The 137,824-nt window shown below is 44.3% G+C and overlaps 3 protein-coding genes and 2 non-coding genes across 5 annotated transcripts; 1 reads left to right on the top strand and 4 right to left on the bottom strand.

The window, feature by feature from the left end:
- Nucleotides 1–18,889: 18,889 nt before the first annotated feature.
- On the bottom strand, nt 18,890–30,289 carry LOC6900578 (UNC93-like protein). Its single transcript, XM_002134915.3, has 4 exons — nt 29,990–30,289; nt 29,726–29,922; nt 29,458–29,666; nt 18,890–19,182 (listed from the first exon to the last, which is right to left on the bottom strand). The coding sequence occupies exons 1-4, from the start codon at nt 30,194–30,196 to the stop codon at nt 19,136–19,138; spliced, it is 660 nt and encodes a 219-aa protein (XP_002134951.2). The 5' UTR covers nt 30,197–30,289; the 3' UTR covers nt 18,890–19,135.
- A 23,570-nt stretch (nt 30,290–53,859) lies between these two features.
- Nucleotides 53,860–53,941, bottom strand: TRNAL-AAG (transfer RNA leucine (anticodon AAG)). The gene has a single exon. It is a non-coding gene; the product is annotated as a tRNA-Leu (tRNA).
- A 1,150-nt stretch (nt 53,942–55,091) lies between these two features.
- caps (capricious) lies at nt 55,092–101,080 on the bottom strand. The gene is given in 4 exon segments (XM_033381954.1): nt 55,092–58,533; nt 70,667–70,902; nt 82,375–82,447; nt 100,612–101,080. A coding segment is annotated over 1 exon segment (2,445 nt). The 5' UTR covers nt 58,265–58,533; nt 70,667–70,902; nt 82,375–82,447; nt 100,612–101,080; the 3' UTR covers nt 55,092–55,819.
- TRNAD-GUC (transfer RNA aspartic acid (anticodon GUC)) lies at nt 83,508–83,579 on the bottom strand. Its single transcript has one exon. It is a non-coding gene; the product is annotated as a tRNA-Asp (tRNA).
- On the top strand, nt 84,171–85,809 carry LOC26533010 (uncharacterized). Its single transcript, XM_015179694.2, has one exon. The coding sequence runs from the start codon at nt 84,250–84,252 to the stop codon at nt 85,771–85,773; it is 1,524 nt and encodes a 507-aa protein (XP_015035180.2). The 5' UTR covers nt 84,171–84,249; the 3' UTR covers nt 85,774–85,809.
- Nucleotides 101,081–137,824: the final 36,744 nt, after the last annotated feature.

Genomic DNA, 137,824 nt, shown 5'->3' with positions numbered 1-137,824 from the left:
TTATAGAAAAGCTATTAGGACAACAAACGACACGGCCAGGACTAGGGCTCTACGGCCTACAGGACTCTTTGTTGAATGTGGAAAAATAGGAGACGAGACCCATTAAATGGTTGTCTGGTGGTGGTCCGGTGTGGGCCAGAGGGTCAATGGGTGGCGGCATTCAGTAGAGTGAAGTCCTTCTGTGTTTGACATTTTTCAAATGAGGTTAGGCCCCGTCGAGGGCTGCCCCCGTTGCCGTTGCCTGTGCCGTTGCCACTGCCGCTGCCGTTGCCACTGCCGCTGCCATTGCCTTTGCCGCTGCTTATTTATGTAAATTTGCGTAAATTACTATGAAAATATTTACGGTAAATAGAGCATTTGAAATTTTTATAATTTAAATAGACAGAACAGAGGCAGACTTTTCCTGCTCTAAATGTGCGTGTCTCTGTGTGTGTGTGTATAAATGTGGCGATGGGGGGGCGTGTGTGGAAATGGGCCTGGGCTTCGGTTACCACCAGCTGTGCACGTAGTAAGTTCTCAAAGAAACTTGTCGGGCTAGAACTTTTGCATTTAACACGAAATGCAAACTGCTGGAAAGAGAGAAAAAGAGGAAGTGAAAGAGCCGGAACGGAAACGGAAGCTAAGCATACGAGAATGACGAGAGAGAGAGTATTTTTCGTAGAAGAGAGAGAGCCAAACAGCCAGTAGCAATGCTTTTCTCAGATACTCCATCCATGACTCTAATATTGCACCTTGTGTATCCCTCAAGCATAACTTTAGTATTCCCTGATATTGAAATCAGATGAAAATCCTCAAACAAAAATCCTAATTTGGAAGCTTCATCTGTTGGCATTTTCTTGGCTTGTGACATTTTTCACTGATATTCTAATATACCCACACCCACCCGCAAGGACTATAGATAAACATGTGTACACTCCAGGCCCAAATCAAATGCAAATGCTCGACATGTCTGCCTGGGCTGGTCCCCCGTTCCCCGTTCCCCCAGTCCCCTTCGGTGCCAAATCAGTTAAATTAAATATTCTTGTCAACTGCAGTCAGCGATAGTCAGCCGGAGACTGGAGACTGGAGACTGCAAGCTGCAAGCAGCAGCAGAAATGTTTCCTCAACAATTCTCAAATATTTGCACCGCACTTTATAGATTTTAGGCTTTTAAATAATAAAATACAGAACCAGTAACCAGCAACCAGTTACCAGCAACAGAACAAGTAGAGGACGAGAGGCGCTAGCTGGCTCAGCTAGCTGGCGGAGGAAACCCCAAAGTGCTCGGGCAGTGCAAGAGGATAGAGGATGCTTTGCTTCCTTCTTTGCCGTCTTCAACTGAGAAAAGTGTCTTCTTCCTCTGCGTTTTTTTTGTATTTTTGTATTTTTGGGTGAGAATACTATAAGTGCTCTCTACTGTAAGTTCTATGTGTGTGTGTGTGTGTGTGTGTATGTTCAGGCGGAAAGTGTGTAAATGTGTGTCGGTCTCTATAAAACATTCGCTTCTGAAGTACGTCCTTAAATTGCATTCAAGCTAAGCATTCGCCTCGACAAAGTAATGTACAGAGATCCATACGAGTGCCAGTCTGTTTCTGTTTCTGTTTCTGGTTCTGGTTCTGGTTCTATTTCGGTTCGGTTCTCTCTTCTTGATGGCTCTGAGTTGTTAAATAAGTTGGCCAAAACGTGTGAATGGGTGTCTAAATATGTGTCGAATTTTTGCTGAAGGAGCCAGAGACAAAGTGTTTGAGAATTCAATTGAGAAATTGAAGGCAAACGAAAGAGGGGAGATTAAGCAGGGAAGTCCTGGAAGTCTACTATTTAACTTCTGTTCTTCTAGTCTTTGGCTAAAAACAAAACATTCTACTTTATTAGCCCCTGATTAATATCTGCGCCAAAACTAGCCATCAATTTCATTGTATATGATATATAAAGGCCATAAAAATGTATATTCCGCTGAACATATTTGTATAAATCACGTTATAATGACATTAACATAATACTCGTACAAAAGGAGCCCTGGAAATGCTTGGCCTGCGCGGCATGTGGCGCTTTCATTAGCGATAAACCCCCACGCAGAAACAAGATGATTTGATATGCCGAAAAGGCAATTAGCCGGGACCCCGACCCCGATCCCCATTGGTAACGTAACCACCCAACTGCATTACATTAGCCAGCCCCAAGCCCCAAGCCCCAAGCCCCAAGCCGCAAGCCCCCAGGCATTAAGCGATAAAAACTGATGCGCCCATTAAAAAAACGGCAGCCCCCGAATGAGGTGGAGACTAGGGCTGACGGCGGTGGGGGAGCATGTTTATTTAATTAAGGAAAATAAAAGAGCCTACCGAAATAAAACTAAATGCCTTGTGTACATTAAAGTTAACCAAGCAAGAGAATGATAAACATAAAAATAGGAATACGAATGCGAATACGAATGCGAATAGAATTATTTCGGGCGACAAACCCTTTCAACTCCCATGGCAGTGAAATATATGCCCTGGGCCAAGGCACAATTAGCCTCCGGCTCGATACAGAGGAACAAAGGCTCCTGCCAGTACAGAAATTTCTCGCATTACTTCCGCTAAATTAATACCGACTGCGGCTGGACAGACCAGAGCGTCAGAGCGTCGCCAAGTTGACCCCGGACTGGAAGCAAAAAAAACTGAGCAATTTCCACAACATCTACAGTGGCATCTATTTGATTTAATTTGTTAATTTGGGGGGAATTTAATTGTATGATAAACCAAACGAAAGGTTTCATACCTGGACGATGTGTAAATTGATATTTTCCATTAACAACTCCAGCAAAAGATATTTGAGCTCCATTTTCATTTTCACTTATTACAACAATTACTAAAAATTTAACAAAATTATAAATAATATCGTCTGCAACGATTAAGAACAGAATTAAACAATTTAATTTTAAATTTCATTTAATAAAAATCTGAAAAAAAAATCTGAAAAAAATCTGTTATTTGAGATATCTGTGGAAGAATGTTGTATCTATCAGCAATACTCAATAAATAAGTACATATTGTATTCAGTCAATCGCTGGTTAGAGCCCACTGTGTTTTTTTGGGGACACGACACCCCACTGTGTCCAGAGCACAAAGTACGAGCACTCGTCTTTTTGCTTAAATTTCGCCTCTGGTTTATGCTGCGTCTGGTCTGTCGTGTTGCGTGCCGTGTGCCCCAGTGCCTTTCCTTTCCTTTCCTTTCCTTGCTGGAAGTGTCGTCGAATTAAAATACATGGCAGCGTATTTAACAAAAAAAAAAAAAATGAAATACAAAAAAGCAAGAATAAAGCCCAAAAGGAACGCGCCCAAAGCACACACAACTCTCTTACCGGTAGTCCAGTGGGTCGGGACGGGCCGGGTCGGGTCGGGTCGGTTCGGGTCGATGTCCTGCGTCCGCTGTCCAGTTTGGCCTGCACATAATTTCTGTTATTTATGGGAACCATAAAGAATGAGGTCAGATGCGATGAGGTCGATTCCAGGGCGGCGGCGGTGGCGTTGGCGGTGGCGATGTCGACTTCGCCTTAATTAAAGTTGTTAAATCGCATCAGCCAGCAGAATGGAAGGTGGACGAGGGGAGGGCTGTCTGAGGTGAGTTTCAAATCACATTAATGAACAGCAGAGGTGGATAATGGGTCATCAGCTCATAGATTTAAATGGCCGAGCGACGAACCCCATAAAGCAAACAGCTTGATCGCTGCGGCTATAAACAGGCCCAATGCCTGTAGAGTAGGGGCAACTGGGTAAGGCCCTGTCCGTCCTCCATCTTTCCACAGTCCTCTCCAGTCGTTTTCACGTACTTTTCCGAACCCCACAGAGCCGAGAGCCGAGCCCCCCCGACCACTCCATGGGCGTTAATCGGCCTATAAACAATTACTTAACATTATAACACAATTTGCAACTCAAGTTCTGCACAATTGCAGGAAAGTCAAAGGTTAAGCGACTGCAGCTATTATCCGGAAGGGGTCAGAGGGGGCTCCAAGCAGTTCCAGGCGGCTCCAAGCGGTTGCGAGCGGGGTCAGGGGGCAAGTAATGGGTGAGAGCAGAACAGAACAGTTCAAATAATATCAATTAACTGCAACTTTACGTGCTTCGGCTAATTATCTCGCTTAATAAAGCGCCTAATGAGTGGAAACAGCTGCCAACGCCCAGAAGAAAGAGGGACGGACAGAGAGGGAAAGATGAGAGAGAGACAGAGAGAGAGAGAGAGAGAGAGATATAGGGCAAGAATGGAAGAGGGAAACCACCTCCCACTTCACAGGCTTCTTTCGCACTTTGTTGCCCAGTTTTTTTGTGTTCCTTTCGCTTGGGTGTAAAAAATAATTATGCTCAAATTGCTCGGCGGTTTATGAATTTTAATTGTTATGTCTTTTCGGGGAATCCCCCCGCTCGAAGGTGAAACGGGGCGGCGGCGGGGGCGGGTCGGGGGCGAGTTCTTTTTTGGCCCTAATACGCCGTCGCCTTGGGACTCTAATTTCTTACTTCAGCAGAAAATTAAATGGCTTCTTTGTCCAGTCCAAAAAACGAGAATATTTTTCAAACACTTAAAGCTGGAAAATTGGGTCAGTGGCGGCGCGGTCTGGGTCTATGCGAGGGGGGGGCCAAAAGCTCATTAGGAAAATTCCTGCGGTCGCTTTGGCAACTTTTTCAGGACTCAAGCCAACATAGACGTACCCCAGTCGCATTCCAAGGGGGATCAGCTAATGTTTGAACTATAATTTACAAATAAGCCCTTTTCTATATTGCAACAGATAACTTTGTTTCGATATAGTTCAAACCCTGAATAAGTAGGAATACATTTTTTTAATACTTAAAGAATATTGTTAAAAAATAAAAAAGCATACAACAAAAATTGTTCACCTTAAAAACGATACACAAATATTTTATCATAAAGTTATTTTAAAACTTCGATACATTATTATCATTGAGAAAAGAAATTCGAGAATCGATTGGCTTTGATACGCTTCAAAGCCTTGTCCCCCCTGGAGCTACAGCCCTGCTTTCTATTTCCCTTTTTCCCCTCTTTCATTGCACACTTTCAGTGTGTGTGTGTGTGTGTGTGTGTGTGTGCTTTTTTTCCGGCTAAACAAAACGAATATGAACCCTGCATAATTATGCACAAAATATACTTACAAAGTGTGCACACACTGTACCCACTGTGCTCGTATGCCCTATACATATTTGCTGCAAGCTTACACAAACATGGAGAGAGAAAGAGAGGGAGAGATGCTCGCATATATGTATATTTGCTTAGGTAAGAGCAAGGTAAACACTTGAATTAATTAATTTAACAAAGCAAAAGGTTGATTCAAGTGTATATCTCAAACCGAAAGATGGCTGGCTTGTATTTGAATATATTAATACCCGTAGAGGTGCCTGCTGCTGGTCCAATTGGGATTGGCGGAGCAGAAGATTTAACTGGAAATTAGTTGCAAATTTGTGTAGGGCTAATTTGAAATATTAACAAGGTAATTCTAGTTGTCCCTCTGTGTCTGCTGTGCATTTTCCTTTGGCAATTATTAGACCAGCCCACAGCCTTAACCTCATTTTGCTCTCTTTTGACAGGTGCTGCCTGCCAAGTTGGTTTGTTTTTTATTCCCCATTCATCTCCGGCAGGTCCTTCTGCTTCTGCTTCTACCTCCCCCCCCCCCCCCCCCTGTACTATCGTACTATCATTCTTTTAGCAAGCAAATTGTTCTCTTACTTTGGTCGGGGGGCTGTTTGGGATGTGTGTGTGTGTGTGTGTGTGTTTTGGGATGCACTTGGGTGTTCGAGGGCGTTCGAGGAGCGGGCCGGTGCTACGGCTACGAGAAAAATCGTATGACAAATAGCCTGCGGCTTTATACACAATGTTGAGAAGCTGTCATTGTCTAGATTCATGTTGCTTCTTCTTCTTGTTCTGCTTTTCCTTTTTCATATGTTGTTTTTCCAATGTTGCCTGCAGTTTTCGCCCTTCGCCCTCCCCTCCTCTCTCCACTATCGTTTCTCTGTTGTTTCTTGTTTCGTTCTCTGCTTTTTTCCCTGTTTTCACTAACTACTTGCTTCTACTTGCTTTCTCCCCGGGTTTGTTGTGGCTTGGGCTCTCCTCTGCGCTCCTCAGTGGTTGCACTTCTCTCGCACTCGGTACCCCTCAAGGACACGCAGCTGCAGCGGCGAAGGACTCGACTCGCTTCGAGTGCCATTAAAATGCACCCAAGGCTGTTGATTGGTAAAAGTAAAATGTAACATGTGGCTTACCCCAAACTTTTACTGGGCCAACAACACTTTTACTGGCTGAAAGATGGGAGAAGGGCAGAAGACTGGAGGCTGGTGGCTGGTGGCTGGTGGCTGGAGACTGGAGGTAGGTGGAAACCACTTGATGGGGGTTTTGTTTTAAAGACCTGACACCTTTAGCCTCAACTTGAAGATAAATGACCAAACTGAATGGACGATCCAGTGCGGTTAAGTGGTCTGGATTGATGTTGCAGCATGCCGCTTGCCGCTTGCCGCTTGGGGATTCTCCAGCTCTACCTGATAGCTGCTGATAATTTGTTGCCACTGCAGGACCTGCTATGTGAAAGGGAAGCGAATGGAAGAGTGCATTGAGAGCAAAATGACTTTGATGAGTTACTTTATCCATATATGCACATATACACTGTCCACTATGTCCACTAACTTATTGAAGTCATTGGCTTTTTGAACGGATTCCTAAAGAGAAACTCTCAACAATTTCAAACGATTTCAAACAACAGTTAGAAACAGTTTAATATTTAATATTTTAATAAAATTGGAGTTTCCATAAGCCAGCCGTAAAACTAAAATCGCTTAAGTTCTGATTGTTTTATGGCCATGTGGATGGCCATGTGTAGATGTCATCGATGGGTGGCTGTGGCTTAGAGACAGACATTTTTGGCATAAATTTATTATTAAATGCTTGGCTTTTCGAGATGGTTAAATGTAAAATGTCAAAGTGTCTGAATATGCATAAAGAAAGCAATTTCGAAGTTGCCTTAAGCGGAAAAAGAAAATTGACAGGAAAAATGTTGTGCAACCAGAGAATATTAATTTAGACATTTTCATTCATCTTTCAGCTATTACGAACATCTCCACATGGCAGCAGCAGCAGCAGCAGCAGCTGCATCAACCACAAAAACTGCTCCACTTTCCACTCTCCACTTTCCGGCTGGAGGCAGAACTTTGAGATGTGATGGAACCGTAGAACAGTAGAGCCGCCTGTCAATGGCAGCCCAACAAATTACATTAATTTGGAGCATGGCTACAAAACAAGTCAACCAATACCCCACCCCCGCAGGCACCACTTGAACCCTTTCTCCAGACCCTGCGAATGCCACATGGGTGGCATGCCCCACTGCTCTGCTGGCTTGGAGGATGACGATGACGATGACGCATTGCGTATGCATCTGTCATGTGTATGACAGGGACGCGTTTAAATAAATTCCATAGACCAGGCCAACATTTAAGAAATGCCCACCAGATAAAGGGGAATGGCAGCGGAGTGGAAAGGCGGCGGGCGGCGGGCGGTGGGATGGGTTCGGATGGGTTGGCAGCCTGTCAGCCAACGCAGCCGAGTCCTGACGACAGAGCCAGGCCAGAGCGTTTTGGGCCAGTTGGCCAGTAAATGACAGCGTTGATGGACAGTTCTGTGCAATTGCACTGCATATGGTTAGGCGCTCTTCCAGTGACAGCCCCGACAGCCCCGACAGTCTCGCGGCCTCCCCATCATCATCATCATCAGCAGCAGCAGCAGCAGCAGCAGATGCGGATGGACGTGGTGCAGCGGAGTGTCGGCGGGGTGGGGCAGATAGAATAAAAACCGCTACAAAATTATATGCAAATGCTGGCCACCAAAGAGGGACACAAAATCTTGGCTGCAATTAAAAGCTAAATGCAGTGGGCGATAGCGTCAAACCATTAACCCATTGAGTGTGTGTGTGTGTGTGTGTGTGTGTGTGTCTGAGTCCGGGAAGAGGATGTGAAGACAAATTTCAAGACCTCTTAAGATAATGTTTAGCTGAGATCAGAGATCTCTAAAGTGAGTACATATTTGATCTGAAAAAATCTATGTGGAAAAATAGACCTAGGTGTATGACAAAAAGCTATGGCTACACTACTTTATCAAAAGGTATCCACAAACACAATGAATTTCTATTACCAGTTATTTAAAAAAAGTTAGAAAAAAAAGTTTTTTTATATGAAAATTTATAAAAAAAAAAAATTATTTTTTTTTTTGCTAATTTATAATTTATAAAAAGCATTATTTTTTAATTTACAAACAAATTTAAAATTAAAATAATTTTTCATCGAAATATAAAAAGAGATCAGACCTCAAAAGTCACATATATATATTTCTGGCGATCCCTGTCAGAGATTTCTTTGTGAAAAGTGACGGAAAGTGTCCTATATACATATGTACAAACATACATGTACATATGTAGGAGTATATATGTATAGTAATTAAAAACATTGTCCAGAAATGCATGCGATTCGCCAGCCAAATGATTCTCAACTCCCACCACGCCAAACTTTAAAATAATGTCCACATTTTGGCAGATTTCATTACTGGCTTTCTCCCGGGATACTGGGTTGCCGGGATGCTGGGATGCTGGATACAGGGGCAGTAATGGGTTAATTAGCTCAGTTGCAGTTGCAATTGCAGTGGCAAACGCAACGGCAAAAACCGCGAGATATCAGACCAATTTAGTGTTATTGCAGTCGCATAACTCCAGTCCAGAGATTGCCCACAGGACGCTGAGCGACGCTGGACAGAGACAGAGAGAAAGAGAAAAGAGCTCGAGCTCTGGGCACAGGACGCAGGACTCAAACAAAAGGCAAATGCGACAGCGGCAACTGCACAATTAGCACTCGGAAACAACTCTGCTGGGAGGACGGGGACGGGCACGGGCACGGACGTGGACGTGGTGGCAAAGAAGTTCCAGAAAGGGGAAATAATATTGTCGACGCAACGGAAATGTAACTGGGAATTATTTAATTTGCAAACTACAATGCTCAGAGCAATCCTGGGAGCTCCGTTCCTGCTCTGCTCTGCTCCGTTCTGCCACTCCCCGATGCTTCATTGTTTTATGGCATTGTTTGAGAGAGGCTCCTGCCCCAGCTCCAGCTCCACCATATCGTTGGGCTCTTTTCCCATTTCCCATTTCGAAGTGCACTCCGGATTGCCATTGTCTATGCTACATAATTGTTATGATAACTGCGCCGCTTTATGGCTGCATCTGGGGAGTAGCTTAAGTAAATGTCAGCTCTTGCCACCCAGCAAGCCAGCCACCCAGCCACCCGCCACACGCCACACGCAGTGCCACGCAGACATCTCAAAGGCCGTAAATTGAGACTCTTGCCAGTTGTCTCACTCACTCTCTCCCTCTCAGTTTTTTCCCACCTGCAGGCATTTATCAGATGTAGACAGGCACCAAAAAAAAAAAAAGAAAAATGGCATTGACTTTCCCCGAAAAATGAAAGAAAGAATGAAAACTAAACGAAACCGAGCAAATTCCGTGTTCAGTCAGGTGAGCTTTTGTCTTGTCTGCCGCCGTCGCGGCTTGACATTTTTCGCAAAACCCCAATGACAAGTTAATGAAAGTCTGCGAGCGCCATGATAGCCGGGACACCCCCGCCAGAAGGTGGACGCGGACAGAGCTCCCAGAACGAACACGGAATGCTCTGCCACACTTTAAACATTGGAAGGAGGTTGGTGGAGATTTCGAAATTACATTCCATAATTGGAATTAATTGTAAATGTATCCCCTTCAGGGTTTTAAAGAGAGATTTTAAATAGCTCTGCTCAGTGGTTTCTATGCTGCCATTGCCATCTTCATTCTGATTACCTTTTTCAGCATCATCATCTATTTTACATAATTTCCCATACCATATGTACCATACTCGCACCATGCCAGACTCCATCCAGCAGCCCCTTCTGGCAGGGCCCCAATGGCAGTGCCGCGGGCGAAATGAAAAACCATTTACCGAAAAACACAGACATGCTAATTAATGTTAACGGAAATTGTAATTAGAATTGGTTTTGTCAAGCTGCGGAGTGAGAGCAGAGGAGGAGCAGGGAAGCATCTGTAAGATGAGGAGTCGCGGCAGAGGGGCAGGGGGTGGGCAGAGGGGCACGAGTCAAGGCAAGTCTTGGCGCTGATATGATTATAACTTCTAGCCACAAATTCAACAAAACTTTTGGGGTAAGTCGCCACAGTCTGGCATTCCTGCCGCTCCTCTCTCAGGCATATGTTAATAGGGGGTCGGGTCGGGGTGAGGGCGTGGCGAAAGTTTCAGGGCGAACTCGTATGCCAGATAGTTTATAATTTAGGACGGCGACGATGGCGACGATGGCGCCGTGTTAAGCACACAAATCATTATGGCCCAAACCTCGCGGTTCACTTCCTTTTTTTTTTTTAAACTGGGGGCCCATGAAACAGAGACAAAAATGCGAAACAAACCGACTAGAACAGGACAGGGGGTGGGGGGAGAGTCAAATCCTTTTTAGCGCCATAAATTAACTTCATTTCCGTGCCAGACGCAACACGACAGGCAACAACCGTCTCTGCGGTAAGGGTTGGCTGGGGTTAAAGGATATGCGGGATGAGTGAAAATGTTTGATATAGGTTTGAATCGGGATTCACACATGAGCTGCACTTTTGAGTCGATTCAGTCGATTTCCCCCCCCCCCCCCCCCCCCCCCATAGCTGGGCTCCCAGATGAGCACTCATTCATTGGATGGCTTTTAATTTATTCGGGAAATGGTTGTTTATTGACTTTACTCTTTTCTCTCTCTATCTTAATAAACTACCCATCAAAATCACATCTCGACTTTCCATAGTTTCTCCACCGTCCCCCCTTTTCCCCCTTCCCCTTTATCCACAGTTGCAATCAACGCAGAGACAGACGAGCCAAATGAAATTTCTCTCCATTTTTGAAGCTCCAGGCACGTACGTACCTCATACGCACAGACACAAAGGGTGGACATTGCGGGGGATCGAGGAGGTAAATGCCTTCACACATATTTGCATGCTATAAATGCGACAACATACACATACACATACACATACACACACAGACACTAACACAGAACGACAAACACGTACACGAACACGCACACGCCTACATATTACGCAAATTCCATGCTCAATTTCAGATTTGAGCAAACGGCATACCTGAGCAGGAGAGCAGTAGTCCTGGGCAGGGCAGGGCAGGAGTGGCGTGGGGTGGGACACAGCAGCAGCACATTCACAGGACACGACGCCCAGGAGCAGACGCACCACAGAAATCAACTCTGCTTACGTGGCGCAATGATAACGTGTACTTGGATGAGCTGCCGAATAAATCGGGTTTCTCGGTGCGTTTTTTGGGCCCGGGCCTGGGGCCTAACCCAAAGTTTCTTTGGAAAGCAAATTATGCTGATGACAACAGTAACAACAATAACAACGGCCAGTGAAGAGCGCCAGCATCTGCGGCCGAAGGTTTTGATACTCTTAATTCCTATTGAAAAACTTTCATTGATTTTATTTGGAAAAGGTTGGAAAGGTGTAAAGCCGGGAGTTCAGGAATATTAGGGGCTACAAGGATCCTTGTCTGGAGCGGGTCTTAATAGGTTTTCAAATCATGTGGATGGGTTAAATTAGTTGAGTTGCAATCAATTAAGAGAATAACATCGGATGAAAATTCCATGGCAATGGGTTTTAATTTGTTGGCCGTGGTGATACATAATTCTTAAAGTTGCAAACAGCTGCCTAAAATCCAAGGGTCCAATGTGGGGACTAGGGTATAACAACGGCCTTGGCAATTGGTGAACGTGAACGTGCCAGAAGTTGTCAACTTGTCGGGCGGGGAAACACAACACCTTTCGGAGGTACGAATATTTGGGATTTATCTCGTACCACACCTTTATTGGGCCATTGATGAATTTTGAATGATTTTGCTTATGCATCGCAGCAGGACTGGCAGCAGCAGCAGCACAGATTGGCCCGATAAAACGGCATGAGATTTTGCTGTTCATTTGGGATTAGATTAAAGAGGAGATTGGCCATTGTAGCAGCTACTTTCATCGAATGAAATCTCATAATCTGCTGCTCCTCTTCTTGGAATTCAATAACCTTCTGCCGCCCGAATCTTATCTGCCAAGCAGATAGATTTCCCTCCAGCTGTGAGCGAGCTGAAGGACATTGCAAGTGATTTATGGCATGCCACATTTGAATTACTTCTAGGCCCAGAGAGAACCGAGTCTTTGGGTAATTGTGTCGCCGGGCCAGACCATATATCATCGTGTAGTGGTCTTGCATATGCCAGAAGCAGTTTAAACAACAAGGAACCGGCCTGGTTCTGGCTGTGTCTCTGCCTTTGTCATTGACATATATGCCACGCCTAGTGGCAGACACGCGACAGCATCACAAGCAGCAGCAGTAGCAGCCACTAAATGTATCCATAAGATACTCCTACTTGAGCTACACACATTTTCATATCTATCACACTTGTGATAACAAAAACTTTCGCATGCCAGATAGATTTCTCGTTATTTTGTGTTATTTTGTTTCGAGAGGCAATAACGCAGCAGCCAGGGAAAATTGACTAAGCAAAATGGAATCAGCCGAGTATATTCTCCAATAAAATCACACACACACACACATTGAATCGAATCGAGCTCATAAATTCGCCCCACCAGCAGCACGTCAATCACACGCCCTGCCGGAGACCAAAATAAAACTTTTCCAAGTAACGAAAACTTGTTCTTTATTCGAAAATGAGAATTCGAATGAAAAGAAAGCACCGAGTACTCGACTCAAATAATTAAAATAAACACGTTCAGTGATAACAAACTCGCAATCGCACTCGCACTCGCACTCGCACTTGTGCACTTGATTAAAACACAGCATCGATAAATTGGTCTGGCATTATGAACAATTCTCTTTTGCCCCAGTTAATGCTGCAAATAAATTGAAAACACTTTTATGCGGAATAAAATATACATGTTGTTTTTGTATATCTGTATGTATGTATGCATAATATTTTTGGATGGGTTAAAAGCATGTGGGGTTTAATGGGTTACACATTGGAGTATTGGCACGAGAGTGCTTTTGCTTTTGCTTTTGCTCTGGCTCTTGCTCCGGCTCTTGCTCTGGCTCCAGCTCTGGAGGGCTCTTTACGGCTGGCGGGCGTTTGCCCTTTTATGGGGCCTCGCCCCGGCAATTGTGTGCAGGTCGAGAGGCGTTGACGACCTCTGGGTCAAGCAGCTGTGTATTCTTTTCGTCTTTTGACAGCTTTGGACAGCCACCGTCCACAGGGTAGGGCCATCATAATAGAAAACAATGTCTACGCATTTCAATTAAACATTCGACAGGAAAGTGCATAAGTGGCTGCCTCTTTAATCTCTTTAAATGGTAGGGAAACACATATCAATATCATATCTTTGAAGCCTCCTCCTCGTAGAACATTCGAAATAAATACCAAACATATTACAGGGTGCATTCTTTGACTCATCCGAAACAATCTGCAAGCCAATGTGCGAGGACACTCTTCTGCTGGGAATCGTAAAAAAAGTGTTTACATTTCATTCATAAAATATCAATTACGGACATGTGTGACAGCTATGTGTGTGTGTGTGTGTGTGCGTGTGTGTGTGTGTGTGGGTGGGTGTATGGGTTTTGTAAGTCAAATCGATATTATACAAATACGTGAGGACATCAGAGTTCATTGCCGGAGTTTCAGTTTGGCTTTTTCGCCCGCTGTGTGACATTTAAGGCCAATATGGTGCACAACACGCACACTGATGGAAATTTAACGAGTTGCGCGACAGCAGTAGGAGCAACAGCGGCAGCAGCAGCAGCAAGGACACCCCCAGAGGACACTCCTGTAATGCATAGCAGCACATTATAATCAGCTGTCAGTGGTGAAGAGAGGCGGCAGCCAGAGAAGCGGGGCCAAGAAACGACTCATAAACAACTCGTTGGGAAAGTTCCGGAGACTTTATGCTGCATAAAATATGAAAATAGTTTTATGGGAAAATTGTAAATACTTATGTACCCATAAAAATATCAAGCTCTTATTTTGAAGATGAAATACTTTCATCTGAGCCAGGCAACCTCAGACAAAACTCAGACATACTCGAGTTTCACCAAGAGTCCGATAGACCCGATGGATAGGGGCCACTTCCACCTGTATTTACAAAAAAGTGCCTTGATAAGGAACTATTTAAAACAGCCCTGCAAGAGAAGAGATCCTTCTAACCAAACAGCCATTTGCATTAGGAGTAGGGAAAAAGATGTATGATTATTTATATACACACACTTGTTACTGGTTACACCAGGATTAATCTGTATTAAGTTTTACGAAAAAATAAACATTGCTTATCTTGATGAAGAGCACTTTCAAAATGGGTCGAACACTTTCGCAGAGTGCGCCTCGAAAAAGCATCAAAAATAGCAAATATACAAATGGTCTGGCGTGTAAACCCATTTTGAAAGTGGCAAAAAAAAAAACGATGGTAAATATTTTGCCACTATCCAGAATCCAATTCCATTAGCAGCGAGAGCTAATACAGCTCTAAATGCAGCAACTATCTTTAAGCGAATCGAATAAAGCCAAATAAAAGGCATGCCCATTCGCTGTGGCCTTGAGGCTCCTCCATTTAAGTGAATGCGAGCCCCCAGCGCTCGCATAACTAAGCAGCACTGATGCTGGAACCCCCCCACCCCCAACCCAAGCTCAGGTCACCCTTTTCCACCCCTACTTAACATCCGCTTGCAGCACCTGCAGTCTTCTGTCTGCCGTCTGCAGCACTTTGCTGCCTACTTTGGGGCGCCACTCAATTATTTATGTGCCCCTGCAGTGTGGCGCTCATATGAGGCGGGCGAACTTTTTTGCACCTCCCACCACCCCTCTATACCCGGCCAAACCCCCGGCCAAGCCCCCCGGCCACCACTAACATGGAATGTCTTTAATGTTAATGACTCGAGTGCAGCGGCAGAACTTTCGCAAACGCTTAAGGCGGCTTTTGTGGCAAGACGGCAAGACTTTCTCATTGTGTGTATGCGTGTGTGTGTATGTACGAGTGTGCGGGAATCTCAAATCTCTGGTGACAAGTTTCCGCTGCATTCGGCGGAGCAGACGAGAGGGAGAGGGAGCGGCAGAGGCAGAGGGACATAACTTTTTATTATAATATGCAGGCTCTCATTAAAAACGCATTAAGTATGCATTGTAAATCATGATTGTGCCATAAGTAGCACTCCGTAGCACTCCGTAGCACTCAGCCTCCGTATCCACACACTCGTGGCCGCCTCCCAGCGGTGCATCGGCGACAGTGGCGTCTCACCCGATAAGTGACAAGATACGAGATATTATGCGTATACTTATTATGCGAGTGTCAGAGTATGCAGCTGTTGAGCTATCATTGCCATCGACCCGAGGACAAGCCACAGATGAAGTTCCCCGAATAACCTTACAGCATGGAAATCGCCATGGGAATGGGAGAATCACTTTTATTTAAAGGAGCTCCTTCGCAAGCCTTCAGAAACGATTTTTGCACCATTTTCCCTTTATCTATTTAACATGTTAATATCCCAGACCCAGCCTGAGAGTGTGACAGACCTTTTTGTGGGCCATTAGAAAGAGAAAAGCTCTCTCTATCTCTCTTCCTCTCTTCGAATGAGGTAGCTGTAATAAATATTTTATGAAGGCCAGACAGCAACAGCCACAGCCCCAGCCCCAGCCACAGGGACAGGGACAGGCTTCTCTACAGGTAGCCGTACCGTCATAAAAAGGTAGGACTTTGTAGAAAAGATTGCGCTGATGTGCTGAAAATTTCTTCCTTCCGTCTTGTCAACAAAACAGCCACACAATTGGCTGGCAAATGGCTAAGCGTAAGCGTCTGGCAGCGACCCAATAGAGGGCTAAGATTGTCCCTGTGTCCTGTCCCTTTTGCCCCCTTTGTCCCCATCATGCGCCACTTCCTTATGTGTGTGGGTGCCCTAGGGGTCTCTTGGCATTTCTTTATTCATTAGCATTTCGTCTGGCGGAATGGAGGCGAGTGGCGAGCAGAGGCTAGAGAGGGAAATCCAAACATTAATATTAAATTTGGGTTGGCTTTCGGTCTGCTTTTCGGATGCCTTTCGGACTAATTTGCTGGAGCACAAAATGCTTAACAAATTTAATCAGTAAACCGGCAAATTAGTTTCTCTATGCCAAACAAACGAATCTATATACTAAAGACCATTTCCGTTTGTTGTTGTTGTTGTAGTTTGTTGTTGTTGTTGTTGTTGTTGGAAGGCCAATTTACAATGCAATCTAGTTGTTGTTCCCGGGGCTTAGGGATTTTATTTAAACATATTTTGGGCTTTCAATGAAATTTATGGGCCTTGCAAAATGCAAAATCTGCGCTAAAACGTTTTTAATTGCTTCTCGTGGAGAATAAATCGATGCTAAATTGATTCAATTTCAACTAATTTACCCTCATTATGTTTTGCAAATTCTTTTGTAGTATTTTAACACCTATTTCCGATTTTAAATATTTATCATCTATTTTTTGAAGTCTAAAACCCATAATATATCCCCTGGAACACACATACATATATGTGGAGCTCGAGCAAGCGGTTGAAATTTAATAGAAACCACAAAAACACAGCAACGACACCCCGGTGACTCCTAAAAAAATTACCTATCACCGCTTAGAGGCGGCACAAAAAACAGGAAACCCATTTACCATAACGCTGGGGCAATAAAAATAACAAGCCGCATCAAATTTTCAAGTAACGTTCAGCCAGGGGGAAATACAAACAAATATAATTGCCGAAAGGAAGAGGCATTGGCCTTTTTTTTTTTGTACGGGTTCACACATTTCTGGGGGGTCACGTCACACACAAGTTGTCGCCTGGGAAATTTTGCAATGGTACGTAAAACCAATATAACATTGATCTTCGAAACTCTTGGAAATTGAAACAAACTAAATTAAGGAATGCTTTGATAGAATACGAATTCATTCCCATCGCAAGGCTGTTGCTGCTCTTCTGCTGTGATTTCTGAGAGAGGTTTGAAAATCGTTTACTCCTTCCCCCAAGAACAATGCCAATTACTCCGAGTTATCACAAGCTCTCTCCTTTCCTGTCTTATCGAAGGCAAAACCAATCGATTAGATGGTCCTAAACGCATTCCATTGTTGGGTTGACTTACACAGATCTATGATAAGGTGATGTCAAAGTGTTTTCAATAAAAACTAAGCACCAAAGTGTGATCCGAGCAAGTCGGAACGGGCTAAAACGTACACTTAGAACAAAAATTCTGAAAAATTATTATAGGTAATAAATAGAATTTATAAATATTATATATAACATTTGTAGGAAAAATATTTCATCATAATTGAATTAATTTTTAAATCCAAATTGAGCCTCTTTGCTCTGTGTGTGGAAATTGCAAATTCCCAAAATTCCATAAAACTAAAAAACTACAAACTTAATTAATGAGTGACGCGTTAATGTCAGATGGAAGCACTTTCGTACGCGTATGAGGTTGACACAAGAGCCAGCTATAAGAAATAGTAAGAAATACATATCCGTCCAGTCAAGAGGCTCTGACAAATGATGTGGGACTATGCTCTCGCCTGCTCCTGCTCCTTTCCCCTTCCATACCCCCTCAAGTCCTGCCTGGGGTTGGGCCTGGCAATGCAATCAATTTTCTCGAAAATTTTTGTCATTTGTTAAATTGGAAATTGCTAGCTGCAGGTCATCCACTCAGTGGGAGAGAGAGGGGGGCAGAGAGTGCAGAGAGGGAGAGCTGAGAAATTCTTTTGGACATTTCGAGAATTCTCTTTGTCCTAGGCCTACCGACCAACAGATGGCCATGTCCTTTGCACATTTTGTTGATTGGTCGCCTTCAGGGCCTCCGGAGCTGTGCAAAACTTTTGTTGATTTTTAATTGCGTCGATTTTTCGTCTTGCACTCAAATGAAATAATTTATAGACCAGACGAAACGACCACACAATAAGTCCCCTAGCCTCTTTCGAGATCATTTCAATAGCGGATACAATAGATAAATAAAATACAAAATACAATCCTTTATGTCTGGTCTGGCGCCAAAATAGAGCCAGAGTCAACGTTTAGCTGCGGCGTTAAACCTCCGAATCCTTCGAATCCTTCGAATCCGAGGCGGCAGCTCAAGAGCTTTATAGTAATTGCCATGTCATTATTATGGCTAATTTTGGAGAGAAAGCAGACACACTCTTTCTCCGTGTGTAGCTCTGGTTCGCCGGCTCTCTGGAAATGGTTTTTAATTCTTTTTATTACCCTCTGAGGCAGACACTGGAAAATTTCGACAGTCTGCGACAGCCGGGCCATCGTGGCGTATGTGTAATATAATTGTGTACGAGTATATGTCGCAGACAGAGTAAAGGACAATTGCTTTATCGTCCTGCACGCACTCACACATGCTCACGTTTTATTGAAGTGTTTAACTCATGACCAGACATTAAGGACGTCTCTCTCTCGCTCTCGCTCTCACACTCGCTCTCTTTCTGGTTTATCTCCTGCTGGGCAATCAAAGCGTTGTCCTTTTACGGTGTCTCTCCAGCTTCCTTTGATGGCAACTGCAGTGGAAGGCTGGCAGCACTTGGCCGCATCTTGGCGCATCATCAACGCCAAGTTAATGCCATTGCAGCACCCTCTCTCTCTCTCTCTCTATCTCTCTCTCTCTATCTTTCCTTCTCTCTGCAGCAGCAGCGAGATCTTTCGGGTCCCTGTGTGTGTTGTGGCATTTATGGTGCACTTCTGGCATCCTTCTGTGGCTGGACGATGCGTCATGGCCTGGCAAGACAATTAATTTAACGCTCAGCGAACACACACACACACACACACACACCCGGAGAAAAGATGGCCCCGGAAAACCCTGAAGATTAAGATGCCGGAAAATAAAGAGCAGCATTTTTCAGGGTAAAATCTATTATATCAACACAATTTCGAAGATTCTGTGTATGGATATGTGCATGGAGCTATCCTCAGTCATTTCTCTGTCCCCCGTTGACAGTCACGTCCTGCTCGAGCTCGTCGTCCTCTCCATCTGAATCCCGATCGGGTGCTTCCTCGATCTGCTTGGTGTAGTAGTCAGCCTTTTGCTTGGCGAGATCCGCATCCCGGAGCAGACGGGCAGACCTTAGATCATTGGCCAGTGTCGCGTACTTCTCCTGCTCCCGATAGTTTCCTTGCTGCAGCGATTTGGGGGTAAAATAGAATATATATTAGCTAATTAGATCAAAGCTGGGCATTAGCTATTAAAGGGGGAACTCAATTGTGACAAGAGACGGGATCTATAAAAGGAAATATTTCGAGAAATTATGGTTATATTATTATGCTGCAGCGACCTGTAAATACAGTAGAATAATATATAAATTAGCTCTGTAAAACGGATTAGATATTAGTAGTTATATGTGGGTTTTCGTGTGGTAATGAAGGTCGAAACATATTCTCACGACTGAGGCTAAAAGAAAATTGGGAGGATTGTTAGTTGGAAATCATCTGTCTGCGTCTCAGGCTGCAAATAAAGGTAAAATCAATTAATTTACATATTAAATAAACGCAGATCTTGCCAGGGAGTATATTTTATTGGGAGCTTAAGGGACAGATATGCAGTCAACTCAACTAAGCCCCGCCCTACAATGACCTCCAATGCTCGGCAGAACCTTTCGCTGTCTTCCGTTAGCTCCTTCTAATCGTGGCTCTTCTCTGTCTCTGTCTCTGTCTCCCCACTCCACCTCCACCTCCACTCGACTGCTACTCCACCGCCACTCCCCTTCAGTTCAATTCATTTAACTGTGTTAAATTAAATCACAAATCAAAAATCAATTACAGTTATTACGACGACGACTGCGACGATGTCTACGATTTCCAATCTCTAAACGAGCGCCCTCTTCCAGCGCCCCCTCCCTTTCACCCTCACGCTGTCTGCAACAACAGCTGCAACCCGTACTGGGGAGGGGGAGGGGGTGGCCGGGCCGGGCCGGGTCGGGGTCCCATCCGAGAGCGGAAGTGCCGGGCGACCTCTATCTCTAGCTCTGACTCTGACTCTGACAGTGGCTGCTCCTTGGGAGCGGAGCACATTCCTGCAATCTGTTCGGTCTGCCTTTCTGCCATTTGCTAGCTGGTTGCCTGCCTGCCTGCCTGCCTGCCTGGCTGCCTGCCTGCCTGACTGCGACTTCCACCCGGAGCTTCATCAATAATGATGTTATCGGTTACACGGGCACACACACCCAGACAGCTGGAGAGGAGGGCATGAGGATGGGGCCACAGGCAGAGCACACGCTGCATATTTATTTAAAGTTTTATGGGTCCAGGCCGTGTCCGGGCCAGGCCAAGGGGTGCACCATCCAGATGAAGTTTAGTTGTTGCCAGAAGTAGAGGTGGGAATGGGAGTGGGAATGGGAATGCCAACGGTGGAGGAAGCAATTCCAACTGGTTTTTAATTTCGATTTGATAAAGATTTTAATATTGTTAGCCGGAGATGAAGGAGAAGGAGATGGCAACATCAAATTAATGTAACGGATGTTGATTGCTCGACGAGCTAAAAGTGATTGCCTATTGCAGGGGGAGGGGCCAGCCCCCCAGGCCCGATTGACTTTTTTTCCCATGTCGGGGTAGAAGTGGAATTTTTCAGAAAATAGTTTAAAAAGCGTAGCATTTGAATATTCATCCAAAAAGCCCTCAAATTTTCATATCTAACAAAGCTGTAAAAATTGTTATCAACAGATTTGCTCCGAGAGTGAAAATTGTAAAAAGAAATTAATTGAACTGAAAACCGAATATTTAATTTAAATATGGAACAGTTTCTCTTTTCCTATGCCATCTATGGGTGTTCTGGTCTCTCATGGGAGACTGCCTTTTTCGAATGGTCTATGGAGAAACCTTTCTGGAAACCCCTTTAATTTTCTGAGAACTGGACCCCACCCTTCTGCTGTTAAGGCATTTGCTTTGTCATTTTGTTGGAAATTAATTCCCATTCATGTACATTGTACAATCTGCCAGACACTGATACTTTTTATTTCGGTGGTTGCAAAATTTCATTAGGGAGCAGCAGCTCCCCCCACAGCCGGAAAGCCACCCCCAGTGCTGCCACAACTCCCGGGAACTTCATTTGTCCAACGACATGGGGCAGACAGTAACAACTCTCGAGTGAGTTTTATGAGTTCTGGCTCAAATAGAAATGGCTGCAATAACACTAAAGAACTTCCCGAGTCCCCAACAGATGCTGGGCAATTACCGATTGCCATAGATTGAAAAGTTTCCCAGGGAGGATAACCATTTACTCCTTGGAGTTTGGCTGGTCCTGATTAATTCTGAAAGGAACCCTCAAACTGCATTGTCATTTGCATATCCAGGGCCAAAGGAGTGTGGCAGAGGGAGCAAGCGAGAGCGAGAGAGAGGGAGAGGGAGAGCAAGCAAATGGCAATTTATGTTGGGGCTCAGATTTTGTGGTTTTACTTTTCCGCATCATCAAATCGAAGCAGGATCCCTTCCTCAACATGGGAAACATCATGACTGGCGTAATTTACACACCAATGACTTTCGAATCCACTAACACACACGCACACACACACACAGACACATATGCAAACGAACACACACACACATCTATGCATGTACATTACATATATGGATATGGATAAAGACTTGGGTCTCATCTCGGGCTAATCTTATCGGGCGTGGCACAGCTCATATAGCTTCGCAAAATCGCTTTAATATTGAAATTGCCAATTTCGATATTCATTAAATGTTGCGATGCTGAAAGAGGAACGCCGGAATGGAGCCAAGCGAGAGGAGCATGAGAAGGGTGGGGTGGTATAGACCTCCCCCCCCCCCTCGCCACCCCTGTGCAAGAAAGCGTGCTTATCCCGACATCAGTTGTGGGGACCTCAGCCCCAGCCCCAGCCCCAGCCCCAAGTGCGATGGAGCGGTGGGCGGGCAATCAAAATCCATAAACATCAATGTCGCTAAGCAGCAAAGTCAATGCACTGAACGAAATTTTAATACAAATTTTAATCTAAACATACACAATAATTCCCTAAATTTACCTACACTCAGAGAAAAAGAAACACTCTGATATTTAAATTAAATATTTTAAAGGTTTTAATATTAAACACATTTAATCAAAATAAGAAATATGAAATTATACTCCAAATACGAAATATATTCAAAAAAGTGAATTTAATTTTAAAATATTTAATATAAATATTTTATTTTATCTTTATTTATTTACATTACATTAATGAAAATGTGAAATATATATAATTTAAATATCAAAATGTTAAATTTTAGCATGAAATATATTGATTATTAAATATTTTTGATATATAATAAATCCCATATTCTCACATAACTATCAAAATGCAAGTAAACGAATATCTTTTAACTATCTCCAGTCCACTATTCTTTTGGTATGTATTTTTAAATCTAAGTGTGTTTTCTCTGGGTGTAATCTTTCCGTTTCTTTGAGATACATGCATATGTACTCCATGGAAATCTTTTCTTTTGGTGCATATTTTTTTTCCCAGGAATCTATCTCATTTCCGCTTTTCGCCTCAGTCACCAAGCACAAATTTTGTTCTCACGCATTTTATATTTAATTTCTTATCAAGGCATCATCGCAATTGCGGTTCATTATAAAGAGAACAAAAATGTTGTACCCCATGCGACTTGAAGCTTTAAGATCCTGGGGAGCCAGAGGCCCACTAGTAGATTCGAGTAGGAGTGGGTGTACGAGTACGAGTACGAGTACGAGTATATGTATTCATATATAGATTCATGGCGGTTCGGTTCGTTTATGCCTTGTGTAAATTTCATCAAAATAAATACAATTTATAGCGCAATAAGCCAATTTATGCCTCGTGTTCTACGGCGTTCCCCTCCTCCTCTCTACGCACAATTTACATAAATTTAGCAAGTCAAGTAGGTGGGGGGAGCGGTGGGGGGGGGAGAAGGAAATGTTATATATGTGTAAACAGCGAATAAATAATATTTGATTACCCCCGTAGGGTCGGGGAGGGGCTACGAGTGGGGGATCGCCATAATTCAGACCAACTGAATTATTGTTTAACTTTCTGTTTAGAATTCTAATGGACGCTGTTACATTTTTTCCTAGAAGCGCTAAGCGGCCTATTGTTTTCTGTGACTGTTTTGGTAAATGTTTGAAAAACTAATCATTCGATTCGAATACTTATAGAGAACATCCCCCGATTAATCACACTGTATTCCGAGCAATAGAAAAAAGGAAAAAAATCTAGATAAAAACAGTTCAAAGAGCGAGAAAACAAATGAGCGAGAAGAAACGCAATTAAAGCAGCACATGGCACCGAGGACAGACCACAGTAGAGCGAAAAGAGAGAAGAAAAATGTGCCCGGGGACAGAGCGAGAGAGAGAGAGCGAGCGAGCAAAGAGGGAGGAGAAGTGTCACACAGTGCGTATGTGGAACATTTTTTAATTGCTGGACATATGTTCAAGTAATTGCTGCAACAGTTTATATGGAAGGGGGGGGGGGGGGGGGGGGGTATAGAGAGTGCTGCAGAAAGAAAAACTCTTTTGTGAAAATGATACAGTTTCTGTGGTTTTCTTTGCACTCATTACTCTCGTTGGTTAAACGCTTTGGTTATTTTTTTTTCCCCTGTTCCACACAGCACTGTGGTACTCGTATTTGTTTTGAACTAGAGAGTGATCGTATGTTTGTCTAACTAAAGACAATGTTGGCACTATTCCATTCATTACTCTTCAATTTGAAAGCATCTTTAAACTTGGTTTCCAATTGTCTCAGCTGGTTCATCTTTTGCCTAAGACTGCAGTTGGCATTTGAACTTAAGCCCAACTGATCCTCTCTGGCGCTCTCCCACCAAAGGCTTGTCCCACTCATAATCCTTTCAGAACCAATTCCTGGGCCTTGTACACAGGGCAGGCAATAAATTTCCGAGGCACGGTGCCTCGGTGCCTCCGACTAGGCTCAACAGCGAGTCTAACAAGCTCTAAGTGAAAAATAGAGAAAAATGACGTACACACAAGATAAACAACACAACCGAGGGACGAGGGACGAGGGAGGGACGAGGGACACAGAGTGCGCGCAGAGAACCGAGAGCTACATAAAGTAAAACTGTATTTAATTAACCGACATTGCAATTACAAATTCTGTGCAACGCGGCGGAGAACTGGACCCAGGGCTGGGACCAAGGGCCATGGCCAGGACCGGGAACGGGACCGGGACCGGGCCGGGACCAGGACCAGGACCAGGACAGGGCCTCTCTCTGCCTCCCCTGTGACCAACTGAATCAGAAGCAGCAGCAACAGCAGCAGCTGCTGTTTGGCATACTAAAAAGAAGCCGAGTAAAAACCCAAAGCGAGTACGACGGGCCGAGGACGGGGACGGAGACGGAGACGGGGACGGGGCAGCGCAAAACAATTTCATTTTGTGCACAGCCCGGCTGGAACTTATAGGGGAGATGGGTGGGGCTGAAAGCGCCATAAATGTGGCCTGGAAGCGGCACAGTGGTGTGGCAACTACACGAAAAGGATATCTAATCTACGGCCCAATTCATTTCACCTCAAAAGTATCTTTTTCCCAGGACTTTGATCCACTGTCCTGGACAGTATTCGGGGGCTAACTTCTGCACACAATGCAGCAGTTTTCAAGGCGTGCAAACAAAAGCGCAGCAGAAGCAGCTGACGGAACTCCTAGTATAGGACGAAGATATGGAAACAGAATAAGAACAAGGAGGCGAAGGAGGCGAAGGAGCAGAAGCACAAAAAGAAGTCTAAGGGGAAGAGAAAGTGGAAGCAAAGCTGCCTTTTGTTTATGGCTTTCAGAATTTACACCTTAACGAACTGACAAGTTCCTCCTCCGCAGAGACTAGAAGGAAAAGAAAAATTAACGGTAGCCAGTTATCATCCAGAAACAGAAGCAAAGCCCTTTCCTCACTGCCTTTCAACTCTTATCGGTTTTGTCCCCAGGCAGCAGACAGAGTTGTTACAACAACAGAACGTAAGAGAAAGAAAAGAAATGTAAAAAGTTGTGCATAACTCAAAAAAGTCTTAATGAATTATGAGCCCAATGTTGCCGGTGTGGAGCCTGCGCCCCCCGTCTGTTCGCTCGTCTGCGAACCCCGCTGCAAGTGGCAGGAGCGAAATTCCCTTTAAGACGGATCTGTGTCTGGGCTGTGGCTGATGATGATGGCTGGGATATGTTGGGGGGGGGGGGGGGGGGGGCTGTGTGGGGTTTCAGGTGAACGTCTAGAACAGTATCTTTAATAGCAGCTCGTTGTTTTATTCGCTACTTTCGATGTTTGACACTCGCTCTGTTTGATAGTCGCCCCGTTTGATACTCGCCCCATTTGATACTCGCCCAATTTAATACTCGCCCAATTTGACACTCGCCCAGTCGTATCTGTCGCTGGAGAAGAAACGAGTTCTACCCCTTTCTAGTTTTGTGTTCTTCTCTACCAATCAAAGAAAAATGACATTAAACTAAATATTCGGTACGAAATACGAAATTCATGTTATATTTAAATAAAATATTTTCGTATTAAATGTCAGTGAAACCCGTTTCTTATTCCATCTTCCAGTCCCGTAGCAAGTCTATTGGGATACATCTTCAAATGTAACTGCAATGTATAAGAGTATCAGTGTGTTTTTCTCTGAGTGTAGCTTTGGTGTTTGCGGAACAAGCGAAACAAATGTATTTGGTTACTTCCTTGCTGCTTCATAAACACCCTTGGGACCACATGACACCGAATAACAGTCCATTTATTTTAATTATTATTGCTATTATTGCCATATACTGAGCAACTACCAAAAAACAAGGGCCTGCAGCAGCAACAATGAAGCAGAGAATGAAAGCCACTCTGCATGCACGTAAATACCGAGAGTTCTCTCTCGGAGAACAGTCTACAATAAATAAAATTTCAGAGAATAAAATCTAAACAACTGAAATGAATGTTGCCAGGCGACTGGAACAATAGAGGAACGGAAGGGGGAGCGGCAGAGGGAGCGGGACAAGGAGAAGTAGAAACAAGCAAACAAATACATAATTCCATGTCACACAATGATGAAAGTTTTGTAATGTTTGATGTTCCTTTCCCTCCATGTCCTCCATGTCCTCCATAGCGCTCCTTCAGCACCATCCCGCGCTCTCGCTCTTTCTGCTTGCAGTTGCAGAAAATTAAGCAATTTAATTTAATAGATACAGGAAGGGGTGTGTGGGGTGTGGCGTGTGAGCGGAAGGGGGGGGGGGGAGAAGGGCATGTAGCTGTAGCTGTGCACAACTGGAGCATGTCCTCGCCATATTCTGCTGCTCCTTGCTGCTGCAGGACAATAATTCAACACGTATTTAAATGCATATCCCACTCCCTGGGAACACTGGAAACACTGGGAAGCGTCTTGCAAATGAAAATTTACTGTGCATGTATCCCCAGCCCCAATCCGCCAGAAACAGAAACGGAACCCAGAATCACAGCCAGAGACAGGGACCGAGCCAGCGCCAGAGCCAGAGCCAGAGCTCTCCTCTGGGCGGGGCACCGCTCGTTCTGAAATATTGTTTGAGCCAGTTGTGTGTGTGTGTGTGTGTGTGTGTGTTGGCGTGTGTTTGTGGAAAAAGTTGGGCCAACAAAACGGAACTACAATTGCAGGCAGAGAGTCCAATCGAAAAGCTAAATCACAAATGTTTTTGCCCCACCACGAAGTCCGACTCTAAACAACTAATTTCAGCTTAACCCAGTTTGGCCGCATTTCCAAAGCAATTACCGAGCTCGGGGGCTTGATCTCTGATTTATGAGCACAACAATACCGAACCGAGAGCACAATACATTTTTGTCATTTAATGCAAGTTGAAGATAAATTATGGCCGATTATCTGTGGGGGGGGTTGGCTGTCAATGGGTCGGAAATCAGGCAACATCCGCTCCATGAACGGATATCCGGTTTGTTCGCACGTTCACGCTGTACTGCGTCCCCGAGCGAGGGAAAAATCAACTTCGGCATTGGCATTGGGGAACTTTTCGCGATCTATTCATGCTTTCGTAATTTGTTCAATGAATAAACGAATGGGGTAGAATGATCCACAGCTTTAATGAATGATTCACAGCTGCAACGAGTAGCGAGTAGTGGAATTTGAACGAGTAAAAACCAACGAGCGCAACGCTTGCAAAGAACGACTGCCACTCACACAGAAGACAGACCGCTTTCCCTTCTCTCTCGCATGTTTAATTCAATTCCATGGCAATTTCTATTAAGCCCGAACAACATGCTTGAGACGACACTCATTGAAGTCAGCATTCATTCATTCAGTCATTCATTCCCTCAGTTTGTCATTCAGCCAGGGAGACACGCCCACTCTCAGCACTTCAATTTTGGATATATTTTCCTTTCCTTTTCACCCAACCAAAATGGCAAACAAGCCCGAATTGCGAAGATACAGACTGGGACTCTGGCACTGGGGGGGCTGAGTTATTACGCAAATTTAGCATTTGAATAGAAAATCGAATATTTCAAGTGGCTGGTAATGACATTTCTGCTCCTCGAGCATTCAGGCATTCCAGCAGAAGCTTCAGTTGTCAGTCAACGGCATTTTTGAGGTAAGCATTTGCACTGGGCTGGGCTGTGGCTGTAATTGAAGCTGGCATGTGATTTATTAACTCAATAATGGCACAGATAGCTCTCAGCACAATCCCATTCCCTCTCACCCAATCCCATCCCAATCCCATCCCATCCAATACCATCCACTACCATCCCTTGCTCTTCGCGACCTCCCACCTCTTCCCGTTGTTAATGCAAAGAAAAATTGATGCAAATTTTCGCAGAATTTCTCGCTCACGCCCCTCGAACCGAATTCCACTTAAATTCCGCGCATAATTCGATTTTGCATTCAAAAAGAGGGAAGCAAGCAAATTTGTATTAATCGAAATGTATTCAACTTGAAGGCGACGCGACCCCCAGGCATATGCCCCGGGATTCTGTTTTGTGCTGCTGATTTCTTTTGTGGTGAGGCGTAATTGAAAGATCTACAGGGGTAGTCTACGCTGCTGACTCAGACTCCGGTCCGACTGGCCTGGAAGGAGTCTCCTCCTTGGAGATTAGCATAGCACAACTCACCCGCCCCACCCCGTTAAGGGATATAGCCCTGGACTTCCTGGACTTGTGACAATTTATGGAGCCCATAGCCCCTCGCATTGGACTCGCTTTTGTCGCTGCCATTAGACAATTACGCCATAAGCTTTTTGGCTTACTCTCCGGCTGGATTTTCTGGCTATTTTTGGGTTAATTATTTCTGAATGTCGAGGCGACTGACAGAGAGGCAAAAACATTTCCGTTTCCGTTTGTCAGCTACGATGTCGCCATCATCAATCTATATAAATGTGCTGATACACACAGAGAAAAAAAGCCCACCCCTGGAAGAGGGGAAATTGTTCAAACAAAAAACAGTTTTCACTTTCATTTTACCATAAATATGAAAATAAACATATTTCCTACCAACTTACTATATTTGATTTATTTTATAGACTTTTTCATAGTTTTATGTTTAAAGTGAAGTGAAATCTATTTAATTTCTTTACGTTTGGGTTTATTATTGTGTCTTTTTGTTATGAGACTTTTCTCTGAGTGTAGTGACAGCGTCCTCCCACTGTTGTTCGCCTCCCCAACGCCATTCCTTAAGGCCTCGTCTAATATTTCAAATGGAAAGGCTTTTAAGTAGCTGTTGGCATTTTCGATTTACGACGACTAACATGTGCATTCAAGCAGCCCCATCTTGGCCCCCCTCTCTCGCTCTCTCTCCCTTCCTCTCACTATGTATATATATTGTATTAGCTGCAATAACAACCATAACAAAGCACTTCCGAATGTACACAACTGGAGGAGGGAACGGGAGTGAAGCCCTAGTGGAGGGCACAAGGACCAACTAGGACAATTGGTTAGCAGGCTGCACTCGCCCTGCACTTGGGAGAACAAATTACAAATAATTACATGGGAAAGGCCATGCAGGTGCAGGTTCAGGTGCAGGTGAAACTCCCCCCCCCCAGCCCTGTTGCAGGTGTAAACTGGCCCGCTTTGTTGCATGTGTCGCTTGCTCTTAACGTCTGTGGTCCGCCCACTGATGCTGGTGATGATGATGATGATGACGATGACGGTGGCGGTGGTGGCGGTGGTGGTGGTGGTGGTGGTGGTGGTGGTGGCTGCTCTTGCGGCTAACTGGAACTGACTAACTGCCCCATTGGTTAAAAGACTCTACCTGTACCCCGGACACTCCCCTTACCACATCTCACTACTTCTGCTGCTCAATCTGGGCCGACTGTGGGGCCCCTCACCTAATCATAAATGCAATTATACGGGCAAAATGATATTGCAGGCGGCCAGAAATGGCTTTCAGTTGAAATTAGATCATGGCTCTTGTAAGATATACGTTTATATGTGCATTTAAGTGGGAGAACAAACCAGTCAGAGATCCCCCAAAAACTCACCCAAGCTGGATAGTAGATTGCCAATGGTGTCGGCATTCTGCCAGGCAAAGAAGAATATACCAAAGAATAGCGTGATCACAGCGTCCATCTGGGAGGAGGTTATAATCGCATATATCTGACTGATCTGGGTGAGATAGGTGGCATGGGCGGCCCACATGGGGGCAGCAAACACGCCCAGCAAAATGCCCGCCGGAATGAGTGTGTAAAAGCTGCACGCAAGAGATCCTTCAGTAAGTAATAAAATGATGATTTTTCTGGGACCACATACCGCGAGTACAGCTGCAGGGCTATATAGGGTATGAAGCAGACCTGTCCGACGACCAGGGTCCACTTGCAGGTGAGAAGACGTATCATGATGGTCGGCAGGAGCATACAGGATATGCCCATGGAAAGGTAGATGCAAGAGAGGGCTATAGTGCCCAGCCCCTCCTTGGCATTCAGCGATGACTGTAGATTGAGAGTGCCCTATGGAGATATAGGGGTTTAGCGAGTGTTACGCTACCCCATCAGATAGGTGTCTGTGTGTTGTTACCTGATAGGCCACATACTGTATCGTCATGGCCAGGGATATGACGGCCACGTTTTTAAGTATGCGAAACTTCTCCCCTGAACTGACGATAATTTTATCACGATCCGCATGATCGGGTAGATGCTTTGCTTTGTAATATTTCTTGGGCCTCACTACAACCTCCAAGAACTCTGTGGCCGCGGAGGAACGACGCCTCTCGTTGCTATTCATTTCCAAAATATATTGTAGAGCTGCCTTTTGTTATATTTCAAATAAAATTTCCAAACTGTTTGATCGCATTGTTTGTCGTTCGATAAAGTAGAACTCAAAACTAGCTTGATGAAAGTAATTTTTCTTCCAAATTTTTCCATGATTTGTACACATTTCTCGGCTGCTCGTACTCGTTACTCGTACTCGTACGAATGCGAGTTTAATGTCCTGTAACCTGTGCCACACTTGCATTGTCTGCATGTGAGCTTCGTTGCTTCATTCGCTTTTCTGTTTTCTGTTTGATGATGATGATGTTGATGATGATGATGACAATTTTGTCGTCCATTGTGTGGACCCATTGTGGAGGCCCCTTTGTTTTTGCGCCTCGCGTGTCTAATAAAAGCGCATCACAATGTGGGTCATTGTACGGTCTACACGGACGGGCCAGTCGGCATCATATGGCTTTGCATTTGTCAGGCAGCATGGTGGTACAAACAGCACCAACACTAACGAATAAAGCGCTACTAATTGCAAACACACACACACACACACACACACACACACACATAGACTGTGAGTGGTGCTCCCTCGTCAGAGGAATAGGCGCAGTGGCTCTGTCATCTCCATCTGCTCTTTGTGGCCCCCACAAGTCCGCAACAGCTGCAGGAGCCGCCGCAGAAGAAGGAACAATGGCTGGAAAATGTGTCAGTTATGGCAAATCGATATGCTGTGGTATGGTATGCGATTCTGCATAATTAATATTCGGATTAATTGTGGCGGTAGGCGGTGCCAAAGCCAGAGGTCCTTGCTCCTTTCAACCGCTGTTTAATCAATGGAATGCCTATAGATTCGATATTGCATTGATAAAATATCATAATTATCTTCAAATATCTATGCATCCAATGGAGAATATTTCTAATTAAAGATATAATTTAGAGTAAGCCCTGTACGATGTTTTTTCAACCGGATTTCTACCGGAGGAAACAGAAATGTTTTTCGCCAAATCCCCAAAAGTATGCCACAAAAAATATTGAAAGTTCCAACCGAAATCTGTGTGTAAAAGAATGCATTCAGAATGCTGTTTGGGAGGGTGATGCGGTTAGATTTTATTCGGGAACTTCTAGTCATTGGTCAGACATTGATCCATTTCAATTTTGTAACAAAATTTTTAAACTTTATAGAAAAAATGTACAACATAAGTGACTCTACAAGCAGGCTATTCTCTATGGCAATTTCTCTGACACAAAAATTCAAGATTGAAGAAAGTCAAATGAAACTATATGGGATAGCACCTTCATAGCACAGTGTCCAGAAAATAAGTTAAGTAGGAAACCCAAGGAACGATAGTTTATGGATAAGAATATTGTGATTAACTGAAACGAAAGCTTTACTAAAACAACTGATAAAGTATATTGTAATTACGGAAAGTTAGTAGTTATTAGGACCGAGTTAAAGATGAAGAGAAACAGAGCACAGAAATACTAATAGGACAAACGAGGGCAGTGGAAGAGAGAAGTTTAGCTTTCAAGAGAGTGGAGCTCCCTCAACAAGATGTCTAGAAGTGGAACCCTTTCGCGGAGTCCGTGGAGAAACAAGAGAAACATAAAGTAGTTAAGTAAATTCCATGGACCATCTAATGATAGAACCAATAACTTCTTTAGCTTTATACGAAATAGCGGATAATGCCCAAAAAGGTAAAAATGTAAGACTTGCTTGGATGGAAGGTCATTAGGGGGACACGGGATCACCATAAGAAAAACATAGCTTGACATAATCAGCACACATTAGGACTCGGGAATGAGTTATAACTTGGCGAAGATCATTCAATAACAAGGGACCAATATGCCTACCTTGAGGCCCCCCCGACTAGACAAAAGCACGCCTAGGGATAGTGCAAAGCTGAGGGAAAGAAGACTTAACCAACCTGAAGAATGGCTGAGGATCGCACTTTAATTTAAGCTTGGACTTGGCCAAGTAATTACTGTAGCATCGAGGATTAACTAGAGAAAATGAGTATTAACTAGAGATTTAAGAAAAGGGAATATTTCCGTCTTTGCACTTTTCACTTTTCGGCATTCTCACCGTCAAACTTTGACCTAACCGAATTTTCCACCGAATGTATGCAAATGGCAGCCCCAGCAGTTGCCCGTTTTGGGCTGTGCCTTTCGGTCAGCCAGAGTATTCCCCTTGCCACTAATTAAGTGCCATTTCGAAAGTAAAATCAAAGACAAACGAATGGAGAGACAGACCGCGGCTGTGTCGTGCCGTGTCGTGTCTGGACTGAGTTCGCTGCAGATCTGAGTGCGGTGATAAATGCGTTTGGAAATTTGTCGAGCTTTGGCGAATGCAAATGTCGTCTCCTTGGGCGCTTTTGAGACAAATTTCCAATTTGTAATAAAACAGCTGCGGGCCATGGCTGCCTCTACTTTAGAAAGTATTCCGAAAAAAGGCTCATAAACAGAATGGGAGCTGCTTGCCGCTGCCGCTGCTGCTGCTGCTGGTCAATCAAGTCTTGGCCTTTTTATAGGCAGAAATGTGTGGCAAAAAGAAAGGCCCGCATGCAGCAGAAGAAGTGATAGATTTTCAAGCTCATTGAATCAGGTTACGGTTACCCAGGCCAGGCCAAGCCAGGCCAGGCCAGGCCAGGCATGCCAGGAGGACCGAAACTGAACCAGCTGCAAGTTCTCTTCTCCTTCTTCTTCTTCTGCACTGTGCCTTTCACTCTTTCAGCTCCAGTTGCCGGACCGTCGATTTCTTGGTTACAATTTAATGGCAGGCAGTGCCAGCGACCGGCAACGGTGGATGCCAACAATGCATCGCTGATTTCCATAGCCCGAGGGGTTATGATTACCACAGAATCATGCTCATGTCAGTGTCTGGGCAATGAAGACATATTATGGCCATCAAATTGGTGGATTTAAGCCGTCCCTCCAGCACTGGGTTAGTTTTATCTGCTCTCAGACCAGGGCCTAGAGATTACCTGCATTTCGGTAACTCCCATCATCAGGGGACACCACAGATGCCACGTCCTTCAATATATCGTCTACTTGCCACATTCTTGAACTATTCTGTCTCAATTGTTTGATGTTTGGGTCTCTCCACAATTAATTTCCATTCTTTATATTCTTTTCGAATTGCTACAGACAAATTCTGGCCTTCGTAGTGCTGTTAAGCTTTCCACAGATAGATCTACTGATGCAGAAATGGGGACACAGGCACCCGTGTCCATGGTAAAAAAATAATAAAAAATAATACCAAATGCCTAGGTAGGCAGAGGATGCTAAAAGTCATAAGAGTCTTCCTGTTCACATAATACAAAATATATATAGACTTCTGATCGATAGGCTTATAGTTCTGTCCTCTAGGCCGATCACTTGCACTTCAATAGATATTTCTTGACGGGTTGTTTCCCACATTTCCCAAAGAGAATATAATTTTCGTAGAAATGATTTTGGAATTAGTAAAAAAAAATCCGAAAATATTACTTTGTGCATCTTTTTGAATGACAATTTTCCATGCAGCAGAGCGCAAAAACTTTTCCACTGCGACACACACACGCACGCACACAAAAGTTTTCCCTTGCAGTTGGAGAATACTCGCAAGTTGATGCCACGCCCAGTTATACTCTCATTATCTTGGCATGTAATTCCCAACTCCCCTCTCTCTCTCCCTCTCTCTCTCCCTCTCTCTCTGTCTATGTTTCGCATGTGTGTCAGTTTGTTGCTCGCGGACAATGGCAAAAGTTTCTATTTCGGCTCGATAAAGTATCTGTTAGATACAATTTACAATATTTTCCGCTCAGCTCCTTTCCGCCCATCCTTGCTCGCACACACACACACACACACACAGCGAAACAGTCACAGAGGAGTGAAAGTTTTTTGGCAGAAAAGTATGGCATGGCATGGCATGGCATGGTATGGTATGGCTTTAATGATAATGACTTTAGCTTCATGGGCAAAAAGTAGCGCCAAAGTTTAGAATACGCCAACGTAACGCTTTTGGGGATGCTTTTACCCAAAAATTCCAAGTGGTTGGCACAAGTTTTCCCCTCCCCTTCCACTTCCACTTCCCCTTTTCCCACGACTGTTCAGGCGAGTGTGTGTTAACTTTTTCTACGTGCTCTCCCGGAGAGTTGGCCCAACGAAATTGATAAGAAAAGCAGTGGAGGATGCGAGTATGTGGGACAAAGACAGACTATGTTCTGGCAGCATTTGAATCCAAAGTAATTTGATATCGATGATCTGGGTCTGGTCCTCGTTTTGGTCCTGGTACTGGTCCTCGAGGGCCTGCCTGATCGTGTCTCAGTGCTGCTGCAACGATTTACTTTTATCACAATCTCTGCAACAACTTTCAGCAATGTCGGCGATTTATTGCATCAGCAACAGCCACAGCAACAGCAAAAACACTTGGTTACGTTGTAATCGACCAGACCAGGCCAGAGAGATACCATGAAGAAACAAGCAACCTCAGGAGCCCATGGCTACCACTCTCGATCTCCCCCCCCACCATCTCCTTCTCTCTCTCTCGCTCTTCTCTCATCAACGCGGCTAATCTCGTTGTTGTTTCTGCTGCTGCTGCTGCCGCCGTTGTCAACTTCTTTGTCGTCGTCGTCGTCGTCTCCTCCTCATCAACATCATCAGCCAGCGAGCGCCCCGAAAGTCTTCTCCCAGCCGCAGCCACAGCCGCAGCCGCAGTCCCAGGCTGTTAAGAGTTCAACTCGTGATGTTTAAGTGGTTTAAGCCAAGGTAACGATTTCCTCATTGGTCTACAATTCTCTGGTTCAGTTTGCTGTAGTTGTGGCTGAGGCAGCAAACTGTTGTTGTTGTTCCTGTTGTTGTTGTTGTTGCCGGCGACATTCTGTCATGCCACGATCACGAACCATTCGTAACACATTTGTTGCAATTTTCGTCGCTATTTGTTAAGGTTCAAACGAGGTTGCAGCAGGAACCCAATGCAAGGGTCCGCAGACAGGGGGGGGGGGGTCCGAGGCTGTAAAATATGTACTAACTAAAGGATAAAGATTGATTTGGAAAAGCTGCCAGAAGGAACAGACATTTTCCAAGACGAGTGCCCATCAGAGTTCTACAGAGGAACCTCAAGTAGAGCATTAAGAATTGCGTTCGATGCACTATTTAATGGATAATTGGTCAATGAATGGCTTAATAAAACGAAACACAACACTTAATAAATGAAATATTCGTTTTTTAAATGCAAACATATTGAAACTAAATATATTTCCCTTTGATTCAAACATAAAGCACTTTAAAGTAAATATTATAATATATTCAATTAATCGGATATATATTTAATCGAAATATGAAAATATTTGATTTGCATATAAATGAATTTATGTGTCTATTTTTATTTGAAATATGAAATATGTATATTTAGTTGAATTATTTTCGTATTAATGTCCACATAAGCCTTTAAATACACCACACACACACACACATACATATGCATTTAGGTATATACACTTGTGAATGGATGTCCTGTCTAAGGCTGTTAATGGGCTTTTGCTAAAGCGGTTATCCAAATTGCGTTCGCATTAAATTCACTTCCGCTTCCAAGAGGCAAGCACTTCCGGTGCGGACGCACAATGGTTTGTGGTGGTAGGGGAAAAAGGGGAACGGAGAAGGGGAAAAGGGGAAAGGGGAAATGGGAAAACAGGTGTAAGCCATGACGCCGCCAACGGGCGACACATTTGGCAGCTATTCAGGTGTGATAACAACAATGTGCCAAAACCGATAGAAAGCTACGCACACACACACACACACACACGCACACGCACTCGCACTCACACAGACATACAGCAGGAATAACAAAGATATAGGGGTATAGGTATTGGTATAGCTATCGTGGTTGGGTGGACGGGTGGACGGGGCGGGGGATTGGTAAGAGTAAATCAAATTGAATAATTGTTACATGGCAGGACAAGGACCGGAGATGGACAGCTGCCCGGGCCATCTACACACATACATACATACACATACATGTATGATCGAAAGTCCGCCTAACAAGCCCTTGCAACAATAACAATAATATCAGTGAGAGGGCAAACGAGTCCTGCAACCACCCCCCTACCCCCACCCAGTTCCAGGCCATTCCAGTCCGTTTCGTTCCATTCCGCTGCGATGCGACTTCAATTCAATCAATTGAACGTGCCACGAATGGTTAGCAATAACAAAATACCCGCTGAAGAGGCGACGCAGACAGGAACAGGAACAAGGACACAGTGGCCAGAGACCAGAGGGGTACTGGGGGTGGCAGTGGGCCAGGGACAGGGCCAGGGACAGGGACAGGGAGCAGCTGACCAGACCAACTGGCGTGTGAAATTGACAATGCAGCTGCGAAAGAGTGGAGCCGCCACATGGAGGGGGGGAGGAGAGCCAGCAGAAACACTGCAAGAACAGCACCGAATATGGATCCTGTCCGCATTGTCTGCATTGTTGGCATTCTGCAATTTTGTATCATTTGCGTGTGTGTGTGTGTGTGTGACACAGTTATCGCTCAATTTTTGTCAGTGTATGGGAAATATTTTTGCACGCGACAAACGACCAGCATGCGGGATTAAGAGCCAGGCGAGGCACACCTGCACACCTGTCCATAGACGACCGTTCCTGCCTGTTTTTACTCCATAGAGTCCGCTGTCCACTGTCTCCTCGTCCCATTGATTGACAGGAGCAGAAATACACCCCCACACACACACAAACACACACACATGCACACTTATGCACCTATCAATTGCGGACATTTTTGTATAAAACTGGTAGAAAAACAAGCAAATAAAAGTTATTTAGGTTAAGGGAGAGTCCGGCAGGCGATGGCGACGGCAGGTGATGTCAGTGATTTTCAATATTTGCTGCAGAAGCACTCTTCACATGCCACGGGGGCCACCATAACAGGTGTTGATATGTTTATAGACTGTCTAATGGCAGAACGGTGGAGGGGGGGGAGGAGAGCTGGTAATGGGAATAGGAATCGTTTCAATGGCCGTGCAATTTGCACAAATGGCAGACAGAGCCCATCGACTCAGAGCGAGTCAAGTTTGTGGTTGGGACCCGCCTGGTTATCAATTAAACAATTAGAGGACCATTATTTGAATGGGCTCGAAGAAGGAGGCCCCGACCCCGGCCCCCACAGACAACTGTTTGTCAAATAAACATCTCCCACCCTCAGTGGATGGTGCTTCCTGGTTTGCCTCTTGAGCCGCTGATTGCCACGCCCACACGCAACACGCAACACGCACACAGTGCAATCAGGCGGTGCATAGCTCAATATGGCACTCTTCAAGTGCACACGCCAGGCCAAATTACAAGGGATTCGATTCGATTCGATTCGATGCGATGCGATCCAAGGGGGGGGGAGATGCACAGGAGGACGTGGTGCAGTTTTTTAAATTAAAAACTAAAATCGATTGACATTCAATTTGAGGCAGAGGCAGCTCGAAGACTAACTGCGCCCCAAAGTCATCTTCCCAGCCGGGTCTCGTCTCTCCACACGTCTCTCTCTTGTCGCCTGTCTCCCGTCTCCCGTCTCCAGTCTCCAGTCTCTTGTCTCTGCCTCACTGCTCGCTGTCGTATCTCGAGTCAACATTTGTCGCTATAAATTTGCCAGTGCACAAGTTTTGCACATTTCCTAGACTCTGCCACGGATGCTGGGACGCCGGGACGCCGGGATGCCGGGATGCGTGTGCGTGCGTAAGATACTCTGAGAGCCGAGAGCTGAGAGCTCTCTCAGATGGAAACTGGGAGCAGCCCCGGCTACTGCTTCCTTCCTAACGACAACCTTGGCAGCAGCAGGAACAGCAGCAGCAGCAGCCGAAGACGAAGACGACATTCAATACATGCTGACATGTGTGCCTGGCCCTGGAGATGGCTCCCAGCCGACAGCGAACCGACAGGGACAGAAGAAGAGTGAGATTCAGAACTGTGATCACAGTGATTACCGATTGTTTATGTACCACAAGCACTTTAAAGCATTGCGACTATACTGAAACCAAGTATAGAGATCCATTTCGAAAAAGGTTGCTTTAAAAATCATTTTTTCCTATTAGAAAGTTAAATAATCTGTACTTATATCCCAGGGATCGTAAGTATTATAGTTTCTTTTATATAAATGCTTGAAAACTATTAGCTCTCAGAATGAATTTGTCCTTTAAGGACATTTCATTGAAGTGTAGATCGAAAATATATATAATATTTCGATAGATACGTCCCCCCTCGAAATATATCTTTTATCTTGTTCCTGTTCCAAAATGACGATTGAAGATTTCCGCCGTTCGCGTCCTTAATTATGAAGTTATAAATTATGATGGCTCTTTTTTGAGATCTCTGGTTCTAGCCAATGAAAATTCCAAAGCATCTCTTGGATTAGATACTTGTGCAATTCATGCTGGAGGTTTCAACAGAGCACCAATGCATTTGTCTTCCGTCATCTGTGACTTGCATCCCGTTATTTGCCCAGCACTCATCTCTCGTGAACATCTACACCTCAGATTCAGCCACAGCCGGGGGCGGGGGTCGGGGCGGGGGCCACAGCCAGAGTTCGGCTTTGGCTTCTGTATCTCTGGGATCTCTGTATCTGTATCCGTGTTTCCACATAGCTGTCGTACGACGCGTCGTATCTGCTGCCATGTGGCTTTCCGCGTTCGCGTGCAAATTTTGTGACACTTCACCCACGGGAGCGTTTTTTGCTTTGGCAGCTCTGAGACTGAGAGAGCTCCCTTAGGGGCGGCTTGGCTCCCTCTCTATTAATCCTTGCTGACGCTGACAAACTGTGGCAAAACTGGCAAAAGGAGCGATGTGAAAGCTGGGAGTGGCTGATGCCTGATGGAGAAAGAGTTGCAGACATTTTTTAGCTACTTTGTATCTTTAAGATGCCACAGGAAATTGCTGATTAAAGTTCCAGCATAGCATCTAGCTAGTCAACCCTTCATTAAGTGGCACTCCCACACCCCCACTCCCCTAATCCCCATTCTCATTCTCATCAAGCGCGGAGGCGGCCTGGAATCGCATCGCATCGCATCGCATCGCATCGATGGCGTGTGCATAATTTCCCCTCCAAAAAGAAACAGCGCCAGATGCAGTTGATGCAACAAGTTGCCATGGCTTTTAATTGATATTAATTTAATTGACACTCCAGCCGAGTTCTGGCTCTGGCTCTGGCTCTGGCTCTGCGCTTGCCTCTGGTCTTTGACTAATCGCGTGGGCTTAGTGCCGCTTCGCCTGTCGTGGCAGCTTGTGAAGTGGCAGCTTCAATGAGCCTGGTGGCATGTAAACACAGCTCGATATAACGGAGGGGATCTGGAGCTGCAGCTGGAGTGCAGTTTAAGAGTTTCCATTTAAGCGCAATTAGGTCTACAGTCGTGATTAGCCTTAATGAGAGTCTGGCAAGTGGACTCGAAAGGGTTCTCCACAGAGAGTTCTCCTCTCTCTATCCTCCACTGGATTCCTGGATATGCCACGCATTGACTGGCCATTTCCTTTATTGAAAACTCTGCCACAAAATTCAAATGTTCATCTGCTTCTAATCATAACGGTAAACGGCCTTCTATTGGATAACTTTTGCATCTCTTCGTCGCCGGCCTGTGTCGTGCCTCGACGCCATCATCGCTGGCTGCGAGACGCTCTAATCGCTCATTAAATGGCCACAATTTGCCTGCTCGGCATTGCATTTAAATTACTTTCCCATTGGCTCGGCTCTGCCAGCAGCGTCTGTGGCAGACACACTCAAATTTGTTTATGAGGGCCAGCCAGAACAGGGCCTTTTAACTAAAACTAAAGCTCATAACTCTGGCCATGGCTCCCCTCTACCCACTCTGCGACTGGGACCGCAGACTGGAGACTGAAACTGGAGTCTAGTCTGTTGGACAATCGAGTCGCGTGAATTTCAGCAATCAGGCCTAGTCCGAGGCTCCCATCGCCCATCGCCCAGCGCCCAGCTTCCACCCACTTCTCCGATCCCTCGTTGTCGTCGTCGTCGTCGTCGTCGCATTCATCAAAAAACGCTAAAGTCGTGCAGTTTGCAGTTTGCAGTTACCAAATCTATGCCCCACCCGCATCTGCATCCACCACTTGGCCAGTTGCCTCCTCCTTGTTCCCTGTTCCCTGTTCCTGGTTCCCCTTATTGCAATCGGCATGCCATGCAAAAGTTTTTCCTTAGTTTTTTCTTTAGAATTTTCCATGCACTCTGGAGACTGGGAAAGACTGAAACGGGAAACGAGAACTGACCGACGTGATATTATAAATTTTACTTTGGCCTCGCTCCCCCCGCTCCCCCTTCCCCCTCTCCCTCCCCCTGTCTACCTCTAGCGCTGCTTCTCAACTTCCTTGTGGGGGCCCTGGCCCTCCTGTCCACCCATGGGAATCTGAAGCTGCTTTCGTTTTGCTTTCCAAAGTCCCAAATCTGCCAGAATCTACCAGAATCTTTCCGAATCCATCAGAATCCATCAGAATCCATAGTTCGTTCATCTTTTCTCTTGTGGAATCTCGATTCATGTTGGAAATGTGCAAAAATGTATCACAATTGTTGCTGGAATGTTCGTTTAAATGACAAAAATGTGGCTGAATAAATTCATCGTTCCAGTTGGTTGCCATGACCAGCTTCAATCGATTGAGGCAGAACAGAATCCCCCGAAAATAGATACATACATACATATATACCAATACAATCGTCTAGCCCCGACCCTATCCCCACTTCGGGGGCACTTCAAAAGGAATTTCAAATATTTATTAACCAACCCCGCCCCGGCCCGGCCCGCCCTGGCCTCATAACTGTTGTAAATTACTTGGCCAGGTTGTAAATATTAATAACCAGAAAGGGGTGAAGCGCCACTCTGGCAAAGGGACTGCAGGACGGAAGGGGGAAGGGGGCAGAGCAGCTATTTCCAGCCGAGTCGAACCAATTAAACGCATTTCAAGTGCCACGAAAATAGCGCCACACAATCGTGAAGGTGACGATGCGCACACACAAAAGATGGAGAGCTCCAGAGCTGCCGGAAAAACGCCACTCGACGAGTATTACATAAGGCAGATGCTCTGCAGGCAAAGGCAAGGGCAAGGGCTCTCTCTCTCTCTACTCTGACATTGAAATGTTGCGCGTGCAGCGTGCAGCAATGCAAACAAAATTAAAAATAATCATTACGGAGAGGTGGGGGCAAGGAAAGGGAGCGGGGGAGTGGGAGCTGGGCGTCTGGGGCATAAATTAAAAGTGCAATGCATCCCTGCCTAGCGTTCCAGAGTTGCCAGCATTAAGAGATCAAACACGAGCGAGGATAACGGCGGCGGGCCCAGCAGGAGGCGAATGCCGGCTGCCGGCTGCATCTGCCCCTCGACCATTTAAAATGCTGTAAATTTTAATTAGACGAGATATAGTACGTCGTAGATGGAACAAAGCCAGGGAATGCACTAAAAGATTCCTCTATTTAATATTTAAATAATGAGATCAAGATCAAGATCAGGAAGGAAGAAATGTATCTCCCATAGAGGAAAAGATCTATGCCTTATGTTGTACGAGTATCGCTGGATAGATAGTTGAATCGACAGCTAGAGATACAAATCGAAGCGGCAGACATTAGACCAACTTCCTGGTATCAATTTTGGCCGCTTGAGCAGTTCCATTACCGGCTTTCAGCTCTCAGGCTCTCGGACTGTGCCATAAATAATAATCATGACAATATTTAGCCCCAGGCAATGTGAACTTTTCGCACAAAAGACCCGAGTCTGCAGTGGAGTGGAGTGGAGTGGAGTGGAGTCTAGAGCTCAGCTTCAGCTAGGCTCGATTTGATGGCCGGTCGAGTCGAAATGAATCGCGACTCTTGAGGCTTCTTTTGTTTCGTGTTTGCCGCTTTGCTGGCGACTGCAGGGAATGCTGTTGACATTGGCTGGGTCGATGGGCAGACTAACACTGAGACGGAGACTGAGACGGAGACGGAGACTCCTCCGTCCAGCACTACCTCAAGCTCTATTTCCTACTTCTCCCCACCGCTGCTGAGACTGTCTCTGTGGCTTCCCTTTTGGCCGGCTGCTTATCAAAAATTGCATTGCCCTGCCCCTGAGAATGCTAGGTAGGAAGATTGTTTGGCTGCGCCTCAGCAATAAGCGAAACAAAATGAAACTTACACTTTTCAGTGGTTCCAGTCCACACCCTCTCCAGGTCCCCCGCTCCGCACTGAGAGTTGTCGGCATAGCCACAATTCCTGACATTCGTTGGCTGAGATTAATGCGCCTTTTGGTTGCAGCCGCCAAGACAGGGCGAGGGCCAGGGCCAGGGCCAGGACCAGGACCAGGGCAGGTCAAGGGCCCGCGGCAGCGTCTGGGGGCCGTAAAAACTTCTTCATTGTACACTAAACAAAGCAGAGTTCAAGGGCTTGCTGGAGAGCCACACGCAGCACACCATATGGGGACTGTTTGTATATCAAATCTATCAATATCCCACTTGGCAAGATACATATTTGCACTGGTTTGAATTGACCTTCCAAAAGAATAATTAAACTCTTAAGGACAGCCATATTTGTATTTATATAGTGTATATCTTTTTTTATAGGGTATTAAAGCCTCTCAATGCCTTAGCCCGAACCCTGATTTCGTGCTCTTTTTTGTGCCTTATTGTCTCAGTTCCAGTCTCAGATTGCGCAATAAGAGCCCAGCCAACGGGGAGAAGGGGAAGGGGGCCGCAGCAAATTGTTAAAAATAATTTATATTAAAACGCAGCACAAAAAGACATTGCAATGAAAATTGTGCAAACAATTCGAATCCGGGGGAGCGGACAGAGAAACAGAGATCCAGCGATCGCGATAAAATACGAGGGGAGAGCAGGAGCAGGAGCAGGAGCAAAGGCAGGACTCAGACCAAGACCCAGGCACAGGCAGAGGCACTGGCACTGGCACTGGCACTGGCACTGGACCCACAGCCAGTGGAAGCTGCAAACAAATGTCCAAATGATATTTTGTCATAATAAATGGCACAACTATGATTATTTATGACTCGAAATGCGATCGCTCCCTCCCCACAGCCCCACAGCCGCACAGCCCCACCACAGCTTGGTCAATTTAAGTGTCATAATCAGAGACGAGTCGAGAAAAAAAGAGCTTCAGTCATGATTTCGATTTCTTGCCCCGGCCATATAATTTATAGTGCCAAGAGAGTATTGAATACCGCTTCTCCCTGGTGTCTTTTGTTGCAATCAAACCGAGTCTGCCGAGTCTGCCGCGTCTGGTCTGCCACAATCCGAGTCGACTCTTAGTTCCCGATTCCCGGCTCCAGATTCCAGGTTGATTTGCTGGCTTTGATTTCCCTCTGTTTTATTGGTTGGCATTTCTGTTCTAGGTCTCAATTGCGGCTGATTGTTGTGAGGCATCATTAGAAGAACGTAAATCAAATAGTTTTTTTTTTTTGTGTTTTTTTTTTGTGTGTTTTTTTTTTCGTGCATTTACGACTTTTTTGCTGAGAGGCTGTGATCCATTTATGGGTAGTACTCAGAACAGAGCGGTTGAATAAGAGATTAAACCTGGAATGCACACTCATTTGGAAGTAGATTTGTAGTTTATGGTTAAATAAAGTAATCATACGAATTTTTAATGATTTATTGGGCATTTTCAACTGGACTTTAAACATTATTTGCTGTAACATTAAGCATATTACGATGGCTATAAAGTTTGTGTATTTTGTACACTTTAATGTGGGGGGGAAAACATTTGAAAATCTTTAAATATGTGTATTGGTATTCGGCAGACTTTCTCCTGACTTTTCACCGATATTTCCTTCCATTCATTTTCATTCTTTCTCGGATCCATGCCATTTCCTTCCATCAGTTTGGTCGACTCTTTGTTTTCGTTTCCTCGAAATCCGAATTCCGAAATCCTTTTGTTTATTTGCCGTTGCTCGACTTTAAAGGATTCTTGTGGCCATTTATATATATTTTTGTATTTTTGTGTATTTTATTTTCATTTTGTATCCCCGTATTATTGCTGGTGCTGGCTGCCAACTGTCAATAAGTCTTTACTCTGTCAGCACACATGACACCCGTTGCCCGCCACCCCGCCACCCCCCGCTGCCCCGATCCCGAGTCCGCTGCCATCACTTAACCTATCCCCCACCCCACTTCCTCCTCTTTCTCGAATGCTGTGGAGTTTTTTGTACTCTCTCCCTCTCCTCTCCTCTCCTCTCCTCACAGTTTTTTTTTTTTTGCGTTTTCAAATTAAACTTAAACTTTTTTCATTTCCATTCAGCACACACATAGAAAAAATTCCCCCCGTCCCCCTGCGCTGCGCACATGCGTTTCAATTCCACTTTTTTTTTTTTTTTGTATCCGCTGGTGGGTCTGATTCCTGGTATGCCGCGTGCTCAGCGTGTTGTTTGCTTATTTGAAGTTTCCGCAGGGAACAGAACAGGGAGCTCCGTTCCCTGATCCCCGTTGCCCTCTTCAGTCGAGAGTCGGGAGTTGAGAAAGAGCTGGATCGCAGGAGACCCCAGAGAGTGGCTGGCGGGGGGGGCACAGAGTCAACGAGCGCGCAATATTAAATCGTCTGTATTGTTTACAATCAGAAAGCGTTTTATAGACTTTATATAGACGAACGAGTCCATGGCAAACGAAAACCGAAACAGGGGAAACATATTGATTCAAGCTTCTCCTACTACTAAAACATCGTATATTCCGCAGAATTTCATTCAGGGCGGAGGGGGGCGGGGAGGGGCAATCGGAGTCACAGTTGAACAATTTTTGCCTCGGCTTCGACTTCGCCTTGGCGCATTTTCTCTCTGAAAAAAGTCACGTTTTAACCGTCCCCCGCACCGCCCCGCACCGCCCCGCTCCCCCGTCTATTGCAAAAAACAAAAAAAAAAACAAAACCAAAAAATCATTAATCAAAATTAAACCATAATTATTTGCCAGAAATCAAAGTCGCAAGAAAGAGAGATATGTATTTTTTCAGGTGTTTTTTTCTTCGCCCGTTCCGTCCCATCCCGTTCCGTTCCGTTCCGTCGCTGTGGTGGGTGCGTCGAAGGCTATCAAAATGTAGTTTCTGTGTGCGGTTTTAATTGAGCTTTAATTATGCCTAATTAAGCGTGGAAATACTTTTTCTGTAGTCTTTGTGGATGGTTTTATTTTTGGCACTTTTTGCATATCACTTTAAGGTTTTTTTTCTTTAAGGTCCAGCAGCAGCGTGTGAACACCATTAACAGCTTGTGGGCCCAGACTGAAGATAACCCACATAAAGAAAACAATTAAGATGTCGAGAATGATAATTAGCTGGTCTTCTGTGGACTCGACAGACAATCATAAGAGATTTCCCCAAGCTACGTGGACTCCCTGTACCATTCTATGAAGGACCGAATATATATGAAGTTATTACCAACAAGGAAGGCAGTACTTATTATTGAAATTATAAATATAAGATTATATATAAGATTTACAACACCTAAAAATTAGATTTTAATATTAGTTACTTTTCTTTGAAAAAAATAATTAGTTTTAGTGACCAAAAAAGTACCTTTTTTTAACACAGCATTAAGAAAATTTTTAAAAAATAGAAATTTTCTAAATTTCTTCATACTTGAAGAATCATTAAATAACCAAGGTTTTTGCATATCAAATTTTTTTTTAATTCTTTAAAAATAAAAAGTTACAATTCGAATTTTAAGGCTAGAATGGGTGCATCGAACCCATGGACGAGCAGGGCAAAAAGATGGAGCCTGGAATTCCTCAGAAAATTAATTTTGAGACTAGTTTTCAATTTAGTTCCTTTGGAATATATAAATATATAATATACAATGTATAAAGATTCAATTATCCACAATTCTTTGGGCAGCTGAGTCGGTCCCTAGAATCCCAGAACAAAATACACAGTTCTTGTAGAACTCTACTCTCCCTAGTCCCTCAGTTAAAGTAGCGCCAGGAATAAGCAATACAACTCAGAATAAGTAGATGGGATTCAGATTCCTGTTCGAAGTGTAAAAAGTGGGGCTCTGACTTTACCTCATTCTCTATTTAGTGACTGTCCTTGACTATGTGGCCCTGAACGTTTCGCCTTGGTGGAAAGTTCAGTGCTGCGATATGGGTTGACTGCCACATAGCTGTAGCTGTAATCAATAGGGCATATAGCACATATCGCCAATAAAGAACAACATGAACTCGATTTTATTTGGTAAACAGAAAGAGAATTGCAAACACAGACACACAGGGCGAGCGAGTGTCCCCCGAGGGGAACGAGACTGAGCGAGAACACAAAAGTAATTGATTGTTTATGGCCATACAATTTATGTGTGCCACAATAGCGGGCATGGAAAATATTGACCATTTGCTAAACGATAATTCAAAATGTTAAATCGACAATTTCAATTTGAAGCGAGTGTGGAGCCGAGATCCCCCCGGGGGCACACACACTCGCACACACACACACAGCATAGTTCACACATGTCTGCCCCCTTCAGGCTGCCCCTGGCTGTTGTAATATAAACATAAACTCTCCACTTAATAAAGGCGAGTGGCATGCCCCCCTGCCACAGACCTGCCCTAACCCCCATCTGGCCACAGTGGAATCAATCGAACGTGTAATAAAATGCAATTTTTGCAGTGGTGACGCCTTCTCCACAACGTTGCCTTGCCCCCCTGCCACTGGGGGGGTCTTAACCCTTTGGCACTTTAGGGTTCAATTGCTGTGTAAATGGCACTACTCCCACACCAGTCGCCACCCAAAACCAGATTGTAAAACCCCCCTCCCCACCCCCCACCCCCCATACAGTTACAAGTTTATCGAGCAGCAAGGCAAAAACAATGCCACAGACCCGCAGGCCGCGTCTGCAGATACCCTTCAAGATGGAGTTCTGACCATGGCAAAGGGTATCAAATATTGATTGCTTTGTGCGTCACAAACGCCCTGTGAAAACTGTTATGCCCACACCGCAATGCTACACCGTATGTGTATGTAATTATGCTCAATGTTGCAGGCTGGTTTTTGTTGCTTTCGCTACTCGTTTGTTAGGTACTGTTTTTTTTTTTTTTTACAAGCAATTTGAAAAAAATCTCTGCCCTCTCGCCGGGGGGCTTCCGGGTCTCTTCTTCTTGTTTGAAGCGTAAATAAATGTTAAAACAGCGGGGGGTATTTTGATTTTAACTTAAAAAATACAACAAAAAATATGTATTTTCTCCGTGTATTGTTAGGTCGAGAATGAAAATTTCGTTTTACAATGCCTGAGAGACAGTCGAATGTGGTTTAGCCGTGACTCGTCTAGGACTCGATAGGGCTATGATCCGTAGGCAAAATCTCTGAGCACCACGCCCACCTCCGATCCCAACAAAATATTTAATCACTGTCCATTTTGCAAGAACCATTTCGAGTATAAATAATTGCTTTTAATTCTTTAGCAACCCTCTGCCTCTCCCTCTCTCTCTCTCTCTCTCTCTCTCTCTCGAGACTCTACAATTTTGCAATAATATTTTGGCATATTATTCGTGTAGTCGTCCGCTTATATAATCGATTAGTCATGGTCGATTTCATACTTAAATTTTCGTAAGCAAATTTGTTCAAGTTCTCCCCTCCCGCCCCGCCCCGCCCCACCCCCTGATTCTTGATTCTTTTTGGCAATGTATTGAAAAGTAAATAATGCAATTTGCTATGGCAAAAGAGGCAAGGAGAGAGAGGAGGAGGGGGGAGACGACTTTCGGGGGCAGTTAAGCAATTATGTAATTTTTAATAGTCGCCGTCGGCGGCCAACAGCGTTACGCATTTTACGAGCAGCGAGGGGGGGGGGGGGTAGGAGGAGGGGAGGAAGGGAGGGTTGCTTGTAAAAGTCAAAGCACAATTTATTATTGTCAGTCGGGGATGATAAAATGATGAAAAACGATTAAAAATCCGTCAAAATTCCGTAATAAACGGAACACAACTGAAACGGAAGAGCACAGAACCGTATAGAGAAGGGTCGGTGCGCGGATTAAAGAGACGCCAGAGGGCGCCGCTGTGAGGTGACACGTGCAACGTGCTTCCACGGATTTTGTTGCGCACTCACGTACTGCTGGACTGACTTATTTCCAGGACTTTTGCAACAGCTCCTTCTTCGTACGACCCCCAAGCGTCGGTCCCCCAGCCGCCGCCCCCGTCCCCGTCCCCGCCCCCGCCCTGTAGTGTTAATTGTGGCAACTGCTCTGTGACTGGACTGTGACTTCTGTCAATTGTTGGTGGAGGTGGTAGAGGGCAGCCGGACGGCGGAGAGACCAGACCAAAGGACCTTGGACCGTTTTGTACGTGGCTCGAAAGGAAACTCGGAAATAAAATATGACTGGGGCGAGCACATGGGACAGCGGACACATAAACTAGCCGGCTCCAGCGGGCTCCCCCTTTTCGGAAGAACGTTTAGTGCTCGATGCTCCATAAACTTGTGGACTTGGCCCGCCTGACCAAAAGCGAATCAAGGGAAAAGGACCTTTTTGCCTGTTAAAGTGTCGCCACGTAGGATTTTTTCGGTGTATTTTCCACCAATTTTAAACACAACTCCCTCGAAAGGGGAGCTTCCCCCGCCACCCCCTCAGCGTGCTCCTCTTCACTGGTCAGCAGCGGTAACCCTCGGTCATTGCCCCATATACATGGATGGGCCCAACCCCCGCCAACCCCCCACCGAAACGGAATCCTCTTCTGACTGGAGGCGGCTGCTCCACTTGAGTTGCGCTTTTTTTTAACTTTGTTCGCCCGCCGACTCCTTTATGATGATGGTCTCTGACCTGAGCGAGGGTGGGTACTCGACGGGGCTAACCCGCTCGGCACCCACGCAAACCGCAACTTAATAATTTTTGCTTCAGCGGCAATTAAAAATTTTTACCTTATTTGCTCCAGTTTTTTTTTCGTTTTTTGTTTTTTGTTCGCCCTGCTATCTGCCACTCGTTGCACGTTGTGTTGTTGCTGCGAGTGCAACATTTTGTGCATGGTCATTTACTTTTGCCCCCCCCCCCCCCCCCTCGCACTTTGCCCCGCCCCACTGTGACAATCCCTTCGAGCAGTCTCCTACGACTGGCAAAGTTGCGATGTTACTAATTAAAAACGCAAATGGGTTTATGATGTTGCACAAGTTGCGGTTGCCTTCGGGGGGGGGGGGGGGGGGATGGGGGATATTATTTTGTACTGCTGTCGCTGCAGAATTGTACATGACAAAACAAAAAGAAAAAGCTGAAAAGAAGTTGTAAAGAAAAGCATAAAAGAGTGCGGCATTAAAACAAATTTTTGCCCCCCTTTTTTTGTGTGGGTTTTTATTTCGGAAAGGAAAGGAAAGGCAAGGCAAGGGACAAATACAAAACAAGTCCTGGGAACCCGCTCCACGCCCTCTGCGGTTGCTCGGTAGCAGCCCCCAACCCCCCCCCCATCCTCTTGGACCTCCTCTGACTTTATCGCCATCTCCGAGAGAGACTGCAAGAGTTGTCTGGGACTGGGACTGGGACTGGGACTCCTCCACGCTTTTCACGCTTTTCACATTGCTCTCTGGCATGTTTTGTGTTTTATTAGCGTGAAAATTTTTCAAAGGTGTCAGCACTTTTTATGTCCTTGTTCCTCGTTTGTGTTATTTTTGTGTGCTTTTTGCCCCGCTTTGCCCCGCTCACCCAGCGACTTGTTTTAAATACTTTGCCAAATTTTGTATTTGTCACAGCAAAAATAAAGACAAGGGAATGCTGGAGGGGGGGTAGCAATTATCTGATCAGAAAACTCTGAAAATGCCTGCTCAAATATTCTATGAAATCCTTTTTTCGAACTCCCAGCGTAATCCCCAACTGAAACAGAATTTTGCCAGCCTCTCATTAAAGATTCCTCTATCAACTATTCCCTTAATGGCCAACATACCCAGCCCCCAAAAGACCAACCGAGCTGACCGGAAATCCCACGAAACAGCACGAGCCGACCACCCACCGCCCCCTCCTGCCCAGGCACTCTCCTTTTTTGACCACGTCCCTGGACGCAAAAGGACGCAAAGAAGGACTCGCAAGGGGCTGGTGGGGGGGTGGAGAAGTCTGCCATTGTGTAATATCCGTTGACTATTATTCTAATTCATGCCGAAAATTAAAAACGCTGCCTATGCCCGGCCCCTCCCCCCTCCCTCCCTGCTTTCGGTTGGTTTTTGTGCGAGTTCAGCGAAAATTTCATGCAAAATAAAATCCCAGAAAAAACCAAAACGCCTTTTTGAATAGACGTTGCTGTGGCTGTGGCTTTTGACGGCTCTTGGGCATCCTTTCCTGTTTTTGTATACAAAATAAAGCGACCGCATCAACGAAATATTGTATGAAACACTCGCCAGCACAACAAAAAAAAAAAAAAAAAAAACAAAAATAATATTCGCTCTGTGTGGGGGGGAAAATATGAAAAAATTAACATATAAATTAGCACAGCAGACAAAATGTTGTGGGTCGATTCGGGGAAAACAGCGAGCAGAAGATCAGAAGGTTGGGTCGCTCCGGGTCGGGGGTCCTTTTGTTTTCAAAACAATTTTTGGTGGCATAAAAGCAGTGTTTTTCTTCTTTTTCGTGGACATGTTGCAATGTTGCAAAATCATATTGCATGAAATGAAATGAGATCAATTAGAGTACAAAATGATGGCAATAAATCAAGTAAATATTAAATCTACGGGTGTGAGAGTGGCTGCCAGAGGAGGGCTTTTAGGAAGGACTTTGACTCATCCGCCAGAGGCTCTGGCATCGTTTTCTCTGTGGAAAGGCACACACAAAAATATGGCAGATTCTTCCAAATGGCTGCCATCCGAGCTATAGGGAAATGGCGTCTTCTTTCGCTGATGTCTATTCATTCGACTGATTTCGATTCCTTTGGAAGAATACACACATCCTTCTTCGCTTTCTTTTGGTGAGTTGCACATTCGATTCTCTGCGTACTGTGGATGGGAAGCAACGCTCGCCGATGCCACTTTCTCTGCCACATGACATCCGTCGAACCCGACCGCAGTATGGGACAAGCACGATGAGCTGACCAAAAGAGTCTCAACAAATGTGCCTATGTTGAGTGCCGAGAAGAAGATGCTCCTGAGGCTCCGGATGATCCCGAAGTCCTGAGGCTCTCGATGCTCCCGCAGCTCTCGATGCTTCTGAGGCTCTCGATGCTTCTGAGGCTCTCGGTGCTCCTGAGGCTCTCGATGCTCCCGCAGCTCTCGATGCTTCTGAGGCTCTCGGTGCTCCTGGGGCTCTCGATGCTCCCGCAGCTCTCGATGCTTCTGAGGCTCTCGATGCTCTTGAGGGTCTCGATGCTCCTGAGGCTCTCGATGCTTCTGAGGCTCCCTATGTCCCTGAGGCTCTCGATGCTTCTGAGGCTCTCGATGCTTCTGAGGCTCTCCATGCTCCTGAGGCTCCCGATGCTCTTCAGGCTCTCGATGCTTCTGAGGCTCTCGATGCTCCTGAGGCTCGCTATGTCCCTGAGGCACCCGAAACTCTCGATGCTCCTGAGGCTCTCGATGCTCCCGAAGCTCTCGATGCTCCCGAAGCTCTCGATGCTCCCGCAGCTCTCGATGCTTCTGAGGCTCTCGGTGCTCCTGAGGCTCTCGATGCTCCCGCAGCTCTCGATGCTTCTGAGGCTCTCGATGCTTCTGAGGCTCTCGGTGCTCCTGAGGCTCTCGATGCTCCCGCAGCTCTCGATGCTTCTGAGGCTCTCGGTGCTCCTGAGGCTCTCGATGCTCCCGCAGCTCTCGATGCTTCTGAGGCTCTCGATGCTTCTGAGGCTCTCGGTGCTCCTGAGGCTCTCGATGCTCCCGCAGCTCTCGATGCTTCTGAGGCTCTCGATGCTTCTGAGGCTCTCGGTGCTCCTGAGGCTCTCGATGCTCCCGCAGCTCTCGATGCTTCTGAGGCTCTCGGTGCTCCTGAGGCTCTCGATGCTCCCGCAGCTCTCGATGCTTCTGAGGCTCTCGATGCTTCTGAGGCTCTCGGTGCTCCTGAGGCTCTCGATGCTCCCGCAGCTCTCGATGCTTCTGAGGCTCTCGGTGCTCCTGGGGCTCTCGATGCTCCCGCAGCTCTCGATGCTTCTGAGGCTCTCGATGCTCTTGAGGGTCTCGATGCTCCTGAGGCTCTCGATGCTTCTGAGGCTCCCTATGTCCCTGAGGCTCTCGATGCTTCTGAGGCTCTCGATGCTTCTGAGGCTCTCGATGCTCCTGAGGCTCCCTATGTCCCTGAGGCTCTCGATGCTCCTGAGGCTCTCGGTGCTCCTGAGGCTATCGATGCTCCTGAGGCTCTCGATGCTCCTGAGGCTCTCGATGCTCCTGAAGCTCCCGATAGGAGCTCTATATGGGACAAGAAAGACATTCGTCATTCCGTTGTGTCTTTCGTCTGGCAGCAATGCCAGAGGATGCAATGGCAAAGCAATTCGGGATCTTGACCGCTCTCCACAGATTTTGATTCCATTGAAATAAATCATATCGAAATTTGAACTATCTGTGCCGTTCATCCGAGGGCCTAACAGGATGGCACCTACGCTTTGGGTGCTTTCCCTGTATTATCTATTAGCTGAATGTGTGTCCTTTGGCAATTGTGCGATTATACCACCTTAACCTTAAGACCACGAAATGTGTTGCATCTTGTTGCAGCAACTTATTGGCTTCCTGTCGCCTGGCACCCGCCAGACGCCACTCTCCCCACACCGCCACTCATATTTATGGCCAACACAATGTGCGCCTTGTAAAACAATTTATAACTTTTGCGCTTTTGCCTAATAAGTTGGCATGTTGTGGCCAATAAGTTGTGGCAACAACAACCCAAGATTGGCCAAAAGAGGGAACAGGGTGGGGGGCAGCGGCGGCAACTCGTTTCGAAACTAAATTACAAGTACAAGAGCAGCAGCAGCAGCAGCAACAACAACAGCCGCCAGCAACGGGAGGAATGGAATGGGACTCTTCTCCAGTGCAGCACATCTTGCCACAAGTTTGTGCTGTTGGCTGTTGGCTGCTGTTGCTGCTGCCTTAACTGCTGTTAATTCTTCTAATTGTGTGCACGTTGTTTGCGTGCGCTAATGTCGCATACGAGTATGCAAAAACAACAAGAGAAGCAGCAGCAGCAGCAGCAGCAGTGGAGCAGCAGCTAAAGGCATCCCAGGAGAGGAAGCGACGGCACGGAGCATGCAAATGTGTAACTGTTTATGCCAGAACGAGCTCCCTCCCTCTCGCTCTCTCTCGCCCCACTGGGCATTGTCTAGCGGTGAGTGCGTGACGGGTGCCACCCACTCTCTCCTGCACGCCGCCGCCCAGCTCTCACCCGATATTGTGGCTCTCGTGCTCGCACGCGTGTCACGCTACCTGTTCTAGTGGCTCACTTGAGATTTTTGTTCGTACGGGGAGTAGCAAGCATTGCATCGCGCATCGCTTGACAACTTGCAACCAAGGCTGAAGGGTGGCGTGGGGGGGGGGGGGGGGGGGGGGGGGTGGCGCGGACGACCCTGTCGCTTATTAGCGCAAAACGCTGCACGTACATGTGAGCCCTGCTTGTGCGTGTGTGTGCACGTGTTTTTGTTATTGTTAAATGTAATTAAATTATGCAGATGAGTGCCAACGATGCTAAGCTCCCCCCCCCCCCTTGCAGGGGGAGGCATTAACTAAACTGCCATAGAAAAGTGTTTTTCGGTATTTGCATTTGACACCAGCACAACTGTAACTGTACTGCTCTCGAAGCGTTAACAGCTTGCCGAACAAGCCATAAAATAGGAAAAAAATCCACCCATCTGGCAGCGGTGGGATTCGAACCCACGCCTCCGAGGAGACTGGTGCCTTAAACCAGCGCCTTAGACCGCTCGGCCACGCTACCCCGGCTACACACCTGCCACCAAATATTTCTATTGTATTGTTAAGTTTGTTCTTTATTTGATTTTATCTTCTAGTTGTTGAACATGGTTGAAATTTTTCTTCTTTCGCTTACAATTTAGAGAAAGAGTTCCTTGTATGTGTTTTTGTGTTATGTTTTGTCCTTTTTAGTGATACGATTAGATGATGATCCACATATTTGGTTTGTTTCGCACTTTATGCTACGAGTATTTAGTTATTTATTCGCCAACGAAATTCAAAAACAAAAAACAAACAAAAAAAAAAAGTCTCCCTAACTGTAGGTATTTTATGATTTACTCGTTTATATACGGCATTTGTCCCTTACTGGGGGCGCCGATTGTTTAACTGTGGTTGTCCCTTGTAATTTGCTTAAATTGTATTTTCAAATTGTTTTAATTTATTCATACGAGTAGATGTACATATATTTTTCCTTCGTTTTTGCTAGATGGAAAGATCTGCTGCTTTGTTATGAAATATGAATATGAATTTTACGTTTGAATAAGTAAGTTTTCCTCTTCCTCTTCCTCTTGCATTTCTGTTTCCATTTATGTTTCCATTTTGTTTTTAGGTTACTTTTAAACTCCCTTGTATTGGTTTTGCAATTTGTTCCATTAAATCGTTAAATATATGCATGTATTTTATGTACAGTCGTTCGAATAGTGCTGCCCAAAAGCCTGACCTCAATCACAAAAACAATAATAAACACAAGCAAAAATCAACACAAAACTTTCAGTTTTTCTTCTTCTTGTATTTTTTTTTTAATTTTCCTTCGATCATAGCTATGTATTTTGTTTTTTATTTACACACATAATTCTCATATATATATATATATATATATTTTTTTTTTTTATTATTTCTTTTAAATGTAGTTTCAATATTTATTCCGCATAAATTGCTTATTATTCATATTCTGTTTCTGTTGTGAATTCGTCATAGGATCTACAATACGATACGATACGATACGTTACGTTACGTTACGTTACGTTACGTAAATATTGAACAGTTTTTCATAGTGTGGTGGCTATATCTTTCCTTTTGTGTCGTTTACTTTAGGGCATATCTTTATATATTTTACGGAGTTTATTAACTACAAAAAAAAAAATATCCATTTTGTTTTATTTTTGTTTCTTTTGTTTTTGTTTTTGCATATATTTTTAGCTGCTTCATTTCGTATCCTTTAATGCCGTTTCGATTACTTTTACGGTGATAGTTTAGTCTAGATACATACATAGTTTTAGTGACTGGTGCTTAAGCGCGTAAATTAATTGTAAGTATTTTTTGTGAAATTGCATTTTTCGTTTCTTGTGAAATTTTCTTGAATTTTCTTCGAAAGAGGCTTCTAATTATTTACACGAATTTTAGAGTGTTGTTTTTTTTTTAGGTTTGTTTTGTTTTTTTTTTTAATTTAAGCAGAACTTAATAGTTAAGATCACTGGATGCAAATGAAATGACATTTTCGGGAGAGCTGGCAGGGGGTCCTGCCGCTTTCCAGTGAATGCCAAACCGTGCGCGCTCTCCTGTATTTACACCTGGATTTTCCACGGGATTTTCCCACTGCCGCTGCCCTTTCCCCCCGAATAATCACTCAACTAAATCCTAATTTATACAAAATGCTTGCGCCTGAATACACGTAACATAAGAATATACAATTAGATAAATTAGATCATAGAATGGATCCAAGGATCGTAGGTAGAATAACACACACAAAATTCGTCCCGAAATTCCGCCGCAGAGACCTCCTCCAGGCTGTGTCCTGGCTGTGTCCTGTGCTCTAGCCCTTGTAGAAATGGTACAGCTCAATGTCCTGACTCGGTTTCGGCTTGATGGTGCGACCCAGGGTGCCGCACGTCTTCCCCGTATATCAGTGATAGCGACGCAGACTGCCGTTGTTGTTGCTGGATGCCAGGATTGCTCCTCCACCGCCTGCTCCATGATGATTGTTGTTCGACAGAGTGGCCACGTTGTTGTTGTTGCTGTTGCTGTTGCTGTTGAAGGATCGCCGTCCGGTTGTGTTGCCATGGATGAGGGCCATGCCCACCCCATTGCGCAGGGGCAGGGCCGGCGGTGGTGGTGTGGGCGTGGGACTGGGCGGCAGATCGTGGTCGAGGGGCAGAGAGTAGTGCGAATTGTTGTGTATGTACCCCGGCTCGGCCATCGCATCGCAGGCCTTGGCGTACACCCCCCCTCCATTGTGGGTGGTGTGGCTGTGCGGGTGGCCGTGACCATGCCCATGCCCATGGCCGTGGCCGTGGCCGTGGCCGTGGTTGTGGTTGAAGTGGTCCTGGGTGAGGCGTATGCCGTTGGCAAGGGCTAGGGGCTGGCTGTAGTGCGAGAGGGTGCTCTCCTGCATCCGGTGGCGGGGCAGGGAGGCGGCGTTCAGGGTCTTGCCCCCGCCATTGGCCAGCAGGCGCATGTCCTGCTGCGAGTGGTGCATCTGGGGGTTCGTCATCGGGCTGGCGATCGTCTGGTTGTTGGTCATGTAGTGGATGTGGCTGAGCTGGGCGAACGAGGAGGCGGCGGCGGCATGATCGACGGGGCTGGGCACTTGCAGCTGCTGCAGCGGTGCCGCTGTGCTCCCGCTGCTGGTGGTGGTGGTGGTGGTCGTGGTGGAGGCGATGCCACCCCTACCCCGCATCTGAGGTGGGGGTGGAGCTTCTAGCTATAGCTCGGTCACTGGTATCGGCCGGCTGCCCATATACTGCGACTGGCTGCAGGGATAGGCGGCCGCCGGATGGACTCCGCCGCAGCCGGGCGGCGGCCGCGTCATGTACTCCTCGTCGGAGAAGGTCTTCTGGTATTCGCGCTCCTTGCGGCCCAGGGCCGAGTGGCCCTTGAGCATCTCGCGGATGCGGCGACGGCAGGTGTACAGCACCAGGGCCAGGGTCGTGATCAGGGCCGCGCAGGCCACCACCAAGATCCCGATGATGGCCTGCTTGTTGGCCGCCCCGTGGGTGCAGCCGAGCAGCGGCTCCGAGAGCTGGGCGAGGGGCAGGTCGCGCAGGGTGGCCGGGTAGGCGCACACCACCGGGGCGTACTGGCTGCTGGCGTTCTTGCTGATCAGAAGGTTCCGCAGCCACATCAGCTGGCAGTCGCAGACGAAGGGGTTCTCGGAGAGGTCGAGCGTCTGCAGATCGGCCCAGGGGATGAGGCCCTCGGCCAGGGTGCTCAGCTGGTTCTCCTTCAGGATCACCGAGCTGAGGTGCGGCAGGCCGCCCAGGGCGTTGGCGTGCAGCTCGCTCAGCTGCTTGTTGCTGGACAGATTCAGTTGCTCCAGGTTCGTGTTGGCCGTGAAGGCCCCGCTCTCGACGCGCCTCAGTCGCTGGGCCCCCGTCAGCTCCAGCTGCCGCAGCTCCCGGAGTCCCGCGAAGGCGCCCGAGGCCACCACCTCGAAGTCGTTCTGGCCGATGCTCAGTTGCTCCAGACGGCCCAGACGCTGCAGGGCCGCCGTTGGTATGGCCGCCAGGCGATTGTCCGACAGATCCATGTAGCGCAGCGCCTCCAGGCCCTTGAGGGCCTCCCCGGAGATGTTGTGGAGTCCCGCGCCGCGCAGATCGAGGCGCGTGAGACCCTTGAGGTCCTGGAAGGCGCCGCCGGGAATGGTCATGAAGGAGTTGGTGCCCAGATAGAGCTCCGCCAGGCTGGGCAGACCCTGGAATGTCAGCTGCGAGGGCACGGTCGTGAGGGTGTTATCGTCCAGATAGAGCACCCGCAGATTAACGAGGCCATCGAGGGCGTGCGGATCGATGTGGCTGATGCGGTTCTGGCCGAGATTCAGCTCCTCCAGCCGCACCATGGGCGAAAACGTGCGAAACTCGAGCTCGGCGATGAGGTTGCCCCGCAGATTGAGGACACTGATGGTGGAGAGGCCCGTGAAGGTCTTGTTGGAGACCTGGCCGATCTTGTTGTGGTTGAGATGCAGCTCCTGGAGCTTGGCGTGGTAGGCGAACGAGCGCTCTGGTATGGTCACCATGTCGTTGAAGGACAGATCGAGGAATGTCAGCTGAGCGTAGAACTGCATCGACGAGTCGATGGTCTTCAGCTTGTTGTTCTTGATGACCAGCCGCTGGATGGCCGGATTCAGGGCTATCGGCAGCACGTCCAGCCGCCCCTCGCCGCAGTTGACCATCAGGGTGTCGTCATCGCATTCACAGCCATTTGGACAATTTGCCAGGCCATTTGTTGGCTGCAGCAAGGCCAGGAGCAGCCCCAGGACCAGGCTTAGTCCCAGGCTAGCAACTGGCAGCGACAACGGTGGTGATGGCGACATGGTAATTGCCCTGGCCGACGACGACCGTCGTCTGCTCATTACACGGCTCTCTCTGTCTCTCAGTCCTCCCTCGACTGGGTCTGGGTCTGGGTCTGGCTTTGGGTCTGCCTCCTACCCTTCCTTCCTTCCTGGCCGTCTGTCTCTGCTCTCTCTCCCTGTCTCTGTCTGTGTCTGTGTCTGTCTATCGCTCTGGTGATTGGTGGTTTTGCTGGTTCCTCGTCTGCTGTGCTGTGCCCGTTTTTATTCCAGGCTAAATACGCTTTGGCCAAGTTTGCCAATGGCTTTCGTTTCTAGACTCCGACATTCGCCTGCAACGATAGAAATGGAGAAGGGGGGGAGAGAGGGGGCTTTAAATTGATTTTCCATTAGAGTTCGAAAATGCTTTTGGCTTGGCTGCGACTGGGGCTGGGGCTGTGGCTGCCGCTGGAGTTAATCGGTAGTTTTGTGGATTATTTTGCGCTTTTCCGCTTCTTTTTTTTGCTGCTGCTGCTGCTTTGTTGGACAGTAAACAAATGAAGACAATTTAAATGGCCACGGCTCTGACATTAGGCCGTCCTTTGACCCGCTCTCTGCGGGCTCTCCTCCCTTGAAGGACCTCCAACCCCTCAACAGCACACACATACCCCTCGTACACGTGTCAGACGACAATGGCCCCAGACCGGGCCAACCCTTTGTGTCAACTGACAAGTCCCCAAAGTCAAAACCCCAAGTCCCCCGCCCCCCCAAAAAGGCCAAACGATATGCCGCAGCATAGTTTGGGGCCGAAACTTAAAAAACAACTTGCATTTTGTTTGCTTTGGGGACATTTATCAGCTCCGAGGTCGGGGAGGCTGGGAGGCTGGGATCCCGGGACGGATCCTGGGGACTACGGGGCAAACAAAACTTAATTTAGCAGCAACTGCGGGAAGTTCAAGGAGGAGAAAGGATATCGGCACTGGGTCCCCGAACGGGGGCCATAAAATAAATAAAACAAAGGCAAAATTTGCTTTTTCCACAAAGGCAGCTTTCCCCCTTTCCCCCCTTTCCGGCTTTCTTGCTCCCCTTTTTTGTTTCTGTTGTTGTTGTATTTTCAAACTTTACGCAGCGTAGGCGTGGCGCCGGCCCCCAAGGCGCTATGAAAATAATCATAGATGTGGGTCATACTTCAGCGATGGGATGGTGGGATGCCGCTCATCTCTCTTAACTCTCGCTTTTTATTATGTAAATAACACATAAACACCCGGGAGCATCATATGAAGCACACACACCCACGAAAAAAATGGCATTCGAGGAGGGTCCCAGGACCCAGGAGCAGAGCCAGAGCCAGAGCCAGAGCCAGGACTCCTCATCATTATCATGCATATGCCATAAAGCAACTTGTTGAAGGGAACGGCAGGAGAGGACCGCCGCCAACCGACTGACTTTTCCCGGAGAACAAACAACTGACAACAATTTCAGGGAAATAAAAACAGAAAATTGTGAAGTTTTTCCGGAGCACAGCTGCTTGGAATGCACACGGAGAAGGGAGCGATCGCTAGATGGCTGGATGGCGGGGGAGAAAAATCAAATTTAAATTGCTAAAATCCTGTTAAATGGCCAACGCAGTGCCACAGGCCTGCCCCTGCCTCTCGCTGAGCTGTGAGCCCCACGACCTGTGGCTGGTTGCCTCCTCCCCGCAGAGGGGGGTGTATACTCGTACGAGTGTATGCCTTCGGCTTGAGATGGTATCCTCTATGCCATGTTTTATTCCCTAAACCCTGGCACCTATTCGGAACATCTGCCATGAAGATTGATGGTCTTTTATGCCGCAACATTCTCGATTTCGTACTTTATTTGGATTATTATTTTTGATACACTCGTACCTACGAGTCCCTCAAGAGTTCAAACAAATTCGAATATTCTCTGGATTATTCTTTGCTTTCCTGCACTGAATCGCTTCTTTGGCAGGCCAGTGCCTGCCTGTCTTTAAGCGAATACGCCTTCAGTCCACTCGCTATTTCTTGTCTTCACTTACGCACTCGCTTCCATCTCCTGCCTCACTCGCTTCCATCTCCTGCCTCACTCGCTTCCATCTCCTGCCTCACTCGCTCCCATCTCCTGCCTCACTCGCTCCCATCTCCTGCCTCACTCGCTCCCATCTCCTGCCTCACTCGCTCCCATCTCCTGCCTCACTCGCTCCCATCTCCTGCCTCACTCGCTTCCATCTCATACCTCACTCGCTTCCATCTCCTGCCTCACTCGCTCCCATCTCCTGCATCACTCGCTTCCATCTCCTGCCTTACTCGCTTCCATCTCCTGCCTCACTCGCTTCCATCTCCTGCCTCACTCGCTTCCATCTCCTGCCTCACTCGCTTCCATCTCCTACCTCACTCGCTTCCATCTCCTGCCTCACTCGCTTCCATCTCCTGCCTCACTCGCTTCCATCTCCTGCCTCACTCGCTTCCATCTCCTGCTTCACTCGCTTCCATCTCCTGCCTCACTCGCTCCCATCTCCTGCCTCACTCGCTCCATCTCCTGCCTCACTCGCTTCCATCTCCTGCCTCACTCGCTCCCATCTCCTGCCTCACTCGCTCCCATCTCCTGCCTCACTCGCTCCCATCTCCTGCCTCACTCGCTTCCATCTCATGCCTCACTCGCTTCCATCTCATACCTCACTCGATTCCATCTCCTGCCTCACTCGCTTCCATCTCATACCTCACTCGCTTCCATCTCCTGCCTCACTCGCTCCCATCTCCTGCCTCACTCGCTTCCATCTCCTGCCTCACTCGCTTCCATCTCCTGCTTCACTCGCTTCCATCGCCTGCCTCACTCGCTAACTTTCTTATTTGTCTGCACTCGTCATTCTTCTTTCCTTCACTCGCTCTTCATTCCAGCTAGTCGCTTCTCCTACCTCTCGGGCAGGAGAACCTGCCACTCTCTTCTCCTGCGACTCCCTTCTCCCGCCAATCGCTTCTCCTGCCACTCGCTACTTCTGCCCAGTCGCTCCTCCCGCCCACTCGCTTCTCCCGCCCACTCTCTTCTCCCGCCCACTCGCTCCTCCTGCCACTTTTCATTCAGTTTTTAACTATTCCCATTACACCGTTCAATGGTATTTGGGTTATTTCCTTTTAGTTGCAGCTATTTAAATTGTCACCCACACACTGCACCGTGCCCCACCTTTTAGCCGCTCCTGCAGCCAGGATATTGTCTGTCCCTCCCCCCTCCCCCACCCTCACCCACCGAAAGTATGCTCTAAATATTTTATAGTCTCCCGTCGAGATTTTATTTTCGCTTTTTTTTGGGGGAGGGGGGGAGTGGGGGACATTTTTATTTGGTTTTGCTGCTGTTGCTGAAACTCATTTATTAGTTCCGTCCGTATCCGTGGCCGGGTCCGTGTCCGAGCCCCCCCCCCAACCCCTTTAGACCCTCTTTTTAGCCATTGTTATAAATGTTTGGCTGTCAGTTGAGCTCGAACTGTGACTGCGACTGCGACTGTGACTGCGACTGTGCAGCCTTTGCGGCCATGGCCCCAAAAATTGGTTACACCAAGAGGGTGGGGCACAACGGACACTGGCAGAGCCGTGTGGGGGGCGGTGGAAAACCTCTTTTTATTATATCTGTCTGGTGGGCGCACTCCGGTTCCGTCTTGTGTTGGATTTTGGGTTCCCTTCGGTTTTGGTTTTGCTTTTTCTATGACTTCCGTCCCCTCCCCTGTGCCACAACCCTTTTCACACCCATCTATATTGTTGCTATTCTTTTTTGTAGTCAAAAAAAAAACAAGAAACACTTTTTGCCACAACTTTTTCTGGTTGCAGTTTGGTGGAAATTGCTAAATAAATGCAAGTTTCTTTTGATTTAATGGCTTTTATAGCCCATTTTGAGAGGGGGAGAGGGAGAGCCTGTACAGTTGTGCCCAAAAGCGACGGCAGGGATGGCAACGTTTTCGTGGCAGCTTCCTTTTATCTGTTTGTGGGGCAAAAAGTTTGGCGCTTTTAAAAATAGCATTGAAGGAATGTATAAAAATTTGCTGGTGGATAATGGTTGCCAGGTTTCGCAGCCGCCGATGCTCCAATTTCGCAACTTTTGCCCAACTTGTGTACCGCCAGGCAGCCAGTCAGCCAGTCAGCCAGCCATCAAATGTCAGCAATAAACTTCAACTTGTGCCTTGTTTGCCTTTCGGTGCCCTAAAAATGTTTAATATTTCAAAGCAGCCCGGCCAATATTCCCACGGACGAGCAGCGCCAAGAACCTTAAATCCGAAACCCCCCCAAAGGAGGACCCCCAACCCCTTCGCCATGATGTTATTTATATGACAATTTCGCTTGAGCGCGCGTTAAAATATCGCCGACAATATTTTATGCTCAATGCCTTGGCTCATGTTTTGCCAACAGCCAAAGCTCTGGCACCCCACTCTCCAATCTCCGACTTCCTCCCGTCCCCCATTCCCCATCCCTGCTCCTCTGGCTATGATAAACTTGGCAAATTTATCCTGCTTTGTGCCATACGTCTTTTGGCACAGTTTCCGCTCGAGACATGTACCACGAAACCTCCGGCTCTTCCGTTGATATCCTCCCCCGTATTTGCACTATTTGCACAGTTTACAGCTTCAGTTTTTAGCTACGACTTCGAGTCTTTTGAGTCTGTGCATCTGGTAGATACTTTTTATTCCTGCTCAACTCGAGGCAGACCAAATATTTGCCATCAGAAAGAGACCAAAACAAAGAAATGCAAGCTCACGCATAGACTCCACCAAATTGGAAGCGGTATTTGGGGCATCCACCCAACCAACCAACCACCCAACCACCCAACACCCGACCAGCGTTTCGCGACGTGAGGCTGAAGGCTGAAGGCTGTGTGCCAGAGTGAAAGTCGCTGTGGCAACATCCACTCGTCTGTGAAATAGAAAACGAAACAATGGATTGTGGATGGAATGGAATGGGTGCCACCGAATGGGTGGTGCTTAGGTGGGGCATATATCGGAATGGAATGGAAGGGAGTGGAGGGGAGTGGAGTGGAGGGGAGTGCTCTGCTCTACTCTGCTCTGCTCTGCTGCAGAGTGGCCGCCGGGGGCCGCTTGGCAATTGCGCGTCGCCACACATGTTACTTCCAATTTTGCAGTAATGGTAATCGCGGGCAAAAGTTTCCCTCCAATTGAATTGAGCTGGGGATCTGGATTTCGGAGTACACGAATTGAACGGAGTTTCACTGGCAGTTGATTTGTGTTTATTAACCACCGAACGAGCTGGCCAAAAGAAAAGAGAGAGACAGAGACGGAGACTGGAGGAATGGAGATTGTAATCATGGAAAGAGGGCAATTTTCAAGGGGATCCACGCAGTAGAGTTCGTTCTTTCTAATGAAGAACTAGCAGGACATTAATTGTTTGATATTTGGTGACCCCGACATGGGTAAATATCTTTAAAAACTCTCCTTTAGGCTATATTTACGCATTTCTAAGTAAGAACTAAGCACAACATGAAGTCTGGTTTTCAGTGGGAAGTTTTTCTATATTTGGTGACCCCGACATAAGAAGAATCTCTTTAGTAACTCCCCCTAGGTTATGCCTACGAATTTCTAATCGAGAACTAAGGAGATCATCAAGTTTTCTGCTCAGTAGGAAGTTCTTTGATATTTGGTGACCCCGACATGGGAAGAATGTCTTTGGAAACTCTATTTTACGTTTTACCCATAAATTTCTAATCAAGAACTAAGCAGAACAACAAGTCTTCTGTTCAGTAGGAAATTGTTTAATATTTGGTGACCCCGACATAAGAAGAATCACTTTATGAACTCTATTTTAGGTTATACCTATGAATTTCTATGTAAGAACCAAGCAGAACGTCAAGTCTGCTTTTCAGTAGGAATTTCTTTGATATTTGGTGACCCCGATATGGGAAAAATCTCTTTACAAACTCTCCTTTTGGGCAATACCTATGAGTTTCTAATTAAGAACCAAGTAAAAAATCAAGCCTGCTTTTCAGTAGGAACATCTGATTTCTGGTGACCCCGATATGGGGAAAATCTCTTCAAGTTCAACCTATGTATGAGTATAGCTTCAGAATCATGGAATGTGTTGGACAATCTGTAATTTTTGGTAAACCTTTAGCTGGCAGGACTTTGCTCCCCTTTTGCAAAGTTCAACAGCTCCAAAATGAGCACTTAAAGAGGCCTCCCAGTGAGCTGGCTCATTTGTTGGTCCTGTTCTGGTTCAACGAGGAAAGCTCCCTCAGCGGTAATCTCTCTGTCTTTTCCTCCCCCGCACCAAAGGACCCACAAAAACCAACAACAACAATGGCGCGCGGCTTTGGATTCAAAAAGTATTTTATGGGTCCCTTGAACATTGAGACTAGGAGACGGCGACAACGACGATGACGACCATGAGGAGCGTACGGGAGAAGAAGGCTGGAGGGGGGAGAAATATGAGGAAATGGAGAAGGTGGATGATGTCGACGACAAGCCAAGAATTTTGGCAAAAGTTGGAACTACGACCATGGCTTTTATGGCATAATTCCTAGCACCGTACTCGGTATTTTGGCTCCTTCTTTTGCTCGTTTTTTTTTTTTTTGGTTTTACTGCCTTGCCAAAAACTTGAACAAGGAAGAGAGACAGAGAGAGAGAGAAAGAGAGAGAGAGAGAGGGCGATAGAGCGAGAATTGGCATTGGCAAGAAAGTAAAGAGTAATACCCAAAGCAGTCATAAAGTAAACCAAATATTTTACATATAAACGACCGCAAGTCGATGTCGTAGTGGAGGCCCCAGACGACGTCGCCATTTTAGCCATAATTTTCTTCTTTTTTTCTGGGGCTTGGCTCCCTGCCTAAGCCCCAGACCCCAGACCCCAGCAGCGGCGACAGCCAAAAGTAGGTAAAAAAGTTTCGCCCATCGACCTTGCCATCTAGGAATCTCCTCTCCGGCACACGGCACCCGGCACACGGCACCCGGCACCCGGCACCCTGCACTTCCGTGTGTCTGGAAGTTTAAAGCCCAAGACAAAGTTATATGTGGCAGACAATAAATCCCGAGCTATTGATCCTTGCTATATGTCTTAAACAAATTTATATGGCAAACGGAAAACTAACCCATATATATACTGGACTTATTCGAGCGGAGGTGGGGCCGAGAGCTAGTGGGGATTTTCTTTTTTGATAAACGCGCATATGGCGCCCGTAGCAGCGCATGTCGAACATAAACTCTCCACGAAATCTGCGAGGACTGCGAGGAGCTGACGGTGGGGGATTTTGTGTGTGGTGCATTTAGTGTCGAGGGCTTTAAAATTAAGGCGCGATAGTGGAAATTCTACTACAAACACGGCTTAGCAAGTTGAGATATAAATTCTATGAATAGAGAATGCGAATGGCGGGATTGTGGAGGAGGCCTGGGTGGCAGGATGATGACCCTAAGTGGAAGAGGAAGCTTATATGTTATGGATTAAGGCCTTAACAGAAGACTGGCAAGAGGTAACAGCTTTAAGAACTCGTATCGGATCAATCCTTCTCGTGGACCCCTGGGCCGGTCCTTGGACCTACATCTTTAAGAGATGCTTGAGGCCAACCGTTTCCGTTTCAAGTGAGGCAAAAGTTTGCTCAGCTCTAAGCCAAAGCAAATTAAATTGCCATTGGCCTGGGCACAAATGATTTTTTCTTTCTGTTTTTTTTTCCTTTTGGGTGGGGGGAAAAGTTTGCCAACTTTGGCCATCATTTCCCCGCTCTTATCGGCAAAAGTCAGCAAACAGATCGGATTTGTATTTAAATTAAGCATTAAATAGTAAAAAGGTAAAGAGAGCGCTAAATGAAAACGGTCTTGGGGCGGACGGGATGGGGATTTTCCTGTATGCCAGGCAGAAGGACGAGGCGGCTTTTGGGGCCTTACAGCGGCATTTGCTGACAGGCATTAGAAGTGGAGCCGTCGCGACACTACCCACCGGATGTCCTTCGCCCTCTGTCCTCCCCCCGCCCCGCCCGTCGGCCTCCCCTTTGTTGCTGACTCGACACGCCTCACCTGCAACAAGCAGCGGCAAGTGGAGAGAGTGCGCGGTGGGGTCTCTGCTCTCGGCGAATGCCTGAACCTGGACTTAGTGGCCAGGACAGCGTCGTGGCCCATAAATCTTTCGTAAAATCGCGGCCAGGCGCAAAGTGCACCACAAAATGGTGAAAATTGCACGGCAAGGATGTAACAAAAGGGATAGCAGATAGCAGATAGCAGGCAGAGGGAGAGGGCGAGAGAGCGAGGAGCATCTAAGCAGGCAGCTTACATTTCTCTAGTCCAGGGCTGGGGCTAGTCGGATGGGTGGACGGGTGGATGGAGGGGCCGGGAGACCGTGTTTAAACGGGTGTGCGTAAATTTAGTGCGCTTGAAATTTAGTCTCACAGTTGCGCTGATTTACTTGGCCATGGCCCGTTCTCACCTAGCCACCGTTCAAGCACAGTGGCACAGTGGCACAAAGGCAGCACGGTTGTGGATCTTGGCTCTTGGATAAATGATTGCAAGATTGAACAGCAAGCAGCAAAATATTAAATTATATACATATATTATTATAAATTATTATTATATTATGCTATTATAAATGATAATATTTTATAATCAAATACAAATTATATAATAAATCAAGAATAAAAGAATTACTTCAAAATTGAAAATAAATAAAATTAAACAAAATAAATTTTAAAAAATACGGAATAAAAAAAAATAAATAAAAAATTGTATTTTAATAATACATATATTATTATAAAAACAATATACAAATTATATAATAAATTAAGAGTACAAGAATTACTTCAAAATATAAAATAAAAAAAATGAAACAAAATAAATTTTAAAAACTAAAGAATAAAATAAAAATAAATAAAAAATTGTATTTTAATAATACATATATTATTATAAAAACAATATACAAATTATATAATAAATTACGAGTACAAGAATTACTTCAAAATATAAAATAAAAAAAATGAAGCAAAATAAATTTTAAAAAATAAAGAATAAAATAAAAATAAATAAATAATTGTATTTCAATAAAACAGTATTTTTAAATCATTAATTATTCCAAATTATATTTATATTTTTTATATTTTATTTATTATGTTTATTAATATTTGTTATCTGTTCCCCTATTATTATTTCTCCATTAAATTCATTTTTTTTCTTGGGTAATATATTTTTTATAAGTTTTATATTTTATTGTTTTTATTATTTTTTTATATGTATATTTATTATTATTATATTTTATTATTTGTTCCCCTATTATTATTTTTCCATTAAATTCATATTTTTTTGTGTTGGGTAATATATTTTTAATTAGGTTTATATTTTATTATTTTTATATTTTTTATATTTATATTTATTATTATTATATTTTATTATTTGTTCCCCTATTTTTATTTCTCCATTAAATTTATATATATATTTTTTGGTAATATATTTTTAATTAGTTTTAAAGTAAATTGAAATCAGTAATTATCCAAATCCAAATTAGTATTATATTTTATTTATTTATATTTATTATTATTATATTTTATTATTTGTTCCCCTAGTATTATTTCTTCACTAAATTAATCCATTAATTTGTAGTTGTTTAATATATTTCTAAATAAATAAATTTTTTTCTGTTTGCTCTAATTTTTTATTTCCTATACTTTTTTTTAGATTTCGGATTTGGTAAATTAAATCCTAATGAGAATATTCATTTCTTAAATTCCAATTCTCTTCCACATTCGTCCCAGTCGAGTCCCTCTCCACTCCCCTCTCCGGTTTTCTCGCTAATTCCGTCCCACTGTGGCCGCATTGAAAATGTTCCATATTGTTTGCATTTGCTTTTAAATTTCCACGCTCAACAAAGTACAGGGGAAAAAAAGCGAGTGAAATAGGAATAAACTTTTGCCTACTGCCCCGCCAAGCCCCCCCTCCCCCCTGCCCCCTGCCCACCCCTCCCTGCTGCAGCACTGCAGCACTGCAAACGGAGGGACGTCACATGTGTGTGCAAGAGTTATACTTCGTGTGGCTGGAGGTGCGCCAGCAAAGAGCGGGAGAGCGGTAGAGGGGGAGAGAGCAAAGAAGAGCGGTGGTTTTTTTTGCCTTAAACAGCGCCATTGTTTGTGCCCAGGGCGGGGAGAGAGAGAGAGCTAACCAGACTCATTTAAAGAGAGAGGAGCACCCCGACCGACCCCGAGACATGAGTTAAGTGCGATGGCGAAATTTATGCGAAGAATGCAGCGGCAATATGTACGGAGTACGATGGTGCAACAAGAACAGGCCACCAGCCACCAGCAACCAGCAACGGCAACGGAACCACATGGTCTGCCAGCATTCCTCGTCCTCCTCCTCGGCCTCCTCCTCGGTCTCCTCCTCCTTCTGCTACTCTTCTTTGCTGTGGGTTTGCACCCAAAAATAAAAGCGAGTAAGGACCACGGACACGGCAGCAGGCAGGACTCTCTCTTTCCTCTTTTTTTTTTTGCCTCTGTTGAATAATGTTCAACCAAAGGGGGAAGGGGGAGAGGGGGAGAGGGGGTGTGCGATGAGGCGATGGAGAATCATTTGCCACACGTCTCTCTGCCTCTTCGCCTGCAATGTGTGAATAAGTGTAAGCTCTATAAGAAGTTTGTCCATTTTGTGTCTGCTTCTTGCTCTCCTCTCTCTCTCTCTCTCTCTCGGTCTCCCTCTCAGTCTTTCGCTCTTTGGCTCTTCCCCCCCGATTATCCATTGTTTGGGGCTGTGGCTAGGCATACAGTGAAACTTAATAAGATTTTAATTGAAGCGCAAGAATTTAATTAATTTAATTATGAATACATAAGCAGACAGCAGCGAAACAAAGAGAGATGGCGAAGCATTGGGGGGGGGAGAGAGACATGATATATGTGAGAGGTAAGCCAGCAGAGACACAAAAGACTTCCCTCTCTCTCTCTCTCTCTCTCTCTCTCTGCGGCTGGGAATGCAATGAAATTGCAAATTTTGATTAAAGCATGAAAATCTCCTACGAAATGCGATTAAGTCTTAAAGGCCGGCACTAATGCCTTAGAAGATACGATCTTGGGTTCCTAAAGGTCCGCTTTGGGGGGGGAACACTCCCCTCAGTTGATCATTAACCCATTAAAGCCGGGCCAACACTTGCCACAAAAGTCACGTTCCAAAGTTCTTTTGTCAGCGGAAAAATTCCTCGCAACGCCTTTCTGGCGCTGTTTTAAACGCGTTGCGACATCGCTCCAGTTTTTTTTTGTATAGGCGCGCGAGCGTTTCATGTGCCAAATTGGCTTCCGCATTCAGATCGAGAGAGAGTGAGAGAGAGAGGGGGTGGGGGGTTCTGCTGGCGTGACATTTATTGAGGGGGCTGGAGAGAGAGAGAGAGCGAGTCCGCCAGAGAGTCTGGCACGGGAAAACAGTCATTCTTGAACTTAATTAAAGACAGAAGAGAGTTTTCTTTGGGCCGGCTTTCATTAATTGAATTACTGTTTTCAATTAAACGCGAATGAGAGCTCATCAAATGCAGTTTCCAGCTGCATAAATCAATTAATTTAGCCTGGCATGCAGCGAGCCATTGACTTGGATATCAACATCATGATTGAGCTTGATTCATTCAATCCCGAACACTTGTACATCTGTTCGTTTATCAATTATTGCTTTTCGGAAAGGAAATGTCTCTCAAAGAGGGGTTCGGCGGCAGAAACAGCGACAGCGGCAGAAACAGCGACAGCGGCAGAAACAGCCACAGCGACAGCGATAGCGACAGCGTGTTCCCCTGCACAGTTGACCGACTTTGAGTTATTGTAGTTGCTGCTTCGTTGTGTTTGATTTTCATTAAGTCTAGCCTCCTCCTTCCCCACCCCTGTGCACCATGTTGCAAGCTGCCAGTTGCCAGTTGCCAGTTGCAGTCGCAATTACTTGCGTCATTAAACGGGCGACCGTTCAACAGAAAGAAATAGCCTTCTACCGATCTCCTCGGTTTACTGTGCTGCTCAACCCTTGGGTGATTTATATTACTTTGCAAAAGTTTCCAAAAACAACAACAACAACAACATTTTCAATTGAGTCGCTTCGCTGTGCTTTGCCAACAACATTAACAACTTGCAATTAGTGTTCAATAGTTGTTGCTGTTGTTAACCCCAAGAAAGTCACGTAGTCGGAAAAGTCGCCAGTCGAAAGATGAAAAGTTCCAACGGAAGGGGGCGTTGGGTGTTGCGGGGGGGTTCCAACAAAATCACATTTGATAATCCATTTAATCCGTTTGCAGCCACAGAAACCCTAACACAAAATCGCCTTGGTAAGCGGAAATAATCGCAGTGGCGGCAAAAACCGCGTGCACACTTGTCTCGCCGAGCGTTAAAAACCGCAGAGCGACAGGCCCAACAGAGTAGAGCCGCTGTGGCCCCAATTAATTGTTGTATTTAGCGTAAAATGAAATGAAATAAGTGACAACATCAATGCGAATTAAAATTATTGTCGCCTGGGTGCCTGGCTGCCAGGCGCTGTAACGCAATCAGTTTCGATTTGATTACCTTTAATTGACTTTTCAGCACTGGTGGAGCAGCACCGACGTCATCAGCATTTAACACTTTTTATTGTTGCGTTGTTGTTGTGGGCTCATTAACAATTCAAACAGAGTATTTGTCTGTCCAACTCCGACTCCAACTCCGCCTCCAACTCCGATTCCGATTCCGACTCTTTATTTATTTTATTTTAATTCAATTTCAATTTGAATGCCGGAACTTTGTTGTCAAACATATTGTTGTAACTGAAACGAGAATTTAATGTGTAAAAAAATCATAAATTATTCAAGGTAAATTTTTAATAATAATTCAAAGAGGTACGCATATTGCCAATTTATGATTCGTTTAAAATATTCATTCAAATGGGGTCCTCCTTCTCCTCCTTTTACGGGTTATCTTTTTCAATTTATTTTTCAAGGAATTCTCTCTTTTTTTTTTAATTTGGAATTTTAATTATTTATTTATTTATGTTAATGCCTTAATGGTTCCAATCAATGCATCAAAGGGAAGTCCAGAGATCACTAATTGCGTTATATGTACAATATTTGGAGGCATCTATGGGGGGCTTCCCCCGAACGGGTGGGGGCGGGGGGCGGTGGCGCTCGACTCGCGTTTTAATTTTGCAACATTAATTACATTTTTTGCCTGACTTTTGATTCATTTTCCCGTGCAACTATTTGGCATAGATAAACGCTGGATAATTATTTAATATTCAATTACTCAAATAGCAATTTTGTATTTAAACAAACAAAAAAATTCGCTTAACAAATTGTTCGAGCATAATTCATAAAATGTTTTATACTCTAGTTTTATATTTTATTTTATTTTTTTTCGAGACTGAAATATTTCCGCAATTTAATATGGTGCAGAGGGGGAGTGGGGACGGGGGGGAAAAGCAAATGTGAACCGCAACACAGAAAAAAAAATATGTGAAAATGTAGAGGAAAATAAAGAGGAAAATGCAAAATGCTCGAAGGAGGGGCCCCTGCCTAGTGCCACTGGGAACTGTCTCTCGTCTGGATCCCAGTCGCAGTCCCAGTCGCAGTCGCAGAGTCCCTTGTTCCTGTCCTCCCCAGTCCGTGGTCCCTGTTTGTGTCCCTTGTCTTTGCTGGGCTGCTGCTGGGCCACCATACATGGCAAGTGTTGTAAGTATGTGCTTAAATACGCATTTATTCATACAAATATGGCCAGAAGGCGTCTGCGGCAACCGCAGAAAGCATCAGCAGGAGCAGCAGGAACAGCAGCAGCAGCCGGCAAAACAATAAAAGCAAGTTGGGAATGCTTGTGGCACAAAAGGGACGTCTGCCGACTATCGGAGGACCCACGGTTCCCACTGGAATATGGCAGATGCCTCTAGAACAGGGTCCAACTGTTGGGTTTCTCTTTTAGCATATATTTCAGGCTTCTCTTGGCCGTTCCATCATGCCTCTTGCTACCCTGTGGTCACTCTATATGGCAAAACGCAGAACGAACGAATTTCCATGTCGTCGTCGTCGTTGTCGTTGTCGTTGTCGTGGTTGTTGCTCGTTAGTTGCGCATCTGATTTGCCCACCGAGGAGGCAGGAGGCAGGAAGCGAACCCCATGCTGGACCCCATCCTTGGCTGCCCCGCGGGCATCCCCCTCTCCACCATCGGCCAGGGCGAACATGGCGCAAATGTGACAAATATGGTCATGAAGTGTGCAAGTGACAAGTCTAACATACTTACAAATTTTCATGGGGACCCACGAAAACCCGCCCGCTGCGGGTTGGCTGGCAAGAGGCAAGAGGCAAGAAAAACCTCACTCGAGGAATTCTTTTCTGCGTTTTCAAATATATGTTAATGATGCCCAACGAGGGGCAAGAGGGGCACGGGCAGGGGCAGGGGCACCGGCAGGGGCACACAATGATTTCCAGTTTTCTCTCTTTCTTTCTCTCCTCTTTAGTTGGCCAAAACGTATTTCCTGTCTTTCCCGCATTACCCAACACCTAGGCACCTCTTCAGCTGTTTTTATTTTAATGATTCTCCCTCTCTCTCTCTGCTTTGGGGAATTGAATAAATAAAAAGTTGATTTGAATATGTGCAAACTAATGCCGGCTGAGGACCGAAGCCCGGAGTCTGCAAATTAAATTTCAATTTCAATTTTCAGCGGAAATACGAGTACAAGGTTTTTCTCTCCTTTCGGGTGGCTCGTTAGACAGGGAGAGGCTCGATCGGGGATCTTCCCACAGGAAATGCGTGTCTCCTCTCTACCAAAACGAGAACATCTCTCTCTCTCTCTCTGGGTTTCTGAGGACAGGCCATTGACAGGAAATGACAAGAAGTTGCCGCAGCAACTCTTCTGGCATGCCACATGAGTCCGCGGGGCACGCGGGGTACGCGGGGCACGCGGGGCACGCACTTTGTCTCGATTTGAGACCGTCACGAAAATTACATAATTACCCACAATAAATTGTAATTTTCGCTTAGATAAACGCTTTTCCATGTACCCCCCCAGCCGTACCGCCCCCCCCTACCCATAGAAGGCCTATTTTCCACTCTGTTGTGGTTGGGTTTTTTTTTGTTGTTTTGTTGGTTTCCATTTGGAAACGACATTGACTTTGCTTTGTGTCCGCCTCGCATAAATTAGTCTAAACAGAAACAGAGGTGACAATGGAGAGCCAGAGAGCTGGAGAGCCGTAGACCCAGAGAGCCAGAGACCCGTAAAGCCCCGCTGCTAGGCACGTTTTCCAGTTCAACAAAAGTACGCGCATAAATTGATCAAATGAGAGCACGGCTCGACACCCGACGCTCAAGGCAGCCCCACAGTCAAGTAATTTATACCGATTGCTGGGAGGAGGAGGAGGAGTACGGAGCAGGGGGCCAGGGGGGCAGGGGGGCAGGGGGGCCAGGGGGGAATAAACATAGTCCGAGTACACTGTAAATTTATAATTTAATTTCTAGAGAGATTTGTGTGGCCCAAAATCAGAGACTGACAGACACAGCCTTAGCCTGAATGTTTTTAGCCAGGACACAGCAGCCAGGGAGAGAGCGAGACAGCAAGAGAGCACATATGTACAAATATATATATGTATATATATATTTGACAAATTGACTTGGAATCGATAAATAATAATTGAAGGCCTCAGAGAAATGATTGAGTCTGACTTTTGATAAAAGCAATTTCAATAAATAAATGAATTAGGTCAATGCAGAGCCCCCCCCCCCCCCCCCTCTCTCTCGCAGCCCCTCATTAGGGCTGACACGCCCACTAGACAGACTAGTTTTTGACTCTTTTTGAAAGTCGTGCAAGATTTGCATATTTAAACGCACAAAAAACAAAAAAAAAACAAAACTTTGAACTAAATAAATTTCCGTGGAAATAAAAACAGCAACAAAATCGTTGAAAATTCAAAATCAATGGCAAATAAATGCGCATAACGTTTAGCGTAATTACGTGTCTATATATAAGCCACAAAAATGCATATAAACACCCATTTAAATATATATATAAATGTATGTATATGTTATATAGAAAATTGTTTTCCTTGATAAGCTTTAAAAGTGAATTTATGAATATATATATTTTTATGTATAGATTTATTTCAAAGGTTAATTGAGTGCCGATGACATAATAAGCGGCTAAGATTAATCTTTATAAATGGTAGATTCTTTTCAAAGTCTTGCCTTCCACGCATATGATTTATGCTAATTATTAACCCCCACCCCACCCCACCATTCCTGCCCTGCCTTCCCTGTTGGCTTATCAGCGGATTTCCTTCATTTCCTCTAAGCACTTTTTTTTGCCTGCCTGCCTGCCTGCCTGCCTGCCTTTATTTGCAGGCCATTAAACATTTAGGGCCTGGCCTCTTAATGTCACTAAAAGCGTTGCTGGAGGAGCCGAGGAGCGGAGCAGAGGAACCTTTGCATAAATCGATCTGAGGTCTGAGCCTGTCTCCGGCTGCTAACTTATTTATCACAATGACCCAGCGCCTCCCCTTGGAGGCCATTCCACATTCGCACTCGCTGGACCACACACAGAGCCACTATTAGTTCTTGACTGGTCTTTTATTTTTTGTGTCCTCCTCCTGCTGCTGCTTCTGGGAGGCCTCCATTATGCCTCCTGTTTGCCCCCCCCTCCCAGATGAAGAGTCCTCCTCAAGTTGGTCAAGACATTGTCAGGGGCTGGGGCTGGGGCTGCCCTTTTTGTCATTTCAGTTTTGTTTACTAAGCGGAAATACACAACAACAAAAAATACAAATACAAATACAAATATATATATATATTGTATATTGTATATACTATATTCGTACAATCTCCCTTTTGGTTGGGGGGGGGCCTCTAGTTCCTAAGTAAATAATTTATTTATGTGCTTGTTTACTTGTTCCTGGCTCTGGCTTTGACTCTGGGGCTCCTTTGTCATGTTTGCCCAGAGCTTAGAAGGTGGCAGTGGATGACGACGACGACACGGCTCTCTGGTGTTCCCTAATACCAAATGTATTTTGCTTTATAAATAAGAAATCAATTGATTTTATTTACAACTCTTAAGGCGCTTAACAAGCCCCGCCTACACCCCTCGTTCCCCCTCTGTCCTGCCCCCCCCAGTTTCGATTTCAATCTGAAGTTTGAGTGCCACGGAATGCACTCACAAAAGTTGCTCATAATGTTTTCTTTCGTTTGGTTTTTTGTTTTGTTTTTGTTGTTTTCGCTGAAGGCAGCACTTTGCCCATTTTATAATCAAATTTCAAGCTGGTTGGAAGATCTTCTCTCTGTTTATGTCAGATTTCCCAGGAAACAGTTCTGTCGAGGCATGCAATTTTGCGGCACAGGCACCGCCCCCCCCAAAAAAAGGGCCCCAAACAGTTTCCATTAGCAAATGCAACCACAGAAGCTCCTCCTCCCTCCTCCCTCCCCCACTTTCTGGCTCTCTCTGCAAATGTATCTATCGGCTCTTCCACCTCTCGCTCGACTAATTTCGAACCAATAATTTGCACTTAACTGGCAGTAGTGCTCCACCCCTCCTCCCCCCCCCCCCCCTTCCCCTGCCCGGTTTCGAGTTACTTTCATACAAAATTCCCTTTGAAAAGCCACAGTTGTTGCTTTTTTGGATGGATGGATGGATGGATGGAAAACTATCTCCCGGTTTTGTTTTTATTTGCATTCCCCTCGTTTTGATGTCCGGCAAAGTATTTCCGTTTCTGTCATGGTCTCGACACCACACATAAGTTAGTATTTGCTCTGACAATAGACCCCCCCACGCCCACCCCCACGCCCCACCCCTCGTAGCAGGATATTCCTCGGCTCCACTTTGCCACTCAATCGAACCGGTGGGGGCCTGGCCACCATTTGTCGTTGACTTGGCTCTGGCGCTGGCTCTAGCTCTATCCATCCATGACCGCCCCCCTCCCCCCCTGGGCTGATTCCTGTTCTTTTTGGCTTATAATTTGTAGAGCCAAAACTTCACAGGCATCACTGTGGGCCAAAGCTTTGTATTTGCATTCGATTTTCTCTGGATTTTCGTTTGTTTTTCCAGGGCACTCCTCTATCTCTGGTTTCGGTATAAATAATGGTTGCTTTTTTGATTTCAAACTATAATTCAATGGCAAAAAGGCAGCAGCAATCGGCAGGGGGGGGGGGAGGGCTGTGGCAGGGTTCTCCCGTATCCACAGTCAATTTAGTGGCGCTATGTTGACCATTTTTGGGTGGCCCTGGCCCCCAACCAACCGACCAACATGCACAGCAACGCCTCTTCGGCCGTTGAGCCAGGACTGCGAAGCAGACCCCAAGCACGCGTTGAAGCTGCTGTTGCTGTTGCTGTTGCTGCTTCTGGCCATAAAAAGTAAGACAAGTTCCAGAGCGACGCGTTGCCAAAGCTGTCCCAGCCGCTTGCCACGGCATCTTCTATGGCTGTGGCACTGGCGCTGCCTTCGACTGGGGCTCTGCCTCCGACTGGGGCTCTGCCTCTGCCTTCGACTGTGGCTCTGCCTCCGACTGTGGCTCTGCCTCTGCCTTCGACTGTGGCTCTGCCTTCGACTCTGCCTCTGCCTCCGACTGTGGCTCTGCCTTCGACTGTGGCTCTGCCTCGACTCTGCCTCTGCCTCTGCCTCCGCCTCGACTCTGCCTCTGGTTCTGGCTTGTTGTCAAACGTAGCTGTTAGATACAATTACAGTTAGCCGCAGATATGTAGCTGAAGCTGTAACTATACAGCATCGAGACCTGATCGGCGGCACTTGTGTTTGATGTCTCCAGCAGTGCCTCAGGTTCTCCCTCCTCTCTCTCCTCTCTCCCTCCTGCCGTCTCCTGCCATCTCCATTTTCGTCTTAGTCATGTGCCGGTGGTCTCTATCTCCGTTGCCATCTGATACAAGTCGAGACTTTCAGATTTTTATTGTTCATCCCCCCCACCCCTCCACCCCTCCACCGCCCCACCGCCCGATAGATGTATCTGTAGCCGTATCTGGTGGGCATCAATCGGTATCTGTGTGGCTCTGGAATTTGCTACATATCCAAATACCTGAGGGGCGTGTGAATCATCCGATACGGCTCTGGCTCTGACTCTGGCTTTGACTCTGACTCTGCCTCTGACTCCAATGCTGCCCATTAAAGTGCGACAAGTGTTCCAGCGGGGGAGAGGGGAATTGGGGGTCAGTGGAAAATTGCATAATTGCCATGCTGCGGATAATTGCTGCTCCGATGAATCATCCAAAGATCCGCATGGCACGGCCCCAGCGGATGACCTGAAACCGAGCGGAGAGCTGGCTGCCGGATTAAAAAAAAACCAAACAAAAAGGGAGGCAACCATTTATTTTTTTATGTTTTTTTTTGGGTAATTGCTGTATGCGATTTCATTATATACCATCCGTACATCGTCCATCGTCCATCGCACATCTCACATCTCACTCTACATCCAAGGCGAAACCAGTTTGGTAGCACTTTCAGAACGCGGCATTTGAGAGCAGTGCAGAATCTAGTTTTCGAGGCCCAGGCCCTTCTCGAGGCGGGCGCATTCCTCGACGGAGCTAGAGCCACTGCACAAGTTTGCCATAAGCGAATGGCCTCATGAGCGGGAATTCAGAGCGGGATTCAGAGGTTTTTGGTGGGATATTTCTTTAGGTCGAGGGTTCACCATTCGATGGGAAAAATACAACCTATACTATTTTCCCCGATAGTATTATCTATCTAGTATCTATCTGGTATCTATCTGGTATATATCTGGTATATATCTGGTATCCATCTTTAATATATCTATAATATATCAAGTATATATCTAATATCTATATAGTATATATCTAGTATATAACTAGTATATATCCAGTATATATCTAGTATCTTTCTAGTATCTGTCTAGTATCTAACTGGGATATATTTTAAGTATCTATATAGTATATAGCTAGTATATATCTGGTATTTTTCTGGTATATATGTAGTATCTATCTAGTATCTATCTGGTATCTATCTAGTATTTATCTAGTATCTATCTAGTATCCATCTAGTAAATATCTGGTATATATCTAGTATCAGTCTAGTATCTATCTGGTATCTATCTACTATCCATCTAGTATCTTTCTGGTATCTATCTAGTATATATTAAGTATATATCTAGTACCACTTTTTACTTTGTCAGTACTTTGTATGTGATGTGGTATTTTTTGGAATTAATTTTGTTTTTTTGATATTTTACCGGTATTTTTGTGTGTTTAAATACCACTTTTGCCTTGATTATGCATGCATCCCAAAAAAAAAAATATGTTCCAGAATACAATTTCACCCATATCTAGATAATTCCATAAACTTCAATCTTAAAACCCCTTTAAAACCACCAAAAGCTTTTCGGTATTTGGTATGTTTTGTGGAATTTATTTCGTATTTTTTGCATTTTACTGATATTTTTTGTTAGTTGTAAATACCAAGTTTTCTTTAATTACTATTATATTCCATAAGAAAGAATTTTTTAAATTTTTTTTTGTATTTTTTTGTATTTTGCCGGTATTTTTTTGATTACGATTTCCTCGATTACTATAATATTCGATAAGAAAGATGGTTCAGTATGCAGTTTCTTCCCCCAAATGTCTCTTACGCCTAAAAAATAATTCATTTTTTGGTGAAAATTGCAACCATTTCATAAGAGACAGTGTTGCACAATACACCAAAATTGGTCCCATCATAATACTGTCTCGGGGTTGGAATCGTTTGCCACTTGCTTTTTTTTTGTATCTTCTAAACGTAACCTCTGGCCGTATCTATTGGATCGCTCATCTCTCTTCCAGTTATTTCCAAAAATCTCCACCGCTATCAATCCTCACAATCGCAGTCGATGGCCCCACATTTTTATACTGGAAAATCTTTTCCTGAACATAAATTAAACCCAAAGAAAGTTTCGCAGACCCGCCCCATGGCACGGGGCACACACAGAGCAATTAAAGATTAAAGTCTCATCCTCCACTCGGTCTCTGGAAATGGAAGACCAACACGTGCTAAGCTTATTAGAAGCCTTGATTTCTCATCGGGCGAACAACCTCTGGGGCGCCCCGCCCGGCCCCGCCCAGCCCCGCTTTTTGTGGCCAAAATCAAGACATAAATCCCAGCCATGGATGGCAAACGGCAACGGCAATGGCAACAGCAATGGCAACAAACTAATAACCAATAAAAAGTCTTAAGCCATCTTAAGCTCATAAATGTTATTTTCAAATACAGAAATAACTGTACGAGAAGGCGGGATGGGGCTGGGGCTGGGGCTGTGGCTGGGGGCGGGGGAGTCAAAGGGTAGCTCTACGAATATATGTATAATCCCAGAACGTGTGTGTGTGCGTGTGTGTGTGTGTGTCCCAAAGGAAACCATTCAAGTTGAAAAGCCCTTTTAATAAGCATTTTGGCCAGAGTCGAGGAGCGAAGGAAAATGCATTCTGGCTGGCAACAAGTGGCAGAGTGGCACAGAGTGGGGCAGAGTGGCACAGAGTGGGGCAGAGCGGGGCAGGCCAGAGTGTGGCTGGGGTTAAGGAGAAGCCACTTCAGTTGATGTTTGAGTGAATGAATTCGAAAGATGAGGAGCCGAGCGGCAGCCGAGACCCAGACACAGGCCAGAGTGAGGCCAGAGTCGGGCCAATGATTGGCATTCGTCAGCAGAGCAGAGAAAAGAGAGGAGAGAGGGTAGAGAAAAGAGAGGGTAGAGGCTGCAAGGCTGTAAAATAGAGCAGCAACAGTTGTTGCCTCAGAGCTGCCGTTGCTGCCGTTGCCGTTGCTGCCGCTGCGGTCATGTTGCATGCTGAAGATGACAGGCTGGCTGCCAGTCAGCGAGGGCTGCACGAGGAGTAGCCTGTCTCTCAGTTCTCTCTCTTGTGGCTGGGGAACTCCTCAAGCCACCCATTTATCAATTTAGCTCCACGGCTCACGGCTCACGGCAGCGGCCTCCTCGCTGCAATGCTGCCAAGCAGTTGAACTTTTAATTTGATGAATGATATACATTTGTCTCGAGTGCGAGACTCGAGAGTGAGGCAACCCTCTTGGTCTGCCACAGAGATTGCCGCAAGTCAGCGGCCAGTAATTGCAGCTGGGGAGACTGGGGGACGGGGGGACTGGGGGACGGGGGGACTGCCGACTGGGGGACGGGGGGACTCCGAGGTCCGAGGAGGCTCGCATCAGATCGGTTTGCCTGGAAATATTTGCACAGACAAGCGGGAAACCGAAACCTCTCTCTCTCTCCCTCTCCCCCTCTCTCTCCCCCTCTCTCTCCCCCTCTCTCTCCCTCTCTCCCCCCCTCTCTCTTTCTGTCTCTCTCCGATCTGGATCTCGTCTTGGGCTATATAATTTTGCTTAGCTGCAATTATGAGATGTTCAGGGGCTGATCTTCAACGAAAAAAGCAGAGAAGTCGGGGGGCAGTGGGGGGGGGGGCGGCACATATGAAAACTCCACCGGAAGCTTTTGCTTGTGTGTGTGTGTGGATCTTTTGTGAATCAAAAGCAGAGCAGAGGCACCGCAGAGGCACCGCAGAGGCACCACAAACTTGTTCTTACGGTTATCTGGTGGTGCCCCCTCCTTGTGCCCCCTCCTCGTGCCCCTTGCGGTGCGTCGCCGTCTGGCAGATGCCAACAGCCAACATCCTTAATTATGACAATCATCTCAGTTGGATGTTCATTTCTTGACTCGGTTGTTGTTTTTCTCTCCCCCCCCCCCTCCCCACCCCTTTTGCCTTCGACTGATCTCTGATCCAGATCCAGATCCAGATCGGTTGCTGCCCCTCTGCCACTCTGCCACACTGCTGCTCTTCTTTTGTGTGCTGGTATGGGGTCATTTCTCGATATAATCAGCTTGGGAGACACCACAGAGACAGAGAGAGGGAGAGAGAGAGGGAGAGAGAGAGAGATCTTTGGCACAGTTTCTTCGCGAAACACTTTGGAATGTCTGCGTCTTCGGTTGGGGGTTGATTTAGTGCCAGGGACCGGCGATAAGGCAGGCAGTCGAAGGAGCCTACAGACCGTGAGAGCCTTATTCGGGTGGACCCCAAAGGCTATTCGGGATCCTTTGCTTCCAATGGCAATGATTCTTGGGTATCCCCCCCCGAGAAAGGGGGATCTCCCCTGTCCCCGGCTCGACTGAGAAGTTTCTAGGCGCTCGCTCGCTCGGCTTTCACCCCGGGGGCAACTAATTACTTTCACTGGTCCACTGGTCCAGCGTCGTCATTGCAAATAAGGCAAAGCCGCACAGTTATTATCATTTTCATCGTCATCGTGGCGCGTCGTGTCTGTAGGGAGGGAGGGAGGGGGGAGAGAGGGGGGCGCCCCCCGAAAGGTTAATATGGCAATTAGCCAACTTTGCCGAAAGAAAGAAAGCCAAGAGCCACAGATACACTCGCAGATAACTTTCAAATGCCATTAGGGTCGTCGAATCGACAGGTTCTAACAAATGATGATTCTCTGGCCCCACAGGGGGCGCCGGGGGGTGGGGGGGGGCATCTGCTGGCTACGAATTTCAACAGATTTACGCCTCTATCGAGGAGCTCCACAGCTCCACAGCTCCACAGCTCAACTTGCACATCAGTTTTTTCAAGTGTTTATGACGGCTCCAAAGAGGGGCAAGGGGGGTGGGGCGAGTATCTGTATCTGTATCTGTATCTTGGCTTTTGTTTCTCTCTCTCTCTCTTTGAGAGTCTCCCCTACATTCGTGCCTTGGTTTGTGCATTGATTGATTCAATCTTTCCTATAGAGTAGAATAAACCCCTCCAAACCCCCCCCCCCCCCATTCCCCTGCAAATTTACATAGAATTCCCATTGAGATTAGTGTATATCATTTTCCATATCGCCGCTGACAATCTGTTGGGCATAAATCTCCGCCACATCTCCGCTTAGATCTTGGATCTGCAGTCTATAAATTTAAATTAGTTGGGGCGGGGGGGCGGGGGGGCGCGGGGGGTGTTCTGCAGGTGTTTCAAATGCCAAAAACAAGTTTACATTCGGATCTGGCTTATTTGCCAGCTAATTTGTGGCCTGAAACGACTCGGAAACGATTCTGAAACGACTCTGGCTGGAGAGACAATAGACAGCTTTCGGGTGGGGCTGCTTTGTGGCGTTCATTGTTTGACAATTACACAAATCTGAGGCCTTGAAGGTCGTCAACAGCGGCCATTTTTCATGTGTGAATTTTCACAGTTTTTTGGGGGGGGCTCCTCCCTCCCCCCCTCCAAGCCACATACAGATGTGCCCGATCAAAGCGACTCAAGCTAAGCTCTTTAATCCAACATATTGAGAACCTCGAGGGCCACTTACCCCAATGGGGAAAAAGAAACACATGTGTTTCCAATCACTCCGCTCTCCGTCTCCGTCTCTCTCGTTGAATAATCTGTAATAAAGAGCAAAACATATAAATTTAATAAGCTGTCACATAAATTTTCCACTCTCTCATGAGCACTTAAAAACTGAAAAACTCTCTGCTGCACGTACCGCGAGCGGCATGCCACTGAATTAGAGAGAGAGAACAAAAAAAAAGAGTCTAAAAAAAGAACTAAATGAAAATGTTTTGGCATCTGTTTCGATTTAAAGGCTTGCCAGAGACAAACCCCCCACACCCCCCCCCCCCCTCGACTAGAATGCAGACTAAGTGAAAATTAATAGAAGAGGGGGAGGGGTTGGGGCTGGGGGAGGGGGTAAACTTTCACTCGAATCGGTAACAAGAAACTTGAAATGACTTTTTGAACTGTGAACCGAACATGGAGTTATGGCGCGGACTGTGTGGAGCGTGGATTGTGTGTGCTCATAAATATTTGAAAAGTGTCTCTGTAACTGACACGCTGATGGTTCAGAGAGGGCGCACAGCCAGCCAGCCAGCATGCCACATGGCGCGGCGGCAACAACAACATTTTGACACACTTAAGTGTTGGACAGCCCCCATCATCAGCAGCAGTGATCTTCCGTGGAGAAGGGAACACACAATAAATTTGAAAATTATGAACATAATTCTTCATTAACAGCGCAGCGCGCCTCCGTGTGGCCCATTGATAAATTGAGAAAACTCAATGGAGCAGAGGCGGGGGGGCGGGGGGGCGGGAAGGTCTCTTCCCCCCCAAAAAACCGAAAGTGAAATGTAAACTTCCCACATTTTGCTTTCGTTTTACGAGTCTCCAGTCCGGTCTTTGGATATTGGGTGATAAATTGGCGATATTACGGCAGCAGATTATTCAAATATATTTCTTCTTTTTTTTTTTGTGGGCGTTAACCCACACACGAAAAAAAGAGGCATTTGAAGAATGCCAGATACAGAGATACAGAGAGCCATTTCTGATTGAAATAACGTGATTTTTGTGGTCCACTGGGGTCTGTGGATTGTGGCCATAAAAACTATGCCATCGATTGCGCCGAAATGGAGCGGAAAAAACAAAAAAAAAACACACAAAAAACTCGCACTCCCCGACGGGGAATTGAACCCCGGTCTCCCGCGTGACAGGCGGGGATACTAACCACTATACTATCGAGGATGTTGACTTCTCAAGGTCCAAGGGGGCATAAGGGGGGAGAGGGATCTCTCCTAGACAAGCCCAAGAGTGCCCCACAGATCTGTAGATTTATTCCTAGGTTCAAAGCCCATTTGAAACCATTTAAAATGGTATTTTTTTCCGCTTTTTCCCTGTAAAATTCTCTTGGATGCACACAACAATCTCGAGTGTTCCCGTTTGTGTGTGGCATGCCACACAGTCGCACAGCGATTTCGAAATCATTCCCACCTCATAACAGTCATCAGAAAAGCCGCTTCGCTTTGCTCTGCGCCACTCTGCCCCACTCTGCCCCATGCCACATGCAGCGACTGCGTTCGGCTTTCACAGCCCAATTCACTTTGCCGCAAAAACCGCAAGGTGCGTCGTTATATACTAGTAATGCCTCCACAGCAACAGCAACAACAACAACAACAGAAACGTGCATACCAGAAAAAAGAGAGCAACAATTATGCGAGCTGCCTGCCACACGGATTGCCACATTCTCTAGAGCGGCCGCAATCGCAGTCGCAGGCCGCAGCCGAAGGTGGAATCCAGCTGGGAATCTCTCAAGCCTTTCGTTTCGTTTTCCATCAAATTCTCGAAGCAAACATTCGCCCCCGTTTTTGTATTTATTTTGGAACCTTTTGAATTGTGAATTTATTGAAAATTGAATATGCAAGGGCATGGGACGGTGTCGGGGCACGGGCTGGGGCACGGCACGGTGTCGGGGCACGGTCTGGGGCTGGGGCTGGGGCCGGGGCTGGGGCTGGGGCCCGGCCGTCGGCGGTGCGTGATCTGCGGCATGGAGCCGCACGGCGAGCTGGACGCGAAGGGCAAAGAGCGGTACACGTACCCGCAGACGGCGCAGGAGGCGCGCATCTGGCAGCAGAGCATGGGGGCCAAGGACGTGTGCGTGGAGAGCATCCAGCAGAACTGCTGCGTCTGCGTCGAGCACATACCGGAGTTCGTGCGGCGCTCGAAGCGGCTGGCCAAGAAGCAGCGGACGCACGAGCGGCACGAGGAGCTGCGGCGCCGCAAGATCGGGGAGGCGGGCATCGACGGCTGCGAGTGCCCCGATCTGGAGGCGCCGCGCTGCTCGGTCAACGTGCTGCTGATCAACGGGGCCTCGCTGCCCTCGTACTGCGGCCGGGGCCAGTCCTGCGTCGAGATCCCGGCGGAGGGGCGAGGCGGCGAGGAGCCGGACGGCGGGGCCCCGGGCTCGCCCAAGCGGCTGTCGGCGACGAAGCGCCTCAATCCGGACGACTCGGACACGGAGATCTTTGTGCAGGAGTCCGAGTTCCAGGACGCCGGCGCCACCTTCCCGGACATCGACGAGACGGAGGTCACCGTCCTGCGCACGCCCGTCCAGGAGGACGAGCAGATCGAGCAGATCAGGAAGCCCTGCCCGACGGGCGGCGAGGGCCAGGAGGACGGGGAGGAGTGCAACGACCGGTCGCCCGTCTGCATGCCCGGCTGCACGGACGTGCTGGTCCTGGGCCGCGGCGTCCACCCCACGGACGTGTGTCCGTGCAACTGCGAGCAGTGCACCAAGCAGCCGACGGCCGGCCTCCGCGAGGAGGACGCCTGCTGCCGGCCCCCCTGCTGCCCGGACACCCAGGAGCACTTCGATCAGCCGCCCTGCGGCTGCGAGTGCGAGCAGCAGGTGCGCCGGATCATGGGCCAGGTGATCAAGACCCAGAAGCAGCGCATCAACGAGCTCGAGTCGATGCTCTGCAAGCAGAACAACCTCCACTCGGCCCTCCAGCGGAAGGTGGACGAGCTCTACTGCGAGTTCGGGCGCCTCGACGACGACGACCAGGTGCGGCTGGCCTGCTGCTCGAGCGGCCGCGGCCCCCCCGACTGCGGCGAGCTGCGGGACCAGGCCACGAGCACCGCGCGCTCCCACCACCACCACCCGCACCACCCGCACCACCCGCACCACCAGCATCCGCATCAGCAGCCGTCGGACAGGCGCCGCCGGCCGGAGCGGCTCAACACTAAGGACACGCTGCCCGAGGAGCTGCCCCACGTGGAGGAGGTGCGTTACTCGGACGACGGTTCGTCCGGATCGCCGGACTCGAGGGTCCATCACTACAGCGAGAAGAATCCGCGCAGGACGAACCAAAGGAGGACCCGCAAGCCGAGCTGGCTCTGCTTTGGCAAGCCCTCGGAGTCGGACAAGGCCACTCAGAAGTAATAGGACCCCACCTCCTCCCCCTCCCCCCCCGCACTGCTCGGGGCCCTGTGCAATCATGCAAATAAAATATATACAGTTTTTCCCTCTCTTTCGGCTTTCGGCTTTCGGCTCTCTTTGCAAATGTTTTTAACCCAAATATTTTTGTGGACATGCAATATTTATGTAGACAGCCAGCAAACACAGCACAGGGGGGTGGGTAGTGGCGGGGGGGTGAACAACCCCCCCGTGTGGAATGGCTTGCCACTCGAAACACCCCTCGGCGACAGCTGCCTGCAACATTTTTGTTGCCATTTTTATGGCTGTCCCCGCCGACACCCCCCCCCCCCCCCCCTGCCGCCCTGCAATTTAGGGAACAATTTTGCGCGCACAATTCCAAATGTTCATAAACACATTAAAATGATAATTAAAAGAAAATTCCCTCTTTTGAATTTTTCGCACATCAGCGGCAAAGTTAATGCGGCAAAATGTTGCCGCTGTTGCATCTGCATTATTTATTTATTATGTATGCAAATGCATTTAATTGCAGCAACACGGGGGACACAAGGGGGCGACACGAGGGGGGACAAGGAGGGACGTTGGACGCTGGGGGTTTCGGGGAAGTTTCGGTCTACAATTTGCATATTTTAGCATGTAATGAAATTTGTAATAATTCTGCAATTAATTGCGTACGTGTCCTTGTTCGTGTGTGCGTGTGTGTGTGTCTGTGTGTGTGTGTGTGTGTGTGTGCACTGGGCCCACGTAGCAGGCACTTGCTGGGGGAAGGGCGTAGGGTCCGCCCTGGGATTGCCTCGGCTGCTGCTGGCTCTGGCTTTGGGTCTGCCTCGGGCTCTGGGTCCGGGCTCTGGCTCTGCCTCTGCCTCTGGTCCTGGTCCTGGTCCTGGCTCTAGCCCTGTCTCTGTCCCTGTCTCTGGCTCTGTCTCTAGCCCTGGCTCTGGCTCTGTCTCCGCCTCTGTCTCTGGCCCAGTCTCTGTCTCTGTCTCTAGCCCTGGCTCTCGCTCTGTCCCTGTCTCTGGCCCTGTCTCTGGCTCTGGCTCTGTCTCTGTCCCTGGCTCTGGCTCTGTCTCTTACTGTGGCTCCCTATTTTCCCCCAAAAGAAAGCCATCTTTAGACACTTAACGATATAGGCCACTCAAATCAAGCCCTAAATATCATTTTTATCCATTATTTGTATCGATTATTTATCGATTACTCCTCGGTAATGTCCCAAATGCACATCAAACACGTTCAACGCCACAAACTCTACCCCAAAACCCCTCAAACCCCTTCGAAAAGTCAAGTCTTTGTGTGTTTCGATACATATATCGTACATATATATCGTTTAAAAGCCGATAACTCGACTAATTAGACAGCGTAGAACCGTTTGGAAGGTCTATATATGTTTTTCCACCAGGGAGAGCGATCTTTAAGCATTTAAATGGACATGCTTCATCGATTATTCATCGATTATTCATCGCTTACTTATCGACAACGTCTTAAGTGCTCAACAAACACGTTCAACGCCACAAACCCCTCAAATAGCCAACATTTTGCCCATAGAAGCCTCAAAAAGTCAAGTGTTTTGTCTTTATTGAAACCTATATCGTATAATTATCGCTTTTTTGTCATATTTAATGACTTTAATCCCTCAACAGCCATCATTTATCGATAATTATCGTTCCAGCACGTTCCCTTGCCCTTTCGCTTCTCTGTAGGCTCTTGGCATTGCCACATTCGAGGGCAATCATGTGGCACAGACCCCGACTTTGACCTGCACTTGAAGCCGCCCTCTAGGGCCGGTCTGCCTGCGTTGCCATGGCGGCAACACCTCCCCTCCCCCACCACCCTCCCCCCTAAACCATCATTGGTGGCTGCTTTACAATTTGCATGTTTACAAGTACATTTTCAGCATGAATATTTATTTATTTTGCCATTGCAATGGAGTTCTGGCCGCTCATATACCCTTTCCAGAGGGTAGGCCAAGGCCTGGATACTTCGGTGGCAAATAAATGTGGATTCTACACTGTGGAATCCCCTTCTCTTTCGGGCTAGGGTATCTGCTGCTTCTGTCTGCCACCCTGCCACGTTCTGCTTCTAGTTCGTGTGGCTGCTGCTTGCTGCTCGTTGAAGCTTTTGTTCATTGTTGATGGGGCTGCTTCGATGTGGCATACCTTTGGCTAGGTGTTCGACATGGTCTTGTTATTTTAATCCTTTCCGAACACCCTGCCACACCACCCCTCCACCCCACCCCACCCCCTCACACCCCACACCACCCCACCCATTGGCCGTCCTGCGTTGTTATTGCAGCCACTGTGGTTGCTGTTGTTTTGGTCATTTTGTTGTTTGTTTTTAATTGTTTTGCATGTTTTCATTTCATTTGCAATGACCGAGAGACACAGGGAGTGTGGGCGGGGCGAGTGGGCGGGGGGAGTGGCTGGGGGACCATCATTAAACCAAAAACAACATCAAAACAAATAGCCATTGAAATTGTTATGTGGATACTGGAATCTGATTACACAAATTGAAGATGCTCGATGCTCGATGCCAGAGCACTCCTTCAAAATTCATGTACTTCGGCACTTGCATTGAGAGAAAAATTGAGGCATATTTTTGCTTGATTTATGGCAATTTACCAACAAAACAAATACAAAATATTTACTACAAATATTTAATTATTTGTTGAGCATATTTTTGTGTGGTTTTAGCGCGTTAAAAAAAATTGCTAGAAATCTACTTTAAGTTTTTTTTTTTGGTATTTTTTTTTGTATTTTTTTAATCATTTCAGATATTTCCAGATAATTTTTTTCTGTGGATTGATAATTTAATATATATTTTTTGTTCGTTTAAATTCGTTTAAATAAATAATGTTATTCATAAACAACTACTTATAATTTTGTAATTTTTTGATTAAGTTGTTTTGTAATTTTTTTTAATCATTTCAGTTTTTCCAGATGATCTTTCTCGGTGCAGTGGAAATGGGTTTTTTTTTTTGTTTTTTTGAATTCGTTTAAATAAATAATATTTTTCATAGAAAATAATATTTAATTTATACTTCTTTTATTTACTTTTTGTATATTTTTTTAATCATTTCAGATATTTCCAGCTGATTTTTCTCGGCTCTATTAAAATTTAATGTATATATTTTGGTTTGTTTTAATTCGTTTAAATAAATAATATTATTCCTAGAATTCTAGTTATAATTTTTATTTTTTATTTATTTATTTTTTTAAACTTTTTTTTTAATCATTTCAGATATTTTAATTTTTTTTTTGTTCAAATAAATAATATTATTCCAAGAAAACTATTTTTAATTTGTATTTTTGTTGTCATTTTTTTTAGTCAGATGCTTCCAGATATTTTTTTCGTTGCAGTGCAAATAAAATACATTTTTTTTTAATTCGTTTCAATAAATAATATTATTTCTAAAAAAATAACTTTTAATTTGTATTTTTTTTTTTAATCATTTAAGATTTTTTCAGATGATTTTTCTTTGTGCAGTGCAAATTTAATATGTATAATATTTTTTTTAGTTCGTTAAAATAACTGATATTATTGTTGGAAATCGACATTTTTGTTTTACTTTTAATTTGTTTTTTTTTTGAATCGTCTCAGTTGTTTTCTAGATGATTTTTCTCGGTGCAGTGGAAAATGTTTTTTTGTTTTTTTTCGATTAAATAAATAGTATTATTATTTATATAAAATAACTTTTAATTTTAATTTTAATTTAATTATTTTTTTGTAATTTTTTTAGTCATTTTTATCAGTTGATTTTTCTCGGTGCAGTGGAAATTTAATATATATTTTGGTTTGTTTTAATTCGTTCATATCAAAAATATTTTTCCTAGTAATGTAGATTTTTGTTGTACTTTTAATTTGTATTTGTTTGTGATCAGATTTTTCCAGCTGATTTTTCTCCATGTGCAATGCTTGTTTCTTATTTTCGTGGCAAATATATTTTGATTTTCATTGGGTCTTCTTCGGTTGTTTTTTTTTTATGTTTTTCAATTATGTTAAGGGTCGTCCGCTTTTGGGAATTTCCCTTCATTGGTTCCAGGCAGCAGCATTTGGTTTTTTATTTTTATATATTTACTTTTGTAGCCGCTTTTCTTGTGTGTGTGTGTGTGTGTGTGTGTTGTTGTCGTTTGTTTATTCCGCAATTGTCTGGACGGTGCAGACAGACAATAGATTTCAAGGATGGTTTCATTTCAGCTGCGTCCATTTCTGGTTCTGTTTCTGTTTCTTTTTCTCTCTTTTTGTGCTTCTGTTTCTGTTTCATTTTCATTTTCCTTTTATGGCGGGGCAATAATCGTTTGAGCGAGGAAGGAAACGGAAGCAAAAGGAAAAGTGCCAAAAGGAAAGCATCATAAAATTAGTAGCAATGGCTTTAAAATGCCATGTTTTGTAGACCCCCCCCCCCCCCCCCAATCCCCCCCCCCCTCCCCACCAGACATTTCCTGGGTTTTTTTTTTTCTTCTTTCTCCTCTGCTTTGATGATGATTTTTTCATTAGTTTCGCGCCGTTTGAGGCTGCCTTCGGACAGAGCCAATTAAGAACCAAATATTGGAAATATATAGTATATTTTATGGTGGTGGTGGGGGGGCAGGGGGGCTACAGATGGACAGAAATGCGTGCTAAATGCCATAATTGCCAAAAATCCAGCGTTTCGAAATGCCTCGAAATTAGCCGCAATTTTGGTTAGCAATTTTGGAATATATTTTTCCAATTTTATAGCGTTTTTTGATTTAAAGTAAACACAAATATTCGGTCATAAAAATGATTGAAATTTAAGCATAAATTTTGCCATAATTTTGCAATTTCCCACCGCCCCCTCCTCCCCCCTTCCTTTTATCTATATTTATCTGGGGGAAAAACGTAGGAAAATTGCGCAACAAAAATAAGTGTGTGTATCGAGGAAAAACAGAGCCAAAATAAACCCTTGAAAATATACCCCAAAGGACCCTGGCAGCACTCACAGACAATGGGCACAAGGACGTGGCTAAAGGGGGGCGGGGTCGGGAGGGGTCTGAGGGGGACGGCAGAAAAATAGTCAATAAAATATTTGCACGAAGCAAAACCAAAAGAAATCATTCAAGCGCAGGCCGGGACTTTTATTTCAATACAACGCATAGATATCCTTTCAAAAAAGGATGCACGTGGGGCGCAAAAAAAAAAACAAAAAAAAAGTGGCCCAAGTGCAGCCACAGAAAGATGACAGGGCACAAGATGGAGAGATCCCTCCCCCAGAGGGGGGGGGGGGGGACAGGGGGTTGGAACAATTTTCAATGTTTTCTTTGCTTCCAGTTGAGGAAGCTTTATTCAATGCCAAATGCGGCAAAAACTAACTTGAGAGACTTTTCTTTAGTCACAAAAATGTTCACCCATGACTGGACACAGTGGCAACAAAAAGTGTTCGACCTTTGAAAGGCGAAGGCGAAGGCGCGACGAAACAAAGCAGGAAATGGCTGCCAGGATATTGACAATGGCAGAGGCGGGCGGGCGAGGGGGTGGGAGGCAGGGCCATTGAAAAGTTTTAAATTTACTTCTTCCACTTGTGGATCCTGGCCACCTGCCACGCCCCCACCAGCCCCCAGATTTCCGCATAGAAATGGGAAAAAAAGGGTCAAACACATTAAATTTATAATGCGATTGGAAAAAAGGGGAGGAAATGGTGCAATGGAGGGGCAGGGGGGTGGGTTGGGGGGTGCAGTGTTGGAAAGTGCCTTAAGTAGGTCAGTTTGGTCTGTCATAAAATGCAATTGGAGCGCATTAAAGTGCCCCGCGATTCGCAAGTGAAATGTCAAGCAGGACGCCACCAAGGGGGGGTAGGAGGGGGGCAGCAAAAGGTTTCACATTTCCTCTCAACCGTATGATACCCACTAGATCATTTTTGAAGCACAAAAATCCTTCGAGACGTCTGCCACAAACAGCAGGCATTTCTGAGGGGCCAAAGGGGGGTCAGAGGGAGGCCAGAGGGGGGGCCAGAGGGGGGGCCAGAGGGGGGTCACGGGGGGGCCAGAGAGGGGAGGGGGCCTGGCATTGATATTCATATGCAGCTCAGCTCAGAATGCTGTTTGCATGCATCTCATTAGCGGCAGGGGCATGCGGCATGAGGCATGCGGCATGAGGCATGAGGCATGCGGCAGCCATCCTTATATGTACCTGCGGCTCTTATAAATAAGCACATAATCAGGCGACAAACGCGTTGCATAAATAAATATATAATTTGCAACAATCACCATTTTGCCCCCCGAAAGGTGAGGTAGGGGGCGGTGCGATGCGGGGGGGGGGCTATATCTAAGGCCGTGACTGTGGCTCTGCTGCTGCTGATGATGATGTCAGTCGTTGGACGGCGTACAGCAGTCGATAATCATAAATATCCCACAGAAGATGCTCTCGCTGGCTCGTTAAGTGTTTGGCTTTATGGCCCCCAAATGGGGGGAGGGGGGAGGGGCAGGGACAGCGGCTTGGACTTTAATTAGCGCCTGGCCTCACAATTAAATAATATTTTTGCCAACTCACAGAGCTCTCTCTCTAGCCCCCTCTACCCCTCCTCTCGCCCTCTTTCTCTACCCCTCTTTCTCTCTCTTTCTCCCTCTTTCTCTCTCTTTATATCTGTGTTTATCTGTGAAGCCGCCGACTTGTTAACTCGCTGCCTGACAGTCTGCCAACAAGTTTTAATTACAAGCCAAACGACACAAAAAAAACAACAACAACGCACACACAGAGACGACAGAGAGAGGGAGAGGGAGAGAGAGAGAGAGCAAAAGGCAGCGACAATAATTAAGCCACGAATTGGGGATACCCAGGGGTTTGTCAAGACCCCAAAAAGGGCCCCCCCCTCCCCCCGCGCAAGGCTAGTTTTTGGCAGCTCCTCGGCTCCACTCCATCTTCATTGGCGTTGAGACATTTTGTGATTTGTTGCTAATTTTTGAAGCGGGCCGCCCTTTATTTTTATTTATTTATTGGCCAGCAATTGATGGACACATTCGGGCGTTGATTGAAGGTCGTTTCCATCAGCGAGCAGCCAGGAAAAAACAGCAGTAGCCGTGGCCGTGGCTGCAGCTCAAGGAAGTGGCATGCAACGAGCCGTGTGGCACGACAGGAACATGGCCCCGTAGCCATGTGTGTGCATGACTCGGAGAGACCCTGGGATTGGATTTCTAATGTGCATTCGTTGTCGGCCGTCAATCCATTAAAAATGTGCCACGTACGATTTTATTTGAAGCGATTCCTCCGACTCTGGACTCGGGAGTCGCTGTGGAGTCGCTGTGGAGTCGCTGTGGAGTCGCTGTGGAGTCTCTGTGGAGTCTCGGCTCTGGCCAGAGCCCACAGATAAAGACACTTTACGGATGGCTTTTGAATGCAATGCTCCAACCGGTTGGAGTCTTGCCACAGTCTCGCTGGCTCTCCGCCTCCCTGCATCCCGGCCTCTCTGCCTCTCGGCCTCCCTGTCTCTCTGCCCCTCTGCCCCTCCGCCTCTCTGCCTCTCTCTTGCAGTTTATCGGGAGGCAAATCTTGAAGTACCGCCCGGTTACAAGCCGCATGTCAAAATGTCAATTTTTTGTTTCGGTTTTTCTTTCTTTTTTTTTTTTGCTGTTTTTTGTGTGGCACGTCCTCTGCTTGTGGCATGCAAAATTGCCACATGTTGCGTAAACTAGTTTCGTGAGTCGTGACATATATCACCTGAGCGAGAACCACCCTCCTCCCCCCCTGGCCCCTGCCCCTGCCCCACTGCATATTTGAAGAGATCTCTGGCTCGCTCTGTGGATCGGCTTCCAGGCTGCCATTAGGAATCAGTTCTCGTTCTTAGATTCCCCCCCCCCCCCCCCCTACAGGTGTTGCCTGCGACTGCTTTATGGCCCGAATTACTGGCAAAAGTTTATTACGTTCTTCGTTTTTTTTTTTTTTGTTGTTTTTTTTGGGCACAATTAAGCACACTTTTTAAATATTTTAACCTATGCGGCGGCATCGTAAAAACCAACTGGAGTACCGCCGCCCGAGTCGTAAAAGACGCGAAGACCACCCAAGACTGGGAAAAGCCTGGGGGGAAAAGCCCGGGGAAAGCCCGGGGAAAGCCCGGGGAAAGCGTGGGCTGTGCGTGTGCCAAAGGTCAACAGTTTTATAGCCCTTCGCCGCTTAGGTTTTCTTCTCTAGGTGTTAAATAATAAATACGTAACTCGCTGGAGGGCTCCCGAATTGCGTGTGGCAGCCCCCCCTCCACAGCCCCCCCCTTTGGCCCCCTGCATGATGACATTTTAATGGTCTAAACCCCAATCCAAAAAGGGGAAGAATATTTCCTCTTGGCATCATAAAAAATACATTTTGATACATTGAAGGCAAGTCCTGCCACAGGGTTGCCACCCCACACCATTACTGATTATTGAACTAGTTCCGTTTCGGAGCTAACCAGCTTTAAAGAGACGTTTGGGCCAAAAACAAAGCCAATTGGAGCCACTAAAGTAATTTAATTAGTTCTGGTGGAGCTGAGACAATGCCACACACACACATGGACACCTTTGCAGCCATAAGCTGCGAGAAATGTGTGTAAGGAGAGGGCCAGAGGCCTATGCCTTGGGGCTGGTTGCCCCCCTCCCCCCCTGTAGGAAGTGGCAAAAGTTTCATTTTGTTTTCTCGCATGTCATTGACTCACACATAAGAGGGGGGGAGGGGGAGGGGGTGAGGGGGGGCACACACATAAAATTTGCGACAATTTCTAGGGCGTCGTCGCCGTCGTCTCGTTTTGTAGGTATAAATAAATATTATATTACCCCCACGGAGGAAACCTCTGGAAACCTTAGACCCAAGACGGCTCCCTCTCTCCCCCTCTGCTCTCTCTCCCCCTCTGTGCTCTCTCCCGGGGCCTGCCTGCTGAGTTGTTAATTAAATATTTACTCTGCTTATTTGCAAAATGAATAATTTTAGCATTTTATTTCCACATGGCGCAAATGTCGCTTCAGCTTTAATTTTTCCCCACTAGCCAAGAGGCCCCCTCCTGTGCCGCCCCATGTGCCCCACCATTCCAACTTTCAGCTGTATTTTACTTTATTTATTTAAAGCATTTGGTTACGAAACTTGTTTTGCAAAATGCCATTCAAAAGCGCCTGCTAATGACTTCATTCTTCTGTCTGTCTGTCGCTTCTGGCCGCTTGATTCAAGGTGATTCAAACGTTAGCACCGAAGGGGGGGGGGGGGGGAGGGGTGTCTTAGATATTCAAATCAACTGCCAGGCCCAACATCTAGTAAACTCTCTCTTTAAAAAGGCTTCAATCATCGCTTCAATCATCGCTTCAATCGCATCTCTGGCTGATAATTTTTTTTGTGATTTGTTTGTTTGTTGATTTTTTTGATTTTTGATTTGGGTTACGGCAACAAGCAGCGAAAGCAAATACAAAACAATCACGAAAAAAAAGGGGCAACCGAGAGGCGGTATTTTTTTCGGTATATTATGATGAAATATTGACTGGATTTGTACTACTTCGGGAAGCCCACAAAGTTTTTCTATTTCTATTATTAAGCACCCAAACACCTGACTAATCCAATAAGTTTTTGTGGCACGAACTTTTCGGGGGCCCGGGAAGGAATCGGAATCCCCACCAGTGGAGGGGGTCAGGGGGTTGGGGGGTAGAGTACATATTTGCTTAATTAACTGGCAAAAAGTTTCAGGACAAAGTAGGGGGGAGAGGGGGCCTGGGAACCCTTTCGGGCCACACGGCGTATGCGCAATTAACATTTATGGCAATTAATTATATGATTAAGCATACGCCCCCCTCCCCCTCTCCCCTCCTCACCCCTCTAATGAAGGCATCAAAACCAAAAAGGCAATGGTGGCACCATAATTATGGGTAATCAAAGCGTTTTATTTAATGGCTCCAACTAATGATCTTTTTGTGTGAAGGTCGCAAAAATCTAAACGAGCCCCACTCGAAGCGTCTAATCGATGGCCAATCTTGGAGCCATACCACTAGGGGGGTTCGTTGATCCCCTTTCGGGTGATCCTAGCCGCGGATATATTTTCCCAGAAAATCCCACAAAAACTGACAGCTAATTCGTTTTCATTATCACAAATCCCCCACACCTCCCCCCACGCCCCCCACGTCAAACAATTTGTTTTGACATATTTTTGCTCGACTAGGCAGAAACACAGAGAGGGAGAGAGAGGGAGGGGGAGAGTGTGGTAGGGGGAGTGCCTGTCAGACAGAGGGCAGACAGAAGCTAAATCATTTCGTAGAGAATAAATTTGTACAGATTGCGGTTGGGGCTCTCGGCTCTCGACTCTCGCCTCTCGTCGTCTCAGTTGCTGATAAAACACACAACAATTTTAAGTCTCACTCTGCCTCAGTTTGGGGCAAGTATCAATAAACCCATAAATTTAAAACACCAACCCACAAAATATATAAATATTCTCTGGCACTCTCTTCTAAAAAAAACTAAAACAAATAAATTGTGTTGTTGTCAGAATTTTCTTCTTTTTTTCTGTTTCTTCTTTTTTTTGTGGGGGCGAGCGGCCACAATATCATCTATCTATCTATCTGTAGCCCATCTGTATCTGTGTGTAGTTTTTTGCATATTTTGTCATCAATTTTTGGTATCATTTTCGGGGGGGTTTGCTGCCAGTTTTTTTGCAGCGTCTTAACCAATCTGTGAATTATTTCACCCTCCACCGATCTAGCTGTACGGCTGGGGCTGGCTTTGTGGCTCGACAAATATTGACCAACATTGAGGGCAGCGGCCCATAAATAAGCAAACAGTCCATTAGCCCCAGAGCTCCATCTGGCAGCCGCTTGCACAACGGCACAACAACAGAATGCAGCAGTTATACAGAAATCGAAGCCAAAGCACAGTCACACACCTTCCTTTCCGTATTGCCATCGACCCTATCGAGTCATAGAACAGAACAGAACAGAACAGTAACTCTATCTTATCGCTGGCGCCTTATCGCTAAGGTAAACAGAAGATAAGCGGAGCCCCGGTCCTCGGGCTCCGAGGCCCCAAACTCATTTGCCAAATGACGCATACGAGTCGTTTGGAGAGGGATTACACAGCAATAGGAAATGGAAAATGGAAATGAATATGAAACTGAAAATTCCATTTTATGGCCTCATCAAATGGGTTAAACTAAAATACACATCACAACATTGACAGACAGATAGAAAAATTCGATGGGAAATTGGGTCAAAATTGAACGGCACTGCGGTGGGGGTGGGGGTGGGGAGTGGGCAGGGAAAGGAAAGGGGGAACGCTGCGATTTTTGGCTATTATTCTATTAACAAAAGAAAACGTTGGATTTATGGGGCAAACAACATAATTGTATCTGTGATAGTATTTTATAATCAAATACAAATAACATAAGAAATTGGGAATACAACAAAAAATACAAAAAACAAATAGAGAATTTGATTTACAGAAAAATGTCTGGTTTTGTTTTTTTTTTACTTATTTACTTATAGTTGATATTTTATATATTTTATATTTCCTATGTTTTATATCTTATATTTGATATTATAAAAGAATTTATATTTATTTAATTTTATACATATATGTATATTTATACATAAATATATTTTATACATACATATATTTTATACATATATTATACGTTTCCTTTATTTTATGTTTTATATATTTTGTATGTTTTATTTTTTTTTATATTTTTTATATTTTATATATTTTACATCTTTTTAGACATTTTTATTTTTTATACTTTACATATTATAGACTTTATATTTTTAATATTTTCCACTTTAAATTTGATATATTTTATATTTCTTTTTTTTATACGCTTTTTATATTTTGTATAGTTTATAATATGTTTTGATATTTCAAAAATTTTCGTTTTATATATTTTATAATTTTGATATTTAATTTTTTTATATTTTACTTTTTTATACTTTTTGTTTTATATTTTATATAATTTCTATCTTCTTTTTTACATAATCAATTCTACTTTATGTATTTCATATATATTTTTTGTATTTTTTTTATTTTTTGTTTATATTTTAGACTTTTTATTTCTAAAATTTTTATTTTTTATATTTGATATATTTTTTATTTTATGTATTTTATATTTATTTGTATATATTTCAATTTAAATACTGTTGTAAACGGAATTATGGCTTAAAAAATCATTTATTAGCGACTGAAGATTTTTTTTTTTTCTAAAAAAATGTTGGCTTTCCTTTCCAGTTTGTTGAAAGGGAAAAATCAGTGTAAATCGGAGCCACCAATAGGTAGATATACAATGCTCAAAAAGTTGTCGTTATCTGCAGCAAACGACCTTCATATAGTCCTGAGGAGCAGCACTGGGAGGTCTTTCCCACACCCCAAACCACGTCTCCAGTTTATCAATGTTATTGCAACATATAATGGCGCATAATTGGGGATTTTCCCCTAACGAAGTCGACTCCTCAGCGACTCTGGGAAGTTCTCATTATTACGCCCCACATATGCCCCAAAACAGATTTCAATTTCAATGGAAATTCTACAGATTTTTAATTGCCAAAACGTGAGCGAAATTCTAAAAAAAAAAAAAGAACATCCGCCCCAATGGGAATTATGTTGATTATAAATTTATGATTGAGCAGATAGTTATGGCCCAGTCGGGCAGATAATGCCCAAATAATGGGCTCCACCTACCCCCCTGCCCCCTCTGGCCACTGCCTCAGTTTCATTTGCAGTTTGTTTGTTGATTTAATTGCAAAATATATAGAGATATTTATTTTTTAATGGACTTGCCCTGGCCGAGGCCTGGTTATTAAAATAGAAATTACTTTGACTTTGGCTCTGTTTCGTGTTTCGTGTTTTGTTTTTCGTGTTTCGTGTTTTTGTTTCTCAGCATAATTGTTGTTGTTGTTGTTGTTGTTGTTGCCTAATGGGTGGTAATCGTGGGGCTGCTCGCGGAATTGTAATTTTATGGCTTTTTAGAGGCATTTCGCATAAATGTCAAGGCAGGGAAGGCTAGAGAACAGGTACCCCGGCATATTATTGGTAATACTTGGGTGGGGGGTTCCAGTGCTCTGATTTCCCCATCGACTAGAGGATTACACAAGCTTCCCGCTCCCCCGCCCCTCGATCCTTGCGCAATATTCTTTAATCGCATTAAAGCGTTAGAAATCTTGGAAAATTTCGTCATATGTGTGCGTTTTGTTTATGTTTAGCCGACGAGAAGTCTTCAATAATTACAGCATCAAAAGAAACAGAATCGAAGCTAAAATCGAGAGAGTGGAGAAAGGAAGAGGGGGGGAAGCAGGGGGGGGGGGGGGCACGCCACATGCTTTTTAACCTTGATTAAGTTGACGTTCTAATGATGCTGATAATGGTGGCAATGATGTTCTTAATGATGATGCCCCCAGTGGCAGTGGCAGCAGCCGGCAGCCGCGGCAGCAGAAAACTTCTTGGGTATTTTGTTGTTGTTGTTGTTGTTTTTAATTGCCGCCTGGCACTTAGCTAATGTAATTTATATTACATCTTCAGACATCTTATGCTGGTGCTACCTCTAAAAGCCCCCCAAAAGTAGCTACAAAATGGGCGTGGCACCGACCAGGGGGATACCCAGTGCCCCGAAACCCTGGCCAACCCCGCCCCCTCCCCCCACCGCAATCGAGGGTATGGAAAAACCAGCAGCAAAGTGCAGCATCCAAAGTAAGCTCGTAAAAAACTAGAAGGAGTAGGGAGGGGGAGGCTAGAGTGGGGGGGGGGATGGGGGGGTTTTTGTTTATATTTACCTAACATTGTACTTGAAAGATATTTTCGTATCTTTTCTGCGGCTCACCTCTCACTCGCTCTCTCTCGCTCTCTCCCTCTCTCTATCTTTCCAACTCTGTTTCTGTTTTGGGCTCTCTTCTTTGTTGTTTGTTTATCTAATGGCTAAAAAATATTTAAGCTGTAAAATGTGTGGCCATAAGACGGCTAAAAGACTCGTCTTCTCTTTTGGTAAAAGTCATAAATACTTTTTAGAGCCCCCTCCCTGCCCCCCTGCCCCTGCCCCTCTGTCCCCCCCTGCCCAAGGTCCATCGAGAGAAAACGAGAGAAAAAGGTTCAGTTAGAGACACATCCAAAACAGATAAAGTCTCGCATAAAAAGTTGCTATATTTTTCAATTTATGTAGCAACGCCCCCCCGCCTCCCCACCTGCCGCCTACCCGCCTCTGTGCTATCTTAAATGTTTCGTCTGTTTTTTTTTTTTTCCTGTTGGTAATTAAAAAGTTTTCTGTTACACCCCCCCAACCCCCAGCCGCCCTTAGATTAGCTAATGCAGGTGGAAAATTCTCAAATTTGGCCTTGTCAGTGGGGAATATGATAGCAGGCGAAGCTTGAGTGCGGGGGGGGGGGGGATGTATCTCTAGGGTTTACTTAAAGATTTAATTTCGAGGCTACACTTTGGAAGGTCATTCACAACGCGATTACGGAGGAGTTACGCTTTGGAATGCCTGGAAATTGATGGAAACCCAGGCAGGCATTGTTTTAACCTAAAATTTCACTCGAAAGTACAATCTGGTAGGTGGATTTTCCCCGAAACCAACTCCCGACTGATGCCACATTCCTGCCATGAAGTGTCAACGAGAAAAGCCTACCCAGACGAGGCCTCCACCTCTTTCATTCATAAAGATTCACATCTCCATCCGCAGAACAGGGGGGAGGGGAGGTGAAACACGACAAGTTCTTGGAATGGCACAAACGTCTCTCGAAATCTTCTTGGCTCTCCAACGAAACCTGTTCTGGGAATGGAACCCCAAACGGACAACCGAGGATCCCCGAACCCAGGGCGGACATAATTAATGATTTCACAACGAAAAACTCAGAAGAGCCATTGATTGATCTGGAAACCGCCGCAAAGTCACGGTCTTAGGGGCTAGTCAGAACTTACGGTATGTCTCGGCTGTCGGCCAGATCGTCGTAACTCTAGGCGGCAGGCACAGTACTCAAAAAAAATAAATATTTCAACGACACTTGGATGTAATAAGGTCTTGGATGTTGTTGTTGTGTTTTTTTTTCTATGGGAAATGCTCGCGGTTGCAAATCATTCATGAAGCGGCTCGAAAAACAACAAAAAAAAATATATATATTTATTTCATTTGTATTTGCACACACGCACGCGGGGACCGGGACCGCTGACTATTGCGGACGATTGTGGTGGCTGGCGCCCCGCCCCGAAAACAAGTTCCTCTCTCGCCAAAGCAATGATACACCAGCGAGGGGGGGGGAAGAGGCAAAGAATTTGCACGCGCGCGAATTGTGGTTTTTTTTTTTGTTTTGTTTTCTTTTGGCTCTGGCTGTGGCTGTTCCGCTCCGACCCACTCACGGCAAAATTTCAAACACGAATGCGAACTAACGGATCCGACGATGGCGATGGCAACGGCAGCGACAGCGGCAGCGGCATCGGCCAGCTGTCGGCTGTTGTTCGTGCCGACGCTGCTTCAGTGAGGGAGAGAGAGACGAAACACGAACATCTCAGAGAGCAAGCGAGCGGCGGAGAGAGAGCGGCAGATAAATAAACGAGCTCGGATTGGACTCTCATTGAGTCAGATAAGCGTCTGATGGGCACTGGGAGAGCAGCTGCCCGCCGCACAGGTGTGCTGATTGGAGGCTTCGAAGATCGGTGGCGAGTAGTTTTTGTAGAAATCGCTCAAAAATGGGAGTCAAATGCTTGCAAGTGCTTGCCGTTTTGTTGCCTTCCTTCAGGGGTTCCCATAGTAGCCCACAATTCCACATTTATTTGGAACCCAATGGCACCACCGTTTCCCATCAGACTAAAAATCTAGGCATTTTTTTGGGAGCGGTTCCAATAAGCAAAGCCGAAAATTCAAGAAAATGCATTAGAAAAAGATAAACAGAGAGGAAAAACTCACAAAACGTGAGAGCGAGGGCCAGCGAGGGAGAGAGAGAGAGAGCGAGAGAGCCGGCATATATTCCACTCAGATAAAAATGCAAACTAGAATTCCGCTCTCTCTCACTCTCTCTCTCTCTTTGCTTAGCTAGTTCCCCTAACTGCGGCTAGATGGCGTCTTGGTGGACTGAACAAGAGAAATGCAACGGAGTCGCAGCAGCAGGCCCATGGGCCTTGGGGAGTGGCGAGGTGGGGTGGGGGTTAGCAACTGCTGGCTGCATTCTTGGAAATGTTGTTAGCAAAAAGCGTCGCCGGTTTGCCGGTTGCTGCCACAAATGCCGCGTAATCACTTTTTGTCGATTCGCAGTCGCTGCCGCCGCCATCATCGACGTCTCCGGAAGTTGCAACACGTCTACGCATATGCCGCCCATAAGCGAACCTGCCACACCCCAACAATTGCAAATTTCAGCCAACCCAAAAACCACCCGCTCCCCCGTTGCAAATTTTCAAAATAAAAAAAAAACCGAAAGAAAACTGGTTTGAAGGCCGAGGCCTTAGATACCCTTGGATTGCAGGGTTTTTAATATTATTTACCAAATTTGCGGCTTGTCCTGGCTTAATTTTTAAATCAAACCGAAATTAAATTAAAAATTGTTTGTTTTTATTTTTGGGAAATCGTTTGCTTTTGGTGCAGTAAAATAAATTTAAATAAAATTAATTGATTCGAAAATAAATTTGTAACCAAATAAATATAATTAATAGAGAAATAAGAAAAAAATAAATAAAATTAATAAATCAATAAATTTAATTAATAAATAAATAAATATAATTTTAAAAAAATCAGAAAATATTTCTATATCTTTTTTCCGACCAAAGAAACTCTTTTTTTTTCAAAATTTTGAATCGCACGAATCCTGGCATCTAATACAAATCAGGATCTCTTCGGAAAGAGTATCCCTCAAAGAAGAAGGAAACTTGAAAACCTTTTGGTGGAGTTGAGTTATTGCTCGGGTGGTTCCTGGTTCCCGGCTCCTGGCTCCTGGTTCCACCATTGTTCTCCCCAGAAACCCCACTCAGGACACACACTTTTTTTGTGAACATGTGTGAACAACTGCAGTCTAGGCTGGGGGGCGGGGGTGCTGGCAGTGGCGTTGGCTGGTGAAAAGCCACCCCCAAAAACGGTCGTCGTCCTACCCTCAGGGATGCGATTAATCATGGAAATTCTCACAGAAAATATCCATTAGATACGAATTAAGACATAATTGAGAGTGCAGGGCAGGCCTCGTACACGTTTCGAGTGCAGCCAACGGGCTACGGGGGAGGACTTGCTTGCTCGGTGGCCGTGTGTGGGCATAAATGCTGCCTCAAGTGTCGGGGACATATTTATTATCCATGTTCGGGCACAAAAAAGTATGCCTCAAGGCTCGCAAATTAAACAGCCATTGTTTTCAGGCTTCACGAGTGATTCAGATACGCAAGGCTTTGGCTTTAATTACAGTTTGAGTGGCACTGCTCAGTGGAGGGCTCAGACGGCTCTAAAGCCCACCCCACAGGACGCGGGTGAAAAGTCTCTTAACGAATATGAAAATGTACGCAAAAATTGCCCAGCTTGCACATAGTTTTGTTTAAAGACTTTAAAAAATATCTCATAGAAGAAAAAAATATAATAATAAAATATACCCACATATGAATTAAATTTTCGATTTTTTATAAAAACTTTAAAGCCTTTAAAATACAAACTAATATAAATAGAAAAAATAAGTAAACAAAAATAATCATAAAAAATACCCATATTTAATTTAAGTTTCCGATTTTTTAATACCAACATTTTAAAATGAAATTCAATAACATTAAAGCCTTTGAAATATGGAAATAGAAACTTATAACAAAAAAAAAATAAATAAAAAAAAAAGAATACAAAAAAATACCCAATTCGATTTTTTAATATGAAAATTGGGAAATTAATCAAATAAATAAAAAGCAGTAATGTTATAAAAAGTCTTTTGAAGATGTCCCATATTTAATCTAGACATAAAACACATTAAAATAAATATAAAACTGCAAATATGTTTGAATTATGTCTGAAAATGAAGATATTTAAATTGGGCACTTAATATATTTATTTTAATTATGAAATACTAGCGTGCCGATTTTAAATATATTTTATAATAATTTTGGTCAATTTATTTATTATTATTATTATTTATTTATTACTATTATTTATTTATTTCATAATAAATTTAGTCAATTTATTTACTATTAATTTATTAGTATTATTTGTTTGTCATTATTATTTATTTGCCATTATTATTTATTTATTACTATTATTTATTTATTTATTACTATTATTATTTATTATTACTTATTTCTTTAAATTTAATTTATTTTCCATTTAAATATGAAATATATTTACATAATGTATAAAACATATATAAATCAAATATTTTCATATTAAGTTTTACTATTGACATTTTTTGCAATTTACACACAAAGAAAAATGTATTATATTTATTTATATTTGATTGGAAACGTATTTTCGTATAAGTTAACATTTTTAAGGCATTAATTTTTAACCAAAATTCAAATTTGACTGCAGCCAAAAAAACTATATCAATTTCGCAACAATTCTAAAAATTTTTAAAATTTACATGTTAAGTTTTTTCCTTATATTTTTTATAAAATTTATATTTTTGTATGATTATTCGCAAAAGTCTGTTAAATCCTAGGGATATAGTAGATTAAACCCAAACCATGGGCCCCTGCAGTGTTGGTAAATGCCTGCCAAGTCATCGCCACCTGTTGGAATGCACTTCCAAAGCCCCCCATCCCCCCACCCCCTCAAAACACTGGCTGCCAATTTGTCGTTACACGCGACAGCTACAAGAATTTTGTAAATGCCAAATAAAAAAACAGCAGAAAAAAAACCTGTATATACAAAAGATGATGGGGCGGGGAGAGGGGCTGGGGGGTAATTGTGTTGTGCTGTAGATACATATTTTGCTATGCACAAGAAAATGCCCGAACCGAAACGAAACGAACAAGTGTTATATGACAGGCCCCTCAGTCCGTCCGTCCGTCCTTCCCTCCGTCTGACATCCAACTGTGATTTTTTGTGGCTACAAAAAGCCTCGTTGTTGTAATGTGGAATGTAAGTCTGTATGTTAATTTGATTTCGGTGTCAAATGGGTTTTGGTTTTGGGTTTTTTTTTACGGCCTGCACTTGGGCTGCGCTTTTATGGCGGAGCGGAGGCCATGGAGACCGAGTCCCATTGTGGCTCTAGGCATCAGGCCCCCCCCCCTATGGAGGCGGGGGTGGGGGGAGGTTTCGCTTTTGATTGTGCGCACTTATGTCTTTATTGACAACGCCCGCCCCATTGCTCATAATATAAATAATTTATTACTCCCAGACATTGAGCAATTTGTAAATGGCCAAAAGGAAATACACCCGAAACCTCAAAGATACTTGTGCATACTCGTACGTAAGTATCTGTCGGACATCTGTAGGCCCCCCACCACCGCCCCACTGCCCCACCGCCCACCGCCCCTACCCTGTGCTCTGTGGCTGATTTGCATTTGATCAAGTGCATTTGAGGTGAATGAAATGCAAAAAAGTAGTAGAACTCAAAGCCGCTTCAAGGACCCACTAGGTTGAGTGCTGTACGGGATTTAATTGAGGTAGTTTTTGAGATATTTCGGGCTTTCATGGCGACTCCAGGGCTCACCTCTATGAAAACTAGTTTTCTGCATAGCATACGAGTATAATCCATTATTTTCCCTTGGACAGGCCCAAAACAAAGTCATTTATTATGTTGGCCAGCAAAAAAACAAAACACAAAAAAAATTTGTCACTATTTCTGCATTTGTTGGGGGGGGTTTTTTTTTTTTTTTTTTTGGTTGTGCTCTGCTTATCGGGCCAGAACCGAGTCTCGGTTTGGGGCCATAATTAATTTGGTCGCACACAAACAAACAAACGAAACCAAACCAAACCGTGCTCCCAAACAATGCCAAACAAATTGATTAATGACAGCGTATTAAACAATAATCGAGATAGGCCTCCGGTCCGATCAGGGACTGGCGGCGGGGGGGGGGGGGGACCCATGCTGTTCGCCCACGCAGAAGGGGGGAAAAGGGAAAAAAAAGGAAGGAGGGAAAATGTTGGCCGTGTTGTTGGTGGCTAAAAACAATTCATTTAAATAATATCTGAACCACTTTGCTGGCCAACAACAGGAGGAAACAAATCATTTTTCATATCCTTCGTGTTCATCGCTGTCGCTGTCGCTGTCGCTGTCGCTGTCGCTGTATCCCCGAGCTGGCAAATTAATAATGTGTAATTAATATTTTTTGGGGCCGGTCGGGCACCAGGAATAAAACGGCAGAAGCTCTTTTAAATCGGGAACTTCGAGTGCGACCAAGGGCCATCCATGGCCCAATCCATGGCCCAATCCATGGCCCAATCCATGGCCCAATCCATGGCCCAATCCATGGCTCAATCCATGGCCCAATCCATGGCCCAATCCATCAATCCAGTCCGTTTCTTCGAGCTTAACTTCAACTGTCAACCGGTAAACTATTTAATTAGGCCCTGACAAAGGTGCTGGCCAAAAACTATTTCCCTTTCGACGTGAACCGAACATAACGTAACGCAACGCAACGCAACGCAACGCTTAACGTAATAGCCTTTCATGTTTGCTTAGTAACCCACATCAATTCTAATCGCCTGAAGCCTGGAGCCACCACGAGACCCCACCAGGCGATGGTCCAACACTCACCAGAGCTATCTCATTCCCCCATAGTCCCCCCGCACACCCCGCACACCCCGCACACCCGGCACACCCCTGCAGTCCACACCACGCCCCCACAAGGCGAACGATTTATGGCATGCTTTCACATACTTTCACCTGGGGAATATTCTCCCTCTCTCTCTCTCTCCATCCTGGCCGTGCACATGCCCTTAGTTGTGGTTGCCCTGGCTTTTGGGCGTCTGTCTGCTACCCACAGCAGCCCCCGCCCCCCGCCCATCGCCGCCCCATCCCAACGACCGACCAGAGCCATCCACGGACGAATGTAGTTTATGGGAGCGTATTAATTTTGGCATTGAAATGGAGTCCAAATGCATTCGCAATTGTTTTAATGTCGAGTGGCTTTCGTTGGCCATTACGTTGAGGGCTTGACCAACACTGGCACTCGGAGCGGATTTTTCAATTATTAATGGGCGGGGAAAACTAATGTACACACACATACACACTCACATACACACACACATACACAGAGGGGATGCTTATTAGTGGAGCAGAATACAAGTTATCACGGGTTCGGTTCGGAAATAAGGCATACAAAAAGAATTGCTCACAATTCAGCCATAAACTAATTTGAAGTAAATAAAATGTAGTACAAATATTAAAACTAATATTATTATAATATGGTATAATATAATTTAGTTATTTCAAATATTGATTCCCAAGATATTAGGGTTTATTTGAATAATAAAATGAATAATAATAAAAAAGAGTAATAAAATAATAATAATAAAATAATTAATAATATTAACATAATAGTAAAAAGTAAAATTAACCTTTCTTTTTTCAAATATTATTTCCCAAGGTATTTAGGTTTATATAAATAATAATAAAATAAATATTAATACTAATTAAAAATAGTAATAAAATAATAATTATAAAATATAGTAATAATAAAATAATAATATTAATATAATGTAAAATATAATTTAAATATTAATTCAAATAATTCAAATATTATTTCCAATGGTTTTAAGGTTTATGTGATTGAATAAATAATAAATGATAATAACAAAAAATAATACAAAAAAAATAATAATAAAATAATAAGAATATACTAATAATATTCTAATAATTATATAAAAATAATCCAATATAATAAAAACATATAATATAACAATTTACCACTATTTACTTTGATATTACTATTATTTTTACTATTTACTATTATTTACTATTATATTTACTATTATTTTATTATTAAACTAATAATGAAAAATAAAAAAAATAATAATGATAATAATAATAATAATAATAAAATAAAAATAATAATAATAAAATAATAAAATTAATAAAAGTAAAAAAAATACTATTATTAATACTAAAAATAAAATATTAAAGTACTTTTTTCGAAGTACGAAATTTCCTTTTCTGCCCTTATGTACATTTTATATCTCATATATCTATAGCAAAATAACACATCTGACCATTGCTGCGCTCCACCGAGAGTCTTTTATCGTTGCTCAAGCAAGTGAGCCAAGGGTTGGCAGGATTCCTGTCAAATTTATAGCCTGTGTAGCCTGTCCTTTCGGTATGACATTGTTCCACGAGTGCAGTGGATTTTCCTCGACCCCTTTGCAACACTGTTAAATTTGTATCCTAAATTCTGGAGAAACATGGTCCTGGTATGGGATCCTGGCATCCGCAGGGCCACCTGCTGTCCGAACAAAAGTTCTCTCTTCTCTATTCTCCATTCCGAAAAACTTGTATCCCAACTTTCGGGCGTTCTGTGTGTGTGTGTGTGTGTGTGTGTGTGTGTGTGCGTGGAGTAGAGAGAGTGCATTCCATATGGATTAGCCGGAACAACCTGACAATCTTTATACTTTTGTCATTAGCAAGATTCTTTTTTGTAGCAGCTTTACACGGATCCTTCTAACTACCATCTAACATCTCCCCCCACTCCCCCCCCTCTCTCTGCCTCGTGGGGGAAAGTTTCTCATGTGAAACTATCAGAAATACAAAAAAAAAAAACGAGAAGAGAAGAGCAGAGTAAAATGCTGCTACTATGCAAACTTTAATTTCTAAATCATAACTTTTTTTCCCCTGCTCTACTTTGGCAGTGGGGGGGGCGGTGGGCGGTGGGGGGGCTGCCCAGCAAAACTCTTTCGACTTTGAGTAACTTGGAATTTAGTTTGCCTGCGAAAAAGCGAAAGCTCTTCCTAAGTAAATTTTATGTTTTATTATATTTGGGTCAAAGTTTTTAATAGTCCGGCCTGCACTCTCCATGCATTGCCATCCGCCCGGTGGACGGCCCGCTCCGACCTCCACTGACCTCCGCTGCAGGCACGTGTTTGCACGTGTCCTCCTCTGCTGCAGATAATGGAAAAGATTTGTTTATAAGAAATTTAAATGTTCGCCAAGACCGTTCGACGATATCCGCTCCGTTCGGCTTCATTTCAGGCCGGCCTTCGGTCTGGGCCTGAACCAATATTTAATTCAATTTTGTTCGGCTTTTATTTACCTTCCTACATGGCAAATCAATTACAAGAGACCGAACCAACCAGATATATGTGTACATATCTTCGGTTTCGGCCTCAGCCTCGTTCAGAGTTCTTTGGGCCTGAATTTGAGCCGCTTTAAGCCACCATTAATGGAGGGGTTGCTTCTTTTCATTCGCGGGAGTAAATATCTGGGGTAATAAGCCCAACAAAAGCAGAATTATACGCGGTAGGAAGTATTTATCTCTGCGGATACCTGATTAATATTAATAATAATATTATATTTTAACATTTACACTCGTTTAAAACATGCATAAAAGCTTCAAGGCTGGAAATTGTAAGAGGAAAATATTCGCACTTAAGTTTTGATATTTATTTGAAAATATTTAGTTTAAAATAAATAATATGTTTAATAATGAAAATATAAATATACATATGTACATATTTAATATTTAAAATATATATATATATCTCTAATTTAAAATAAAAAAATTGATTTTATATTTAAAATAAATATATTTCATAACTAAAATAAATATATTTCATATTTTAAATAAATATGTTTAAAATAAAAATACATTTCAAGTTTAAAATAAATATATTTAAAATAAAAATATATTTTATATTTAAAATACATATATTTCAGAATTAAAATAAATATTTTTCATGATTAAAATAAAATATATGTATTTCATAATTAAAATAAAATATATTTCATATATAATTCACAGTTAAAATAAATATATTTCACATTTAAAGTAAAAATATTTCAAATTTCAAATATTTCAAATATTTATCAACAGAAATATATATTTTTTTAAATTTAAAATCAATATACTTGATAATGAAAGTAAATATACTTTTTAATAAAAATAAATGTAATTCATAATTAAAGTAAAAATATGTTTTATATTTAAAATACAATATTTCAGAATTAAAATAAATACATTTCATATTTAAACTAAATATATTTCAAAATGAAAATGAATATATTTCATAATTAAAATAAATATTTCTATATTTCAAATAATTATTTTCCCCACAAAAATGTATTATATAATATTTCTTTTAAAGTGTTTTTGATATTCAGATTAAATACAAAAATGTCCTTTTCAGCGAGCTGTGCTCCTGGAGCTAAAAACTCAAAAATGAACTGAGTTTAGCTCATGGCGAAAAACACGTTCTTTGGGCCTTAAAGTTGGGGTCTTCGGATTGCGAAACAAAACCGTTGAAACCCAATGCGAGGCCCCTCATTATCCATTAACTCTGACTGGGGGGGAGGGCCCTCTCGACGTCTGCCTTCAGTATCGCTTTCCCCTTTTCCTGGCCAGAAAAAAAACTTGGTTGCCAGCTAATTTTACGGTAATTTTCCAAAGCATAGAAGCCAATTATTCACCTGTGCCGTTCCGTTACGTTCGGCTCCGCCTGCCATGAGAGCCGTGTGGCTCATTCGGTGTTGGATCTGTTTAAATTGAAAGGATTACTTACGCTCCAACGGAGCTCAGACACACACACACACACAGAGAGAGGGAGAGACGAGTGGGGGACTGTGTGTGTGTGCTGTGTCCTCTTTGTACTCATTTCATTTACACATTCATTTTGGTATTGGGGATTTTTTTCATTACGCCTGACATTGAACGTGGAACTGGGAGCTGAAGGTGATGCCGATGCCGATGCCGAAGTGGCCAGGTAACGGCGTCACTCAGGGAGCAATTGAAGCGATTTATTGGTGTGATATGACAAGCATCGGGGTCACCATTCCACCCCCCCATCACCCAATGCCAATCAGAGGTGCCCTGCGCTGTGCCCTGTGCCCGCCTGCTTCTTGCGTAATAAAAAGTTCAAACATTAAAAGCTGACGATGCTCTCCCCTCCACTCCTCTCCACTCCTTGCTCTTCTTTATCCTCCTCCAGCTGGCATCACAAGTTTCAAGTGTCATCGGTGGAAAGTACGAGGAAAGTAGCAAGTGCCTTGAGCGAGGACTCCACCCCCTCCCCGCTCCCTGCCTCCTTTTGTGTGCCAATCAAACAAGCAGTGGATGGGGCAGCTACAGCTACAGCCTGTGGCCAGCGTTTAAACATATTGAATTACTTAAAAAATAAACGAGACCCAAAGATAGATCTCTCTCTCTCTCTCCCTGCCCTTACCCTCGTCCTGGCCATTCTAGCAATTTGTTAATTTCTTGTCAACACGAGCCGAGTCCCCCCCGCCCCCCCCCTGTCACCCCCCCCTGCCAACCCTTTAAATCATCTGGCCATACTTAGCCTCCTGCCACTTTTAATATTTTTTTCATTTAACATCATTTTCCTTTACGTCTTTTTTTTTTGTTGTCATTCTTCATTAAACTTTGCGGCGACTCTTTGGCCTCCCCGGTGGCTCCTTTTTTGTTTGTGCATTGATTTATTGGCCTCGCCTACCCAGCCACATTAATTTTTTATCGATCTTTGGTGCGGGCTCTGTTTGTCAGTGGAATAATTAAATTTTCGCATAAATTCATCAGCACCAAGGCGGCGGGAGGGGGGGACGGGAGGCCTGGCAGGGTGGTGGGGTGGCTCTCAAATGTTTAATTTTTAAATCAAGCAGGGTGGCCTCTACCCCCTAGCCCCTGGCCCCTAGCCCCCTTAAAAATTAAGAAAACTCTTAGCAAAATTATGAAAAATTCTACAAAAATTCTAGAATATTCCTCTTCGATCCGGGGAAACCCTTGCGAATTTTGTTTTTAATTATGGATGTGCCAAGCCATGAAATATTCAGGCTTTGCATTGCCACCCCGGCAATTAGTTGGCCGGCAATCTGAACATGGGTATTAACGGTTAACCCCCCCGCCCACAGCCCACCGCCCAACGCCCAGCGCCTCTTTAAAACACTAAATTAAAAACCAATCAAGATATGGGGCTAGTGGGGGGATTTATTTGTTTGCTTGGCTTTGATATCTTTCGGGTTGAGAGAGAGAGAGAGAGACAAACTGGCAATTAGTTTACTTCTGTTGAAAGAGAGGGGGAGAGAAAGAGAGTGGGGGAGGAGGAGAGGGGTGTGCTGGAGTTCCCTGCAATAAACAAACGACAAATACATGTTTTCATCGTTCCCGGTCCCCGAAGGCAGCAGAAAAACAGAAACAAGTCCATGTTGCAGGGCCGCAGGGGGGGGGGGGGGACATTGCGACTAGCAGATACCCACTAAACAGGCCTGCAGTGCTCTCGATCGACTCTAGACAAGGGGTAGAAGCCTGTGGCAGGGGCAGCAGGGACTTCCACCAAGTGGGAACCAAAACATTTGTTGCCAAGATTTTCACGAAGCGACTAGGGGGAAAAGGCAAGTCAGCCTAGCGCTCAGGAAATGAGCGAACAACTGTACACGGGTGGCATCAATGGGTGGGTGGGGGGATGTGTTCAAGGGGTCGGGGTACACTGCTTCACATTCATATAATCATTAACAGTGTCATATGCAGCATAATGAGAACAGGGCGCGTCTGTGCCCGTCCTGGCCACACACACACACACACACACACACTCACACACACACACACACATGCTGGCAGTCCGAGAGTCTTAAGTAGTTTACATTCTGTGTATAAGACCCCATAAAAGGAAACATTCGCTCCATTAATGGAACATAATTTTCCGTTTTTCGGCGGGGGATTTTTCGTCAAGTTTATGGAGATTGAAGCAGCAGCTCGACTCGACTCGACTCCAACTTCTGCGGGTCCCCATCCCCATCCAGGGGGATGCCAGGCCATAAAAGAGTGCATCAAATGGGATTTTAAGTTGTCGCATTTAACAGGCTGCTCGAGGCATGATGGGGGAGGGCCGCAGAGGGGGAGTCGGTACATCTAGAGAACTACAAATAGATCTATCAAATTCGTTGCAGCAGCTGGAGCTCAAGAGCCGAGTGCCGTCTGGGGCATGAGGGATTGGACTGAGGTTTTGTCGGGGTTTTGTCATTAAAGCGACGACTTCTTCATCATCTCCCAGTGTTTTTTTTTTTTTTTTGGGGGGGGTGGTAAACCTTTTCTGTTTTGTGTTTTCTGTTTTTTTCCGATGTCATAGCTCATTAATTTGGGGACTGTCTGTTGTGCTGGTCCCAGGCTTTGTAGAGCATCCCATAAGCGCTAATAGCTAGCTAGCATCTCTCTGGCATACGAGTATTTATGAAACATTTGTCGACTGTCGACTGTCGACTGTCGAGTGGGCTGCAGATCCACCGACAACGGATATGCTTGATGGAGCGTTTTCGAAGACAGGAAATCGATTAAAAACTTAGAGGAGAAACTCATTTCGGGAGGCTTCAAATGATCAAATGGAAGGCTGAACAATAAAAAATTATAATAAAAAAAATCTAAAATTAATTGATTAATTCCACAGATAAAAAAGAAATGTATGGAAATATTTCATACATCAAAATCGATTCTCTAAACGAATTCTCTACAATTCTCTAAAATATTCTCTATAATATAAAAAAAATATATATAAAATTAAATAATTCGTTAAAAATAAATATACATATATGTATGTATATGTATATACACAGTATAAGAAAAAATATGGAGAAATTTAATACATAAAAAACGGTTCTCTCAAAATAAAAAAAATACAAAATCTAAATAAAAATGAATTAATTTAAAATTGAAATGTATATAAATAGTATAAAAAAAGTATACAGAAATTTAAATTAAATTAAAAATCGATTTTAACAAAATAAAAAAAATCTTTCATAAAAAATCCAAATAGATATGAATTAATTAATATATAATTAAAATAAATATATATACTATGAAAAAAATTATAGAAAAATTTTAAGTCGATTCCCTCAAAAAAAAAATAAATAATAATGAAAACATACAAAAATCGTAATAAAAATGAATTTAAAGTAAGTATAAATATATATACAGTATTCAGAAGTATACAAAAATTTAATACATACAAATCTATTCCCTCAAAATAAGAAATAATAAAATTATTTAATTTAAAATATAAATAAATTTAAATTTAAAAAATAAATAAATGTATATACAGTAGAAAAAAGTATAGAGAAATTTAATACATAAAAATTGACTGTCTCAAAATAAAAAGAACATACAAAATCTAAATAAAAATGAATTAATTAATTCATTATATGTATAAAAAAAATATCAAACAAAATATTAAAAAAAAATATTAATAAATAATATATTTTGCTGTATCCAATAAATGAAATTACTGCTTTGAAAATAGCAATGGAAAATAAACAAAATAATATGCGAAAAGACAGCTGGCATCAGATGGATGGATTGCCGCCTCGATAGTTGCGACAGACAGTCAAATTTCCATCGGCAAGCCATCGATGAATGCAAAGAAGGAGCCACTCGCAAATCCCAATCGCAGTCGCAGTCGCAGTCCCAGTCGCAGTCCCGTGGGCACTTTCCGGCTCATAATTCGTATTCCCTTTCTGTCTGCATTCCGGACTCGACTCCCAGTCGAGCCCATTAGGCCTTCACTCACATCAGTTTAATATCAATTACTAGCGGAGGGGGGGAGGGCGACCGAGAGACCGACAACAAGTCTGTTAATATTTCCAATAGTGCCCAAAGGCCTATTAATAACCCAAGTGCAGGTCCAGGTCCAGGGCCCGGGCTGGGGCTGGAGGACACAGGAGGATAAAGCGACAAATTTGCACTAAATGCAAGTGCAAGCCATCTGGCCAGAGTCCAGCCCAGACACAGCGGTGGAGGAGGTGGAGTCCTGGAGGTGGAGGTGGAGGAGGAGAATCCATCGAACCCAACCCTTAAATAGCCGCCAGTCGGGCGCAACGACTTAACGGCAATTAATGCAAATGAAGGTGGGTTGATGATGGTCACAGAAGCAGCCAGTGAGCAGCCCCCCATCCAAGGGCCTGGAATGGCCTGGCTCGGGGTTGGCTGCACTTGTGCATGCCTAATTATTGGGACAATTTGCTCTCGGAATTTGCCTATTAATTAGACATTTGCACACGGAGACGCACGCGGAGACGGAGTTTGTCCTGCACGGATATTTGGCTCTAATGCACTCATTGATTATAATGAAATCAGGCTGGATATATGTATCCCTGTGCGTGTGTCTGGCCGCATCTTTTAATTTGACCACGCACATAATTAATAGTCAAAGCCTAACCGCAGGCCTTAATAGGCCAAGACAGGAATTCGCAACAATACGGCCCACATCCTGCAGCCTGCAGCCTGCCGCCTGCTGCCTGCCGCCTGCTGCCTGCCCTTTGATGGTTCGAATGGGATTCTGCTTGATTTATGCGAGTGACAAATTAATGAGAATTATGAAAAGCCACGGAAAAATGTACACTACTCCACAGTACACCCAAAGAAAAAAATGGGGGGGCCTGAAATTGTATAAATCGTTTAAGAAAATGTCTACCCAACGGTTTTTCAACGAGTTTCGAACTCGGCATTAATCACAAATATTTGATTTAAATATATTTCTTGGTTAAAATAATGTTTATATAAAATAAATATTTTTAGATTTATATAAAATATATTTCGAACAAATGTATAATTATTATTATAATTAATAATAATGTGAATAGTTATTTATTAATATACATACATACTATCCATAAAAAAAATGTGTGTAAAATAAAATAAATTTCATATTTAAAAAAAATATTTCTATTTTTTCTATTATATTCAACATATACTTCATATAAATTTAATATATAATATTTATTATATTTCATTATTTAAAAAATTTATATATTAATTAATAATAATATATTAAATTTAAAATAAAATTGTATATGTATTTAAATTTATTTCGTAAAAATTTAATATATTATTTTTATTATATTATTATTATTTAAAAAATTTAAATAATAAAAATCTTCATTTTAAATATATGTTTTATATTTGAAATAAAAATGTTATATTTATTTAAAATATATTTTGTAAAAATTTAATATATTATATTTCTTTTATTTAAAGAAAAAATTAAATCGGGACTTTAAATAATAATAATAGTTAATAATAATAATAAATAAAAAAAAATATATATATACAAAATAATAAATATTTATGAATAATTTATCCATATAAATTGGTCTGTAGAAAAAAATAAAAGTATTGATTCTAATATTTCATATTTAAAATATTACTTATATTATATATAATGTTTAAAAGGAAACATTTATACTTGTTTCAAAAATATATTATGTAAAAATTTAATATCTATTATTTTTAAATTATTAAATAATTTAAATAGTTCTTTATTAACTATACTTATTTATTTGTTGTTTGTTTTTATCCACATAAATAAGGTTGGGTTTCCCTTTTCTATGCCATTTTTCTCTGAGTGTAGCCGTCAGTAGGCACCGTTTCCTTTTCATTTCAACAGGACTGTCGCATTGTTGGGGCCAAACGATTTATTTTTTTTTTTCCCCGAGTATCATTAAAAAAGTGGCCGCCAAATAATAATAATACTTAGAAAGCAACAACAATTGGCAGTCGTGCGTATTTCTTGATAAAGCAGCGAAAATCCCGTCTACAGATTATGTACATCTACACATATATACTTACATATATATAGATATATATGTATGTATATAGAGGGAAATGTAAAAACATTATTAATCAATGTCCAGAGCAAAGCAAAGCAAAGCAGAAAAGCGGCAGGGGCACGCGGCCTCCATGTCTTTGACACCGAAAGCAATGCGACTGCGGCGCCCCAAGGGGGATGCCAGGGCCCCCCAAACACCACTCCATCCCTTTCATCCCATCCACCCCTAAGCGCTCCAACAGTAAAAAGCAGCTTAAGGCCGAAAAGGAGGGACAGAACAGGACACTGGCTCTGACGCTGGAGAGAACTTTTGCTAATTTTCTTTCCTGTCACGTTGATTTTTTGTTTACCATTATAGCTGAGCTGTCGTCGCTCCCCCCCCTTGTTGGCCAAGTTGATTTACGTTGCAAGCGAACGGCATTTCAATTAAATTTTATTTTCTATGAGTCCTGCTCGGAGTCCAGGAGCCCGTCTCCAAATCAATGAAATATAATCGAATTAATTACGTCTAGCAGAAGGACAAGAATCCTCCAGCTTCCCCCCCCTCTTGGGGGCCCTAGGTGCCACATAAATTTGCGATTCGATTGCGTTTCATTGGCCACAGAGATTTCTATGGATTTGGGATTATTGTTAATGGCCAAATTCTGTATTGGCTTCATCTCCATTCATTCGGCTGGCAAAAGGCGCTCCCCTGGCATCGTCCTGGCTAATGTCAAAGTCCTTCAGCGTCCGTCCGCCCCACCTGTCCCCCTCTGCCCCCCTCTCTGCCACCCCTCTCTCTGCTCTTTTAATTAGCATTCAGCTGGCATTCAGTCCTGACTCTTTGTTGCGTAATTAGCTGAGTTTTGATTTATTGCTGGACTGAACTTTTGTGAGAGGGACAGGTGTTGGGGCCAGAGGCCAGGCGCGGGGGGGTGGGGGCGGAAGAGACAAAATTAGTTATGTAAATATTTGCGGAAAATTAAAATTGTCAAGGGGGAAAACTTGAGCCAAAGAGCAAAGTTTTCTAATGATTTCAAAGGAAAGGAAAGACGGATACAAGGACCTTCCTTTGCCAGATTGGATGGGAGCCCTGCTTGCAACCCTTTTTCCAGCGCGATTTGCAGCTGGCCACGCCCACAAATTAAACAAATGAATGCCCCCACCCCCACCCCCACACACACACACACACACACACACACACAGACAGATCGCATTACAAACACGCAAAGGCTCCATCGGACCTCCTACACTCGCATGCCACAAATAGGGAATGAGGTTTTGGGGTTTTGGGGGCGGGGGCGGGGGGGTGGACTTTGGTCAATCACACGCATGGCACCCCCTCCCCCACCCCCGCCCCTTTGGCCGCTTTTCGACCAAATTGGAATCGTTAGCGCAACAAATTGAATCGATTCGAGCGTGGAAGGCCTTCCACGACGTGCTCGCATTTAAATAATAGTCAAAGATTATCAATTAAGCCATTGGCCAAATTGATAGTTGACCGCTGTGCCACGCCCAGTGCGCCAGCATCCCATACCGGCCGCCCTCTCCGCAGGCAGCACCATCATCATTATGGCATTAAAGTGATTTAATTAACGAATGTTACCAGTAATTGAACCCTTTGTGGTGTTTGTGTCAGGGAATGGAGTCAGGAGGCCTGATTAAATAAGCCACAATAATGTATCTGGCTCTGCAGATTTCCCGCAGCTATTCCGCAGTGTCTGCTCAGGGGGCAGGGGGTCCTTTGAAGGTTTCCAAATATCTCATCAGAATCAATACATTTCTCGTTTAAAAATTGTTTATAAATGTGGCGCTTGGAAATTGCTTAATTTATGGGTGAAAACTATTTCTTTTCTTAGGAAAATTGGAAAGAAAAGGCTTTAAAAACGGCGGAAGTCCACACTTTATTAGGCCACTGCATATGCTCAATCTTATACGGGTTCGCTTTACTCTTATACGCTTCAGGCATCCTCAGGGATTCCACTAAAAAATCAGTTTGTTAGGGGGGCAGATCGAGGCCTAGGGGGGTGGATCTGGTCGAATAACTCCTAGTCCTCGACGCAATAACAAAAGCCTGCGGGTATACAGATATGTATATGTGTGTGTGTGTGTGTGTATGTGTCGTATATTTGCTAATGCGTGTTTGATGTCGTCCGCTGGAAACGGGGGTGGAATCGTCACATGCTAAGAAAACGATGAGCGACGAGTCGCAGATCGTGAGAGCGCCGAGAACCGAGAGAGCGAGAGCGCGGCAGAGGGCAATGTTAGCTGGCTGTTAAGTGAGCGATTTACCCACCCAGCAGCGATAACAGACTGTTAGCTTGGCTGTTAGCCTGGGCTGTTAGATAGGCTGCTAGCCTGGGCTGTTAGCCTGCGCTGTTAGCCTGGGCTGTTAGCCTGGGCTGTTAGCCTGGGCTGCTAGCCTGCGCTGTTAGTCTGGGCTGTTAGCCTGGGCTGTTAGCCTGGGCTGTTAGTCTGTGCTGTTAGCTAAGCTGTTAGCTAGACTGTTACCTAGTCTGTTACCCTGTGGCCTGCTAACAGCGCTGTTAGCCCAAACAAATTGTTTAATTTAGCAACGGAATGAAATGTTTATTGGGTGCTCGTAAAACATAAAATATATAGAGGGAGCGAAGGCTGTCCGGATGGGCTTAGATCGCCTCAAGGCCAGGGTCCAATTGCCCTTAACCCACCAAAAACCTTTCTGTTTTCGATTCCCATACTCCCAGTCCTTGTCGCAGATATCCCTGGCCTTATTTTGGATATAAATTTCTGATTATCCCAGATCTTGAAGCCCCTTTTTGGGGTGTGTTCAATCTTGGCAATTACTTTTCATCTCAAAACCGAAAAACCAAGAAAACCAAAAAAAAACCCATGTATTTTTAGACACATCTCCATTCCAGAATAAATAAAATAAAAAATGTTTTTTAAGCCAGAAAGATCTCCATTTTATCGAGAGAGGAGGGGGGGGGGGGGGGGGGGGGACCGCGTTGCGCTTTACTTTCGCTCGAAATTTGCTTTTAATTTAATTAGGTTTTTATTTGGTCTGAATGCATTTGGCCTCCCTCTCCCTCCTCACCCCCCTTTCAGCTGTGGTTCTGCGGCCTTGCTGGGGCGAGGGGTGGGGCAGGGAGGGGGCGGTCGCTTAGTTGGGTATTTATAGGCGCATTCACAGAGGAAGGAGAAGGCATATAAAAAGCTTTCAAAACACTGAACCAAGCGATGGCTAAAAACAAAAAACACATCCCAGTGCCAGAGCCAGGACGAGAGCCAGGACGAGAGCCAGGACCATTGCCAGGTGAATAAGGATGCGGGTGGATCACTGAACTATATAGGGGAGTGACTGGGTGGGGGGGAGTGGGTGGGGGTGGGGGGCCTGTTGCCTGACCATTTCCATTCCATTTCCTCCCCTTCTTTCAGCTCCAACTCGATTGTGCAACGCTTTGAAGTTTTGCCATTTGAAGCTGGAACTAATTTGACGGAAAGGTCCTGTTCCGGTGCAGGGGCAGGGGGGGGGGGCCGGCCGACTAAGGGGGGCGGGAGGGGGAGTTGCAAGGCAAATTTAAATGAAAGTTGAGCTCTTAAAACCCGCACTAAGCATAAACCCCGAACATCTTTGATGTGATGGCTGCGAATAAAATTTAATTGATGTTTGAAAATGTCAAGGACTCGTTTTTTGCTAGTATTTATTGTTCCAGGATTTTTGTGTGTATTATTTGACTAATTTTAGATAGATTTTCATTGAGACGCCCGGCACCCTTTCGGGAGCTTCTGTGCTCCTTCTGTGCCCCTTTAGACCCCCTTCTGGGCCCCTTTTTGCCCGCTTCTACCCCTTTCTGCCCCTTAGTACCCCTCTCTGTCCGTTCTGTGCCCCTTTCTACCCCTTAGTAACCCTCTCTGGCCCTTAGTACCTCTTCTGCTCATTCTGTGCCCCTTAGTACCCCTCTCTATCCCTTTAGACCACCTTCTGTGCCCCTCCTGTGCCCCTTAGTACCCCTCTCTGGCCCTTAGTACCCCTCTCTGCTCTTCCTGTGCTCCTTCTGTGCCCCTTAGTACCCCTCTCTGCCCTTTAGACCCCCTTCTGTGCCACCTTCTACCCCTCTTTGCCCCTTAGTGCCCCTCTCTGCCCCTTCTACACCCTTCTGTGCCCCCTTATACCCCTTAGTACCCCTCTCTGCCCCCTTCCACTCCCCTCTCTGCAATTTATTTACCATTTTAAGAAATTAAATTTTTATTTTAATATGATAAATGCCACAATATGTTCAATTTATTCCCAAAGTCTTTAGTTTATGGGGTTCTGGCCGGGACTGCCGACTCCCCCTCCGCCTCCTCCTCCACCACCTCCTCCCTCCTCTCTTTTTTTATAGGCGGCCTACAAATTGTGTGTCCACCAGCCATCACAACCTCCCATTTGATTCAGTATTATCCCCGCCCACTCCATTCCCACCCATTCCCACCCATTCCCACTCCATGCCATGCCGTTCCATGCCGTTCCGTCCCGTCCGGTCGCGTTCCGTTCAATAAAATAATGCCCGCTGGGGAACATATGGCAGTGCAGAATTTTATTACGCCGTTTATGGCTTTTCAGCATTATGATATAGGGGGGGAGGGGGAGGGGGAATGCAGAGGGGAGGCCCACAAGAGGGAGCGAGCCGCTTTTTTGTCCGCGAATATTTATTGATGTCAACAGGCGCGGCGGACAGGGGCGGGTAGAGGGACAGGGGCTGCGGACAGGGGCTGCAGAGAGGGGCGGGGACTGCGGACAGGGCCTGGGACCGGGCCTGGGACCGAGCCTGGGACCTATGCGTGGGCGTGTGGTACGTGCTGGTATTTAAAACGCGGTCATCGCCTATCAACGGCCCGCCATCTAAGCGCTTGACACGCTCCGGCGACGCCTTCGACCGCCGCGACGGGGTGAGGGGGTGACGGGGTGACGGGGTGACATATGTCACCCAAGAACCCCCGGCCTGGCTAGGGTGCGGGTGCAACCCTTTCCTTGCGATCCAAATCTTCGAAAATGTGTGGAAAATTACTTAATTTTTTAGCCACGCAAGCGCCCAAATCCAAAGGGGGGTGGGGGAGACTAGAGCTGGGGGGGGGGGACTCCCTAGGAGAGGTATTTCCCAGGTCGTATCCTCCACTGGATCTCAAGGTATTATTACGTGTTTCACCTTCATCACGTAGCAGGAGCCGCCCGGAAAGGGGGCGGAGGGGGGGGGGGGAGGGGGGAGGCCGTTGATGTACCTCCCACTGCTGTTCCGTTAAATTTGTTTATTGCGGCACTTGAGCACAAGTGGCATCATCTTCATATCCCTTCCCCCCCCCCTCGACCCCCCTCGCCCCCTCAGACAAAGCGCCATTACCAGGAGGCGACTTTTGGACCCAGAAACGTGACTGAAGCTCCAAACCCCACCCCGCCCCCTCCCAAGTTTGTTTTCTGCTTTGCTTTGCAGAAAAATCCTTAAAGATGACAAATACCTCGTCTGAAGCCCCTCCGCGGAGTCCTATTTCTCTCTCTCTCCCCCTCTCCCTGCCCCCTCTCCCTCTCCCTCTCTCTCTCTCTCCATCAACTGTCAGCGCTTTGGCGTCGCTAAAAGTAAACTAATATTTCATTTGAAAAATACTATACCAGAAATGTCTTTTGTACATTTATTTTTTGACATGTTGTTTTGTTTTTCGCTCTCTCTCTGTCTCTCTCTTGCCACTCTTTTGGTCTGCTTGAAAGAAAAGTCCTTGGGAAATGACTTACTCTCACTCCACTCCCCTCTCCACTCCCCTCTCTCCCCCCCCCCTATCCGAGTCCTAGAAGTGGCTTTCATTTGAATAACAAGCCAGGGGAAATATCTTTTTGGACAGCCTTTCTTTTCCTTTCTTTTCCTTGCTTTTCTTTTCTCAAATGTTCTCATCGCTTGGCTTAGGGGTCAGGGGTTGCAGCACTCTGTGGCAGCTACAATGAGGTACAAGTATTTCCTGGACTCCAATTCGATTCGAGTTGATTCAAAGGACATTCCTCGAGCACTTCGAACAAACGTCTTCAGAGAGTCCTTCATTCTTTCGTTTTTAAACTAAAACTTACTTTTTGTTAGCTAATAAAATATAAAACCACAAAAATCGCATATATTTCGACTTTTTCGATTAAAAACTACTTAACAAATAAAAAACTTAATATTTTCCAATGCCACTCATTTTTTTAAGGCCCAATTAAGCCCATTTTTGAGCTTTTCAGAGCTGCAACGCGCTTCAAAACTTTCTGAAAAAAATCATTACATAACAATAAAATTTTCTTAAAAAAAAAACAAAAAAAAGTCATGACGTTCCATAGTAAATTTCTGCAGAGCTGCAATGTTCTTCAATAGAAGGTGTGGCATACTTAAGCTTCTGAAAAAATTTTAATAATACAAAAGTACTAGCAATAAAAAAAACATAATAAATAACAATAATCGTAGAAATAATACAAAATAAAAAAAATAATAAATAATAAAAAATAATAATAATAAAAAATAAAAATAAAAAATAAACTAAAAATAAAAAAAAATCCTAAAAATATAAAAAAAAGTCCTACTAATACAAAAAGTTCTAATAAAACATATACTAAAAAATCCTAACAATAAAAATAATCCTAATAATAACAAAAAACCTAAAAATATACCCTAAAAATAAAACAAAAAACCTTACATTAAAAATAATTCTAATAGGAAAAAATCGTAATAATAAAAAAAAATCCTATTAATAAAAATAAAACCTAATAATAACAAAAAATCCCAATAACAAATAAAAATCCTAATAACAACAAAAAAAATCTTAGCAATAAAAAAAAATGTTTCGACCTTTATTTTTTTTTTTTTTAATTAGGATTGTATTTTGATTTTTGATTATAAAATAATATCACTGATACAAATTATGGTTTTTGCTGTTACTGTTAGAGCACCTTATACAACAGTCACAGGAAAAATTACAATGCTTTAAAAAAAATAAATAAATAAATAATTTTGAGGGTTATATTATTTGGTTAAATTATCTGTCCAGGTTTCTAGGCTAGAGCTGCTCTTAGATCATCCTGTTGGTCGGATCGTGTGGTCAAAAGTGGTTCTCCTACTGAATGCTCCGATAACCCAGGTATTTTACAAATATCCGTTTCCCTATTGTTTTCATAGATTCCTTTCCCACAATTCCGATTTTTCCCAGATATGGATTCTGTCAAGTACTCGTAGATGTGGTACCAACAAGTGCTGGAAGCCTCTGTCCATTTGCAACCTGACCTTATCAAAGAGGCGGAACACAACTCCCCCCCCCCCCTCACCCACCCGGCTACCAGGCACCACCCAAGGCCTGCCATCAATTGCAACGTTTTTTGAGGTTGCAAACTCTTTCACAGCAGCTCGAAAAATAATTTCTTTCTTTCTCTTTCTCTTGTTTTTTTTGTTGTTTTTTTGTGGTGCGGTGCCTGGGCACTGCCGTAATAAACCTACTAAATTCTATTTAATTTTTGCCTCTCTTTTGAAATATTTATAAATGTTGTATGTGGAGGTGGAAGTGTGTTTAATTTTGTTTTTCTTTTTTTTTCTTTCTGCAGAATGAAATGCAAGCGAAAAGGTTATGCTTGGGTGGCTCTGCACATGTGTACAAAGGAAAATTTTCTGGGAAAAATTCCACACACACACACGGGGGGGCGGGGGGAGACAGCAGGGGGGGGGGAAGCTTTTTAATCAAATTATGTGTGCAACTGTACGTTAAGTGAAAAACTGCAATGGAAAATGCTCTGCAGAGTGCAGGAAAATTATGCGGTAAATAAAGCACAAAGCGGAGACCCTGGACAGTGGTCCCAGGAGCCCAGGAGTCCTGGCAATCGCCCTTGGGTCATTTCAGTTTCATTAATTTACCAAAAATGTCAACAGCTAATCTGCCAATTTGTTACTGCAGTTGGCGAGGGGTCAAAGCGGTGGCGGGGGCGGGGCCGGGGGCGGGGCGGCATTAGCATCAAAATCCTGTTTACTTTGTCAACATGTGTTAATGCCAGGCACAAATCGAAGAACAGCCAAGCAGGCTGTAGGAAGGACACTAATGCCCCTCCCCCCACCATCCGCCCTTTTTTTCCGGCAAGACTTTTCCTGTCGTCACTTGGCAAAGTCCTAGGCGAATCCGAGGCGATTAATATGTCACGAAAATATCAAAGCTAATTGATCAGAGAGCCAGGACACAGCCAGGACACAGCCAGGACACAGCGAGGACACAGCGAGGACCCGTCCAAGGCAAAGACTTTCTCAGAGTTTGGGTAATTGGCAGAGGCTCCAGAGCTGAGAGGTTTTTCTTGGGCTTCGGGGCGGCTTTAATGAATGTATGTATTTCCAAGAAAGTTTTCCCCACTAGGAATATCGAAAAGTAGTCCCAGGGATAACATTTGCATAGCCCTACACGGAGAGAAAAAACGGGAAAGAGGAGACCCCTAAAGCCCATGGCAAGGGCAGTCCGAAGAAAGCAGTTTGCGCCCTCAAATGCCACGCCCAGCGGATATAAAAAATCTAAAAAATCCACAAATTATCCAAATATCATCTCCTTAGCTACCAGGACTCCTAAAATACACAAGAAGCCCGTGTAAATATTCGATTTCATCTCCCTCCCAGCGCTCCTCCTCATTCTCTCTCTCGCTCTCGTCTATGAAGGTCTATTCTCCCAGTGTACGACCCCTATCTTAGCACTAACTGCCTCTAACCGCATCAAAGAGGGTTTTCCTCCTGGTCTGGTTCCAAGGATATGTGGCACAGGCCGCTTTTAGCCCTCGAAAAGAGCAATTGAAACACACCTTTCGCCTCCACTCTTATGCTCTATGCACTATTCCCCTCATTACCCGTCTATTTATGTGGCTGTTCATTGAGTCCTCCCGCTCCTGATGGGATTGATCTCCAACAACCCCAGATCCGTGCCTCAGCGGGCGAGCGTCTGCCTTGGAATAACATTTTTCCCTTTGGGCCAGGGAGGTATATATTTTATTTCATGGGTGTTTAAATTTTTAAAATAACAAGCGACGTCTCACTGACACGTGGCGTCTGGGTGGCCGTGGGGGGGGGCCGTGTAAGCGACACCAGGTGGAATGAAGGTGGGGGGGGGCAAGTCCTCGCTTGTTTATTGTTTTGCTGGGGGCACGGGCCGTGGCAAGTGTATTTGCTTATTGGCTGCTCATTGCCGGGGTTACGGGGTGCCCGGTGGCCTCCGGTGGCCTCCTGGGCCCTCGTGCTTCACCTGGCATCACGGCCCGAAAAACTATGCGTTTTCAATCCACAAACCGAGGCCTCCATCGTCTCAGGCCCAGGGTCCCAAGTGGCAGCCTCTTTGCCCAGTGAAAAATGAGTCCTGGCGCTGAGTGAACGACGTTTTATGGAAATTTTCATGGATAGCGGTAACCATATGCATTCCTTTTCGTAAATCCGCATCTGTTGTCAGCCACAGTGGCCATTACTCAAAAGGCAAGCCGGGCCGCGGCAAGAAGTGGCCAAAAGCACTCTCGCTTTCAACGGGGGGCGGGGGACGGGGGAGGGGGCGGGGCGGCGCAAAGATCTAAGACCATTAAATGCAACAGCTTCTTAAGAGGGGTTGGGTTCCTGGTTCCCGGCCGGGGGTTGTCCTGTCCGGAAATGCTTGCACAATGCCAAATGCCGACACGCGCACAGGATTTCGCTGTCAGCCGGGACGAGGGGCACGGGGCACGGGGCACGGGGCAGGGGGCACGGGGCAGGACTCAGCTGCAACGCATCCAGCCACCCCCCGGACTGGGGTTTCATTTCCATCCATTCAGCCGTCCGTTGCATAATTATCGTTGTGAATGTGAGGCCGTAATGAAGCATACGCCGTACGCAGTTTTTGGGCGTAAAATATGACAAAGGATGTCAAGGATTTATAGGGAGATGGCAAGGGGATTGGCTGGGGAGGGGGGGAGGGTTTGGCGAATTTTTCTTTGGCGATTCTGCCTGGACCATTATGTTTATTATTGTCTTAGCAGGGGGGGTGGAGAATGGGGGTTGGGGGATGGGGGGGGGGGGACGAGGGTTGATCCGGGTCTCGCCAGATCTTAAATGTTTGCACACAAGCGCGTTTATAGTCACAGCTTCCTGACGTTTGCATTCATAATCCTAATGGAATTGATTTCCCCCTCCCCCTCCCCCTCCCCCTCGCCACCCCTCCCCCACGCCACCCCTCGCTCTACCCCCTCTGGCCTGCTCTGAATGGGCGGAAAATGTAGGAAAATTGCCATCGATGCGGTTAGTCAGGAAGTTGTCTCCATAAGACAGAGCTCTTCCCCCTCCCCCCTGCCGCCTTGCCACCCCCCTGATCCCCTGCCCCGAACTTTGTCCAGAGATCTCCAAGGGCCACAAATGAACGCGCGTATAAATCAAACGAAAATTATATTCATGCAGTTTTAATGAGTTTTTCCCACTGCTTCTATGGGGGTTGCCTTCAACTGGGCAGGGGGGCAGGGGGGCGGGGGGGAGTCCTGTAATGCGCCAGACGACGCATAATTGGTTATCCTTTGGCACTCACAGGCATCGCGCCTCGAGGTCATTGACTCCCGGAGTCCATCTCATTCCATCTCTGTCCCTCATGTGTGCCCCCCCTGTGACCCCCCTGTGTCCTTGTGTGCCCCTGTGTGCGTGTGAGAGGTTTATGTTGGCCATGTGCAAAATGCTGGTCAATGCGGGGGTTCTCCGAGGCCTGGGGTGCGCTTCATGCTAGATTGTTGGGGGTCGGGGGTTGGGGGGCTGGGGGCTGGGGCTGGGGCCAAAGGTGTACAATGTACATGGAGAAGCGCTCTCCATGATTGCTGACAGATGGATTAGTGGCTGCACGGGAGACGACTTTTGAAGTTTCGAAACTGGAGACCACGAAGCCCTCACGATTATAGGGATTATACAAAAAAAAAACATTAAATTTTTTAAGTCAAATATTAAAAATAAATATTATTTTTCTATTTAGATATTTTACAAATTAAAAATGCAAAATGTAGGCATTCCTACATTATTGGTATTTTAATACCAAAATACTAAAATTTTAATAAATTTAAAATTAATTTTTTTTTTTTTTTTATTACAAAAATTATAATAAAACAAAAACTTTTTGTAATAACAAAAATTAAATGAAATGTTAATTTTTATTGTAAAAATCAATTACTAATTTTTATTCTAAATATCTATTATTAATTTTTATAATAAATATAAATTATTCATTTTTATTGTAAGAATCAATTATTAATATTTATTGTAAAAATCTATTATAAATTGGGATATTAAAAACCAGTTATTAATTTTTATAATAAAAGTCAGTAGATCCGACTTGGTTGATTTCCATACAACATTATAAGAACGAGCCTAAGGGACAAACCGCTTATACCAACGATCACATATTTGTCATAATTCAACAGAAATAATTCAGCGAATTAATGCCAAAAATGTTCCCAGCAGCAACTCGAAGATGGCATTCTTCTATCGGTTTGGGGAAGAGCTCTAAAAAATCAGCTATCGATTTCAAAGAAAGAACTGGATGACAATAATGTGGCGATTTGTGTTAAAAATATATTGGATGACGCACAGGGCCTTAAACGACTTTTTATGAAAAAAAACCTTGTTATTGAATTAAATTTACAAAAATAAATATTTTTTTATTAAAAAATAAATTTTTTTATTTCAAAACCAATTACGAACATGGCAACCATAAAAATACAAAAAAAAATATTTTGTATTGTTCCTTTTGGCTTAAGGCTTTTTCCGGCTATAACGACGTAAAATCGTCGGTCCCTTGAGTGTCGTTATAACCGGATTCTACTGTATTTATTTGTATCATACAAAAATCGTAGTCTTCTTTTCAAATATTAGTTTTTATTGTAAGAATTAGTTATTAATTTTGATATTAAAAATCTGTTATTTATTTTTATAATAAAAATCATTTATTTTAAGAATCAATTATTAATATTTTTTGTAAAAATTATTAATTTTGATATTTAAAATCAATGTCTTATTTGTATTGTAAAAATCAATTATTCATTTTTACAATACAAATAAATTACTCATTTTTATAATAAAAATAAATTATTAAGTTTTACAAACAACAATTTGTACTATTTATTATAATCAAATACAAAGCTTTTACTAATTGAAAAAAAAATAATATAAATTGTAAGAATCAATTATTAATATTTATTGTAAAAAATAAATATTAATTTTTATTGTAAAAAATAAATTTTAATTCGAATTTCCAAAAAGAAATCGGAAATATATTTTCTATTCTCAAAAACTAAAATCCTTACGATCCTTAAAAGCCACAAATTTCCAGTTTCGGGGCAATTTCGAATTAAGTTCTAATAAAATGGCAATAAGAAGGCACCCTGTGCCAGGATACCCTTTAAAAAAAAAAAGAGTAGTGCATTTGGATTTAGTTTAATTTTTGCGTATTTTTTAATTACATTTTTTTGGACTTTATCCCGGAAATAATACATGAAATAAACCCTTAAAATAGTTGCATAGGACTTCTCTTTAAACGTATCCCCAACTTTGTGGGCAATCCCACAGCTCCCTCAGAAAACTTTCTTCTCGAAGAGGGGGGGGGGGGGGGGGCGGCACCCCCCTTTAATGGCCACAAATTTAAATCCCGAAGACTCAAATGTTTTGCTACAAACTTGAGCCGGCGGTCCACGCCGGAGTGTGTGGCCGTTTCCATCACCTGTAATAAAAATACAAATAAAAATAAAACCATTCACATTCACATTTCGGTCAGCTTTTAATTAAGGAAACTTTGCCGGGGCCACACTCCGGTCTAGGGATTCCGGACTCCACATTCCAGATGCGAATGAAGATACAAGCACACAGAAAGGTAAACAACTGAGAAGAAGGACTCGCCAACAAATAAACTCCTGGGGGAGTTCCAGTAATTAACATTGAGAGCAAGTAGGTGCCCCCCGCCCCGCACCGCCCCCCCGGATGCGGGATGCCGTATACGGGTCTGAAAACTAAACACAATAATTTGCTTTTAATTTAGCATTTTCTAATTCCCCAACTGGCAGCCGAATAACTTCACTTGAACTATGCCGGGATATGCCGGAATATGGGCCCGGGCACGGGCACGGGTACGGGTACGGGTACGGGCACGGGTACGGTTACGGGTGTAAATGAAATTTTCCAGGCCCTATATCAATGGAAGGTCCCTACTCCAGCCGAGGGGTGGTGTGGAGTCCCATCAACAACGGCAATCGTCATTAGCAGTAACCGAGGACACCGCAGTCCCCCCATCCCGCCCCCCCATCCATGCCTGGGCATGTCATTCACTTGTGGTTGTGCTGGTTAGGGGGGGGGGGGGGGGGGGGTGGGGAGGGGACTCTCTCTCTCTCTCTCTCTGGCAACAAGGCTTAGGCGGGTTCGGTTTTGGTTTTGGGGTTTACTAGGTTTTCGGTTTTCGGCACAGCACCCCAAAAATATTTTCCCAGCTTGGTGACAATTGAAAATCCAATAAGCTACCCCCCCAAACCACCCCCCACCCCCTCCCTACTCCTCTCTTGGTAACCACTGGACCCATGTCCGTTCTCTCGTGTAGCTATTTTAATTTAAACGAGGTTCCCGCCTAATCACAAAACCGGCGACGGACCCCAGCTCCCCCCCCCCCCTCGCCCCCCCTCCCCTCGCACCACCTCCCCCTCTGGGTGCATAAAAAACAATGCCTACAGGGCAGCTCTGTGCCTCCTGTGTGGCTCTGAAATATTGAAGTAATGAACTCTCGCTTTTGGGGCTCGTCTAATCTATGGGGGGGTGGCTGTGGGGGGATCCTTTGAGTTAATGGCACATAAATTTGTGCTCTCTGCCATAATTTTTGATTACTTGGGCGTGGCCAAAGGGGGAGTAGTAGTTTCTCTTGTGGATTTATGATATGCTCTTGGATCTGTTTGCTTTTATATAAATAATTAGTCGCTGTCCGTTATTCGTTTTTGGGGGCTGTTCGGGACTCAAATCTCAGTTTTTGGCTCCGTGCACAAAGGATCTCCATGTCACCATGTGCTTCAACAGCTTGCAGGGGGGACAGGGCGGTGGGGGGGGCCTCAGACAGAAGGACTGTGTGTGTGTGGGGTGGCAGAGACAATGGAAACACACCACAAAACAAGTGTCGAGCAGTTAAGTTTTTGTCCTGCCCCCCCCACAAAAAAGCATACCATGCAGGATGTGTGCGTGTGTGTGCGTGTGTGTGTGTGCGTGTCAGTAGTTACAGAATGTCCAGGGTCCGTTTGGGGTCCGTGTCCGTGTCTCTGGCTGCGTCTCCTTGGTGTCAAATGCAAAAACCGGATGCGGAAATGCAGGCGGAGCAAGCCAGTCAAGCGGCCAGACAAATCAGCTTTAGACGCAAACACACAAGCCGCACAGACAGAGAGGGAGACAGGGACAAAGAGAGAGAGACAGAGAGACAGAGAGACCTACAGTTGAGTGATTTTTCGATTATCATTTGCACGCCTTGGGTGACAAATCAAATGCCCAGAGCAAGTGCATTGAAATCTGTTCTCCACCCCGCTCCCCCCCCTCTCTCACTGCAGGGGCCTGTCTCTGTTGTTTGCTAACTTGGCCGGTAACATTTACAGGTGTTGATAAGCAAATCGGACCCACAGACAGGCCAACAAGCAGATTTTCACTGGAGGAAATGCTTTTTCCTAATTGGAGTTTAACTTCGAGACTCGAACCATTCAACTATGGTTTATGGCATCAAATTGGTGTGCCAGGAGGCAGATCTGTCCCTAAGAGCCTCAAGAGGAAAAGCTACGAAAATTGTCACTAAAAAAAATGAAAGAAAAAACTTAATATGGAATGTATTCATGATTGGGAATTTTCCCTGGTTTGGGAATTTTCTGGGCCTTAATAAAACTTTGCTAAAAGAGTATTTTTAACTTTATAAATAAATAAAAAAGTATATTTAAAATATATAAAATAATATATGAGTAAATAAAATATAGAATATATAAACAAATATATATATATATAATATATTTAAAAAAAAAATTTTAAAAATAAAATATATCAAATATAAAAAATAATACATAAATACAAAATATATAAAAAATATATCAAAGATATATAAATATATAATACATAAATAAAAAATACATACAAATTATATAAAAAATATATAAAAACTATGAAAAATATTAAAAAATAATATATAAATAAAAAAATTAAAAATGAAATAAAAATACAGCAAAAATATATATATCTTAAAATATTAAATTTAATTATTTATTATTATTTATTATTATTTATTATTTTTTATTATTTCTATTATTATTTATTATTTTAATTTATTATTTTAATTATTATTATTTATTATTTGAATTATTATTATTTATTATTTGTATTATTATTTATTATTATTTGTATTATTATTATTTATTATTTTTATTATTATTTATTATTTATTATTTTTATTATTATTTATTATTTGTATTATTATTATTCTTTAAGTAATAATCATTTTAAAAATATAAAACGCAAGCTATTGTGTCAAAATTGTTGTAATAAAATTCGTTTAGAATTCCGCCAAATTAATGGACTTTGAGCGATTAAAAAAATATATAGGATCCTCCTTAAAAATTTACAAAAATACTATTAAGGGGCTTTGAAGTTTTGTGTATCCAATTTTGAAATTTCGAGCAAAAACCACAATTAATTTGTATAAAAAAGTGCACTTGGAGACCAAGCCACAAATTGGGGTTAAAATAAAAATCAAATGAAATTAAAAACTAAATTAAAATTAACTAAAAAAGCTCAGAGATCGATAAGGCTTGAACACAAGCCCATAAAAGGCTTAAAACGCAGATGGTCGCAGATCTAGTCTCTAGAGTTCCGGGCCCGGCCATCTGATCCATGAGAGGCGTACCCTTTCAGTGCGGGCCACCACAAAATGTCCTTGTGCCACATGACGTATGCGCGTTATTAATGCGATCAGCATAAATACAGAGATACATGCACAGAGGCAATTTATATGCGCAATTTTATGACAATGCCATATGCATATACGGCTGGCTGCATGCCGGCATATAGTCCTGTATAACTATGTTTGCTTTAATTACAAGCCCGGGCCCAGCCCAGCCTCTGGAGCCGTTTAATTGCGGTGCCGTTGAAGGACAAGTTAAGAGAGAGAGAGACAGAGAGAGAGCCAGAGCTGGTTGGATGGATTTTGTTGATTGTATGCCCAAAGAGAGAGAGACAAACGATTGACAAATTAAATTGCTCATTGATGAGAGGCCACAGACACACACACGCACACATCCCCCTTATGGGATGTATATATGTATAACAGTATATATGTACATGTGTTATTTGTATAGGATGGCCTGGAAAATTGCCTACGTAATCGTTGGCGGCGTCACCGAAAATGAAATAAGTGCATAATGGAAATTTGCGAAAGCCAATTTTGTAATAATTTAAATTGAATATTTATGTTGGCCCCCCACCCGTCCCCCCCTCTACGACTGTGTGTGTGTGGCACTCCATTTACGAGTATAATCGACTGCAGGCACTTTCAAGTGGAGGGGCATGGGGGGGGGGGGGGGGTGGAGTGCTGCCCCTTTTGGAGGTGAGAGACAGAAGGATCCATCTGCATACTACATTAGTTTTCGAGTGGTTCGCATTCTGCCTATTTGCATATGTCGGTGTGTATTTGTTCGCCCCCAACCCCCCGCTTCCCCACCGCCCCACCGCCCTGGGCCCCGTTCAAAAACTTCAACAGTCATAACACTACTGACAATCATGATGATAGAGGAGGGCCAGGAAAAGCCATTTAAATTAGAGCTTTGTTTGCCTTGCATTAGGCCAGAAACAAATATGCAGAGCATTCAAGTCTGAGAGATGCCAGCAGCCCAGAAGCCCAGGATAAATGATACACTCAACGACAGTCAGTCAGTCAGTCATTCAGTCATCCATTCAGTCATTCACTTGGTGAAAAATCGAAAATGAAATTCGACATAAAACCAACGAATCCGCATTCGAGGGGATGTCAAAAATGCTCAAGTGCCGAGTGCAAAATATTTAACAAAAATCGAAAATCCAAATTAATGCCAGCCATAAAAAGCTTTTCCCTTCCCCACGCCCCCCGCCCCGCCCCCGCCTCTATCCCTCCCTCCCGCCCTGCAAATGGCTCTTAGTGGAGCCAATGGAAAATTGCATTTTCTGTGCAAATCAATGAGACTGCATCTCCGTCTGACTTTTGCTTCTGCTTCAGTTTTTAGACGGATAAACTACTTCCCCCACCCCCCCTTTCCACCCCTTCCCCCCTCTTAGTGTGTGGCTGAGTGGATTTCCTGTAGTCTAGTGTAGTGTTGCATTTCCTGGCACTGGACTTTGTGTAGATTATTTTTCGGTTATTTTGTTGTGTTTTTGCTTGTTAAATTTTAATTCCACTGAAGAGTGCTTGAATCGGTTGATGGATTGGGGCCACGGCCGGGGTGTGCAGCACGTGAGCTTCACTGAAAATCTTTTGAGTGCCTAATCTTATCAGAATTATGGGATTTCAATGTTTCCGATTCTCCCCGGATACGAGAAAAACAGCAAATTTGAAGCTCAGCAAAAGCAAAGAATCGACGAAAATTAATCGAGTCGGAATAGATACTATATGGACATTTCCAGGTCTTAAAAAGTCTACAACAATAGACATTTCCAGGCAATATTTTTGTTCGAAATTTATTGAAACTTGATATAAATTAATCCATTAAAATATTTATATGTACATATCTTCAATGAATATTTAAATCAGCGAACTTTATTTTTCGTTACTTGTTGGAGTACTTCTGGTATTTGGTATTTTTTCGGTATTTTATTTGCTATTCTTTCCCCTTTTTTTTGGTACTTTTTTGGCATTTTTTGTGGAACTTCTTGGTATACTTTTGTGTGCTGTATGGTATTTTTCAGTATTTTTATTTGCTATTTTTGTCCTGTCTTTGGTATTTCATTGTTATTTTTTCGGAAATTTTCGTGGTATACTTTTGTGTTTGTATGTTGTTTATATTTTCCATTTTTGTTTCCTTTCATTGGTACGTTTTTTTGTATTTTTTATGGTATTTTTGGTATACTCTTTGGTTTGTTTGGTATTTTTGTGGTAGTTTTATTTTGTTGTTTCATTAGTATTTTTCGGTACTTTTTGTTATACTTTTGGTATTTTTTTATTTTTTTTATTTTTTTTATTGTTTTTGGTATTTTTTTTTATATTTGTTTGGTACTTTTTGGTATACTATTGTGTTTGGTTGGTATTTTTGTGGTAGCTTTATTTTGTTCGTTCTTTGGTACTTTTCTTTGGTATTTTTCTGGTATTTTTTTCGATATTTTTCGTTATTTTTTGCTCTACTTTTTTGTTTGTTGGGCCTTTTTGTGGTATTCTTATTTGCTTTTGTTGTTCCTTTCTTTGGTAACTTTTGTGGTGATGTTGATTGGTATTTTTGTGGTTTTACTTGGAATTTTTTAATTTATTTCTTTTTTTTTGTTATTTTTTCCATTTATTATTATTTCTTATCACAAAAGTGGCTCCTCACCTTTCACACTAGAAATACAAAAAAAGAAATATCCAGCCAAAAAATTCCCTTATCTTTTCCATCCAAGGACTCCCAAAAGCCTTTGCAGAGCCTTCGGAATGTCGAAATTTTCATTAACTCATCAGCAGCTCCTTTGAGCAGAGCCATTTCCCACGAAAAACCTCTTCAAAATCAATGCCCCATTGAACACCACGAGCCTCCTGCCCCGCCGCCCCACCGCCCCACCACCACCCCGTCGAAATGTCAACTTTATTTCAATAAATACCAAGCCGGGTCGGGCCAGGTCTCAGGGTAAACTGAACCTTACTCAACCCATTTAAATATCCATCCAGGAGCTTAACACCTGAATTCGGGGAAAGGAAAGCGAAAGGGAAAGGAAGAATGGGAGCCCCCGTATTGGGGCCCGCGCTGGGCTATAACTTCTGCTCGATTTGGCCATTCGGCGCACATTTCGAATTCTAAGCAATTTCCTTATCTGCTTAGATTAAAATCCCGGCCGCAAGTGCTCCTCTCTGCCGGGTCCTTGCCGAGTGGCCTCCCTGGCCTCCCTTGGCCTCCTTCCATGCAATAATAATTAGCATCGGAGCTGCCTCGAAACTCATTTGGGGGCGGGAGGACCACTCTGAAATTTATCATTTCCACAGTCCATGAAACATATTGCTTTTATCCTCACCCCCCCCCCCCTTGCCACACCCCCCTCTTCACCTCATTCATAACTTTTGTGCATATTATTAAAGTTTGAATGAAAGTCTGCGAGGACTGTCAATGAGAGAAGCATCGTCCATCAGAGAGTCAATGACTGCCTCATCCTGTTCGTGCTCCTGGGTGCTGGGTGTCCTGGCTCCTGGATCCTGGTGTCCCTGTTCCTGTTTCCCTTTTACAATTGTTCAGCTGGAAGCAATCAAAAATGTTGATAAAATAATTTCAAATTCCATTTATATCCTCAAGGACAATTTGCCATTCACCGGGCACTAATAATATTATCAAAAACGCTCTGTCGTTGTCCGCCATTCAATGACTCCACTTCTGTCCCTCCCCCAGCCACCCCCACCCCTCTCTCTCTCTCTCTCCCTCTGTCTCTTTCTCTCTGTGGCAAAATTTGTCAGCAATTGAAATTCACCAAACATTTTTGAATTTTGTTTGCCTCGACGGGTTTTGGGGTTTGGGGTTTGGGATTCGTCGCTGGCTGGCTGGCTGGCTGGCTGGCTGTCTGCCCAGCAGGCACATTTTGCATGTTGCCCACTCCATCACTCCTCTACCTTGCCACTGCATCTCTCACTGGCTGGCTGACTGGCTGGTTGGCTGGCACCCACTGCTTTGATTTCTATCCACAGCGTGAATATGCAAATTGCCAGCTCTCCGGAGGAGCCTCAAGTGGCATCGAAACCTCCAAAAATGCTCTCTCCGGCTTTGGCCAAACAAAGGAATCCGCCGAGACAGAACCGAATATGCGGAATATGTTGAATGAGCGAAATTAGTCGAGATATTTTAATCTAAATGGAAATTTCCGCCAGTTTCGCCACAGCAACCAAAAGTCCATCAATGCATCGTGTTCACTGTACTTTCGAGAACGTGAAACAAAATGCAATTGCATATTCAAGTTTTGCACTTGAAATTCAACGATTTGTATCGACTCTGCCACCGTCACCGTCGCCGCCTCCCCAAAGGCCCCCAAAGAGATCGCAGGAGAAAAAAAAGCCCCAGCACGAAACGGAAGCAGACGAGGCAGCCCCCAGAGGCAGCAAGGAACCAACCAGCCACCACCACCACCACCACCACAGGGTGTCTAGCGTACAACAGGCGATACGATATAAATCTTCAGCCTCTCCGAACAAATGTTTTGTGCATATTTGAACTTGAGTCAGAGCCCAAACCCAGACCCGAGCCCAGAGCCAAGCCAATTTTAAATTGGCAAAAGGTTAAGCCAAAAAACTAACAATCCCCACGGCGGAAACAGTGGTGGGTGGGAGCGGGGGGGGGGGGCGTGGGGCGTGGGGCAGGCAGAGGGGCACGGCCTAAGCAGCTGGCACGTCGATGGCATGCATAATTAGATGGAATCCGCTACTTTTTGGGGAAATTGTCTTATGTGCATTGATTTAATGATTAAAGAGCGGGATACGAGTGTATATAAAGTATTCCTCCTCCTCCTCCTCCTCCTCCTCCTCCTCCTCCTCCTGCCGCTGCTGCTCCTCCTGGTTCCCATTTCCCATTGAAGAAAGAGATAATTCTGAGACTTTTACATTCGGTAATAAATGGCATTAAATTAATGGTTCTTAAATTTTAAAAAGCTTAAAAAATAAATATAATATAAATATAAAATAATAATAGAAAATATAATAATCTTAATATGAAATTATTTTAAATTTATGATATATTAATTTTTTTTATATATGATATATACATATATTAGATTTAAATCATAACATATATATTTTAAGTATGAAAGACTTGATTTAAAACCATCTTTCATGCAACCCATGCTTAATCGAAATATAAATCAATTTACTTAAAAAATATAATATATACATATATAGAATCAAATAATAATACAAAATATATTAATCTAAATATGAAAATATTTCAATTAAATGGAATATTTATTTATTTTATATCAACAATAAAATTGGTTTTTTTAAATAAGATAATATTATTTTTAAATAAAAAAAATATTTAAATATTATATTAATAAATAAAAAATAAATAGAGAAAATGCTAATCTAAATATGAAAATATTTTAATTAAATGAAATATTTATGTATTATTTATTTATATTTATATTCACTTTATACTCGAAATATTAACTTTTAATCAAAAAGTATTTATTTTTAATAAGAAAATAATTATTTTCAAAAGGCAAATCTTTATTCTAAAGATGATTAAAGATTATTTTTAATACTGACCATTTTTAATTGAAATATACATAAATAAATTCACTTTAAATTAAATATAGTAGAAAATAATAGTATATTTTAATTAAATCAAATATATAT

This window comes from Drosophila pseudoobscura, chromosome X (genome assembly GCF_009870125.1).
Source record: "Drosophila pseudoobscura strain MV-25-SWS-2005 chromosome X, UCI_Dpse_MV25, whole genome shotgun sequence".
Taxonomy (NCBI): domain Eukaryota; kingdom Metazoa; phylum Arthropoda; class Insecta; order Diptera; family Drosophilidae; genus Drosophila; species Drosophila pseudoobscura.
Note: the sequence above shows the minus strand (reverse complement) of the source record. Positions and strands in the feature narration are given on the sequence as shown.

Coding starts and splice junctions, on each gene's coding strand:
- LOC6900578 (XM_002134915.3), bottom strand. CDS start 30,196: ATGAATAGCAACGAGAGGCGTCGTTCCTCCGCGGCCACAGAGTTCTTG. Junction 29,923..29,989: donor TACAGTATGTGGCCTATCAG/GTAACAACACAC, acceptor ATATCTCCATAG/GGCACTCTCAATCTACAGTC. Junction 19,183..29,457: donor CAATCTACTATCCAGCTTGG/GTGAGTTTTTGG, acceptor AAATCGCTGCAG/CAAGGAAACTATCGGGAGCA.
- LOC26533010 (XM_015179694.2), top strand. CDS start 84,250: ATGCAAGGGCATGGGACGGTGTCGGGGCACGGGCTGGGGCACGGCACG.